Genomic DNA, 134,013 nt, shown 5'->3' on the forward strand with positions numbered 1-134,013 from the left:
GAACCCTCCGGTGCTCAACCAGCTGCCACCTGGTAAGGAACGACTTCTCGCATTCCAAGCAGGGGAAGACCTGCTCACCGGTGTGACCTCTCTGGTGCAGGAGGAGTTCGGATTTCGTTTTGAAGGACGTCTGGCACTCGGGACAAGAAAAGGGACGCTCGCCCTCGTGACTCTTCTGGTGGGTAATGAGGTGCACCTTCTGAGTGAAACTTTTCCCGCACTCTGAACACGAAAAGGGACGCTCGCCGGTGTGACTTCTCTGGTGTCTAACAAGTTGAACTTTCCGCGAGAAAGACTTGCCGCACTCTGAACATGGAAAAGGACATTCGCCCGTGTGACTTCTCTGGTGGATAAGAAGGTGACCCTTCCGTGCGAAACATTTGTCACACTCCGAGCAGGGAAAGACCTCCTGACCCGTGTGAACCCTCCGATGTACTCGGAGTTCATATTTGGTCTTAAACGCTTTTCCGCACTCCGAGCAGGACAACGAACCTTCGTCTAAGTGAAGCTTCCGATGCTGCGAAAGAGCCGTTTTTTGGCTGAAGCATTTGCCGCACTCTGGGCAGGAAAAAGGACGCTCGCGGTTGTGAGTCTTCTGGTGACTAATGAAGGTGTTCTTCCATGTAAAACCTTTCCCGCACTCCTCACATGTGTACGGCAATTTCTCCGAGTGGCTTTGCTTGTGTATGTTGAGGATATCTTTCCGCGTAAAACGCTTCCCGCACACAGCGCACGGGAAGGGGGCCTCTTTTGTGTGGACTCTCATATGTCCCATCAGAACGCTTCTCACTTTAAAACGTTGACCGCACTCCGAGCACGAAAAGGGCCTTTCTCCGGTGTGAACCCTGATATGATGGACAAGCATGAACTTCTCGGGGAACGACTTCCCGCACTCCGAACACGAATAGGGCCGCACGCCGGTGTGACTTCTTAGATGTCTGCCAAGTTGCGATCTCGACGTGAAGCCTTTTCCACAATGGACGCATAGAAAGGGAGTGTCGCCCGTGTGAACCCTGAGATGCGTCGTCAGGTGACATTTCCTCTTGAAGGACTGATCGCAGTCCGGACAGGGAAAGGGCCTCACGTCCGTGTGATTCTTCATATGTCGGACAAGCTCCGATTTGTTTTTAAAAGATTTCCCGCACTCAGAGCAGGAGTAGGGCCGCTCGTCCGTGTGACGCCTTTGGTGTCTTACGAGTAGTGATTTTAATCGAAAAGACTTCCCGCACTCCGAACATGAAAACGGATTCTCCTCGAAGCGCGTCCTCTCACGGGACTCGTGTCCATCTGCTGGAAGAAAAGGATTTGTGATTTAAGAATAAAAAGTACAATCGTAATATCAATCAAGAAAAACTAAAATTTAGATAAAGTGCTTAACCACTTCAATACCGGGGAGTGGGGGGGGCACTTACACACCTTCCTGCCCAGACCAATTTTGAGCTTTCTGCGCTGTCGCACTTTGAATGACAATTACGCGGTCGTGCTACGCTGTACCCAAACTAAGTTTTTATCATTTTGTTCCCACAAATAGAGATTTCTTTTGGTGGTATTTGATCGCCTCTGCGGTTTTTATTTTCTGCTAAACAAATAAAAAAAGACCAAAAATCATGAAAAAAAAAACATGTTTTTTTTGTTTCAGTTACAAAACTTTGTAAATAAATACGTTTTCTCCTTCACTGATGGGCACTGACGGGGCTGCAGTGATGGGCACTGATAAGGCGGCACTGATGGGCACCGAAGAGGTGGCACCAATGAAGTGGCACTGATAGGCGACACTGATATGCGACACAGACACTGATAGGTGGCACGGATTGTCATGGATAGGTGGCACAGATTGGCATGGATGGGCGGCATGGATAGGTGGCACAAATGGGCATGGATAGGCGGCACGGATGGGCATGGATAGGCGGCACGGATGGGCATGGATAGGCGGCACGGATGGGCATGAATAGGCGGATAGGATGGTCACTTATTGGCGGCTAGGATGGGCACTGATAGAAGGCATTATAATTTAAAGTTTTGTAGGGATGGATGCCAATCAGTGCCAAACAATAATGCATGCCAATCAGTGATGCTCATTGTGGGCACTGATTGGCATTCATTATGGGCACTGATTGGCATTCATTATGGGCACTGGCTGGCATCCCTGGTGGTCTAGGGTGGCATACCTGGTGCTGGCCATCTCCTGGTGGTCTGGTGGCGTCCCTGGTGGTCCAGTGTGGGCTGTGCTGATAATCGATCAGCACAGACCCCCCCCTGTCAGAGGAGCCGGCAATCGGCTCTCCTCTACTCACGTCTGACAGACGCGAGTGAGGAAAAGCCGATCACCGGCTCTTCCTATTTACACTGATTGGACACGGCTGATCACGTGGTAAAGAGTCTCCGTCGGAGACTCTTTACCGAGATCGTAGTTGCAGGGGCTCAGACTGACACACAGCAACAACGATCGCCGTGATGTGCGCCCCCGGGGGCACGCAGCGGCTTAAAATCTTGATCACGTCATATAACGTCCGGTCAGGATTATGAAACCACTTTGCCACCGTCATTTTGCTATATGGCAGACGGCAAGCGGTTAAAAAACAATGATGGTACACCGACATGACGTTATATTGAGGAATGGAGATGGACCTTTCATATGGTGTACAGTATCTCCTCCTCATTTGTTGGGAACATGACGTTATATTGAGGAATGGAGATGGACCTTTCATATGATGTACAGTATCTCCTCCTCATTTGTTGGGAACATGACGTTATATTGAGGAATGGAGATGGACCTTTCATATGGTGTACAGTATCTCCTCCTCATTTGTTGGGAACATGACGTTATATTGAGGAATGGAGATGGACCTTTCATATGGTGTACAGTATCTCCTCCTCATTTGTTGGGAACATGACGATATATTGAGGAATGGAGATGGACCTTTCATATGGTGTACAGTATCTCCTCCTCATATGTTGGGAACATGACGTTATATTGAGGAATGGAGATGGACCTTTCATATGGTGTACAGTATCTCCTCCTCATTTGTTGGGAACATGACGTTATATTGAGGAATGGAGATGGACCTTTCATATGGTGTACAGTATCTCCTCCTCATTTGTTGGGAACATGACGTTATATTGAGGAATGGAGATGGACCTTTCATATGGTGTACAGTATCTCCTCCTCATTTGTTGGGAACATGACATTATATTGAGGAATGGAGATGGACCTTTCATATGGTGTACAGTATCTCCACCTCATTTGTTGGGAACATGACGTTATATTGAGGAATGGAGATGGACCTTTCATATGGTGTACAGTATCTCCTCCTCATTTGTTGGGAACATGACGTTATATTGAGGAATGGAGATGGACCTTTCATATGGTGTACAGTATCTCCTCCTCATTTGTTGGGAACATGACGTTATATTGAGGAATGGAGATGGACCTTTCATATGGTGTACAGTATCTCCTCCTCATTTGTTGGGAACATGACGATATATTGAGGAATGGAGATGGACCTTTCATATGGTGTACAGTATCTCCTCCTCATATGTTGGGAACATGACGTTATATTGAGGAATGGAGATGGACCTTTCATATGGTGTACAGTATCTCCTCCTCATTTGTTGGGAACATGACGTTATATTGAGGAATGGAGATGGACCTTTCATATGGTGTACAGTATCTCCTCCTCATTTGTTGGGAACATGACGTTATATTGAGGAATGGAGATGGACCTTTCATATGGTGTACAGTATCTCCACCTCATTTGTTGGGAACATGACGTTATATTGAGGAATGGAGATGGACCTTTCATATGGTGTACAGTATCTCCTCCTCATTTGTTGGGAACATGACATTATATTGAGGAATGGAGATGGACCTTTCATATGGTGTACAGTATCTCCTCATCATTTGTTGGGAACATGACATTATATTGAGGAATGGAGATGGACCTTTCATATGGTGTACAGTATCTCCTCCTCATTTGTTGGGAACATGACATTATAGTGAGGAATGGAGATGGACCTTTCATATGGTGTACAGTATCTCCTCCTCATTTGTTGGGAACATGACATTATAGTGAGGAATGGAGATGGACCTTTCATATGGTGTACAGTATCTCCTCCTCATTTGTTGGGAACATGACATTATAGTGAGGAATGGAGATGGACCTTTCATATGGTGTACAGTATCTCCTCCTCATTTGTTGGGAACATGACATTATATTGAGGAATGGAGATGGACCTTTCATATGGTGTACAGTATCTCCACCTCATTTGTTGGGAACATGACGTTATATTGAGGAATGGAGATGGACCTTTCATATGGTGTACAGTATCTCCACCTCATTTGTTGGGAACATGACGTTATATTGAGGAATGGAGATGGACCTTTCATATGGTGTACAGTATCTCCACCTCATTTGTTGGGAACATGACGTTATATTGAGGAATGGAGATGGACCTTTCATATGGTGTACAGTATCTCCACCTCATTTGTTGGGAACATGACGTTATATTGAGGAATGGAGATGGACCTTTCATATGGTGTACAGTATCTCCACCTCATTTGTTGGGAACATGACGTTATATTGAGGAATGGAGATGAACCTTTCATATGGTGTACAGTATCTCCTCCTCATTTGTTGGGAACATGACATTATATTGAGGAATGGAGATGGACCTTTCATATGGTGTACAGTATCTCCACCTCATTTGTTGGGAACATGACGTTATATTGAGGAATGGAGACGGACCTTTCATATGGTGTACAGTATCTCCACCTCATTTGTTGGGAACATGACGTTATATTGAGGAATGGAGATGGACCTTTCATATGGTGTACAGTATCTCCTCCTCATTTGTTGGGAACATGACGTTATATTGAGGAATGGGGATGGACCTTTCATATGGTGTACAGTATCTCCTCCTCATTGGTTGGGAACATGACGTTATATTGAGGAATGGAGATGGACCTTTCATATGGTGTACAGTATCTCCTCCTCATTTGTTGGGAACATGACGTTATATTGAGGAATGGAGATGGACCTTTCATATGGTGTACAGTATCTCCTCCTCATTTGTTGGGAACATGACGTTATATTATGGATTGTAAATGGACCTTTCATTTGGTCTTCCTGGACCTTCACCTCATTTGTTTGAGACATGTGGCTGCGAAGGTCCTCTGATCCACCATTGTTTGTTTTTTTATCTCTTTCCATTCCTTAAACGTGTAAGGCTCTGTTCACATTTCCACGTTTTTGAATCACGGGTGGAATCGTTACGATTCTGCCCACGAGTCGCAATAGCGGCAAATCGCAGGACGCCCGTGCGTTTCCAGTGCGTTGCGCGTCGATTTCAATAGGACATCAAAGAAGGCACAATTTGTCCATGATTAATCAGGCGACAATCGATGTGAAAACGAGCAGAGAGAATCGTGGGACGCCCATTGCCCCAAAAGCAATACAGGAGCTTCTTTTGGGCGACGGGCGTCCCACGATTCTGTTTGCGCGTTTTACAGCAGTTGTCGCCTTCATATGCCTAGATGTGAATGGAGCCTAATGCCGCGTACACACGAGCGGAATTTTGGTCGAAAAAAGCTCTGATGGCTTTCCCGATGGGATTTCGCTCGAGCCGTCTTGCATACACACGGTCACACAAAATTCCGACCGACGTACAACGCGTACGACGGGACTAGTAGAAAGAAGTTCAAAAGCCAGTAGCCAATAGCTTATGTCTCGTAGTTGAATCTGAGCAATGCGGGAGTTTTTGCGCGTCGGAATTGCATACACACAAACGCATTTTCGGATAGGAACTTTTTCCAACCGAAAAATTGAGAACCTGCTCTCGGTCTTTTGGTGGCCCGAAATTCGGCCAGCAAAAGCCCGATGGAGCCTACACGCGATTGTATTTTCCGACCAAATGGTCTCATCGGTCTTTTGCTGGCTGAATTTCCGATCGCGTGTACGCGGCATAAAGGTTCAATATGAACAGTTTTTACTCACTAATTACCTGAGCTGATGTCTACGGAAGATTCCTCCTCTTTGATGGTCACCATAACCACATCCTCCTCCGTACATTGCTGACCACCCGTCACATACGTCTCTCCTTCTTCCTTCTTCACCTCAACTTTTATATCAACCAGTTCTTCACCCTAAAACCACAAAATGGTAAAAAAAAACACAACATCCTCAAATCATAAGCACCAATACCTGGAGACCTCAAAGAAGATGATCTCCTTTGGTTTGGAATCGTTTTTAAAGACGGAGATGTTCCAACCTCACCTACCTGATGATGGTGGGGGATGGTGTGATCTTCCTGTGTGGAATCCCGGGAATACAGAGGACGGGGACATCTCTCTGGTGGGTTTCTGTAGCTGGATGACTCCACCATGGTGTTCCTGTGGCAATCCTTGTGTCTTTCTGAAAAATTTTCCATCAAACTGTCCTCCTCATACTCCTCCCCTTTTAACTCTTCTTTAACAATTATATTCAATTTGCTCAGGTCTCCTTTCTGAATATATAACAATAAATTAATTGCAGTAATACGGCTGATAATAAATAGAACACAATTAAACTACCAGCGATTGTTCCTCATCTACCTGATGATGGTGGGGGATGGTGTGACCTTCCTGTGTGGGATCCCGGGAATACAGAGGACGGGGACATCTCTCTGGTGAGGTTCTGGTATTAAGCGGCTCCATCATGTCCTTGTGTCCTTCTGAAAAGTCCTCCATCACTCCATACTCCTCATCCTCCTCTTTATACTCTTCATTAACAACAAAACTATCATCCCCGAGGTTTCCACTCTGAATATATAATAAAACATTCATCGTAACAAACATGATTGTAGATAAATCCCAACTACCAATACAGTAATTGTCAATCATCTACCTGATGATGGTGGGGGATGGTGGGACCTTCCTGTGTGGAATCCCGGGAATACAGAGGACGGGGACATCTCTCTGGTGGGTTTCTGTAGCTGGATGACTCCACCATGGTGTCCTGGTACAGATCTTTGTTTTCTTCCTCCATCACCCCATCCTCATCATCCTCCTCTTTTATCTCTTCTTTAACCTCAACTTTAGAATCTCTCAGGTTTCCACTCTGAATATATAATAAAAATGACATCAATGGTAACAATGCAGATAATGTACAGATCCTAATGATACTATCAGTGATTGTTCCTCATCTACCTGATGATGGTGGGGGATGGTGTGATCTTCCTGTGTGGAATCCCGGGAATACAGAGGACGGGGACATCTCTCTGGTGGGTTCCCATTACTGGATCCATCTGTAGGAAACACACACACTGACTGAATACATTGTTTCTATGTGTTTATCAGATGATGGGGGATCTAGGTGGAGCCTCCGTACTGCTCTCTCCTTTACAATAAAGTCTCCTCTTACCCGGTGATGTGAGGGGCGGCTGATTGTCCATCATGACGTCCTTGTAGAGATCCTTGTGTCCGTCTAAAGATGGATCATGGGATGGGCAGTTGGTTTTCAACTGCTTAGATGTTCTCTTCACTACTTCAGTAAAACCTATTGCAAAAGAGACAGCAATAAATGACCCAAAAGGTAAACCCCTGGAATCCTCAACACCTCTCTAGTTGGGTCTTTATTAAAAGGGATGAACAGTGTGTGATGAGCGAAAGAAATATATACCAAAACCTTTAAGTCTGGTATACATGCTAAAGCGGGAGTCCGCCGTTTTTTTTTTTTGTTTTTAAAAGTCAGCAGCTACAAATACTGCAGCTGCTGACTTTTAAAATAAGGACACTTACCCGCCCAGCGTGCCCGCGATGTCGGCACCCGAAGCCGATCTCTCTCGGGTGCTGCCGCCGCCATCTTCGGTATGGGAATCAGGAGTCACTTCCCGGTTCCCTACTGCGCATGAGCGAGTCGCGCTGCGCAATAAGGATGGTCACCGATGTCTCTGGGATCCGTGTGTTTCCCAGCAGACAACGGGGGGGGGGCCCGCCGGAAGTGGCGTAAAATTACCGCAGATTCTGCGGATATCTATGCCAGAAGTGGGTGCAAATACCTTTAGGGTGGAGCTCCGCTTTAAGAAGGTAACTCATGCAAAAAAAAAAAACAACAATAAAAACAAAAAAAACAATAAAAAAAATTAATAAATTTGTGAGCCCGAGCCCCCCCCATACTAGACCATGACTTGCCAAGAAACGGGAGGGGGGTGAGTGTGCCCCCTCCCTCACCCAAATTGAACCAAACCAGGACACATAACCTCAACATGGACATATTACACAATTCTGGCCAAAATGAGAATCAGAATTTTTTTTAGCTTACAATAAAGATCACTATTCTCGCGGCGTAAAATCTTTCACAATATATATATATATATATATATATATATATATATATATATATATATACACACACATACATACATACACATTATATAAAAAAAATGGGCTAACTTTACTGGTTAGTTTTTTTTTTTATTCATTAAAGTAATTTTTTTCCCCAAAAAAATCCATTTCAAAGACCACTTCTCAAATACAGTGCGACATAAAATATTGCAACAACCAAAAAAAAAAGATTTTAACTTGAAAACAACAACTGCCATAAAAAGGTTTAGTGTCTAAGTGGTTGAGCGTTCCTAATTTACATACAGACGTCTATTCCTTTGATGTAAAAGAAAAAATTGATACAATGTTTAGACGTAACATTCCACTGATAGAATGTTTTAAAACTTGGCAGACTGCCTAGCCTTTGACTTTTGACGGCAGAGAGAAAACTCTTGGCAAATACCAAAGAAGATCGGGAAAGCCTTTGTTGAGATTGCAACGGAGAGAAAAAAAAAAATTAAAAAAAAATTGCGATAAAGATTCTTGGCTATTAATCGTGCAGCTCTACACGGACGGCAAAGTACCTTGCCCCATGTTGATGAGGACTAGGGCCTCTTCCCCATAACTGGGGTTGTGGAGGGGTCTGTGGGTGGCGGGCTTATCAGAATCTGCAATCCCCTTTTAAAAAAACATAAGGGAGTCCCAAGACACTGGCAACCACTATGTGAATGAGTAAGAGGTACACAGTACTACTACTCATTCCTCCAAAAAAAAAAAAAAAAAAAAGTAACCCAAAAATAAAAAAAGGCACCCAAACATTTGACAAGTCCTTTAATAATACAATTTATATCCCTCCCCCAACAACGTTAAGCATGGTAAATCCTTCCTCAGTTACGATACCGATATGGAATTAAAAACCAGGTGGACCTGGAGTACACCGCTAATCCAAACTGTACTACTCGCCGAATGAGAACTCAACATACACCGAACAAGAAGAGTCCGTGGGATGGACATACGGCCTCAGTGCTGCCCCACCCCCTCACCATACCCCCAAATGATAAATTGATGTTTAGGGCCATTACCGAAATGTGTTGTGTGGAGGCACAACACAACTCTACACAATGTCTACAACCTCAAGGGGGTAACAAACCAGAGATCACTTCATGCACTCTACAAATTGGTACGATATTTATTCTATACCTATACTATAAACCAGAGGCTCTGGATAAATAATACTATACTTAGGATGTATCTGGTCTATAAACCAGAGGCTCTGGATGGACAGTTGGATAAATGGTTCTATATTTAGGATGTATCCGGTCTATAAACCAGAGGCTCTGGATGGACAGTTGGATAAATGGTTCTATATTTAGGATGTATGCGGTCTATAAACCAGAGGCTCTGGATGGACAGTTGGATAAATGGTTCTATATTTAGGATGTATGCGGTCTATAAACCAGAGGCTCTGGATGGACAGTTAGATAAATGTCTCTATATTTAGGATGTATTCTGTCTATAAACCAGAGGCTCTGGATAAATAATACTATACTTAGGATGTATCTGGTCTATGAACCAGAGGCTCTGGATGGACAGTTGGATAAATGTCTCTATATTTAGGATGTATGCGGTCTATAAACCAGAGGCTCTGGATGGACAGTTAGATAAATGGCTCTATATTTAGGATGTATCCGGTCTATAAACCAGAGGCTCTGGATGGACAGTGGGATAAATGGTTCTATATTTAGGATGTATCCGGTCTATAAACCAGAGGCTCTGGATGGACAGTTGGATAAATGGTTCTATATTTAGGATGTATCTGGTCTATAAACCAGAGGCTCTGGATGGACAGTTAGATAAATGTCTCTATATTTAGGATGTATGCGGTCTATAAACCAGAGGCTCTGGATGGACAGTTGGATAAATGGTTCTATATTTAGGATGTATCCGGTCTATAAACCAGAGGCTCTGGATGGACAGTTAGATAAATGTCTCTATATTTAGGATGTATGCGGTCTATAAACCAGAGGTTCTGGATGGACAGTTGGATAAATGGCTCTATATTTAGGATGTATGCGGTCTATAAACCAGAGGCTCTGGATGGACAGTTAGATAAATGTCTCTATATTTAGGATGTATGCGGTCTATAAACCAGAGGCTCTGGATGGACAGTTGGATAAATGGCTCTATATTTAGGATGTATCTGGTCTATAAACCAGAGGCTGTGGATGGACAGTTGTATAAATGGCTCTATATTTAGGATGTATCCGGTCTATAAATCATGAAAGACATCTCAATAAATAAAATAAAAAATAAGACGGACATGACGGGGGGGGTTACTGGGTGTAAATAGAAAATAAGATCTTATTACCTCGTTGTCTGTTGCTGCTTCCAGCAACATCTCCTCTCCACTTCCTCCGAATTCACCTCTGACCTGGAATTTCCTGTTTAGATCCTTACATCACTTCCTGTCTAAACCTGACATCACTTCCTGTTGTTGCGTTCCACTGACAATACGTGAGATCACCACCTTGTGTGCAATATAAATATTGCACCTTATACGACGTTCCATCACTTTGCCCCCCCCCCCCAACCCGCTTCGAGGTCCATTTTCCTATTAGGTTATATCAATGATTACACTCGCCGATTATACTTTATATTTTTTTATAACTAAAAGTAAAAACAAAGAATGGATGAAAAAATTCAAATTGACGAATAAAAAATATATTACACAGTAAATGTACAAATATAAATGAATTATTGACAATGTCTTAATTTGATTAACGATATACACGGGATCCATTATTTATTGTCTGTCGTGTCTTTTATTACTAAATGTACACATGTGATCAGTGTCAATGTTTCTTGTACAGGTCCTCTATTTCATGGATGATCCAGCTTCCTATTATTATGAAAAAAGACGAAACTTCCGCTTCTCACCGGGGATCCAGTACTTGTGTCTCTGGTAAGTGCTCAGTGTATAGAGTAGAGCCCAGATCTGAGTCCTCAGACCTGACCAGCTGATCACAGCTCAGATTTACCCTAGGTTCCCTTCTCTGCGTGTGGCTGCGATTCACACACCCGCAACCACCTGCAGTGAAAATATCCATACAAACACAGCTGCATGAAACGCTTAGGGCCGACAGATCCCCCCCCCCCCACCATCCACACTACATTCTCCGACAGCTCTCCTCCACCAGCCACACTACATTCTCCGACAGATCTCCTCCACCATCCACACTACATTCTCCGACAGATCTCCTCCACCATCCACACTACATTCTCTGACAGATCTCCTCCACCATCCACACTACATTCTCCGACAGATCTCCTCCACCATCCACACTACATTCTCAGACAGATCTCCTCCCACCATCCACACTACATTCTCCGACAGATCTCCTCCTCCATCCACACTACATTCTCCGACAGATCTCCTCCACCATCCACACTACATTCTCCGACAGATCTCCTCCACCATCCACACTACATTCTCCGACAGATCTCCTCCACCAGCCACACTACATTCTCCGACAGATCTCCTCCACCATCCACACTACATTCTCCGACAGATCTCCTCCACCATCCACACTACTGTAAGGATTAAGGGATGTCTAAACAAAATGGTTGACAATATGTCTTACTAAATACTTGTCTTTCTCTATACTTCTCTGTAAAATAAGGACTCGTCATCTATTGTCACGTACTCATCAAGAAGAGGCCGCATCAGCCCTAAAAAGCAGTCTACGCCCAGAAGATTGTCTTATCAGCTGATAACACCCGGAGAATTGTCTTATGTGTTTGAAAAATGTTGTTTTTTTTACATTTGCTGATGTTTGCTCTTTTCTGTCTATAAAAGAGAAGTAATAAAGAGCTCAGAGCCAGAGTCAGTCAGAGAGTGTCAGAGTTACGACGGACTTCTGAGCAGAAATACTGAATACCTCCGTGTCTCTTTGCTTAGATAAGAACTCTAACTAACAATTGGGAAACGGTAACATAACCTGACAAATAGGTGACTTGTTGAGGTCACACCTAACATTTCTGGCGCCGCGAACAGGGACCTGCAGAAAGAAACTACAAGAGGCGAACGAACATAAGGACGGAACGAAATGGTCGGGCACATCAAGAACCACAGACAAATCCTGCGCAGGTAAGAAAAGCTTTATTTTCTTATAAACTCTGTGCTTCTTAGATTTGTGCCCACCTGATCTGTCTGAATTGTTCTTCAGGTAAACACCAACCTCTGTAGTAAGCGGGTCTTGAACTTAATATTTTGGCTTATGTTACCGTTGTTTCTTGTCTGTCTACTTGTCATCTGTCTGTTGTGAATGAGATAAGCCCTGTTTGTATGGTGTGAATTGAAACATATATCATCCCAATGGGTAACGGAATGCGCCCTTAACTCGTAAGAGTACTTTGGGGGTCCGACACTTAAGTTTGATATACGCTTTTTGATTCATGAGCCTAAAAACGGGTTGAAAGTATAAGTCCTGACTGCCTCGATAAAGCAGGAATAAGAAACGAATGCTGAGAGATTCCATGGTAATGGGAAGGGAAATAAGGTCTCCACAAAGTCCCGGAGACCTAGTCATATGTGTTTGGCCACCAAAAGGGAATGCTTGTATATGTTGTAGCCGTCAGTCTGGTCATAATATTTGTCAGTTGGCTAGCATATAAGGTAATTCGATTTCAGAAATCTCATCTAGGAGAGGTTTTTAATATTTTGGCACCCTAGGAGGAGAAGGCAACGAGACACTTAGTAAGTGATCCAAACGCCACCTAGGCAGGACTGTCAAAATGGGCCAGACACATGGTAAACCCCAGGAGGAATCTCAGAAATGTTATGCTGTTAAAGACATAATTACAATGTTGTATGGGAAGGATAAGGCACAGGGCACAAATAGGATTCTCAAGAAATTGGGGATGGATGGAGAAAATGGATTAAGTGTAGAAGGTTGGGAGAATATAAAGAAAGACAGACAGGGAGAGATATTGCAGAACAGATGGGTATCACAAATACAATGTTTAATTAAGGTTTCCAACAGGGCTGAAGAGGAGGGATGGGAGTATTGTCAGGAAAAGGGTGGATGGGATATGAAGGTCCGACACAAAAGTCTTCCTTCTGCTCCCGGCGATAGGGTTAATACGGAAGGTACTCCACCTCCTTATAACACTACCACACCAGGTAATGAAAGACCAAAACTTTATCCTTCCTTAAGAGGAAGAGGATGGGTATGCCGAGTATGCGGTACCCAGAACCCAGACTGGGCACAGGAATGTGTACATTGCGGCGCTCAAAGACCAGAGCCCGTAGCTCCAGTCCATAGTCGGACTAGGGTAATACAAGTAAATAATCCAAATGCGGGTCAAGCAGGACAGCCACCTACAGTGACCCGACAAGTCGTTCTGAGGACATGGACACCTTGGTCGGCTGACACTCTTATGGCATTAATACAGAATGCTCCTGATCCCGTAGCAAAACCTGCCGCATTCTGTAGATTCGTGACACAATTACTAGACACACATGAAGCAACTTGGCAAGATGGGGAAGATTTGTGTAGACATAAAATGACACTGACAATGTTTAATCAATTCATGACTAAACTTACCCCACTTAGACCGAATGGGGATCCTACCACAGATCCACCAGGAATACACCCCCGTCATATAGACTCTAGACCCCTGTTTATAGCTCAGTTACGAGAATTTTGCCAAGGGAAACAGCAGGAAAGGGGTTCGACAGCGCCCATAAAACAGGCCCCAGGTCAGACTGTTACAGAATTTTACCTCAACATGGAAAGCATGATGGCTGACGAAGGTCTAGATTTAGCCTTACCCGTCACCATTAGGGCTTTCAATCGACAGTTTATGGAAGGACTAGTACCCCAAATAGGTGACAAACTGAAGGCATGTACTCCCGAATGGAGAGCCATACGGGACAGAGGAACATTGTTGCAGAAAGCACAAGGCATAGAGGCTGATTTAGCAGAAACTAAACCCAGAAGGACACCGGGAGTTAACACTGTTGCCCGGGTCAATGAAGGAGGGAATTCCTCCCGTAAACCTCTTACCTGTTATTACTGCAACAAGGTGGGACATATAAAAAGAGACTGTAGGAAAAGGATAAAAGACGAACAGGAAGGAAACACGGACAGAGACACGAGGGACTACAGACAGAGGCGTACCAATGATAGGGACGATCCGACCGCATGACTTGCCCCAGTCCTAGCTGAATCAGAGAACAAAATGCTCCACATGTTGATGAAGGTGGAAGGTAAACATATTCCTTGTTTGGTTGACACAGGAGCGTCACGCAGTCTGTTGTCTGATTCAGTAGTCCCTCCACACATGACGTCCCGTGACACCATACCCATAAGTGGTTATGACGGTCTTTTGTCCGATGCCCCACTGACTAAACCTTAAAAAGTAAAAATAGGGGGAATGGCTACCGCCTGACACTTGTGTATTGTTGCAATATGTAGATGACCTATTGTTATGTTGTCCGGATAACGATACTTGTTTAAAAGCCACTCTATCATTGTTACAATTCCTGGCTGAAAAAGGGTGCAAGGTGAATAGAACTAAGTTACAGGTATGTCAGAAAAAGGTTGTCTTTTTGGGCCACTGTATATCCCAGGGTACTCGACACCTCACTGAAGACCGAGTCCAGGCCATAAGACAAATGAATGTCCCACGCAACTTTAAGCAACTTCGTATGTTTCTGGGAATGGTGTCATATTGTAGACAATGGATACCACATGCCAGTTCTCTGATGCAGCCATTATATGATTGCTTGAAAATAGTACCCTATGTACTCACAGAAGCAGGTCATGAATCTTTTAGCACCTTAAAAAGGTTACTAATTTCGGCACCTGCGATCGGGATCCCTGATTATACCAAAACATTTCATTTGTACATTGCTGAAATCACGGGACACGCAACAGGGGTGTTGACACAACAACACATCAAACAAAGGCCGGTAGCATACTTCTCGGCGGCTCTCGATCCTGTCTCTAGAGGATCACCGTCCTGTGTACGAGCAGTTGCAGCAGTGTCAATTATCATTGACAAATCCTCAGAAATTGTCTTAGACAATCCTGTAGTGGTACATACCACACATGACATACACGCCATCTTATCACAGGTCCAACCAAAACACATATCAATGGCAAGGCAGCTGCGTCTACAATGCACCTTGCTCCTACCCCCCAATGTTACCTTTCAGCGATGCACTTCTTTTAACTTAGCACAGCTTTTACCATTACAGACAGATTTGACAGGGGGGAGTAATGATGATAATGGTGTAGACACAGCACAAGATACTCAGGATTCTGACACACTTTCATTTCATGACATAACATCTGATGAACACGATTGTTTTCAACTTATGGAACAAGAAACCACGGGGTTCCCACATGTCACAGACATACCCATTGCAAATGCAGAACACACACTGTACATAGATGGTAGTAGATTTGCCGATGACAAAGGTAAATATCACACAGGTTATGCTGTGGTAACGGACACACAGGTAATTGAGGCAAAGTCACTACCAGCACACATGTCGGCACAAGAAGCGGAACTAACCGCTCTAGAGAAAGCCCTAGAACACTTGGAGGGACAAGAAGGGAACATTTACACTGATTCCGCATATGCCTACGGTGTGGCACATGATTATGGCCACATATGGAAAGCTAGAGGTTACCTTACAGCAGCAGGCACACCTGTTAAACATGGTGAAGGAATCAAAAGAGTCCTGAACAATCTTCAAAAGGTTATAAGAGTAGCCATCATGAAGATAGCGGCACACACGAGCGCAAAAACAACTGAGGCAAAAGGAAACGCATTTGCAGATTTAACTGCAAAGAAGGCAGCTCTAGGGGAAGTAAGCCCTGAGACCTTAGCCACGGTACAGGTGAGTATGCCCGAAACCACATGGCAGCAGCTAATCGAACTACAGGAACAAGCAGGGGCTATTGAGAAGGACCGTTGGGTTAAGGAGGGAGCTGCACCAGGCCTTGACAATGTATGGAGAGAAGGAGACAAAATATGTCTACCCGCTTCTCTATACCCCGCAATGGCAGCGGCTGTTCACTTACCCACTCATGTCAGCTCCAATTTTATGTATAGGATTGTAAGCCAAGGATGGCTAGCCCCTGGATTCAGTAGTACTGCAAGGAACTACTGTGCTGCATGCCAAATCTGTCTGATTAATAACCCAGGACAGAGAGTGAAAACCCCACGTAAACATCAGGTCCGGGCCCAATATCCCTTTCAGAGACTGCAGATTGACTACATACAAATGCCTAAGAGCGGCCCCTTTGAATTTGTTCTCGTGTGCATCTGCCTATTTTCAGGCTGGCCGAAAGTTATCTTGTGAAATCAGCTACGGCAAAAGCCACCGCCAAGAAACTGATTACTGAGCTGATACCTAGGTTTGGTCTTCCTGAAACCATAGAATCAGATAGGGGAACACATTTCACGGGAGAAATAATGCAAAATGTGATGGCAATGTTAGGGGTTCAACAAAGTTTTCATACTCCTTACCACCCACAGAGTTCAGGATCAGTAGAAAGAGTAAATGGTACAATCAAGCTGAAAATACAAAAAGCTATGCAGGAGTTGAACAAACCATGGCCTGAGTGCCTACCCTTAGCTTTGTTCTCTATTAGGTACACCCCAACAGGAAAAACAGGGTTATCCCCATATGAAATACTGTTTGGAAGTGCACCTAGATTAGGTTTATATTTTCCTCAAAGTATGCAATTACAATGTGATAGGTTAACTACGTATGTAATACAGTTGCAACAGCGTCTGACTAAAATCCACAAGAGTGTGTATTCTTCTCTTCCAGACCCTAATTCTGTCACAGGTACACACGATCTACAACCAGGAGACTATATGTATGTAAAGAAACATACCAGGAAGACACTGGAACCAAGGTTTGAAGGTCCTTTCCAGGTGCTATTGACTACAGCAACCTCAGTGAAATTGGAAGGGAAACCTACCTGGATCCACGCTTCTCATTGTAAAAAGGAGCCAGTTGGCAAATGACAACATGTATCTTTTTATTGTTTCAGTAATCCTGGCTAATATTTTGGTTACCTCACAGAATAAAATACACAAGGATGAAGGATTTTCTAAAAAAATGTTATTACTGAAGTTTAAATATGCTTATGCCCAGAAGTCGGGATATGAGAAATGTTGGATTTGTAGCAAATTACACCCCAGCACAGCAAGTATACCACTGATGGCAGTTCCTATAAACTATACTGACCTTGCTAACAGTAGCATTAACATAATTAGAACAAATACCAGCGAGACAGTAATGTTTAAGTCAAATGGTCTCGCCTTTTTCCCTGATTGGTGTTTCAACTTAGGGAACACAACGGGAGGAAATGGAGAATGCCAAGACAGCAAGTTTAATTTGTCCATTGTCGTATTAAATGGAAGCTTCTATCCCAGTAATTCCAGCACACACCAGACATTATCTGACTTCCTCACTAACATTGTGGATAATAATGTTAGGTGGTTAGTATCCAACTTATCCCTCTATGGATACACCTCTCGTTATAGAAATGATATCAGTTCAAGATCAGTAGCTCTAGGAAACAATATATATATCTGTTGTGAGGATAAATGTTATACTTGGATACCTAGAAAAGCTCAGGGATGGTGCTACCTCGCAAGTTTAGTACCAGTAATGGGAGTAGTAGGTGATGAACGAGGTGATCACCTATTAGAAGCTAGCATGCATCCTAGATATCCCCTCAGGTATCGTAGTAAAAGAGAAATATTCCTGAAGAAGGACATGGCATGGGCTTGGTTCCCGTCCTGGACAGGATGGGGTATAGACTTAATGAAACGACTAAATAACTATACAGGAATTATTAATGATGTTTTGGAGAAAAACTCTGATGATATTACTAAGTTAAATCTGGAGACCAGAGCCATCAGACAACAATTAGAATTACATGAATTAGCAATTGAAAGTATGAGTGCAGCACTGACAGGACTCTGTGAAACTACTGAGGACTATGAGTGCTGTACTTGGATACATAACACCAGCATTGAGGTACCTGACTATTATGACATCATTGCACAACACCGTACGGAAGTAAAGAATTTACAAGAGAAGGCCCGAAATATTGGTCGCGACTGGGATCCGTTTGGTGGAACTTTTAGTTTCTCAGGGTTATTCTCTTGGGTTAAGAAGGCAGCAATGACGATTATAGTGGTGCTCTTATTCGTATTTTTCTTTTATGCATGCTTTAAACTGTTTATGTGCTTTTGCAAGAAAGCCAAGGTAAATGATGCGGAAAAGATGGAACTTTTGTGAAGATAGGTAGATTTAGTTTCTTGACATCACCCATCTGTCAGAAAAGCCACTCTTCCTGAATTTTAGATGTTGGTACTGTCCAGGGGGATGGGTGTATACCCCTCTGACAACTCGCGGTCAGGGAGAGTACTCTGGATATAGGCCGACTAGAACTTGTTCAGGTGGACCCAGGGCAAGAGGGAGGGGTGATGTCAAAGGGGGAAATGTAAGGATTAAGGGATGTCTAAACAAAATGGTTGACAATATGTCTTACTAAATACTTGTCTTTCTCTATACTTCTCTGTAAAATAAGGACTCGTCATCTATTGTCACGTACTCATCAAGAAGAGGCCGCATCAGCCCTAAAAAGCAGTCTACGCCCAGAAGATTGTCTTATCAGCTGATAACACCCGGAGAATTGTCTTATGTGTTTGAAAAATGTTGTTTTTTTTACATTTGCTGATGTTTGCTCTTTTCTGTCTATAAAAGAGAAGTAATAAAGAGCTCAGAGCCAGAGTCAGTCAGAGAGAGTCAGAGTTACGACGGACTTCTGAGCAGAAATACTGAATACCTCCGTGTCTCTTTGCTTAGATAAGAACTCTAACTAACAATTGGGAAACGGTAACATAACCTGACAAATAGGTGACTTGTTGAGGTCACACCTAACACTACATTCTCCGACAGATCTCCTCCACCATCCACACTACATTCTCCGACAGCTCTCCTCCACCATCCACACTACATTCTCCGACAGATCTCCTCCACCATCCACACTACATTCTCCGACAGATCTCCTCCACCATCCACACTACATTCTCCGACAGATCTCCTCCACCATCCACACTACATTCTCCGACAGATCTCCTCCACCATCCACACTACATTCTCCGACAGTTCTCCCCCACCATCCACACTACATTCTCCGACAGATCTCCTCCACCATCCACACTACATTCTCCGACAATCTCCTCCACCATCCACACTACATTCTCCGACAGATCTCCTCCACCATCCACACAACATTCTCCGACAGATCTCCTCCACCATCCACACTACATTCTCCGACAGATCTCCTCCACCATCCACACTACATTCTCCGACAGATCTCCTCCCACCATCTACACTACATTCTCTGACAGCTCTCCTCCACCATCCACACTACATTCTCCGACAGATCTCCTCCACCATCCACACTACATTCTCCGACAGATCTCCTCCACCATCCACACTACATTCTCCGACAGCTTTCCTCCACCATCCACACTACATTCTCCGACAGATCTCCCCCACCATCCACACTACATTCTCTGACAGATCTCCTCCACCATCCATACTACATTCTCCGACAGATCTCCCCCACCATCCACACTACATTCTCTGACAGATCTCCTCCACCATCCATACTACATTCTCCGACAGATCTCCTCCACCATCCACACTACATTCTCCGACAGATCTCCTCCACCATCCACACTACATTCTCCGACAGATCTCCTCCACCATCCATACTACATTCTCCGACAGATCTCCTCCACCATCCACACTACATTCTCCAACAGATCTCCACCATCCACACTACATTCTCCGACAGATCTCCTCCACCATCCACACTACATTCTCCGACAGATCTCCTCCCACCATCCACACTACATTCTCCGACAGCTCTCCTCCACCATCCACACTACACTCTCCGACAGATCTCCTCCACCATCCACACTACATTCTCCGACAGATCTCCTCCACCATCCACACTACATTCTCCAACAGATCTCCTCCCACCATCCACACTACATTCTCCGACAGATCTCCTCCACCATCCACACTACATTCTCCGACAGATCTCCTCCACCATCCACACTACATTCTCCGACAGATCTCCTCCACCATCCACACTACAATCTCCGACAGATCTCCTCCACCATCCACACTACACTCTCCGACAGATCTCCTCCACCATCCACACTACATTCTCCGACAGATCTCCTCCACCATCCGCACTACATTCTCCGACAGATCTCCTCCACCATCCACACTACATTCTCCGACAGCTCTCCTCCACCATCCACACTACATTCTCTGTCCCTTCTGCACTGTACACCTATGTACGAATGCCCTGCAGATGCCCTAATTACTACAGATATAAGGGTGAAAATAAAGATTGGATGTTATGTGTTGGGTACATTTTTGAAATGGATCCTTTTTGTATCCAGTAGGCTAGACTCATATACACACTTTTTTATTCACTTGCAGACTAGGCTCTAGTTTTCATTGTTAAATTTTATTGCTTCCAAAGCTTGTTTCTTCTCGTATATTAATACAATTGTCCACATATTATTCCAGTTCCTCATTTGTTGCCCCACATAGTTTCACATTATTGTCCGTACGCTACCTCCATGTTACAATTGCCATCGTATTGCCCATATTTTGGGCAATTTCCATGGCGTAATTTGCATAAGTGTAATTCATACTAGGACTTAATTCCTAAAATTAAACATTTCCTTGAACGCAGTGAGGACCAGTGGCGGCTGGTGCTCAATATTTTGGGGTGGGTGGCAAACAAACCTCCCCCCCTTAATCGCACCACCACAACCCCCCCCCCCCCCCACTGCAGGAGATGGAGGGGAAGGCGGCCTTACCTTAGGAGATGAGGAGGTTCTGGAGCAGGGCTGATGCTCCTCGCTCCAGCTGAGGGAAGACCCGGGGCCAAGCAGTCCTTGCTTATTCTCCCGGCAGAACAGGACGTGGGTCCTGAGAGCCGATTGGCTGGCTAGGGAGTCCTAAGTGGGGTCCTGAGAACCGATTGGCCAGGGAGTCCTAAGTGGGGTCCTGAGAACCGATTGGCCAGGGAGTCCTAAGTGAGTCCTGAGACCCAATTGGTCAGGGAGTCCTAAGTGGAGTCCTGAGAGCCGATTGCCCAGGGAGTCCTAAGTGGGGTCCTGAGAACCGATTGGCCAGGGAGTCCTAAGTGGGGTCCTGAGAGCCGATTGGCCAGGGAGTCCTAAGTGGGGTCCTGAGAACCGATTGGCCAGGGAGTCCTAAGTGGGGTCCTGAGACCCAACTGGTCAGGGAGTCCTAAGTGGGTCCTGAGAGCTGAATGGCCAGGGAGTCCAAAGTGGGGTCCTGAGACCCGATTGGTCAGGGAGTCCTAAGTTGGGTCCTGAGAGCCGATTGGCCAGGGAGTCCAAAGTGGGTCCTGAGACTCGATTGCCCAGGGAGTTCTAAGTTGTTCCTGAGACCCGATTGGCCAGGGAGTCCAAAGTGGGTCCTGAGAACCGATTGGCCAGGGAGTCTAAAGTGGGTCCTGAGACCCAATTGGCCAGGGAGTCCTAAGTGGGGACCTGAGAACTGATTGGTCAGGGAGTCCTAAGTGGGGTCCTGAGACCCGATTGGTCAGGGAGTCCTAAGTGGGGTCCTGAGACCAGATTGGCCAGGGAGTCCTAAGGTGTTCCTGAAACTCAATTGGCCAGGGAGTCCTAAGTGAGTCCTGAGACCCGATTGGCCAGGGAGTCCTAAGTGAGTCCTGAGACCCGATTGGCCAGGGAGTCCTAAGTGGGGTCCTGAGAGCCGATTGCCCAGGGAGTCCTAAGTGAGTCCTGAGACCCAATTGGTCAGGGAGTCCTAAGTGGAGTCCTGAGAGCCGATTGCCCAGGGAGTCCTAAGTGGGGTCCTGAGACTTCCTGGTTAATCGGGGTCTCAGGCCTCGCTTCCTGATTGGCCGGGAGAAGAATCAGGAAGACAATAGCGAATATTGTTTACTTTTTTTAAGCCAGTTAGGGCCTTAGAATCTTATCATGTGCTTCCAAAAACCCCACTGAAATCCAGGCATCTGGCACCCTGTATGGGGATTAGGGGCTGGGCACATGGATTGGTGGGGCGCCCCTTATGGATGGGCTGCCACTGGCGAGGACGCTTCATGGCCTCTTCTCTGGTATGTAAGAAATTGCTCTCAACATGAAAAGAGACGTTCCCCGGTGTGGATCCTCTGGTGTCTAACAAGGTCTCCTCTTTCAGTGAAACGTTTCCCGCATTCTGAACACGAATAGGGACGGTCACCCGTGTGAATTCTCTGGTGTCTAACAAGATCTCCTTTCTCTGTAAAACATTTCCCGCACTGTGAACACGAATAAGGGCGCTCGCCCGTGTGAATTCTCAGGTGCTTCGCAAGGTCTCCCTTCTGAGTGAAACATATTCCGCACTCTGAACACGAATAAGGACGCTCCCCCGTGTGTATTCTCTGGTGTCTGACCAGGTCCCCTTTCACGGTGAAACATTTTCCACACTCTGAACACGAATAAGGGCGCTCGCCCGTGTGAATTCTCTCGTGTCTGACGAGGTCTCCCTTGTTGGTGAAACATTTCCTACACTCTGAACAGGAAAAAGGTCGCTCGCCCGTGTGATTTCTCTGGTGTATAAGAAGGGAGATTTTCTGTGTGAAACATTTCCCGCACTCTGAACAGGAAAATGGACGCTCGCCCGTGTGAGTTCTTTGGTGTACAATCAGCTTTTCCTTTTTAATGAAAGATTTGCCGCATTCTGAACAAGGGAAAGTACGCTCATACGTGTGAATTTTCTGGTGTCTACGAAGGTTTCCCTTGTGAGTGAAAGATTTGCTGCACTCTAAACAAGGCAAGGGACCCTCACCCGTATGAATTCTCTGGTGTTTGAAAAGTGCCCCTTTCCGAGTGAAACATTTCCCGCACTCTGAACATGAATAAGGACGCTCACCCGTATGAATTCTCTGGTGCCTAACAAGGTCTCCTTTCAGAGTAAAACATTTCCCGCACTCTGAACATGAATAGGGGCGTTCTCTCACGTGACACCTCTGGTGTATAAGAAGGTCTTCTATGCTAGAAAAGCATTTCCCGCACTCTGAACATGAAAAAGGATGCTGACCTGTGTGAGTTCTCTGGTGTGCAATAAGCTTTTCTTGTTTAGTGAAACATTTCCCACACTCCGAACAAGGGAAAGGACCCTCATCTCTGTGAATTTGCCGGTGTTCAAAAAGTGTTCCTATCTCAGTAAAACATTTCCCGCACTCTGAACATAAATAAGGATGTTCAACTGTGTGAGTTCTCTGGTGTGCAAGAAGGTTTTTGTTTTCCGTAACAGTTTTTCCATACACTGAACCTGACAATGAACTCTCTTCTGTTGGAACTCCCTCATGGCTTATAGAAGATTTCTTGGGATTGATTGGATCTATTGATCTGTGAGCACTATGAGAATCTAGATGGACATCTGAAGTCATAGTATGGGATTTATGAGAGGATTCCTCGGGATTAGAAGGATCCATTGATCTTAGATGGTCATCTGAAGTCATAGTATGGGATTTATGAGAGGATTCCTCGGGATTAGAAGGATCCATTGATCTTAGATGGACATCTGAAGTCATAGTATGGGATTTATGAGAGGATTCCTCGGGATTAGAAGGATCCATTGATCTTAGATGGTCATCTGAAGCCATAGTATGAGATTTATTAGAATATTCCTTGGGATTAGGAGGATCCTTTGATCTTAGATATACATCTGACGCAATAGGATGAGATTTATGAGAGGATTCTTCAGGATTAGAAGGATCCATTGATCTTAAGTAGACATCTGAAGTCATAGTATTGGATTTATTAGAATATTCCTTGGGATTCGAGGGATTCATTGATCTTAGATGGACATCTGAAGTCATAGTATGAGTTTTATGAGAGGATTCCTCAGGATTAGAAGGATCCATTGATCTTAGATGGACATCCAAAGTCATAGTATGGGATTTATGAGAAGATTCCTCAGGATTAGAAGGATTCAATGATCTTAGATGGACATCTGAAGTCATAGTATGGAATTTATCAGAAGATTCCTCAGGATTAGAAGGATTCATTGATGTTAGATGGACATATGAAGTCATAGTACGGGGTTTGTCCAAAGATTCCTCAGGATTAAAAGGATCCTTTGACCTTAGGAGGACATCTGAAGTCATAGTATGTGATTTATCAGAAAATGTTTTAGGATTAGGAGGATCCATTAATATTAGATGGACATCTGAAGCCATAGCATGGGATTTATGAGAGGATTCCTCAGGACTAGAAGGACCCATTGATCTTAGATGGACATATGAAGTCGTCATGATATGGAATGTATCAGAAGATGCTTCAAAATTAGATGGTTCCATTGATCGTAGATGGACATCTGAAGTCATAGTATGGGATTTATCAGAAGGTTCTTCAGGATTAGAAGGATCCATTGATCTTAGATGGACATGTTGAGTCATAGTATGGGATTTATCAGAAGGTTCCTCAGGATTAGAAGGATCCTTTGACCTTAGGAGGACATCTGAAGTCATAGTATGGGATTTATCAGAAAATGTCTCAGGATTAGGAGGATCCATTAATATTAGATGGACATCTGAAGCCATAGCATGGGATTTATGAAAAGACTCCTCAGGATTAGAAGGATCCATTGAACTCATGTAGACATCTGAAGTCACAGTATGAGATTTATTATAAGATTCCTTGGGATTAGGAGGATCCTTTGATTTTAGGTAGACATCTGAAGCAATAGTATGAGATGTATGAGAGGATTCCTCAGAATTAGAAGGACTGATTGATCTTAGATGGACATAGGAAAGCATAGTACGGGGTTTGTCCAAAGATTCCTTAGGATTAAAAGGATCCATTGACCTTAGAAGGACATCTGAAGTCATAGTGTGGGGTTCATTAGAAAATGCCTCAAAATTAGAAGGACCCATTGATCTTAGATGGACATCTGAAGTCATAGTATGGGATTTAACCAAAGATTCCTCAGGATTAAAAGGAGCCATTGACCTTAGATGGACATCTGAAGTCGTCAGAATATGGGATGTATCAGAAGATGCTTCAAAATTTGATGGATCCATTGATCTTAGATGGACATCTGAAGTCATAGTATGGGATTTATCAGAAGATTCCTCAGGATTAGAAGGATCCATTGATCTTAGATGGACATCTGAAGTCATAGTATGGGATTTATCAGAAGATTCCTCAGGATTAGAAGGATCCATTGATCTTAGATGGACATCTGAAGTCATAGTATGGGATTTATCAGAAGGTTCCTCAGGATTAGAAGGATCCCTTGATTTTGCCAGTTGGTAAAATGTTACCCTTGAATATTTTCCAACGTCACTATCTTCAGTGTTACAATCTGGAGATATAATAAGATGTCTTTCCAATGTCTCGACCTTCCAAAAATTCTGTGGATCTGTTGGAAAGCAATGTTTAATATATGTTATGTTAGTTTTTATACTTCTTGTATTCGGCAGTCAAACATATCAGTACAGCATTTAAAGCTTTCATAGAGCTCTGGCACTGAATTGGGTACAATCATAAGAGCCAACAAGAAATCGATCAGACCAGATCAGCGATACAGTATATCCAAACCATATGGGGCACCAGTATTTGTGTGTTGATGAACTTGGTATGGCGAAGCCTACTGATGGACCTTCCTCCACCTCATTTTGTAAAAATAATTACAACCCACTAAAGAATAAAGAAATTCCATGGATATGACGTAGAGCAGTGGAGGGGTTCCCGGGTTCAACTTCTGATATCACCAAAGCAGTGTAGGTAATGCTACAGAACATTGTCAGAAAATTGAGCGCTACAGTTGATGACCCCAGAGAGAGAAGAAATGGCACAAGACTGAAAAGAACATCCTGAATTTATGTTGTTTATAAACTGTTTTGAAACCTTAAACATTGTAAAAGTAAAGCGTGAACCACATCTCCTCGTTACTCACTTGAACTGATATCTGGAGAAGATTCCTCCTCTTTAATTGTCACCATAACCACATTCTCCTTAATACAGCGCTGATCACCCGTCACATAGGACTCTTCTTCTTCCTCCTTCACCTCGGCTTTTATATCTGTCAGTTCTTCACCCTAAAACCACAAAATGATAAAAAAAGACTGTCCTCAAAACATGAGCACTAATACCCAGAGACATCAGAAATGATTATCTCATATAGTTTGGAATCATTTTTAAGTTGTAGATGCTCCAACTCTACTCTACACCTACCTGATGATGGTGGGGGATGGTGTGACCTTCCTGTGTGGAATCCCGGGAATACAGAGGACGGGGACATCTCTCTGGTGGGTTCCCATTACTGGATCCATCTGTAGGAAACACACACACTGACTGAATACATTGTTTCTATGTGTTTATCAGATGATGGGGGATCTAGGTGGAGCCTCCGTACTGCTCTCTCCTTTACAATAAAGTCTCCTCTTACCCGGTGATGTGAGGGGCGGCTGATTGTCCATCATGACGTCCTTGTAGAGATCCTTGTGTCCTTCTAAAGATGGATCATGGGATTGGCTCTTCGTTTTTAACCATCCAGATGTCCTCTTGACAACTTCATTAATCCTATGCACAATGAAATTATCACTAAGTGCATTCCCAGAATCCTCCTCACCGCTCCAGTCAGGTCTGTGTTTTTTATTACTAGATATGAGTGATGTCATGTGACCTTCCAGAAATCTCCACACCTACCTAAATATTTCTATATTTAGGATGTATCCAGTCTATAAACCAGAGGCTCTGGATGGACGGTTGGATAAATGGCTCTATATTTAGGATGTATCCGGTCTATAAACCAGAGTATCCGGTCTATAAACCAGGGGCTCTGGATGGACAGTTGGATAAATGGCTCTATATTTAGGATGTATCCGGTCTATAAACCAGAGGCTCTGGATGGACAGTTGGATAAATGGTTCTATATTTAGGATGTATCCGGTCTATAAACCAGAGGCTCTGGATGGACAGTTGGATAAATGGACCTATATTTAGGATGTATCCGGTCTATAAACCAGAGGCTCTGGATGGACAGTTGGATAAATGGCTCTATATTTAGCATGTATCCGGTCTATAAACCAGAGGCTCTGGATGGACAGTTGGATAAATGGTTCTATATTTAGGATGTATCCGGTCTATAAACCAGAGGCTCTGGATGGACAGTTGGATAAATGGTCCTATATTTAGGATGTATCCGGTCTATAAACCAGATGCTCTGGATGGACAGTTGGATAAATGGCTCTATATTTAGCATGTATCCGGTCTATAAACCAGAGGCTCTGGATGGACAGTTGGATAAATGGTTCTATATTTAGGATGTATCCGGTCTATAAACCAGGGGCTCTGGATGGACAGTTGGATAAATGGCTCTATATTTAGGATGTATCCGGTCTATAAACCAGAGGTTCTGGATAGACAGTTGGATAAATGGTTCTATATTTAGGATGTATCCGGTCTATAAACCAGAGGCTCTGGATGGGCAGTTGGATAAATGGTTCTATATTTAGGATGTATCCGGTCTATAAAGCAGAGGCTCTGGATGGACAGTTGGATAAATGGTTCTATATTTAGGATGTATCCGGTCTATAAACCAGAGGCTCTGGATGGGCAGTTGAATAAATGGTTCTATATTTAGGATGTATCCGGTCTATAAACCAGAGGCTCTGGATGGACAGTTGTATAAATGGCTCTATATTTAAGATGTATCCGGTCTATAAACCAGAGTATCCGGTCTATAAACCAGGGGCTCTGGATGGACAGTTGGATAAATGGCTCTATATTTAGGATGTATCCGGTCTATAAACCAGAGGCTCTGGATGGACAGTTGGATAAATGATTCTATATTTAGGATGTATCCGGTCTATAAACCAGAGGCTCTGGATGGACAGTTGGATAAATGGTTCTATATTTAGGATGTATCCGGTCTATAAACCAGAGGCTCTGGATGGACAGTTGGATAAATGGCTCTATATTTAGGATGTATCCGGTCTATAAACCAGAGGCTCTGGATGGACAGTTGGATAAATGGTTCTATATTTAGGATGTATCCGGTCTATAAACCAGAGGCTCTGGATGGACAGTTGGATAAATGGCTCTATATTTAGGATGTATCCGGTCTATAAACCAGAGGCTCTGGATGGACAGTTGGATAAATGGTTCTATATTTAGGATGTATCTGGTCTATAAACCAGAGGCTCTGGATGGACAGTTGGATAAATGGTTCTATATTTAGGATGGATCCGGTCTATAAACCAGAGGTTCTGGATGGACAGTTGGATAAATGGTTCTATATTTAGGATGTATCCGGTCTATAAACCAGAGGCTCTGGATGGGCAGTTGGATAAATGGTTCTATATTTAAGATGTATCTGGTCTATAAACCATAATACACATCATGGTGACTATGGAAGAAGAGGACGGACATGACGGGGGGGGGGGGGTTTACTGGTTGTATATAAAAAAATAATCTTATTACCTCCTCTAGTGCCAGTTCCAGCAATGTCTCCTCTCTACTTCCTCTCGACTCACCTCTCACCTGGATTTTCCTGTTTATACGCAACGTGACTTCCTATCTACACCTGACATCACTTCCTGTTTGCGTTCCATTGACAATACATGAGATCCCTATCCTATGTTGAATATAAATACCGTTGTCTATGTTACGTTCCATTGTTTTGCCCTTTTGTCTCGGGTTCCATTCTTCTATAAGGTCACATTGATGATTACGCACACAGATTATACCTCACATCAAATCCAGACAATAAAAGAATGAAACAAAAAAAAAAAAAAACAGCATTTTGATAAGAATTTATAAATAAATAGAACATTTATATAGAAAATAAACAGAAATGTATAAATATGAGACTATAGACTGAAAAGCAAATTGGCAATTCCAATACATGATATTAGGGTCAATCCACAAAGCTGGAAGGACAGCGGAGCCACCAGCCAAGAGGATCGGATGCTTGGCAAATGCACTTTAGCACATGATCTTGCATTTTAATGTTGTCTGTTTATTTTAAATAAATGTTTTTTTTTTTGCAATGTGGATCTTTCCTCCATCTGCCTGATATGAGGTTATAAAGTGAGTTGGTGGAGCCACACGGGAAACATCCCAAGGGGAAAAGCTCCATCAGACCCATTTGCTGTAATAAGGGGTCAAAAATCTCTGGTGAGTAGTGATGGACGAACTTCCGACGGGACGTTTCGCGAACGTGGACCGCGAACGTGGCCGATAGTTCACGAACCGTGACGTTCGCGGCGGGCCCCATTGACTTCAATGGGAGGCGAACTTTGCAAACCTATAGGTCAAATTTGCAGCCACAAAATAATTATTAGCTGTGCAAACATAGTCCCACCACATGGCCAATGACATAACACATGTATGAGGTGAATCTGGGATCGACAACTACAAGCATTCTTTTTTTATATGGGAAATTGTTCTGACAATTCAGGACTGTGGAGCGCATGAAGGCAATGGAGGAGAGGGAAGGTCAGGGACCAGGGTAGGCAAAGAAGAGGGTGCAGGAGATGATCACCAGCAGCGTGACATACAGCAATGACACCTGCACCGTGATAGAGTCATCTGACACCAGCACCGTGATAGAGAGCACTGACATCAGCAGCGTGACATAAAGCACTAACACCAGCACCGTGATATACAGCACTGACAGCAGCACCATGATAGAGAGCACTGACATCAGCAGCGTGACATAAAGCACTAACACCAGCACCGTGATATACAGCACTGACAGCAGCACCATGATAGAGAGCACTGACATCAGCAGCGTGACATAAAGCACTAACACCAGCACCGTGATATACAGCACTGACACCTGCACCGTAAGCAGCCCCAGGAGGAAGTCAGCATAGCACAGGGATGGTGGGAGACCCTCATAATGAGCATAGCACAGGGATGGTGGGAGTCCCTCATAATGAGCATAGCACAGGGATGGTGGGAGCCCCTCATAATATGCACAGCAGAGGTACAGCCCCAGGAGGAAGTCAGCACAGCACAGGGATGGTGGGAGCCCCTCATAATAAGCAGCCCCAGGATGAAGTCAGCACAGCACAGGGATGGTGGGAGCCCCTCATAATAAGCAGCCCCAGTAGAAATATGACACCGCTCAACCTCTTCAAAGAGGAGGGTACGGGCATATAGTACGGTGTGCTTTTTTTGGACAAGGAAGTGAGCCAAATGAAGAAAGAAGGTCTGTGTGCTCGATTTAAAAAATTGTTTATAGACATATACATGGTCTACTGGTCACATGTGTTGAATTCCTCCGAGATCTATGCCTCATTCATTTTACGTCAGTCCCTATACTGATGAAGGACTGCTGCAGTATAGGGCAGCGGTCAGCAGTAGTGCACCTCAACCCTATGTATTGTGGACCTATACCAGTCCTTACGGAATAGCAGACTGTACCTCACTCAACCCTATGTACTGCAGCACCCTACACCAGGTTACCAGTCCTTATAAGGACCTTTGTGGAACAAGTAGGTTGTGTGTGACTGATTAGCAGACTGTACGTCAGTCCCTATACTGATGAAGGACTGCTGCAGTATAGGGCAGCGGTCAGCAGTAGTGCACCTCAACCCTATGTATTGTGGACCTATGCCAGTCCTTACAGAATAGCAGACTGTACCTCACTCAACCCTATGTACTGTAGCACCCTACAACAGGTTACCAGTCCTTATAAGGACCTTTGTGGAACAAGTAGGTTGTGTGTGACTGATTAGCAGACTGTACGTCAGTCCCTATACTGATGAAGGACTGCTGCAGTATAGGGCAGCGGTCAGCAGTAGTGCACCTCAACCCTATGTATTGTGGACCTATACCAGTCCTTACGGAATAGCAGACGGTACCTCACTCAACCCTATGTACTGTAGCACCCTACACCAGGTTACCAGTCCTTATAAGGACCTTTGTGGAACAAGTAGGTTGTGACTGATTAGCAAACTGCAGCAGAAGGGCAGCAGTCAAGTATAATATTCTTTCTATATTTGGAAGAAAGAATATTATACGTGTACAAGCCTATTACCGTACCACTGATACCAGTCCTGAAAAGAACCTTTGTGGACCTAATATAGTAACAGCTACTGAATAAACTGACCCTCGCTGCCTCACACACAGCTTCCTGCCTGTCCCTATATAAACTGACAAAACAGAGGCTGCTGGAACAATAACTGGAATAGCACTTTTGTGGACCTGATAGTAACAGCTAATGACTAAACTGACTGTCCCTGCAGCACACACCGTCCTGTCCCTTTCTCTACACTGACAAAAGACACTCAGGCTGCTGCAACAATCACTAGCACAGCACTGCCTCAAACCTATATCCTTAACTACACCTAACACCTATACCAGTACTGAAAAGAACTTTTGTGTACCAAATAGCTAGCGATTGCAATCTCTCCCTGCTCCACACAGCAACCTCTCCCTATAGTGACAGAAGAAAGAATGTAAAATGGCCGCCGGATCGGGTGTATTTATAAGTTAGGGGGAATGTCCAAGTGTCCATGTGCTGTAATGTCTCAATTGGCTGTCCTGTACCCCATGATGGATGTGTCATCATAGGTCAAAGTTCTTTTACACAGTAAACACGGAAGTCCGCTGCGCGAACGGCGGCAATAGACCGCCGATCGGGCGGACCGCGAGCAGCCGAAATTCGCCGCGAAACGACCGCCGGGCGAACCGTTCGGCCATCACTACTGGTGAGTTCTCGGAGGTGAAGGGAACATAGTCTCCCACTATGGAAGCACCCCAAAGCCAGCAACTGGAACAGTCTCTCCCGGGGGTTCAGCAACAACAGTCTCTAAGATCTCTCTGTCTCAAGCTTCTACCTACCGAGTCACCGTGTACGTGGATGCCTTCTTCCAGTACCAGCCATGCCATGCACTATGAGCCTTCAGGCCAGGTCCTCAGCAGACTTCATCCAAATGGCTCTCGGCAGCTTTAGAAGTAGGCAACCCAGCTTTCCCTGAGCTGGAACTATGTTGAAGTGCCTGCAGACTTTAGCTAATCTGCCCAGAAGGACAGCAGCACTTTTGGTTGGCTCCAGTGTTCATTTTGATGTCAAATTTAGTCATAGTCTTTTGACTAAAATGCCATTTTAGTTTTAGTCGTATTTTAGTCTACTAAAATCTCCAGTACATTTTAGTAGATTTAGAAAAATGGGAGTGTGCAGTATACTTTTCGGGGATGGGGAGGTGACCTGAAAGTGGGGATGGGGAAGTAAATAGGAGTGAGGGTGAGCACAGGGCAGGGTGCATTATACTTTGGGAATGGCGTTAAAAAAAAAAACATTTTAATTTTCTTACCTGCATTTTCCAAAAACCTTTGGCAAAAAAAATGACAATTTTCAAGAGACTCAGTATGCCTTTCAGAAAACACCTTAGAGTGTTTGCTTTACAAAGTGGGGTCATTTTGTGGATGTTTCTGCTGTCCTGATGCTCCAGGACCTCCAAAAATATAATAGGTATAGTCAGAAAATTAGATACATAGTCTATGCTCCTTAAAAGCCCAAAGGTGCTCCTTGGATTTTGGGCCACTCTATGGATCTAGGCTGTGATAAAGTCTCACATATGTGGTATTTCCATACTCGGGAGGCATAAAAGTATGTGATTTGGGGTGTGATTCTAATTATGCCTATGATGTGTGTTAAAAATATCTTATTAATCAACAACTCTGTGTAAAATAAATACTCTAATTTTCTTTCCTGCGTTTTCCAAAAAATGTGTGGCAAAAAATGACATTTTCAAAAGACTCCTTATGACTTTCAGAAAATACCTTGGGAGTGTTTTCTTTCCAAAACTGGGTCATTTTGTGGGTGTTTCTGCTGTCCTGATGCTCCAGGGCCTCCAAAATTCTTAGCCCTTGTACACACGGTCGGAGAATCCATCTGAATGTGTCCTATCGGACCGTGTTGTCGGATAATCCGACTGTGTGTGGTATGCATCGGACTGTTTCCGTCGGAATATCCGTCGGACCAAATTTTCCAACTTGCTGGAAATATTTTCCGACAAACTGGTCCGATAGGACATACTCCGATCATGTGTAGAGAATTTCGATCGGACAAAGTGCCACGCATGCTCAGATCAAATTCCTACATCAAAGCTATTGGCTACTAGCCTGAACGTAGTCCCATCGTAACGAAATTACGTCATCACGTTCTGAACGATCGGATTTTTCGACAACTTTGTCCGACCGTGTGTATGCAACGGTTTCGGACAAGATCCAACGGACATAATCCGACGGATTTGGTTGTCGGAATCTCAGACCGTGTGTACAAGGGCTAAGAGGTAGAGTCAGGAAATTAGATGCGGAGTTTATGCCCCTTGAAAGCCCAAAAGGTGCTCCTTCAATTTTGGGCCACTCTATGGATCTAGGCTATGAAAAAGTCTCACACATGTGGTATTCCCATACTCGGGAGGCATAAAACAATGTGATTTGGGGTGTAATTCTAAGTATGCCTATGATGTGTGTTAGAAATATCTTATTAATCAACAACGCTATTACCTTTTGTACCACCACCCCCTCTCTTTAGAATGTAAGCTCTATGAGCAGGGCTCTCCTGTACCTTTTGTATTGAACTGTACTGTAATTGTGTTTCCCCCCCCCCCCCCTATACATTGTAAAGTGCTGCGTAAACTGTTGCCGCTATATAAAGTGTATAAATTAGTGTAAATAAAAATGCGGCGCTACCTAAAGTGCTTATACATATACAATGAATGTTAATAACAAAAATATAGTGCAAGTAAGATACTATCCCACTATATGATAAATACAGCATATATAGTGCAAAAAATATATCTGCATAGATAATCCAAATGCAAAAGAACGTACAAAACAAATTGTATATGAAGTGAAAATACGTGAAGAAATTAATCCAGTGATTAAATATAAAATAATCAATATTGACAAGTGATTGTCCACAGAAACGTGCACTGATGACTGAAAAACTTGCAAAAATAAAGTTCATGCAGAAAGTGTAGAAATCATTTCCAAAAGTGACAATCCACTGCAAACTTCAGTGCTTATTAAGTGCACCACCTATTTCCCCCAGCCTCTCACCTCCAATATCTGGTAAATAGGCGTTGTGTATAAAAATAGCTGCTGGCTCCTTATAAAGCTATATAAAGTGTGTATAACAATAATAATAATGATAACTCGGTGTAAAATAAATACTCTCATTTTCTTTCCTGCGTTTTCCAAAAACTTTTGGCAAAAAATATTACATCTTCAATAGATTGCGATAGGTAGTCAGGAAATTAGAAGTTTATGCCCCTTGAAAGCCCAAAAGTGCTCCTTGGATTTTGAGCCCCTCTATGGATCGAGGCTGTAAAAAAAAAAGTCTCACACATGGGGTATCTCCATACTCAGGAGGAGTAGCAGAATGTGTTTAGGGTGTAATTATAAGTATGTATATGATGTGTATGAAAAATATTCTATTAATTGACAACTTTGCGTAAAAAAAATAAAATAATCCATTTTCATTTTTTCCTGCATTTTCCAAAAAACTTGTGGCAAAAAATGACACATTTTCAAAAGACTCCCTATGCCTTTCAGAAAATACCCTGGAGTGTTTGCTTTCCAAAATTGGGTCATTTTGTTGGCGTTTCTGCTGTCCTGATTTTCTAGGGCTTCCAAAAATTTAAGGTAGTTAGGAAATTAGACACGTCGTTTATGCCCCTTGAAAGCCAAAAGGTGCTCCTTGGATTTTGGGCCTCTCTATGGATCTAGGCTGTGAAAAAGTCTCACATACGTGGTATCCCTATACTCAGGATGAGTAGCAGAATGTGTTTTTAGGTGTAATTATAAGAATGTCTATGATGTGTGTTAGAAATATCTGATTGACAACTTTGCATGATTTTAATGTGTGTGCAAAATAATGAATTAATAAATAAAATAAAAACAAGCTCTTAAAAAAAAAAAAAAAAAAAGCTCTGGCAACAAAAAGGTTTAAAGATTTTTTTTTATTATTATATACTACAATTGTTCTATGTACCAGATGTTTCCAACTGGTAAAAAAAAATCTCTATACAGTTGTCAACAGTGTTGGGCGGCGTGCATTTTCCGATGTGTAGTTAGATTTCCTTGGAGTGCGAAGCATTTCCCGCACTCTTGACATCGATAAGGGCGCTCGCCCGTGTGAACCCTCTGATGTTTGATCAGGTCTACGTTGTGAATGAAACCTTTCCCGCACTCCGTGCATGAGAAAGGACGCTCGCTTGTGTGAATTTTCTGGTGATTAGCCAGGCTCCCACTGTGAATGAAACTTTTCCCGCACTCGGTACATGTGAAAGGGCGCTCGCCCGTGTGTATTCTCTGGTGCGCAAGAAATGAATCTTTCTGCTTGAAAGATTTCCCGCACTGCGAACACAAAAAAGGACACTCCCCCGTGTGCCATCGCTGATGTTTAATTAGGCTTCCTTCCTCTGGAAAAAGCTTCCCGCACTCTGTACATGAATAGGCGCCCACGTGATTTCTCTTGTGTATAACAAGGTCCCTTTGCCGATTAAAACCTTTCCCGCACTCTGAACATGAAAAAGGACGCTCGTCCGTGTGAATTATCTGGTGTGCAGTAAGTTCATACTTCTGCTTGAAACATTTCCCGCACTGCGAACACTGGTGGGGACGCTCACCTGTGTGAATTCTCTGGTGTTGTTTTAGACTTCCTCTCTTGGGGAAACATTTCCCGCACTCTGAACATGAATAAGGACGCTCGCCTGTGTGAATTCTCTGGTGTATGACGAGGTCTCCTTTCTCAATGAAACTTTTCCCGCACTCCGAGCACAAATGAGGACGCACACCCGTGTGAATTTTCTGGTGTAAAAGAAGCTGCCTTAGTGAAGCAAAACTTTTCCCACACTCCGAACATGAAAAAAGACGCTCATTCGCGTGAACCTCTTGGTGTCTATTAAGGCACGATTTCTGAATGAAACGTTTCCCGCACTCTGAACATGAAAAAGGGCGCTCGCCCGTGTGAGTCTTCTGGTGTACAAGAAGTCTTCCTTTTTCAGAGAAACATTTCCCGCACTCTGAACATGAGTAAGGACGGTCACCGGTGTGGGTTCTCTGGTGGATAAGTATGTGGTGTTTCCGAGAGAAACTTTTCCCGCACTCCGAACACGAAAAGGGACGCTCGCCCGTGTGAACTCTCTGGTGTATAAGAAGGTGCCCTTTACTAGTGAAGAAATTCCCACACACCGAACATGGAAAACGACGCGCACCTGGCGGAGGTTTCTGTTGTTTAGGCAGCGCACTGTTATTAAGGTGATAGTTATCACAATCTAAAAGTGACCATGAAGGTTCTCCTGTGTGGCCCAACGAGGGATTGGATGGATGTGTTGATTGATCGGCAATGTGGGATTTCAGTTGGACATCTGATGTCATAGTATGGGATTTATCAGAAGGTTCCTCGGGACTAGAAGGATCCCTGGATCCCTCCAGATGGTAAGGTCTGTGATGTGCGGTTGGAGTAACGGGATCTTCTCCTGGAGAACATTGTGTGATGTCATCATCTTCGGACTTAAAAGCTACAGAAAAAAGTGGATCTCCCTCCAAGATATTCAAAATAATGCGTCCATCTGTAAACGGATTTAAAATAAAAATTAAAAATATTTTTGAAGTCTTACATTCGGGAAGTCTGGGATATCATGTGATCGCTATCATAGGCCAGTATCTCCTCCTCATTTGTTGGGAACATGACGTTATATTGAGGAATGGAGATGGACCTTTCATATGGTGTACAGTATCTCCTCCTCATTTGTTGGGAACATGATGTTATATTGAGGAATGGAGATGGACCTTTCATATGGTGTACAGTATCTCCTCCTCATTTGTTAGGAACATGACGTTATATTGAGGAATGGAGATGGACCTTTCATATGGTGTACAGTATCTCCTCCTCATTTGTTGGGAACAAGACGTTATATTGAGGAATGGAGATGGACCTTTCATATGGTGTACAGTATCTCCTCCTCATTTGTTAGGAACATGACGTTATATTGAAGAATGGAGATGGACCTTTCATATGATGTACAGTATCTCCTCCTCATTTGTTGGGAACATGACATCATATTGAGGAATGGAGATGGACCTTTCATATGGTGTACAGTATCTCCTCCTCATTTGTTGGGAACATGACGTTATATTGAGGAATGGAGATGGACCTTTCATATGGTGTACAGTATCTCCTCCTCATTTGTTGGGAACATGATGTTATATTGAGGAATGGAGATGGACCTTTCATATGGTGTACAGTATCTCCTCCTCATTTGTTGGGAACATGACGTTATATTGAGGAATGGAGATGGACCTTTCATATGGTGTACAGTATCTCCTCCTCATTTGTTGGGAACATGATGTTATATTGAGGAATGGAGATGGACCTTTCATATGGTGTACAGTATCTCCTCCTCATTTGTTAGGAACATGACGTTATATTGAGGAATGGAGATGGACCTTTCATATGGTGTACAGTATCTCCTCCTCATTTGTTGGGAACAAGACGTTATATTGAGGAATGGAGATGGACCTTTCATATGGTGTACAGTATCTCCTCCTCATTTGTTAGGAACATGACGTTATATTGAAGAATGGAGATGGACCTTTCATATGATGTACAGTATCTCCTCCTCATTTGTTGGGAACATGACATCATATTGAGGAATGGAGATGGACCTTTCATATGGTGTACAGTATCTCCTCCTCATTTGTTGGGAACATGACGTTATATTGAGGAATGGAGATGGACCTTTCATATGGTGTACAGTATCTCCTCCTCATTTGTTGGGAACATGACATTATATTGAGGAATGGAGATGGACCTTTCATATGGTGTACAGTATCTCCACCTCATTTGTTGGGAACATGACATTATATTGAGGAATGGAGATGGACCTTTCATATGGTGTACAGTATCTCCTCCTCATTTGTTGGGAACATGACGTTATATTGAGGAATGGAGATGGACCTTTCATATGGTGTACAGTATCTCCTCCTCATTTGTTGGGAACATGACGTTATATTGAGGAATGGAGATGGACCTTTCATATGGTGTACAGTATCTCCTCCTCATTTGTTGGGAACATGACATTATATTGAGGAATGGAAATGGACCTTTCATATGATGTACAGTATCTCCTCCTCATTTGTTGGGAACATGACATTATATTGAGGAATGGAGATGGACCTTTCATATGGTGTACAGTATCTACTCCTCATTTGTTGGGAACATGACATTATATTGAAGTCCCCTCATATGATGAGGGGACCTTCATAGTTTCATAGTTAGTAAGGTTGAATAAAGACACCAGTCCATCCAGTTCAACCTGAGTGAGTGTCCACAATTGTCCCTATCCCTGTACATTGCACACTCACATTGGTCCCTACCCTTAAGGCACCCACAATCCTAGGTCACCATTCATATCCTAGGGACAATTTTGGACAGAAGCCAATTAACCTACCTGCATGTCTTTTGGATTGTGGGAGGAAACCGGAGTACCCGGAGGAAACCCACGCAGGCACAGGGAGAACATGCAAACTCCAGGCAGGTAGAGTCGTGGTTGGGATTTGAACCAGTGACCCTTCTTACTGCTAGGTGAGAGTGCTAACCACTACACCACTGTGCCGTCCTCAACCTGATATAGGAATTGTCAAATGTGTGGTCTATGTCTTTTTTTCATCCAATCTAACAATGTAAATATATACTTTATACTCATAGTTATTATACAGGATTTATATAGCTTCAGTTTGCGCACTGCTTAACAAAATAAAGGCAGACATTACAGTTACATTACAATTTGGTACAAGAGGAATCAGAGGGCCCGGCTCGTTAGAGCTCACACTCTAAGAGGGAGGGTCAAGTGATACAAAAAGGTAATAGCTATGGGGGATGAGCTGATAGAGAAAGTGAAAACACAGTATAATAGTTAGAAGAATTATTGTTAGTACTATGAATTTTAGTTGTTGCGTGAATGGAAGCCAGTGGAGGGATTGGCAGAGAGGGGTGGAGGACACTGAATGGAATCCAGTGGAGGGATTGGCAGAGAGGGGTGGAGGACACTGAATGGAGGATAGTGGAGGGATTGGCAGAGAGGGATGGAGGACACTGAATGGAAGCCAGTGGAGGGATTGGCAGAGAGGGATGGAGAACACTGAATGGAATCCAGTGGAGGGATTGGCAGAGAGGAATGGAGAACACTGAATGGAATCCAGTGGAGGGATTGTCAGAGAGGGGTGGAGGACACTGAATGGAAGCCAGTGTAGGGATCAGGGGAGGACTGACAACTTATAGGGCCCCCGGGCAATAGGAGATCATGGGGCCCCCAGGCAATCAGAGATTATGGGGCCACACAGTAAACACAAACACACACAGACAGTATACACAGACATGCTTCTATTGGCTGAGAAGCTACTGGAGAGGTGGGGCAGCTATAATCTCAGGATTTTTAGACCAAAATGATGTCAATAAGTAACATTTCAGAGACAGATGTAAAAAAAAAACCACAAATTTTTACATACTGGTTTTACTGAGGCTGGCAACCTTGATGGGGCCCCCTAGTGGCATGGGGCCCTCGGGCAGTGCCCGAGTGGCCCAATGGTCAGTCCACCCCTGGTAGGGATCAGCAGAGAGGGGTGGAGGACACTGAATGGAAGGCAGTGGAGGGATTGGCAGAGAGGGGTGGAGGACACTGAATGGCAGCCAGTGGGGGGATGGGCAGAGAGGGGTGGAGGACACTGAATGGAAGCCAGTGGAGGGATTGGCAGAGAGGGGTGGAGTACACTGAATGGAATCCAGTGGAGGGATTGGTAGAGAGGGGCGGAGGACACTGAATGGAATCCAGTGGAGGGATTGGCAGAGAGGGGTGGAGGACACTGAATGGAAGCCAGTGGAGGGATTGGCAGAGAGGGGTGGAGGACACTGAATGGAAGGCAGGGAGGGGTAGAGGACACTGAATGGAAGCCAGTGGAGGGATTGGTAGAGAGGGGTGGAGGACACTGAATTGAATCCAGTGGAGGGATCGGCAGAGAGGGGTGGAGGACACTGAATGGAAGCCAGTGGAGGGATTGGCAGAGAGGGGTGGAGGACACTGAATGGAATCCAGTGGAGGGATTGGCAGAGAGGGGTGGAGGACACTGAATGGAAGCCAGTGGAGGGATTGGCAGAGAGGGGTGGAGGACACTGAACGGTTTGTAAGGTGGATGAATTTGGCAGCAGCATTCATGATGGACTGAAGGGGGGGATAGTCTATGTAAGGGTAAGCCAATGAGGTGGGTGTTGCAGTAGTTGAGGCGCAAGATAATCAGGGAGTGAATTAGAAGCTTGGCGGTTTCATTGGTTAAAAAGGGAAGTATCCTGGAGATGCTGCGGAGGTTGAGGTGGCAGGATTTGGATGTGGGCCTGAAAGGAGAGTTCAGAGTCTAAGGTTACCCCTGGCACCCTGGCATGAGGGGACAGACTGATAGTTGTGCCATTGATCTTAACATAGAAGTCAGGGGAAGGGGCACGTGGGGGAGGAAATATTATGAGCTCGTTTTTAGATAGATTGAGTTTGAGGAAGTGATGTGACATCCAGGCTGATATGTCTGTTAGTAAATCAGTGATGTTTGAGGAGACTGATGGGTGAGCTGAGGCGTAGAGAGATAAATTTGGGTGTCCCCAGCATATAAATGGCATTGGAAGCCATGGGAGGCTATCAGCTGACCCAGGGAGGACGTGTAGATCAAGAATAGTAGAGGTCCAAGGACAGAACCTTGAGGGACCCCAACGGTAAGAGGTGTTGTTGAGGAGGAAGTAGAGTTGTAAGTGACACTGAAGGTGCGGTGAGATAGGTAAGATTCAAACCAACAGAGAGGGCAGCCATAGAGACCAAGCAAATACAGTTTTTTGAGGAGGAAGGGGGTGGTCAACTGCATCAAAGGCAGCAGAGAGGTCCAAGAGTAACACCCCGTACACACGATCGGACTTTCCGCCAGTGGGAGTGTTGACAATAACAGGGATGTAGAAGTCATAAAGAATGATTGTTGGAATTTTCAGAAGAGAGAAAGTAGGGTAGCCAGGCAGAGAAGTCATCAAGGAAGCTTGATATTGGTCCAGGAGACCAATAGGTCACAGCAATTTTCATCGAAACTGGAGAATACAGAGAGCTTCAAATGAGGAGAGGGACAGAGGGGGGGGGGGGGGGGGTGGATGAAGAACCTGAAAAGTGCTTTGAGGGGATAGGAGGATTCCATAGAAGTAGAATTAAAATGTGAAGTGTTTCTGCATTTAGTATTTATTGTGTACCTGTATCTATAAGTAGAGTAGATTGCTTCTGTTTAATATCCATAATCCTCTTCCCCTCCTCCATACACTGCTGATCTCCACTCACCAACCTCTCTTCTTCTTCTTCTTCTTCCTCTTTAACCTCAACTTTGAGGTCTTTCAGTTCTTCACCCTAAACCCCAAATATGATAAAACAGAACATCTGTAATAGTCACTGTTACGTAAAATAATAGAACTATTTTGAATTCCTTCTGCCTAGTCCCATCTACCTGATCATTCTCTGTATAGCTATGATGTTCCTGGGTGGAATCCCGACAATACAGAGGACCTCCCTCCTCCATAGACTGCTGATCTCCACTCACCAACCTCTCTTCTTCTTCCTCTTTGAGCTCGACTTTGATGTCTTTCAGTTCCTCACCCTGAAAACACAAGGTTTATAAAAAAGGGACCAGAATTTTTATAGAAGAAGCTTATTTCATGGGCTAGAATACATTTTTAGGTCTACATGCTCAGTCCCACCGACCTGATGATGGTGGGGGATGGTGTGACCTTCCTGTGTGGAATCCCGGGAATACAGAGGACGGGGACATCTCTCTGGTGGGTTCCCATTACTGGATCCATCTGTAGGAAACACACACACTGACTGAATACATTGTTTCTATGTGTTTATCAGATGATGGGGGATCTAGGTGGAGCCTCCGTACTGCTCTCTCCTTTACAATAAAGTCTCCACTTACCCGGTGATGTGAGGGGCGGCTGATTGTCCATCATGACGTCCTTGTAGAGATCCTTGTGTCCTTCTAAATACTCCCACTCCTCCATGGAGAAATAGACAGTGACATCCTGACACCTTATAGGAACCTGACACACACAATGATACAGTCACCATCCAGACACATCCCTTGTCTGTTACTGGATAATGTCCCAGAATTCCCAGAATCCTCCTCACCTCTCCTGTCAGCAGATCAGTAAAGTTCTTGGTGACTTCTAGAATGTTTTTTGCCACAGTTTCTGTCTTTTTTTAGGCAGTAAGATGAAGGCACCTTGGTGGTAAATGTCCCATGAACACAGCCTCTGAATTGTAATGGTTTATTGGGTATTTTCTTAACTATATTGTAAACCTGTGTAATGACAAAGAAAGCAGCAATTATCACTACAGATTTCCCAGAATCTTAATCACCTCTCCAGGCAGGTCTGTGTTTTTGAAATCCTTACTACAGTACCCGAGGTAAGCAACCATAACTAGCAAGTGAAGCTTCACCGATAGTAGTCCCCATTCTGTTAAAGCAAACAGGCCTACTGGTACTCGACTGCCCCCAGGACCTAATAAAAAAATGTGATGGTTGCTGGCCAATGGCTTAAGAGTCAAGCCTAAACCAAAGAGTTAAAATGGTTTTCAAGGACGTAGGACAAGGACTCAGGCAACGCAGGCATGTAACTATGGAGGACAAGAGGCAGACACAGATCAGACAATGAATGGACAGTTGGATAAATGGTTCTATATTTAGGATGTATCCGGTCTATAAACCAGAGGCTCTGGATGGACAGTTGGATAAATGGTTCTATATTTAGGATGTATCCGGTCTATAAACCAGAGGCTCTGGATGGACAGTTGGATAAATGGTTCTATATTTAGGATGTATCTGGTCTATAAACCAGAGGCTCTGGATGGACAGTTGTATAAATGGTTCTATATTTAGGATGTATCCGGTCTATAAACCAGAAGCTCTGGATGGACAGCTGGATAAATGGTTCTATATTTAGGATGTATCCGGTCTATAAACCAGAGGCTCTGGATGGACAGTTGGATAGATGGTTCTATATTTAGGATGTATCCGGTCTGTAAACCAGAGGCTCTGGATGGACAGTTGGATAAATGGCTCTATATTTAGGATGTATCCGGTCTATAAACCAGAGGCTCTGGATGGACAGTTGGATAAATGGCTCTATATTTAGGATGTATCCGGTCTATAAACCAGAGGCTCTGGATGGACAGTTGGATAAATGGCTCTATATTTAGGATGTATCCGGTCTATAAACCAGAGGCTCTGGATGGACAGTTGGATAAATGGGTCTATATTTAGGACGTATCCGGTCTATAAACCAGAGGCTCTGGATGGACAGTTGGATAAATGGGTCTATATTTAGGATGTATCCGGTCTATAAACTAGAGGCTCTGGATGGACAGTTGTGTAAATAGCTCTAAATTATTACCTCCTCTGCTGCCAGTTCCAGCAATGTCTCCTCTACACTTCCTCCCAACTAACCTTTCACCCGGAAATAACAATTTATACTCCTACATCACTTCCTGTCTGTACCTGATGTCACTTCCTGTCTGTACCCGACATCACTTCCTGTTGTTGCGTTCCACTGACAATAAGTGTGATCACCTCCTTGTGTTGAATATTATACTGCAGTCTACTTTACGTTCCCTCACTTTGTCCTCAGCCCTCCGGTCCATTCTTAGGATAAATTGACGATTACAAACACAGATTGTACCTCACATCAAATAAAGACAATGAAAGAATAAGATAAAAAGTAAAAAATAAATATAAAATTATAGAACTAAAACTGAAATTTAAAATACAACATATGGGGCTCAATTTACAAAGCTTTTTTTTTGGTGGCCCGTATGGGGAACGAACCCGAATTCACAAAGCTTTAACACAAGTAGAAGGGTCGTTATTTTAGTCATGTGACTGGAATCTTCCAGTCTCATTGGAAACTTTTTTACGCTTCTATATTTGACATTATTACTAGGAATGTAACAATCTGCGGCAGTGATCCCATTCACCTGAATGGTCACGGTTGACATCGGCACCACCTGCCAAACACGACATGCTGTATCATTTTTGCAACCAAGCAACATGGCCACAGCAATGTGTACAACACTGTCCAACTTCAATGCTAACTTGTTAGCCACCAGCCAGATGTGGTAGAGGTGCAGATGCCCATGTAAATGTGACATAACAGTGTCATCAGGTACTAGCACCAGCCAAAGAGTCACCAGGAACCAGTGTCAGCCATATTGTCCTGATCACCACCTAGCCCCAGTCACAATGTCACCAGGGACCAGTGTCAGCCACATTGTCCTGATCACCACCTAGAACCGTTCACAGTGTCACTAGGAACCAATGTCTGCCACATTGTCCTGATCATCACCTAGCACCAGTCACAATGTCACCAGGAACCAGTGTCAACCACAAAAAGTGTCCTGATCACCACCTAGCACCAGTTACAATGTCACCAGGGACCACTGTCAGCCATATTGTCCTGATCACCACCTAGAAGCAGTCACAGTGTCGCCAGGAACCAATGTCTGCCATATTGTCCTGATCACCACCTAGCCCCAGTCACAGTGTCACCAGGAACCAGTGTCAACACACAAAAAGTGTCCTGATCACCACCTAGCACCAGTAACAGCATCATCAGGGACAACTGTCATCCACATTGTCCTGATCACCATTTGGAACCAGTGACAGTGTCACCAGGAATCAGTGTCAACCACAAACAGTGTACCGATCACCACCTAGCACCAGTCCACAGTGTTACTAGGAACCAGTGTCATCCACATTATCCTGATCACCACCTAGAACCAGTGACAGTGTCACCGGGAACCATTGTCAACCACAAACAGGACCTTAATCACCACCTAGAACCAGCCACCGAGCACCAGTCACAAAAGTCAGATGTACTGTGTCACCAAGCACTAGGGTGCCTGCTTTCCAAAATGCGGTCATTGTGTGGCGCTTCTACAGTTGTGGTACACCGGGATCTCTATAATGAGATAGGTAGTAACGGAATTAGATGCGTAACTTATGCCTCTTGAAAGCCTGAAGGTCTTTGAAGGCCGGTGTTGTGATGCATTTTGTTCATCGATTTGAACTGTAGCTGTAGCACTTCTTAAGGGTAGCATTGGAGACTACCTAGTCCTCTGCTATGGGCTCCAGGCAGCCATCTTGGGAAACCAGTGTCTGTGACTGGTAGTACAAACCTACTAGATTTGAGCCTACATTTTGGCGTGGTGGTGGTTAAGAAAAGGAGCTTCCCTCCTGCTGGTGAGGGTGAACCCCATTCACAATACAAGGTCTTGAACCCACCATCATCCACACTACATTTTTTCCGACAGATCTCCTCCACCATCCACATTACATTCTCCAAAACATCTCCCCCCACCATCCACACTACATTCTCCGACAGATCTCCTCCACCATCCACACTACATTCTCCGACAGATCTCCTCCACCATCCACACTACATCCTCCGACAGATCTCCTCCACCATCCACACTACATTCTCCGACAGCTCTCCCCCACCATCCACACTACATTCTCCGACAGATCTCCTCCACCATCCACACTACATTCTCTGACAGCTCTCCTCCACCATCCACACTACATTCTCCGACAGATCTCCTCCCACCATCCACACTACATTCTCCGACAGATCTCCTCCACCATCCACACTACATTCTCCGACAGATCTCCTTCACCATCCACACTACATTCTCCGACAGATCTCCTCCCACCATCCACACTACATTCTCCGACAGCTCTCCTCCACCATCCACACTACATTCTCCGACAGATCTCCTTCACCATCCACACTACATTCTCCGACAGATCTCCTTCACCATCCACACTACATTCTCCGACAGATCTCCTCCCACCATCCACACTACATTCTCCGACAGCTCTCCTCCACCATCCACACTACATTCTCCGACAGATCTCCTCCACCATCCACACTACATTCTCCGACAGATCTCCTTCACCATCCACACTACATTCTCCGACAGATCTCCTCCCACCATCCACACTACATTCTCCGACAGCTCTCCTCCACCATCCACACTACATTCTCCGACAGATCTCCTTCACCATCCACACTACATTCTCCGACAGATCTCCTCCACCATCCACACTACATTCTCCGACAGCTCTCCCCCACCATCCACACTACATTCTCCGACAGCTCTCCTCCACCATCCACACTACATTCTCTGACAGATCTCTACCACCATCCACACTACATTGTCCGACAGATCTCCTCCACCACCCACACTACATTCTCCGACAGATCTCCTCCACCGTCCACACTACATTCTCCGACAGCTCTCCTCCACCATCCACACTACATTCTCCGACAGATCTCCTCCCATCCACACTACATTCTCCGACAGATCTCTACCACCATCCACACTACATTCTCCGACAGATCTCCTCCCACCATCCACACTACATTCTCCGACAGATCTCCTCCCGCCATCCACACTACATTCTCCAACAGATCTCCTCCACCATCCACACTACATTCTCCGACAGATCTCCTCCTACCATCCACACTACATTCTCCGACAGATCTCCTCCACCATCCACACTACATTCTCCGACAGATCTCCTCCACCATCCACACTACATTCTCCGACAGATCTCCTCCACCATCCACACTACATTCTCCGACAGATCTCCTCCCGCCATCCACACTACATTCTCCAACAGATCTCCTCCACCATCCACACTACATTCTCCGACAGATCTCCTCCTACCATCCACACTACATTCTCCGACAGATCTCCTCCACCATCCACACTACATTCTCCGACAGATCTCCTCCACCATCCACACTACATTCTCCGACAGATCTCCTCCACCATCCACACTACATTCTCCGACAGATCTCCTCCCACCATCCACACTACATTCTCCGACAGATCTCCTCCACCATCCACACTACATTCTCCGACAGATCTCCTCCACCATCTGCACTACATTCTCCGACAGATCTCCACCATCCACACTACATTCTCCGACAGATCTCCTCCACCATCCACACTACATTCTCCGACAGATCTCCTCCCACCATCCACACTACATTCTCCGACAGATCTCCTCCACCATCCACACTACATTCTCCGACAGATCTCCTCTCACCATCCACACTACATTCTCCGACAGATCTCCTCCACCATCCACACTACATTCTCCGACAGATCTCCTCCACCATCCACACTACATTCTCCGACAGATCTCCTCCACCATCCACACTACATTCTCCGACAGATCTCCTCCACCATCCACACTACATTCTCCGACAGATCTCCTCCCACCATCCACACTACATTCTCCGACAGATCTCCTCCACCATCCACACTACATTCTCCGACAGATCTCCTCCACCATCCGCACTACATTCTCCGACAGATCTCCTCCACCATCCGCACTACATTCTCCGACAGCTCTCCTCCACCCTCCACACTACATTCTCCGACAGATCTCCTCCACCATCCACACTACATTCTCCGACAGCTCTCTTCCACCATCCACACTACATTCTCCGACAGATCTCCTCCACCATCCACACTACATTCTCCGACAGATCTCCTCCTCCATCCACACTACATTCTCCGACAGATCTCCTCCACCATCCACACTACATTCTCCGACAGATCTCCCCCACCATCCACACTACATTCTCCGACAGCTCTCCTCCACCATCCACACTACATTCTCCGACAGATCTCCTCCACCATCCGCACTACATTCTCCGACAGATCTCCTCCACCATCCACACTACATTCTCCGACAGCTCTCCTCCACCATCCACACTACATTGTCCGACAGATCTCCTCCACCACCCACACTACATTCTCCGACAGATATCCTCCACCGTCCACACTACATTCTCCGACAGCTCTCCCCCCACCATCCACACTACATTCTCCGACAGATCTCCTCCACCATCCGCACTACATTCTCCGACAGATCTCCTCCACCATCCACACTACATTCTCCGACAGCTCTCCTCCACCATCCACACTACATTCTCCGACAGATCTCCTCCACCATCCACACTACATTCTCCGACAGCTCTCCTCCACCATCCACACTACATTCTCCGACAGATCTCCACCATCCACACTACATTCTCCGACAGCTCTCCTCCACACTGCATTCTCCGACATCTTTCCTCCACCATCCACACTACATTCTCTGACAGCTCTTCTCCCACCATCCACACTACATTCTCCGACAGATCTCCTCCACCATCCACACTACATTCTCCAACAGCTCTCCTCCACTATCCACACTACATTCTCCGACAGATCTCCTCCCACCATCCACACTACATTCTCCGACAAATCTCCTCCCACCATCCACACTACATTCTCCGACAGATCTCCTCCACCATCCACACTACATTCTCCAACAGATCTCCTCCACCATCCACACTACATTCTCCGACAGATCTCCTCCACCATCCACACTACAATCTCCGACAGTTCTCCTCCACCATCCACACTACATTCTCCGACAGATCTCCTCCACCATCCACACTACATTCTCTGACAGATCTCCTCCACCATCCACACTACATTCTCCGACAGCTCTCCTCCACCATCCACACTACATTCTCCGACAGATCTCCTCCATCATCCACACTACATTCTCCGACAGATCCCCTCCACCATCCACACTACATTCTCCGACAGATCTCCTCTCCCATCCACACTACATTCTCCGACAGATCTCCCCCACCATCCACACTACATTCTCCGACAGCTCTCCTCCACCATCCACACTACATTCTCCGACAGTTCTCCTCCACCATCCACACTACATTCTCCGACAGCTCTCCCCCCACCATCCACACTACATTCTCCGACAGATCTCCTCCTCCATCCACACTACATTCTCCGACAGATCTCCTCCCACCATCCACACTACATTCTCCGACAGTTCTCCTCCACCATCCACACTACCTTCTCCGACAGATCTCCTCCACCATCCACACTACATTCTCAGGCAGCTCTCCCCCCACCATCCACACTACATTCTCCGACAGATCCCCTCCACCATCCACACTACATTCTCCGACAGATCTCCTCTCCCATCCACACTACATTCTCCGACAGATCTCCCCCACCATCCACACTACATTCTCCGACAGCTCTCCTCCACCATCCACACTACATTCTCCGACAGTTCTTCTCCACCATCCACACTACATTCTCCGACAGCTCTCCCCCCACCATCCACACTACATTCTCCGACAGATCTCCTCCTCCATCCACACTTCATTCTCCGACAGATCTCCTCCACCATCCACACTACATTCTCCGACAGATCTCCTCCACCATCCACACTACCTTCTCCGACAGATCTCCTCCACCATCCACACTACATTCTCCAACAGATCTCCTCCACCATCCACACTACATTCTCCGACAGATCTCCTCCCACCATCCACACTACATTCTCCGACAGATCTCCTCCACCATCCACACTACATTCTCCGACAGATCTCCTCCCACCATCCCCACTACATTCTCCGACAGCTCTCCTCCACCATCCACACTACATTCTCCGACAGATCTCCCCCCACCATCCACACTACATTCTCCGACAGATCTCCTCCACCATCCACACTACATTCTCCGACAGATCCCCTCCACCATCCACACTACATTCTCCAACAGATCTCCTCCACCATCTACACTACATTCTCCAACAGATCTCCTCCACCATCCACACTACATTCTACGACAGATCTCCTCCACCATTCACACTACATTCCCTGACAGATCTCCACTATCCACACTACATTCTCCAACAGCTATCCTACACCATCCACACTACATTCTTCGACAGATCTCCTCCACCATCCACACTACATTCTCCAACAGATCTCCTCCACCATCCACACTACATTCTCCAACAGCTCTCCTCCCACCATCCACACTACATTCTCCGACAGATCTCCCCCCACCGTCCACACTACATTCTCCAACAGATCTCCTCCACCATCCACACTACATTCTCCAACAGATCTCCTCCCACCATCCACACTACATTCCCCAACAGATCTCCTCCACCATCCACACTACATTCTCCGACAGATCTCCTCCACCATCCACACTACATTCTCCGACAGATCTCCACCATCCACACTACATTCTCCGACAGATCTCCCCCACCATCCACACTACATTCTCCGACAGCTCTCCTCCACCATCCACACTACATTCTCCGACAGTTCTCCTCCACCATCCACACTACATTCTCCGACAGCTCTCCCCCCACCATCCACACTACATTCTCCGACAGATCTCCTCCACCATCCACACTACATTCTCCGACAGATCTCCTCCACCATCCACACTACATTCTCCGACAGATCTCCTCCTCCATTCACACTACATTCTCCGACAGATCTCCTCCACCATCCACACTACATTCTCCGACAGATCTCCTCCTCCATTCACACTACATTCTCCGACAGATCTCCTCCACCATCCACACTACATTCTCTGACAGATCTCCTCCACCATCCACACTACCTTCTCCGACAGATCTCCTCCACCATCCACACTACATTCTCCAACAGATCTCCTCCACCATCCACACTACATTCTCCGACAGATCTCCTCCCACCATCCACACTACATTCTCCGACAGATCTCCTCCACCATCCACACTACATTCTCCGACAGATCTCCTCCCACCATCCACACTACATTCTCCGACAGATCTCCTCCACCATCCACACTACATTCTCCGACAGATCTCCTCCACCATCCACACTACATTCTCCGACAGCTCTCCCCCCACCATCCACACTACATTCTCCGACAGCTCTCCCCCCACCATCCACACTACATTCTCCGACAGATCTCCACCACCATCCACACTACATTCTCCGACAGATCTCCTCCACCATCCACACTACATTCTCCGACAGATCTCCACCACCATCCACACTACATTCTCCGACAGATCTCCTCCCACCATCCACACTACATTCTCCGACAGCTCTCCTCCACCATCCACACTACATTCTCCGACAGATCTCCTCCACCATCTACACTACATTCTCCGACAGCTCTCCTCCACCATCCACACTACATTCTCCGACAGCTCTCCTCCCACCATCCACACTACATTCTCCGACAGATCTCCTCCCACCATCCACACTACATTCTCCAACAGATCTCCTCCACCATCCACACTACATTCTCCGACAGCTCTCCTCCACCATCCACACTACATTCTCAGGCAGCTCTCCCCCCACCATCCACACTACATTCTCCGACAGATCTCCTCCACCATCCACACTACATTCTCCGACAGCTCTCCTCAGCCATCCACACTACATTCTCCGACAGCTCTCCTCCACCATCCACACTACATTCTCCGACAGCTCTCCTCCACCATCCACACTACATTCCCCAACAGATCTCCTCCACCATCCACACTACATTCTCCGACAGATCTCCTCCACCATCCACACTACATTCTCCGACAGATCTCCACCATCCACACTACATTCTCCGACAGATCTCCCCCACCATCCACACGACATTCTCTGACAGCTCTCCTCCACCATCCACACTACATTCTCCGACAGTTCTCCTCCACCATCCACACTACATTCTCCGACAGCTCTCCCCCCACCATCCACACTACATTCTCCGACAGATCTCCTCCTCCATTCACACTACATTCTCCGACAGATCTCCTCCACCATCCACACTACATTCTCTGACAGATCTCCTCCACCATCCACACTACCTTCTCCGACAGATCTCCTCCACCATCCACACTACATTCTCCAACAGATCTCCTCCACCATCCACACTACATTCTCCGACAGATCTCCTCCCACCATCCACACTACATTCTCCGACAGATCTCCTCCACCATCCACACTACATTCTCCGACAGATCTCCTCCCACCATCCACACTACATTCTCCGACAGATCTCCTCCACCATCCACACTACATTCTCCGACAGATCTCCTCCACCATCCACACTACATTCTCCGACAGCTCTCCCCCCACCATCCACACTACATTCTCCGACAGATCTCCTCCACCATCCACACTACATTCTCCGACAGATCTCCACCACCATCCACACTACATTCTCCGACAGATCTCCTCCACCATCCACACTACATTCTCCGACAGCTCTCCTCCTCCATCCACACTACATTCTCCGACAGATCTCCACCACCATCCACACTACATTCTCCGACAGATCTCCTCCCACCATCCACACTACATTCTCCGACAGCTCTCCTCCACCATCCACACTACATTCTCCGACAGATCTCCTCCACCATCTACACTACATTCTCCGACAGCTCTCCTCCACCATCCACACTACATTCTCCGACAGCTCTCCTCCCACCATCCACACTACATTCTCCGACAGATCTCCTCCCACCATCCACACTACATTCTCCAACAGATCTCCTCCACCATCCACACTACATTCTCCGACAGCTCTCCTCCACCATCCACACTACATTCTCAGGCAGCTCTCCCCCCACCATCCACACTACATTCTCCGACAGATCTCCTCCACCATCCACACTACATTCTCCGACAGATCTCCTCTCCCATCCACACTACATTCTCCGACAGATCTCCCCCACCATCCACACTACATTCTCCGACAGCTCTCCTCCACCATCCACACTACATTCTCCGACAGTTCTCCTCCACCATCCACACTACATTCTCCGACAGCTCTCCCCCCACCATCCACACTACATTCTCCGACAGATCTCCTCCTCCATTCACACTACATTCTCCGACAGATCTCCTCCACCATCCACACTACATTCTCCGACAGATCTCCTCCACCATCCACACTACCTTCTCCGACAGATCTCCTCCACCATCCACACTACATTCTCCAACAGATCTCCTCCACCATCCACACTACATTCTCCGACAGATCTCCTCCCACCATCCACACTACATTCTCCGACAGATCTCCTCCACCATCCACACTACATTCTCCGACAGATCTCCTCCCACCATCCACACTACATTCTCCGACAGATCTCCTCCACCATCCACACTACATTCTCCGACAGATCTCCTCCACCATCCACACTACATTCTCCGACAGCTCTCCCCCCACCATCCACACTACATTCTCCGACAGATCTCCTCCACCATCCACACTACATTCTCCGACAGATCTCCACCACCATCCACACTACATTCTCCGACAGATCTCCTCCACCATCCACACTACATTCTCCGACAGATCTCCACCACCATCCACACTACATTCTCCGACAGATCTCCTCCCACCATCCACACTACATTCTCCGACAGCTCTCCTCCACCATCCACACTACATTCTCCGACAGATCTCCTCCACCATCTACACTACATTCTCCGACAGCTCTCCTCCCACCATCCACACTACATTCTCCAACAGATCTCCTCCACCATCCACACTACATTCTCCGACAGATCTCCTCCAACATCCACACTACATTCTCCGACAGATCTCCTCCCACCATCCACACTACATTCTCCGACAGCTCTCCTCCCACCATCCACACTACATTCTCCGACAGCTCTCCCCCCACCATCCACACTACATTCTCCGACAGATCTCCTCCCACCATCCACACTACATTCTCCGACAGCTCTCCTCCACCATCCACACTACATTCTCCGACAGATCTCCCCCCACCATCCACACTACATTCTCCGACAGCTCTCATCCACCATCCACACTACATTCTCCGACAGATCTCCTCCACCATCCACACTACATTCTCCGACAGATCTCCTCCACCATCCACACTACATTCTCCGACAGATCTCCTCCACCATCCACACTACATTCTCCGACAGATCTCCTCCACCATCCACACTACATTCTCCGACAGATCTCCTCCACCATCCACACTACATTCTCCGACAGATCTCCTCCACCATCCAGACTACATTCTCCAACAGATCTCCTCCCACCATCCACACTACATTCTCCGACAGCTCTCCTCCACCCTCCACACTACATTCTCCAACAGATCTCCTCTACCATCCACACTACATTCTCTGACAGATCTCCTCCCACCATCCACACTACATTCTCCGACAGATCTCCTCCACCATCCACACTACATTCTCCGACAGATCTCCTCCACCATCCACACTACATTCTCCGACAGATCTCCTCCACCATCCACACTACATTCCCTGACAGATCTCCTCCCCCATCCACACTACATTCTCCGACAGATCTCCTCCACCATCCACACTACATTCCCTGACAGATCTCCTCCACCATCCACACTACATTCTCCGACAGATCTCCTCCACCATCCACACTACATTCCCTGACAGATCTCCTCCCAGCATCCACACTGCTTTCTCCACAAGCCAAGCTACATTCTTTGGGAGCTCACTAATAAAAACACTCATGGGTGAGTCTTTATGAACAGAGCACATTCCATTCATCTAAGAATTATGATCATTTGTAAAAAAAAATAAAAAAGAGGATGCAGAATTCGATGTTGTAAGTGTAGAGCTTTCTTGTTTATTTAACAAAATTAAAATAAGTCAATCCCACAGAATGAAGAAAATTTCGACTCAAAATCACATCTTATATAAATGTAGTTAAAAATAATACATTTAATAATAACTTGGTTCTCTGTGTATGGCAAACTTTGGCCATGTATTACTACAGTAGATGGCTCTGCTCCCAACTTGATCCCCTCCATATATTCTGTGCTCCACTGCCCCTCCTGGCCACCCGGGGCCATCATGGCGGCTGTCAGCGGTAGAAGAAGCTCTGTGCTTAATTAGCTTCAGTGGAGTTCAGAGGTGACATTAAGGCTCTAATAGACCAGGGGTCTCTAAACTTGCTAAGCATATGGCCAGATTGCGGTCCTTCTGTGGGGGGTCAGTGCGAGTAGACAACACCAGAGGCTTGGTTATCGGTGGGAGAAAATTTACATAGTGCCTGTGGTCAGGAGGAGGAGTAGTAGTGCTCCATCATTGGTATCGGTTGGAAGAATGTTGCCAATTGTAGGTATCAGTGGGGGGGGGGGGGGGGGAATAGTGCCTCATCTGTATCATTGTGAGGAATAATGTCCTATCCCTGATGTCAGTGGAAGGAATAACATGCCATTGTTGGTGTCAGTGGAAGGAATAACATGCCATTGTTGGTGTCAGTGGAAGGAATGGTGCCCCATCACTGATGTCAGTGGAAGGAATAGTCATCTATTGTTGGCATCAGTGTAAGGAATAGTGCCCCGTTGTTGGTGCCAGGGGAAGGAATTGTGCCTCATCATTGGTGTCAGTGGAGGCAATGGTGCCTCATCATTGGTGTCAATGGAAAAAATGGTTCTCCATCATTGGTATCAGTGGAAGGAATTGTGTCTCATCCGTGTCAGTGGAAGGAATAGTGATCAATTGTGGGTGTCAGTGGAAGGAATGGTGCTCCATCGTTGGTGTCAGTGGAAGGAATGGTGCCTCTTTATTGCTGTCAGCGGAAGGAATGGTACCCCATTATTGGTATCAGTGGAAGGAATGGTACCCCATCGTTGGTGTCAGTGGAAGGAATGGTGCCCAATTGTTGGTGTCAGTGGAAGGAATGGTACCCCATCATTGGTATCAGTGGAAGGAATGGTGCCTCTTCATTGGTGTCAGCGGAAGAAATGGTGCCTCTTCATTGGTGTCATTGGAGGGAATAGTTTTCCATGTTTGCTATCAGTGGAAGGAATGGTGACCCATCATTGGTACCAGTGGAAGTAATGTTGCCTCTTCATTGGTATCAGTCAAAAGAATGGTGCCTCTTCGTTGGTATCAGTGGGAGGAATGGTACCCCATCATTGGTATCAGTGGGAGGAATGGTACCCCATCATTGGTATCAGTGTGAGAGGAATGGTGCCTCTTTATTGGTGTAAGTCAAAGGAATGGTGCCTCTTCATTGGTGTCAGTGGAAGGAATGGTGCCTCTTCATTGGTGTCAGCGGAAGAAATGGTGCCTCTTCATTGGTGTCATTGGAGGGAATAGTTTCCCATGTTTGCTATCAGTGGAAGGAATGGTGACCCATCATTGGTAACAGTGGAAGTAATGTTGCCTCTTCATTGGTATCAGTCAAAAGAATGGTGCCTCTTCGTTGGTATCAGTGGAAGGAATGGTGCCTCTTCATTGGTATCAGTCAAAAGAATGGTGCCTCTTCATTGGTATCAGTCGAAGGAATGGTGCCTCTTCGTTGGTGGAAGTCGAAGGAAGGGTGCCTCTTCATTGGTGTAAGTCGAAGGAAGGGTGCCTCTTCATTGGTGTAAGTCGAAGGAAGGGTGCCTCTTTATTGGTATCAGTGGAAGGAATGGTGCCTCTTCATTGGTGTAAATCGAAGGAATAGCGCCCCACCATGGGTGTCATTGGAGGGAATGGTTTCCCATGGTTGCTATCAGTGGCAGAAATATTGCCCCAAGGACCTCATAAAGGAAAGCAAAGGGCCGCATCTGACCTGAGGAGTACAGTTTGGAGACCACTGTAATGGACCCTTAATGTCTCCTTAAAAGAGAACCTGTCACCTGCCCTACGTCATCACATATGGAGCTTACCAGCCCTCTGCCGATAGCAATTCATTTTACAATATGACAAAACTAAAACCCTTACAAAACATGAAGTAGAATAATCAGAAAAATATCCCAAAATTTTTGAAAGTCCCCATGCCCCCCCACATACTTGCCCCAATGAATGAAAACATGCACCTTAAGGGCGCCCACGTATGACAATTGCGCCATGCGTTGTAGGTACGGTTGAACACACGAGTGAAAGTAATAATTCAAGGCTCATCATTCACCGTTATCCGTCACCAATGGACAACTTTGGGGTGGGCAGGAGGGGGGCGGCTGCCCTGGGGGACTGTGGTTTCATGTGAGGTGGGAGGGCACCACGAGGCGTTTGTGGGGAGGGGATTTGTGTTGGAAGGAGGAATTTAGGGGGTAAGAATTGTTTTAGGAGGGGCAATTTTGGCGGGGGGGGGGGGTGATTTGTGTTGGGAGGGGGGGAAGAGGATTTGTGCTAGGTGGGGAAATTTGGGGGGGGGGCTACAAAAGCAGGCTGTGTCTACATTATAAATTAAGCATTTCCCACCAGGGTCAGGATAAGGGGTGGGCAGGAGGGGCGGCTGCCCCCCAGGCACTGTGTTATCATGTGAGGTGGGAGGGCATCACAAGGAAATTGGGGGAGGAGATTTGTGTTGGAAGGGGGAATTTAGGAGGTGGCAGGGGGTAAGAATTGTTTTAGGAGGGGAAGTTTGGGGGGGGGATAATATGTGTTGGGGGAAGAGGATATTTGCTAGGAGAGGATTTTTTTGGAGGGGATTTGTGCTAGGATAGAGGATTATTTTAGGAAATTTAGGGGGGTGATTGGTGTTGGGAGGGGGGGGAGAGTATTTGTGGTAGGCGAGGATTTTTTTTTGGGGGGGGGGGATTTGTGCTAGGATAGAGGATTGTACTAGGAGAGGAAATTTGGGGGGGGGGTATTTGTGTTGAGGGGGGATGGGGAAGATTTGTGCTAGGAGGGGGGATTTGGGAGGGTTATGCTACAAATGCAGGCCATCTCTACATTATAAATTAAAAACATTTCCCACCAGGGCCAGGGCAAGCGGTGGGCAGGAGGAGCGGCTGCCCCCCGGGCACTGCGGTATCATGGGAGGTGGGGGGACATAACAAGGAAATTGGGGGAGGGGATTTGTGTTGGAAGGGGGAATTTAGGAGGTGGCAGGGGGTAAGAATTGTTTTAGGAGGGGAAATTTGGGGGGGGATTTGTGTTAGGAGGGGGGGAAGAGGATGTCTTCCCCCCACGAGGAATTTGTGGGGGAGGGGATTTGTGTTGGAAGGGGGAATTTAGGGGGTAAGAATTGTTTTAGGAATTTGGGTGGGGGCCGATTTGTGTTGGGAAGGGGGATGGGGGAAGAGGATTTGTGGTAGGAGAGGATTTTTGGGGGGAGGGGGGATTTGTGCTAAGATCGAGGAATGGGGGAGGGGAATTTGTGCTGGGAAAGGGGATTTGCAGTGGGGGGGGGGTGGATTTGTGCTCCGAGGGGACACTTGAGGGTCTAAAAGGGCAGGGGGGAGTTATTTTTGGGGCAGGATTTGTGATGGGGAGAGAGAGGATTTAAATGGGGGGATGGGAGCAAAGATTTGCACTGGGAGTGGGGGGATTTCAGCAGGGGGGCAGATTTGTACTGGTAGAAGGGGGGATTTATGCTTAGGGGCAGTGCCGGGTCAAGGTCATCAACAGCCCCCACCCCAGCCCAAGATGCGGGAGCATTATGTGTCAGCAAAAATCTCCTTCCCCTCAGAAAAATGAAGAGCTAATCTGCTAGTACAAATCCACCCCCCTGCTAAAATACTCCCTCCCAGCACAAATCTGTGCCCCCCCATTCCCCCCAGTTTAAATCCCCATATGCCCCATCACAAATCCTTCCCCAAAAATAACCGCCTCCTAGCCCCTCAAATTTCCCCTCCAAACACAAATCTTTCCCCCCTCCCAGCACAAATCCCTCCCCAAAGAAAATCCCCTCCTAGATCAAATACCCCCAATCATCCGTACTATTAAAACCCCCCCCAAAAGAAAACAATTCCCCCCTGCACAAATCCCATCCCCCTCTACCTGATTACCTTTTGTAGCTCAAGCCCCCCCAAATCCCCCCTTCCAACACAAATCACCCCCCTCAAAATTTCCTCTCCCAAGACAATTCTTACCTCCACCCACCCCCATAAATTACCCCTTTCAACACAAATCCCTTCCCCTCAATCTCCCCATGGTGCCCCCCCTGACATGATACCACAGTGCCCGGGTCTGCCCTCCCTGCCCACCTCTTTTCCCGGTCCTGCTTAAGCGCTCAAGTTTTTTTGGGGGGGGATTTTTGCTGACACATAAAGCTCATAAATCTTGGGGGGGGGCGCAGGTTGGCATGTTCACCCCTTGGCTCTAGATGACCTTGTCCTGGCACAGTTTCCCACACCCTGTGCATGAGAAACGACGCTCGCCTCTCAGGGTTTTATGGTGATTACCAATGGTTTCCTATGCGAATAATACCTTTCCCGCACTCTGTACTCGGGGCGTTTTATCCACGTGAACCCCTCTGGTGTGCAAGAAGTGATCTTTTTCCTCTTTCAAACATTTCCCGCACTGTGAACGTGATCAAGCACACGCCTCCGTGTGACATCTCTGGTGTTCAGCTAGACTTTCTTTCTCAGGGAAACTTTTCCCGCACTCTGAACACGAATGAGAACACTTGTGGCCTTTCTGGTGTTTGATAAGGTTCGTATTCCGAGTGAAGCATTTCCCGCACTCTGAACACGAATAAGGGCGCTCCCCGGTGTGAATCCTCTGGTGTGTGATGAGTTCGTTTTTGTGCTTGAAACTTTTCCCGCACTGTGAACACGGGTACGGGCGCTCACCTGTGTGAACTTTCTGGTGTTGATTTAGGTTTCCTTTCTTAGGGAAACACTTCCCGCACTCTGGACACGAATAAGGACGTTCGCCCGTGTGAATTCTCTGGTGGGTATGAAGGCTTCCTTTCTGGGTGAAACTTTTCCCGCACTCTTCGCACGAATAAGGACGCTCCCCCGTGTGGCTTCTCTGGTGCACGCGCAGGTGCTTTATCGCCCCGAAACTTTTCCCGCACTCCGAACACGAAAAGGGGCGCTCGTCGGTGTGAGTCCTTTGGTGTCTGAGAAGGCCCTCTTTCTGACTGAAACTTTTCCCGCACTCCGAACATGAAAAAGGACGCTCGCCCGTGTGAATTCTCTGGTGCCTGATAAGTCTCCCCTTTTCGGAGAAACCTTTCCCGCACTCTGAACACGAGTAAGGGCGGTCGCCTGTGTGACTTCTCTGGTGTATAAGAAAGTGTTGTTTCTGAGTGAAACATTTCCCGCACTCCGAACATGAATAGGGACGCTCACCCGTGTGAATTCTCTGGTGTATAAGAAGGTGTCCTATACCTGTGAAACATTTCCCGCACTGTGAACAGCTTTTATGCTGTTTCGGTAATGCTGTGTTATTAGGGTGATACTTATCGCAATCTAAACATGACAATGAAGGCCCTCCTGTGTGACCTCCATCAAGTAAAGAAGACTCCATGGGATTGGTTGGATGTGTTGATTGATCCGCACCGTGAGAAGTCATAGTACGGGAACGTTTAGAAGATCCCTCAGGATTAGAAGGATCCATTGATCTTAGATGGACATCTGAAGTCATAGTACGGGAACGTTTAGAAGATCCCTCAGGATTAGAAGGATCCATTGATCCCTCCAGATGATAAGGTCTGTGATGTGCGGTTGGAGTAACGGGATCTTCTCCTGGAGAACATTGTGTGAGGTCATCATCTTCTGCCTTCAAATCTGGAGATAAAATTGGATCTCCCTCCGAGGAATTCAGAACAAAGCGTCCATCTGTAAGAAAACAATTTTTCAAAAATTAAAACAATTTTTCAAGTCTTACATTCAGGAGTCATATATGTTGGTCCGGCACTAAGACGTCTCTCGGAGCTCCAGCATGGAAATTGGGGGGGAATCGTTACACCAAACTATGAATACCAACCAGATTAAGGATACAATACACCCAAACCACACCAAGTAACTGGATTTGTGCATTGATGACCACGGAAGAGCTAAGTGTTCAGTCTGAAGGTTATTTATTATGGAACTTCCATATTCCAATAAGTCCCCTGAACTTGGACCCCCACAACCACAGGGCCAGGGTTGTGGGGAAGAGGCCCTTGTCCTCATCAACATTGGGGAAAGGTACTTTGGCAGGGAGGATGAGGGGTGGTCTGGTTGCCATGTTGAGGGCATGTGGCCTGCTATGGTTCAGGTACAGAACTCCCCCCCCCACTCCCCTGGCCAGTCAGGCGGCATTCTTGGATAAAGGATCTGGTATGGATGACATTGAAACTGTGAGAATGGAGATGGGCCTTCCTCCACCGGATACTAGGTACATTGATGACACTGGAACTGTGAGAATGGAGATGGGCCTCCCTCCACCGGATACTGGGTACATTGATGACTCTGGAACTGAGAATGAAGATGGATCTTCCTCCACCGGATACTGGGTACATTGATGACACTGGAACTGTGAGAATGGAGATGGGCCTCCCTCCACCGAATACTAGGTACATTGATGACACTGGAACTGTGAGAATGGAGATGGGCCTCCCTCCACCGGATACTAGGTACATTGATGACACTGGAACCGTGAGAATGGAGATGGGCCTTCCTCCACCAGATACTAGGTACATTGATGACATTGGAATTGTGAGAATGAAGATGGATCTTCCTCCACCGGATACTAGGTACATTGATGACACTGGAACTGTGAGAATGAAGATGGATCTTCCTCCACCGGATACTAGGTACATTGATGACACTGGAACTGTGAGAATGATGATGGATCTTCCTCCACCGGATACTAGGTACATTGATGACACTGGAACTGTGAGAATGGAGATGGGCCTTCTTCCACCAGATACTAGGTACATTGATGACACTGGAACCGTGAGAATGGAGATGGGCCTCCCTCCACCGGATACTAGGTACATTGATGACACTGGAACTGTGAGAATGGAGATGGGCCTTCCTCCACCAGATACTAGGTACATTGATGACACTGGAACCGTGAGAATGGAGATGGGCCTCCCTCCACCGGATACTAGGTACATTGATGACACTGGAACTGTGAGAATGGAGATGGGCCTCCCTCCACCGGATACTAGGTACATTGATGACACTGGAACTGTGAGAATGGAGATGGGCCTCCCTCCACCGGATACTAGGTACATTGATGACACTGGAACTGTGAGAATGGAGATGGGCCTCCCTCCACCAGATACTAGGTACATTGATGACACTGGAACTGAGAATGATGATGGATCTTCCTCCACCAGATACTAGGTACATTGATGATACTGTAACGGTGAGAATGGAGATGGGCCTCTCTCCACCAGATACTGGGTACATTGATGACACTGGAACTGTGAGAATGGAGATGGATCTTCCTCCACCAGATACTAGGTACATTGATGACACTGGAACCGTGAGAATGGAGATGGGCCTCCCTCCACCGGATACTAGGTACATTGATGACACTGGAACCGTGAGAATGGAGATGGGCCTCCCTCCACCAGATACTAGGTACATTGATGACACTGGAACCGTGAGAATGGAGATGGGCCTCCCTCCACCGGATACTAGGTACATTGATGACACTGGAACCGTGAGAATGGAGATGGGCCTCCCTCCACCGGATACTAGGTACATTGATGACACTGGAACCGTGAGAATGGAGATGGGCCTCCCTCCACCAGATACTAGGTACATTGATGACACTGGAACCGTGAGAATGGAGATGGGCCTCCCTCCACCAGATACTAGGTACATTGATGACATTGGAATTGTGAGAATGGAGATGGATCTTCCCACCCCGGGTACTAGGTACATTGATGACATTGGAACAATGAGAATGGAGATGGGCCTCCCTCCACCGGATACTAGGTACATTGATGACACTGGAACCGTGAGAATGATGATGGATCTTCCTCCACCAGATACTAGGTACATTGATGACACTGGAACTGTGAGAATGATGATGGATCTTCCTCCACCAGATACTAGGTACATTGATGACTCTGGAACCGTGAGAATGGAGATGGGCCTCCCTCCACCAGATACTAGGTACATTGATGACACTGGAACGGTGAGAATGGAGATGGATCTTCCCACCCCGGGTACTAGGTACATTGATGACATTGGAACAATGAGGATGGAGATGGGCCTCCCTCCACCAGATACTAGGTACATTGATGACACTGGAACCATGAGAATGATGATGGATCTTCCTCCACCAGATACTAGGTACATTGATGACAATGGAACTGGGGTTGTGGGGAAGAGGCCCTTGTCCTCATCAACATTGGGGAAAGGTACTTTGGCAGGGAGGATGAGGGGTGGTCTGGTTGCCATGTTGAGGGCATGTGGCCTGCTATGGTTCAGGTACAGAACTCCCCCCCCCCCCACTCCCCTGGCCAGTCAGGCTGCATTCTTGGATAAAGGATCTGGTATGGATGACATTGAAACTGTGAGAATGGAGATGGGCCTTCCTCCACCGGATACTGGGTACATTGATGACATTGGAACTGTGAGAATGATGGTGGATCTTCCTCCACCAGATACTAGGTACATTGATGACACTGGAACTGTGAGAATGGAGATGGGCCTCCCTCCACCGGATACTGGGTACATTGATGACATTGGAACTGTGAGAATGATGGTGGATCTTCCTCCACCAGATACTAGGTACATTGATGACACTGGAACTGTGAGGATGGAGATGGGCCTTCCTCCACCAGATACTAGGTACATTGATGACACTGGAACTGTGAGAATGAAGATGGGCCTCCCTCCACCAGATACTGGGTACATTGATGACACTGGAACTGTGAGAATGGAGATGGGCCTCCCTCCACCAGATACTAGGTACATTGATGACACTGGAACTGTGAGAATGGAGATGGGCCTCCCTCCACCAGATACTAGGTACATTGATGACACTGTAACTGTGAGAATGGAGATGAGCCTCCCTCCACCAGATACTAGGTACATTGATGACACTGTAACTGTGAGAATGGAGATGAGCCTCCCTCCACCAGATACTAGGTACATTGATGACACTGGAACCGTGAGAATGATGATGGATCTTCCTCCACCAGATACTATTTACTAGATAGAAGAGGTCTTCCAGGATGGCTACTGACATCACTAGAGAGTGGCACGTAATATTTAGATTTTTACAATGTAACTGTGAGAATAGAGATGGGTCTTCCCCATCCTATGGAAACACGAGAACATACTGAAGAACATGGGATGGCCCACTCATAAGGTGTACAGCAGGTACTAGATATAGGAGGTCTTCAAGGATGGTTGCTGACATCACTAAAGAGCCGCACATAATATTTCGATTTGTACATTGTAACTGTGAGAATGGAGATGGGTCTTTCTCATCCTATGGAAACATCACAACATACTGAAGAACATTGGATGGACCACTCATATGGTGTACAGCAGGTACTAGATATAGGAGATCTTCAAAGATGGCTACTGACATCACTAAAGATTGGCACGTAATATTTCGATTTGTACATTGATGACTTTGTAACTAAGAATGAAGATAGACCTTCCTCCACCTCATCTCCTGGAAATATGACAACATACCGAAGAACATGGGATGGACCACTCATATGGTGTACAGTAGGTACTAGATACAGGAGGTCTTCAAGAATGGTTACTGCCACACATAATATTCAGTGTATGATTAAATAATTTAAAAAAAGGTTTATTTCTGTATATGAAAAGGATTCTTTTTTTTTTGGTAAGAGCTGTGAAAATGTTTAATAGTCTTCCAAAGGAACTTCGTCTACTGGACTTAGTAAATTACTTTTAAAAATATGACTGGATGGGTTTGTAAATACAAATGTACAGGACTAGCAATATTTCCTGGAAAAGCCATGAAGAATTTTGACTCTGGGAGCTATAAGATTGTCTTTTAGATCAAGAAATAAAATCTATCGTCCTAGCTGAGCCAAGTTCTATGCATTTTCTCACCTTCATTTGGACCTGCTGTAGGTTTGGGTTTGCTTTTTGATTTTTCCCTTTGGAGTGAACACTCTCGATCTACATCTCTTTCAACCTTTGAACTTTTTCAACTTTTGGCGCTTATTACTTACTTTTGTCAATAAAAAAAGAAGTTCCCTCCCGTTTCCGTTCCATAATCATCTCATCCTCCTCCATAAATGGTTCATCTCCGCTCACCAACGTCTCTTCTTCTTCTTCCTCTTTGATCTCAACTTTGATGTATTTCAGTTCTTCATCCTAAACCCCCAAAGATGATAAAGCTTTTAAAAACATTTTAAAGGGGTAAGAAAAAGGGCTGAGGACCCCCCTAAAAGATCCAAAACTAGACCTTTAATTTGAGCACACAGCCTGGGTGGTCATAAAAGGGGATGGGCAGTGGGGGGGGACAAGAGTGACCCATCCATACAAGGTAATATGCTCCAACATGGGGGAGAACATGGGGGATGCCATACTGGCAAAGCACCTTGTCCCCACGCTGATAAAGGCAACAAGGGCCTCTTCCCTACAACCCTGGCCAGTGGTTGTGGGGGTCTTATTGGAATTTCAAATACCTCATTAATATTAAGAGGGCCCCAAGATACCACCCCCCCCCCCCTTTCCCATGTGAATGAGTAGAGGTACTTAGTACCCCTACACATTCACAAAACAAAAAACCTGGAAATGAAGACACACAAACGTTTCACAAGGATATAAGGGAACGGGTGGGTATAGTGATGACTATAGTGGTGATAAGGATATAAGGGAATGGGTGGGTATAGTGATGACTATAGTGGTTATAGTGATGACATCATTGCCCAAATATGGCCAATGGCCATATTTGGGCAATGATGTCCCTGCTACACCTGCGTCTTTGCTTTGCTGGCAGGGAATCCTGGTGATGTCAGTGGTTGCCAGGGACACAGTAGGCGCAAGCACCCGCTGCTCCCTTAGGAACCAGTGTCAGCAGGAAGGTGTCATGTATAGAAGTGGTGGAAATACCACATCTATATACGATGCTCGGTTCTCGAGCAGGAACATACATGTGTTTATCGGCACATCCCAATGTATGATCTTCCTGTGTGAAATACCAAGAACACGGAAGACCCCCTTATCCACTTCACTCACCAACGTCTCTTCTTCTTCTTCTTTCACCTCAACTTTGATGTCCTTCAGTTCTTCCCACTAAATCCCAAAGATGACAAAATACATTTGTAATAAAGAACAAGAAGAGATTACATAGATGTGATATGGCGAACCTTGGCACTCCAGATGTTTTGGAACTACATTTCCAATGATGCTCAACTAGACTGCAGAGTGCATGAGTATCATGGGAAATGTAGTTCCACAACATCTGGGGTGCCAAGGTTCGCCATCACTGACCTAGAAGAACATTTTCTCAAGGTTTAGAATACATTTTGAGGTCTACAAACTCCATCCCGTCTACCTGATCATGGTGAGGGATGGTGTGATCTTCCTGTGTGGAATCCCAGGAATACAGAGGACGGGGACATCTCTCTGGTGGGTTTCTGTTAGTAGACGGATTCATCATATTATCTTTGTAGAGATCCTGGTGTCCTTCAGAAATCTCCTTTATTACTCCATACTCCTCATCCTCATCTTTATACTCTTCTTTAACAACAATATTATCATCCCCGAGGTCTCCACTCTAAATATATAATAAGACATTCATTGTAACACATATGCTTGCATAAAAATCATAACTATCAGTGATTGTTCCTCATCTACCTGATGATGGTGGGGGATGGTGTCACCTTCCTGTGTGGAGTACAGAGGACGGGGACATCTCTCTGGTGGGTTCCCATTACTGGATCCATCTGTAGGAAACACACACACTGACTGAATACATTGTTTCTATGTGTTTATCAGATGATGGGGGATCTAGGTGGAGCCTCCGTACTGCTCTCTCCTTTACAATAAAGTCTCCTCTTACCCGGTGATGTGAGGGGCGGCTGATTCTCCATCATGACGTCCTTGTAGAGATCCTTGTGTCCTTCTAAAGATGGATCGTGGGATTGGCAGCAACTGGTATCCAACTGAAACTGAGAAGCAAGTCACCAGGTTCAGGTCATGACATACTAGTGTACAGGCAACAATAGAACTCACTCTAGAATGGTCAATTCTAGGGCTCGCCAGGACACCTGGGCAAGTCTGGTGATACAGAGTATCTAAAGCAAAAGTAGCATCTGTGCACACAGGGACATAAATCGGTAGCACTTAGACCTCTCTGAAACTAAAAGGATGCCCAAAAATGTATTTTTGTTAAAGGAAAGATAGCTAAGTGTACAACCAAGGCTTCAGACATAGCGTGAAAAAGTTCACAAACAGAGAACAATAAAAAATCTGAAATATCAGAATCTAAGGTTCTAGATTACAGAAAGTCAGATTGGGAGAATTCCTCAAAGGAAGTCAAAGCTAACAGGATAACAGATAGGTGTAGCACTGGTAAAGTCCCAGGAGAGCGAGGCTCAGGCCTAGTCTCCTGAGAGCATGACACTGGCATAGTCTACAGGGAGCATGGCACTGGTATAATTTACAGGTAGCATGACACTGCCATAGTCTACGGAGAGCGTGAAACTGCCATGGTCTACGGAGAGCGTGACACTGCCATGGTCTACGGAGAGCGTGACACTGCCATGGTCTACGGGGAGAGTGACACTGCCATGGTCTACGGGGAGCGTGACACTGCCATGGTCTACGGGGAGCGTGACACTGCCATGGTCTACGGGGAGCGTGACACTGCCATGGTCTACGGGGAGCGTGACACTGCCATGTTCTACGGGGAGCGTGACACTGCCATGGTCTACGTGGAGCGTGACACTGCCATGGTCTACGGGGAGCGTGACACTGCCATGGTCTACGGGGAGCGTGACACTGCCATGGTCTACGGGGAGCGTGACACTGCCATGGTCTACGGGGAGCGTGACACTGCCATGGTCTACGGGGAGCGCGACACTGCCATGGTCTACGGGGAGCGCGACACTGCCATGGTCTACGGGGAGCGCGACACTGCCATGGTCTACGGGGAGCGCGACACTGCCATGGTCTACGGGGAGCGCGACACTGCCATGGTCTACGGGGAGCGCGACACTGCCATGGTCTACGGGGAGCGCGACACTGCCATGGTCTACGGGGAGCGCGACACTGCCATGGTCTACGGGGAGCGCGACACTGCCATGGTCTACGGGGAGCGCGACACTGCCATGGTCTACGGGGAGCGCGACACTGCCATGGTCTACGGGGAGCGCGACACTGCCATGGTCTACGGAGAGCGCGACACTGCCATGGTCTACGGAGAGCGCGACACTGCCATGGTCTACGGAGAGCGCGTCACTGCCATGGTCTACGGGGAGAGTGACACTGCCATGGTCTACGGGGAGCGTGACACTGCCATGGTCTACGGGGAGCGTGACACTGCCATGGTCTACGGGGAGCGTGACACTGCCATGGTCTACGGGGAGCGTGACACTGCCATGGTCTACGGGGAGCGTGACACTGCCATGGTCTACGGGGAGCGTGACACTGCCATGGTCTACGGGGAGCGTGACACTGCCATGGTCTACGGGGAGCGTGACACTGCCATGGTCTACGGGGAGCGTGACACTGCCATGGTCTACGGGGAGCGTGACACTGCCATGGTCTACGGGGAGCGCGACACTGCCATGGTCTACGGGGAGCGCGACACTGCCATGGTCTACGGGGAGCGCGACACTGCCATGGTCTACGGGGAGCGCGACACTGCCATGGTCTACGGGGAGCGTGACACTGCCATAGGCTATGGTGAGCGTGACACTGCCATGGTCTACGGAAAGCATGACACTGCCATGGTCTATGGAAAGCGTGACACTGCCATGGTCTACGGAAAGCGTGACACTGCCATGGTCTATGGAAAGCTTGACAATGCCATGGTCTACGGAAAGCGTGACAATGCCATGCTTTACAGGGAACGTGACACTGCCATAGTCTAGTCTATGGAGAGACTGACACTGTCATAGTCTACAGGGAGCGTGACACTGCCATAGCCTATAGGGAGCGTGACACCGCCGAAGAATGTGACAGAGTTATAATCTTGGGTCCAGACACAACAAAACTATGAACAAAAAAACAGGATTGTTAATTTGCCAGTAAAATCTATTTCTTGGAGTATAGGACACAGGATTTGTAGTCATTACCACTGAGTTATATATATAGGCTGCAGGAACATCTCCCGATATTAAACCCCAGGTAAAAACTCTCAAAGAGCTAGACAGTGGAAAGGAGGACATAAGAAAGGAAGGACAATGTCCTGGTTGAGATGGAAAGAAGAGACCACCTCTGGGAGGAAGGATACTTTAGCCTCGTTCTTCACCAACACTCAGAAGTTCTCCTTACAGGACAAGACTGCTAACTCAGAGACCTTCTATGCAAAGGTGGTAGAAACAAGAAAGGCCACCTTGCAAGTGAGGTTAGATAAAGGAATATTGTAACATGTTCAAAAGGAGGCTTCTGAAGAACCACAAGAACCAGATTAAAGTTCCAAGGGGGCACAGAAAAACATACAGGGGAAGATATTTAGGTGACACCCTGAACAAAGGCCTTAACTAGAGAGCGAGAGAACAAAGGTCACTGAAAAAGAATAGCCTAGGCCAAGATTTGCCCTTCGATGGTACTCAAGGCCAAATTCTGACCCAGACAAGACTGGAGAAAAAACTGAATGTGTCCCACAGGCCATCTAGGATGAACACTCCTCAACTTGTACCAAATAAGCAGGCCTTCCAAGTATGATGGTAGACTTCAGAAGATGTTGATTTCCTATCCTCTAATGCTGCGTACACACAATTTTCCATCCGACTAGGTTTGACGGGATCAGTCCGTACGACAATCCGATCGTGTGTGGGCTAATCCGATTGTTTTTCGTTATCAAAATCCGACAGACCTAGAAATAGAACATGTTTCAAATCTGACCGGCGGACTCAATACCTATCGGGAAAACCGTTTTTCTGTATGCTGGTCTGATGGACCAAATACGACGCAAGGGAAGCTATTGGCTACTGGCTATTGAACTTCCTTTTTTAGTCCTGTCTTACGTCATCACGTTCAAAATAAATGGACTTTCAAACGGACTTAGTCTGTTCATGTGTGGGCAAGTCCGTTTGTTTGGAAAGTCCGTCGGAACTCCACTGAAAAGTCCATCGGACCTAGTCTTCTGGAAAGTTTGGTTGTGTGTACGCGGCATTAGAGTATAGGGATGACTGACTCAGATAGACCCTGCATCTCAAGACTGTGGCTATAAACCAGAGGCTCTCGATGGACAGTTGGATAAATGGTTCTATATTTAGGATGTATCCGGTCTATAAACCAGAGGCTCTGGATGGACAGTTGGATAAATGGTTCTATATTTAGGATGTATCCGGTCTATAAACAAGAGGCTCTGGATGGACAGTTGGATAAATGGCTCTATATTTAGGATGTATCCGGTCTATAAACCAGAGGCTCTGGATGGACAGTTGGATAAATGGCTCTATATTTAGGATGTATCCGGTCTATAAACCAGAGGCTCTGGATGGACAGTTGGATAAATGGCTCTATATTTAGGATGTATCCGGTCTATAAACAAGAGGCTCTGGATGGACAGTTGGATAAATGGCTCTATATTTAGGATGTATCCGGTCTATAAACCAGAGGCTCTGGATGGACAGTTGGATAAATGGCTCTATATTTAGGATGTATCCGGTCTATAAACCAGAGGCTCTGGATGGACAGTTGGATAAATGGTTCTATATTTAGGATGTATCCGGTCTATAAACCAGAGGCTCTGGATGGACAGTTGGATAAATGGCTCTATATTTAGGATGTATCCGGTCTATAAACCAGAGGTTCTGGATGGACAGTTGGATAAATGGTTCTATATTTAGGATGTATCCGGTCTATAAACCAGAGGCTCTGGATGGACAGTTGGATAAATGGCTCTATATTTAGGATGTATCCGGTCTATAAACCAGAGGTTCTGGATGGACAGTTGGATAAATGGTTCTATATTTAGGATGTATCCGGTCTATAAACCAGAGGCTCTGGATGGACAGTTGGATAAATGGTTCTATATTTAGGATGTATCTGGTCTATAAACCAGTGGCTCCGGATGGACACAGTGACTATGGAGGAAGAGGACGGACATGACGGGGGGGTTACTGGGTGTAAATATAAAATAAGATCTTATTACCTCCTCTGCTGCCAGATCCAGCAATGTCTCCTCTCTACTTCCTCCCGACCCACCTTTCGCCTGGAACTTCCTGTTTATACTCTGACATCACTTCCTGTCTGCACCTGACATCACTTCCTGGTTTTGCGTTCCACTGACAATATACGTGAGATCGCCACCTTGTGCTGAATATAAATACCGCAGTCTACATTACGTTGCATCATTTTGTTTATACACAGAAGTAAGAGGCTGGGAATTGTCATTTTGCCAGTAATACAAACATAATTTTTTTTATATTTGTAAATATCAGTGCTGCTGTAGTAGGTTGTATACATCGTACAGATGTGCACACCCACGGGCATGTTATTTAAAGGAATTTAGCATTTTAAAAGTGGAAGTCCATGCTAAAACTAAAATCCTTGCATCTATAGCCACCAACATTCTAAAACTATACTGTAAAGAAAAAAATCAATATTCTTTTCTGCAGGGGATCCAACCAGATCTCTAGCGGCGGAAGCTCCGATCCCACACTGAGTTGTCAGCCACGGCTTCGCTGTGTAGGAGGGTGCAGAGGACACATCCGCCAACGGAAGCCCATAGTAAGTCTATGGGTGACATCACTCACCATTAATTTCACAGCCGTTGTCGGATGTGTACTCAGCAGAGCTTCCACCGCTGGAGATCGGGTCGGATCGCCTTCAAAAAAGGTATATAAACTGATTTTCTTTTTCTTTACAGGGCTAGATAAGTTAGTGTTAGAATGTTGGTGGCTATATATGCAGGGACTTTAGTTTTAGCATAAACTTCCACTTTAAAAATGCAAATCATTAGACCAGGGGTTCCCTGATGTAATGGTTAGCACCCTGGGCTTTGAATCTAGTGAATTGAGTTAAAATCTCAGTAGCAACTTCTTTGGATGTTCTCCAGCTATTTCTTTAAGCAAGCTGTTGTGGGACTACAAGTCTCATGAGGCATTGCAAGATTGATAGTCACAAGCATGACTAGTAGAGACATAATGGGACTTGTAGTTCCGCAACAGCAGGAGGGCTGCAGTTTGCCTACCCCTGGTGTAATGGTTAGAATTCTAGACTTTGAATCCAGCAATCTGAGTTTAAACCTCGGTGGGGCCTTCTTTGGAGACTCACCGGTCATTTCTGCTCCATGGTGTAATTGTTAGCACTCTAGACTTTGAATCCAGCAATCTGAGTTGAAATCTCGGTGGGACCTTATTTGGAGACTCACTGGTCATTTCTGTTCCATGGTGTAATGGTTAGCACTCTGAACTTTGAATACAGCAATCTAAGTTTATATCTTGGTGGCACCTTCTTTGGTGGCTCACCGGTCATTTCTGTTCCATGGTGTAATGGTTAGCACTCTGAACTTTGAATCCAACAATCTGAGTTTAAACCTCGGTGGGGCCTTCTTTGGAGACTCACCGATCATTTCTGCTCCATGGTGTAATAGTTAGCACTCTAGACCTTGAATCCAGCAATCTGAGTTGAAATCTCGGTGGGACCTTATTTGGAGACTCAATGGTCATTTCTGTTCCATGGTGTAATAGTTAGTACTCTGGACTTTGAATACAGCAATCTAAGTTTATATCTTGGTGGAACCTTCTTTGGTAACTTACCAATCATTTCTGTTCCATGGTGGTTAGCACTCTGAATCCAGCAATCTAAGTTTATATCTTGGTGGCACCTTCTTTGGTGGCTCACCGGTCATTTCTGTTCCATGGTGTAATAGCACTCTAGACTTTGAATCCAGCAATCTGAGTTTAAACCTCGGTGGGGCCTTCTTTGGAGACTCACCGATCATTTCTTCTCCATGGTGTAATAGTTAGCACTCTAGACTTTGAATCCAACAATCTGAGTTGAAATCTCGGTGGGACCTTATTTGGAGACTCAATGGTCATTTCTGTTCCATGGTGTAATAGTTAGTACTCTGGACTTTGAATACAGCAATCTAAGTTTATATCTTGGTGGAACCTTCTTTGGTAACTTACCAATCATTTCTGTTCCATGGTGGTTAGCACTCTGAATCCAGCAATCTAAGTTTATATCTTGGTGGCACCTTCTTTGGTGGCTCACCGGTCATTTCTGCTCCATGGTGTAATAGTTAGCACTCTAGACTTTGAATCCAGCAATCTGAGTTTAAATCTCGGTGGGACCTTATTTGGAGACTCAATGGTCATTTCTGTTCCATGGTGTAATGGTTAGCACTCTGGACTTTGAATCCAACAATCCGAGTTTAAACCTTGGTGGGGCCTTCTTTGGAGACTCACCAATAATTTCTGTTCCATGGTGGTTAGCACTCTGAATACAGCAATCTAAGTTTATATCTTGGTGGCACCTTCTTTGGTGGCTCACCGGTCATTTCTGTTCCATGGTGTAATGGTTAGCACTCTGGACTTTGAATCCAACAATCTGAGTTTAAACCTCGGTGGGGCCTTCTTTGGAGACTCACCGATCATTTCTGCTCCATGGTGTAATAGTTAGCACTCTAGACTTTGAATCCAGCAATCTGAGTTGAAATCTCGGTGGGACCTTATTTGGAGACTCAATGGTCATTTCTGTTCCATGGTGTAATAGTTAGTACTCTGGACTTTGAATACAGCAATCTAAGTTTATATCTTGGTGGAACCTTCTTTGGTAACTTACCAATCATTTCTGTTCCATGGTGGTTAGCACTCTGAATCCAGCAATCTAAGTTTATATCTTGGTGGCACCTTCTTTGGTGGCTCACCGGTCATTTCTGTTCCATGGTGTAATGGTTAGCACTCTAGACTTTGAATCCAGCAATCTGAGTTTAAACCTCGGTGGGGCCTTCTTTGGAGACTCACCGATCATTTCTTCTCCATGGTGTAATAGTTAGCACTCTAGACTTTGAATCCAACAATCTGAGTTGAAATCTCGGTGGGACCTTATTTGGAGACTCAATGGTCATTTCTGTTCCATGGTGTAATAGTTAGTACTCTGGACTTTGAATACAGCAATCTAAGTTTATATCTTGGTGGAACCTTCTTTGGTAACTTACCAATCATTTCTGTTCCATGGTGGTTAGCACTCTGAATCCAGCAATCTAAGTTTATATCTTGGTGGCACCTTCTTTGGTGGCTCACCGGTCATTTCTGCTCCATGGTGTAATAGTTAGCACTCTAGACTTTGAATCCAGCAATCTGAGTTTAAATCTCGGTGGGACCTTATTTGGAGACTAAATGGTCATTTCTGTTCCATGGTGTAATGGTTAGCACTCTGGACTTTGAATCCAACAATCCGAGTTTAAACCTTGGTGGGGCCTTCTTTGGAGACTCACCAATAATTTCTGTTCCATGGTGGTTAGCACTCTGAATACAGCAATCTAAGTTTATATCTTGGTGGCACCTTCTTTGGTGGCTCACCGGTCATTTCTGTTCCATGGTGTAATGGTTAGCACTCTGGACTTTGAATCCAACAATCTGAGTTTAAACCTCGGTGGGGCCTTCTTTGGAGACTCACTGGTCATTTCTGCTCCATGGTGTAATAGTTAGCACTCTGGACTTTGAATCCAGCAATCTGAGTTTATATCTTGGTGGAACCTTCTTTGGTAACTTACCAATCATTTCTATTCCATGGTGGTTAGCACTCTGAATACAGCAATCTAAGTTTATATCTTGGTGGCACCTTCTTTGGTGGCTCACCGGTCATTTCTGCTCCATGGTGTAATGGTTAGCACTCTAGACTTTGAATCCAGCAATCTGAGTTTAAATCTCGGTGGGACCTTATTTGGAGACTCAATAGTCATTTCTGTTCCATGGTGTAATGGTTAGCACTCTGGACTTTGAATCCAGCAATCTGAGTTTAAACCTCGGTGGGGCCTTCTTTGGTGGCTCACCGGTCATTTGTAATGGTAAGCACTCTGGACTTTGAATCCAACAATCCGAGTTTAAACCTTGGTGGGGCCTTCTTTGGAGACTCACCAATAATTTCTGTTCCATGGTGTAATGGTTAGCACTCTGAATACAGCAATCTAAGTTTATATCTTGGTGGCACCTTCTTTGGTGACTCACCGGTCATTTCTGTTCCATTGTGTAACTTTGAATCCAACAATCTGAGTTTAAATCTCAGTGGAACCTTCTATGGAGACTCAATATGATTGTCCAGATACATAGCTGAGCAATCAAGGGTTAGCAGCGAGTACAGTAAGATGCTCATAGACGAACATCATCTTCACAATACAACTGATTTATTACTTTATTATCACATGCAGATTATGGCCTCATGCACACAGGGCTTGAAAATGCCTATGTCACTTAAAGCTCCTAAAAGCCTATGTGTGCGTGGACACATAGAATAACATGGAGAGGCGTTTTGAAACTGTAAAAAAAAAAAAAATCTGCTGCTGCTAAAAGCGGCAGCAAAAACACTCCTGTGAAGATAGATGCATAAAATATTAAAGTACACTTATTAACCACTTAGAGACCAACCACCACAGTTATATTGTGGCAGGTTGGCTCTCCTGGGGGCGAATCACTGTCATGGTACGTTGTTCGCTTTAAGACCACTAGGGGGCGTGCCGGCGGCATGATCCCGATGCGCGTGGCCGGTGGCTGCGATGTCCACCGGCCACCTATCTGTTTACATCAGGGGTCTCAAACTGGCGGCCCTCCAGCTGTTGCAAAACTACAAGTCCCATGAGGCATTCCAAGGCTGACAGTTACAAGCATGACTCCCACAGGCAGAGGCATGATGGGACTTGTAGTTTTGCAACAGCTGGAGGGCCGCCTGTTTGAGACCCCTGGTTTACATCGACAAAACGGGGATCTGTTAATGTAAACGGACATATCACTGTTCTATCACGGGGAGGATAGACAGATCGTCTGTTCCTAGTGATTAGGAACAGCGATCTGTCTCCTCCTCCAGTCACTACACTGCCCCCCTCAAGTTAGAAACATCTCCCTAGGGAACACTTAACCCCTTGATCGTCACCCCCTAGTGTTAACCCCTTCCCTGCCAGTGACACTTATACAGTAATCAGTGGCTATTTTTAACACAGATTGCTGTATAAATGTCAGATGAAAAACAAGCTCTGGACTGCAGCACTCTTCAGAAGACCACTTTCTTTTATTGGGAAATCACATCACAGCTCAAACACAGCGAACAAGGAAAAATCGCTGACGTTTCGCACTAGCTGTAGCGCTTAATCATAGCAATCTTGCTATGATTAAGCACTACAGCTAGGGCGAAATGTCAGCAATACAGCAGTTAGCTGTGTTTGTTGGGCTGTGATGTGATTTCCCAATAAAAGAAAGTGGTCTTCTGAAGAGTGCGGCAGTCCAGAGCTTGTTTTTTGTCTGTTGTTAGTGGTAATAGCCAGCACCTGTGGCTTCCCATTCGAAGAGACAGTTTACAGCCTGCATGTGTGCTCCTGAAGCGGTGAGATCCCTTCTCCTGCTGTATAAATGTCACTGGTCCCAAAAAAGTGTCAAAAGTGTCCGATCAGTCCGCCGCAATGTCGCAGTCCCGCTAAAAATCGTCGATCGTCGCCATTACTTGTAAAAAAATAAAAAATAATAAAAATGGCATAAATCTATCCCCTTTTTTTGTAAACGCTATAACTTTGGCACAAACCAGTCAACACACGCTTATTGCGATTTTTTTTGCCAAAATTTGTAGTATAATACATATCGGCCTAAACTGATAAAGAATTTTTTTTTTTTACACTGTTTTGGGGGATATTTATTATAGCAAAAAGTTAAAAATATTGTTTTTTCAAAATTGTTGGTCTTTTTTCATTTCTAGCGCAAAAAAAAAAACCCATGCAGAGGTGATCAAATACCACCAACAGAAAGCTCTATTTATGGGAAAAAAAGGACATTGATTTTGTTTGGGTACAGCGTCGCACGACCACACAATCGTCAGTTAAAGCGACGCAGTGCCGAATCGCAAAAAATGGCCATGGTCATTGAGCAGCCAAATCTTCCAGGGTTGGAGTGGTTAAGGGGGTAAATCCTTCCAGTCCTTAAGTGGTTTATTACATAATTGTATTCATTTTTAACAATGATTCACTGTGATTACACAGGACTCATTTATTTCATATCCGTCAAGCCGCTTCATAGTAGATTTAAACATTTGACGTATTCTCCTCTATTTCATGGATGATCCATTTTTCTACTATTTATATACTACATATAATTATGAAAAGAGGTGAAACTTCCTCAACTCACCGGGGATCCAGTACTTGTGCCTCCAGTAAGTGTTCAGTGTATAGAGTAGAGCCCAGATCTGAGTCCTCAGCCCTGACCAGCCGATCACAGCTCAGATCTCTACCACAGATCAAAACTTTCACTTTCACTTTCTACCACCAGGAATGACTGTACTAAGAGAGGCGATCTCTAATAGTTAAATGATCCTGTATAAGGAGCTGTAAGATGGTTAATCCTTCATGAACTTTTCATCCAAGGATGTTTGGACTGCTTTTTTCTTTTTCTAAGTTGCATCATTATTAACCACTTAAGGACCGAGCCTCTTTCTGAGATTTGTTGTTTACAAATTAAAAACAGTTTTTTTTTTGCTATAAAATTACTTTGAACCCCCAAACATTATCCATTCTTTTTTTTTATAACACCCTAGAAAATAAAATGGCGGTCGTTGCAATACTTTCTGTCACACCGTTTTTGCGCAGCGGTCTTACAAGCGCACTTTTTTTGAAAAATACAGGTTTTTGAATTTAAAAAAAATAAGACAACAGTAAAGTTAGCCCAATTTTTTTTTTATATTGTGAAAGATAATGTTACGCAGAGTAAATTGATACCCAACATGTCACGCTTCAAAATGCCGCCCGTTCGTGGAATGGCGATAAATTTTCACCCTTAACAATCTCCATAGGCGACGTTTAAAAAATTCCACATCTTGCATGTTTTGAGTTACAGAGGAGGTCTTGGGCTAGAATGATTGCTCTCGCTCTACCGATCGCGGCGATACCTCACATGTGTGGTTTGAACATATTTTTCATATGCGGGTACTACTCACGTATGCGTTAAGAAAAAAATATATATTTTTTTATTTTTACCTTTTATTTTTTCTCTTCTTTTAAAATAAAGAATGGTGTCACTTTTATTCCTATTACAAGGAATGTAATAATCCCTTATAATAGAAAAAAATGACAGGACCTCTTAAATATGAGATCTGGGGGGGGTCAAAAAGACCTCACATCTTATGTTTAAACTAAATTGCAATTAAAAAATAAAATAAAATTGTCATTTGAAAAAATAAAAATGGCTCTTTAAGCCCTTGTACACACAGTCGGACATTCCGATGGAAAATGTCCGATAGGACCGTGTTGTCGGATAATCCGACAGTGTGTGGGCTCCATCGGACTGTTTCCGTCTGAATGTCCGACCAACCAAGTTTGAGAGCTTGGCTATAAAACTTTCCGACAACATCGGACTTTGTCCGATTGTTTGTTTCTGATCGGACAAAGTGCCACGCATGCTCAGATCAAATTCCTAGACCAAAAGCTATTGGCTACTAGCCTGAACGTAGTCCCATCCTAACGAACAAACGTCATCACGTTCCCAACGATTGGATTTTCCCGACAACTTTGTCCGACCGTTTGTATGCAACACAAGTTTCGGACAAAATCCGTCGGACAAAATCCCACGGATTTTGTTGTCAGAATGTCCGACCGTGTGTACAAGGGCTAAGAGTTATGGGAGAAAGTGACGTTTTGACGTCACTTCCGCCCTGCAATGGTATGGAGACGGGTGGGGGGCCATCTTCCCCCTCACTCGTCTCAATATCCAGGAAGGAGAAGCATCCGATCGCCTCCGCCGTAATTGACGGCTCTGATAAGCGGCGGAGGGCACCAGAGAGTGGCGGGAGGGGGGGGGGGCCTCTCCCGCCACTGATAAAAGTGGTCTTGCGGCAAATCTGCCACAGAGACCACTATTATCAGAAACCGGGTTGGCCGCTGAAGAAGAGGATCTCGGGGTTATGGCATCTAGCTTCTGCCATAAGAACGATATTCCTCTTCTAAGAGAGGACGTATATTGGCGCGTGGCGGTTCGGAAGTGGTTAACCAAGACTTTGTATATTACTAATCCTACAATAATTTTTTTTAATATAAATTCTATTTTTATTGAATATTCAAATTCAGTGGCGGCCCGCCCATAGGGGGCGCCCGGGCGCCGCCCCCCCCTCTCCCTAGGTGTAAAAAAAAAAAAAAACGGGCCCTTTAAGACATTTAAAAAAAAAAAAAAAAAAATGTCATTTAACAATTTAACACAGTGTACTGTGGCGCCGGTCACAGTGCACTATGAGAAGCGCCACGTCGATGCAATCACAAGATTGCATCCATAGCGCTTCATTTGCGGGTTAAAAACCCGCCTTGCGGCGCACTGCAGAACGCCGACTAGCTTCCGCCCGTAAAATCACTGTGATTCTACGGGCGGGAGCATTGTCATTCTTAGACAGGCAGTCACTTCCGGCTTTCGGCTGCTTCACGAAACCCGGAAGTGACGTAGGCAGCTCCGTTCCTTAGCCCGAGCGGAGCTGCCAGACAGTGAGAGGTGAGTTACCGCATAAAGGCTTTCTAGCTTCTACTTTCTGGAGAATGTTCGTGCATTTAGCTGAATGAATGCAAAAAGCTTTCACAGCCAGAAAGGTTTCCCCAGGCCAGGCGACTTTTGCCGTGGCCAATCAGAGAATGAGCTCTGAAGGGGGAACTCCACGCCAAATTTCTGAAAAAAAATTTGACGTGGGTTCCCCCTCTGAGAGCATACCAGGCCCTTAGGTCTGGTATGGATTCCAAGGGGAACCCCCTACGCCGAAAAAAACGGCGTGGGGGTCCCCCCCAGATCCACACCAGACCCTTATCCGAGCACGCTACCCGGCTGGCCAGGAAAGGGGGTGGGGACGAGCGGGCGGCCCCCCCCTCCTGAGCCGTACCAGGCCGCGTGCCCTCAACATGGGGGGGTGCCTTGGGGGAGGGGGGGCGTGCGGCCCCCCCACCCCAAAGCACCTTGTCCCCATGTTGATGAGGACAAGGGCCTCTTCCCGACAACCCTGGCCGTTGGTTGTCGGGGTCTGCGGGCGGGGGGCTTATCGGAATCCGGGAGCCCCCTTTAATAAGGGGGCCCCGGATACCGGCCCCCCACCCTATGTGAATGAGTATGGGGTACAATGTACCCCTACCCATTCACCTGTGAAAAAAAGTACAAAAAAAACACAACACAGGGTTAAAATATTTTATTGCACAGCTCCGGGGGTCTTCCGTCTTCGGGGGTCTTCTCGCCGGACTCCTCCGCTATCTTCTTGTAGCTCTTTTGCTAGCGGAGGAGTCTGACTTTCTTCCTCGCCGCCGGCCTCTTCTCCCGACTTCGGGGGTCTTGTCCCCCTCTTCGGTTCTTCTGCCGGGCCACCGCGCCTTCTTATAGCTCTTTTAGAGGCGGTGGCCCGGTCTTCTGTCGTCGCCGCCGCCGCCCGTTCTTCTTCTTCTTATTCTTCTTCTTCTCCTTTCGCCTCTAAAAGAGCTATAAGAAGGCGCGGTGGCCCGGCAGAAGAACCGAAGAGGGGGACAAGACCCCCGAAGTCGGGAGAAGAGGCCGGCGGCGAGGAAGAAAGTCGGACTCCTCCGCTAGCAAAAGAGCTACAAGAAGATAGCGGAGGAGTCCAGCGAGAAGACCCCCGAAGACGGAAGACCCCCGGAGCTGTGCAATAAAATATTTTAACCCTGTGTTGTGTTTTTTTTGTACTTTTTTTCACAGGTGAATGGGTAGGGGTACATTGTACCCCATACTCATTCACATAGGGTGGGGAGCCGGTATCCGGGGCCCCCTTATTAAAGGGGGCTCCCGGATTCCGATAAGCCCCCCGCCCGCAGACCCCGACAACCAACGGCCAGGGTTGTCGGGAAGAGGCCCTTGTCCTCATCAACATGGGGACAAGGTGCTTTGGGGTGGGGGGGCCGCACGCCCCCCCTCCCCCAAGGCACCCCCCCATGTTGAGGGCACGCGGCCTGGTACGGCTCAGGAGGGGGGGCCGCCCGCTCGTCCCCACCCCCTTTCCTGGCCAGCCGGGTAGCGTGCTCGGATAAGGGTCTGGTGTGGATCTGGGGGGGACCCCCACGCCGTTTTTTTCGGCGTAGGGGGTTCCCCTTGGAATCCATACCAGACCTAAGGGCCTGGTATGCTCTTTTTTTTCAGAAATTTGGCGTGGAGTTCCCCCTTCAGAGCTCATTCTCTGATTGGCCACGGCAAAAGTCGCCTGGCCTGGGGAAACCCACATCAAATTTTTTTTCAGATTACATAAGGGGCGTGTTTTATGAGAAGTGGGAGGGGCCAAAATGATGGGCGGGGTCATGATGGGCGGGGTCTGGCGCCCCCCCATCCAAAAACGTCACCAGCCGCCACTGTTCAAATTACAACAAAAGACAAGTGAAGGGGCTTGACCTCTTTTGGCACGAGGTGATCTACACAAACACCTAATGAATGTTGATCTGGAAGGGAACCCTTCTGTCTTGCCTGCTTCATCTCTCAAAGAAACCGATTAAGAGATACAAGGCCTCCCTTACAATCCAGTTGCTTAATGCGGCCAAGGCATGCATCCTCCTTTGTCTGAGATCGGAGAACCCGCCCCCGCCCCATCTGAAATCCTGTGGTTTTCTAAAGTAAACGAACTGAGAGAGATATGGAGGACCTCACCGCTACCTTGCACAACCGGGAGGAGACCTTTCGTGAGACCTGGAGACCTTGGCACCATTTTGTGTACACAGATGCCTATATCCAGGAGAAAACGTAGATATTTGCCAGAACACCAAGGATCGGCACAATGTGGCGTCCAAACGGGTGGTTTATTGCATGATCACAACACAAGAAAGGTGCAATGTTTCGGAGTCACGCAGGAGGGGTCCTGCGTGACTCCAAAAACGTTGCACCTTTCTTGTGTTGTGATCATGCAATAAACCACCCGTTTGGACGCCACTTTGTGCCGATCCTTGGTGTGCTGGCAAATATCTACGTTGTGACTTGAACCAGTATCCAGCTGGTTGTTGCTGCAGCACCCAAATCTTAAGAGCTTATGCCCGGGAACGTGTGCGATGGGAATATAAAGTACATCTCCAGGAGATGGCGCAGTCAGGATGACCTTTTGGACTTGGTCCCACTCCCTGGGCGAGAGGCCCTATCTGTAGACTTCCTTTCTCTTTCTTTTGATCCTGTTTCCTTCATGCTCTGGAGGACGCCTGATCCCCGAACCCTCTCCTCCTCCGGCAGTCCACCTCCCCCCATGTCCTTGGCTCGTTGATGGGCTGTATTGTTCAGATTTGGTGCGTATCCTTGCTTACATCACACTCACCTCCTTGTCCCATTGCTGGGCTAAGCGGGCCATCAGGGATTAGACATGTGCATTTCATTTCGTTCCAAATCGAAATTCGGACGAATTTTCATTATTCGGACATTCGGATGCATCCGAATTACCGAATTACAATGCTAACGAGTTCAACCTAATTCGGCTTAAATTCGACTCAATACCGGATTCGAAAAGATTTCAACATGATTCGACATTATTTCAACCGCATTCGAAAAGATTTCAACATGATTCGACATTATTTCAACCGCATTCGAAATGATTTCAACATGATTCGACATTATTTCAACCGCATTCGAAATGATTTCAACATGATTCGACATTATTTCAACCGCATTTGAAATGATTTCAACATGATTCGACATTATTTCAACCGCATTCGAAAATATTTTGTGACCCGACTTTAGGGCAATGTATCTCGGGGTCACTTGGTGCTAGAAACCCCAAATTTGGTATACAAACACAATAGTACTAGCACTACAACATATCCAAATTTGGGGTTTCTAGCACCAAGTGACCCCGAGATACATGGCCCTAGATTCGGGTCACAAAATATTTTCGAATGCGGTTGAAATAATGTCGAATCATGTTGAAATCATTTCGAATGCGGTCGAAATAATATCGAATTTGGTTGAAATATTTTCGAATGTGGCCGATTTTTTGAATTCGGTAGAAAACTAAACGAAATCCGAAAACGAATTTAAGGAAGTTAACGAATATAACTAAACGAAATTAATGAATTAACGAATTAAAACGAAACTAAACTAAACACATTTTTTCCTAGTCTATCAGGGATGCAATGTCTCCCGATATAGTGTAAAAGCTCTATTTTATATTACATTGTTTTATTATTATACGGTTTTGCTGAATCTATATTTTGGGTCTTAAGAGAAAAACTCACCCAAGCTCTACTACTATATTAGTATAGTTGGTGTGTAGAGTAGCCGGTGCTCTGGCTAATTAAGCTCACAAAAGATCCGTAGAAAGTACAGGCTGGCAACTCGACAGCCTCTCCATAGAAAATATTTATTTAATCATTACAGCAATAACAGTATCCAAAAATTCTGACGCGTTTCGGCCTTAGGCCGTCATCAAAAGCAAGCATAGTTTGGGTCTTCCCTGTAGCTGCCAGTCTGTTTTCCCAGCTCTACACGGTGACCAGTATCTTCAAAACCGTATTGTTTTTTTCATGACCACTCGTACTGTGAAGAGCTTGGCTTGTTTGTTGTATAACTCTGACTGTGTGAACCTTTTTTTGCCGCTTGATACTGACGCGTTTCGGCCTTAGGCCGTCATCAAAAGCAAGCATAGTTTGGGTCTTCCCTGTAGCTGCCGGTCTGTTTCCCCAGCTCTACACAGTGACCAGTATCTTCAAAACCGTATTGTTTTTTTCATGGCCACTCGTACTGTGAAGAGCTTGGCTTGTTTGTTGTATAACTCTGACTGTGTGAACCTTTTTTTGCCGCTTGATTCTGTTTTCTGTAATTATTGCATACTTTGAATGTTAAACACAAATTTCTTTGGAAAAAAAAAAGGAATTACAAAATAGACAAGTGGAGGAAACCACTGCCAGAGAGAAAAAAACTTTCTCCGCAAGTACCGACTAAACATGGTTTACAATAATGCCCTGTACACGCGGTCGGATTTTCCGACGGAAAATGTGCGATCGGATCGCTTTGTCGGAAAATCCGACCATGTGTGGGCTCCTTTGGACTTTTACGTCGGATTTTCTGAAGCACAAAGTTTGAGAGCGGGATGTAAAATTTTCCGACAACAAAATCCGATCGCATAAATTCCGATCGTGTGTAGACAATTCCGACGGACAAAGTGGCAAGAAGAGACTAAAGCTATTGGCTACTGGCCCATTTATAGTCCCGATGTACGTGTTCTACGTCACCTCGTTCAGAACGATTGGAAATTTCGACAACTTTGTGCGACCGTGTGTATGCTAGACAAGTTTCGGCCAAAATCCGTCGGAAAAAAAAAAACAACGGATTTTGTGGTCGGAATGTCCGACCGCGTGTACAGGGCATAAGTCTTTTGTGTGCGATTAGGAGCGTCACTTTTATATATTTTTGTGTATTTTCAGGTGTCTACCAAGGTCTCCTTTGACAGTAAAACACTTCCCACACTCCGTACATGAATAGGGACGCTCACCCTTGTGAATTCTCAGGTGCCTAACGAGGTCTCCCTTCTCAACGAAACATTTCCCGCACTCTGAACACGGATAAGGGCGCTCACCGGTGTGAATTCTCTGGTGTTTAACGAGGTCTCTTTTCTCAGTGAAACCTATTCCGCACTCTGAACACGAATGGGGACGCTCACTCATGTGATATTTCTGGTGTCTAACGAGGTCTACTTTTACAGTGAAACATTTCCCGCACTCTGCACATGAATGCGGACGCTCTCCCGTGTGAATTCTCTGGTGCCTAACGAGGTCTTTTTTGTGAGCGAAACGTTTCCCGCACCCTGTACAAGAAAACGGGCGCTCGCCTGTGTGACTTCTTTGGTGTGCAACAAGGGAGAATTTCTGTGTAAAACATTTCCCGCACTCCGAACAGGAGAATGGACGCTCCCAAGTGTGAGTTCTCTGGTGTACAATAAGGTGTTCTTTTTTGCTGAAGCACTTGCCGCACTCTGAGCAAGAGAAAGTACACTCGCCCTTAAGAATTCTCTGGTGTTTTAGAAGGTTTTTTTCATCAGAAAAACATTTCCCACACTCTAAACAGGAAAGAAGATGTTCAACTGTGTGAATTCCCTGGTGTGTAAGACCGTCTTTGTTTTCAGTGAAAGATTTCCCACACACCCGACATGACCTTGAACACTCTCCTGCGTGAACTCCCTCATGGCTTAAAGAGGAGTCCTTGGGATTAGGTGGATCAGTTGATCTGTCAGTACTGTAAGAATCTAGATGGACATCTGAAGTCATAGTATGGGGTTTCTCAGAAGATTCTTCAGGATTAAAAGGATCCATTGATCTTATATGGCCATCTGAAGTCATAATATGGGATTTATCAGAGGATTCTTCAGGATTAGAAGGATCCATTGATCTTAGATGGCCATGTGAAGTAATAGTATGGGATTTATCAGAAGATCCCTCAGGATTAGAAGGACCCATTGATCTTAGATGAACATCTGAAGTCATAGTATGGGATTTCTTAGAAGGTTCCTCAGAAATAGAAGGATCCATTGAACTTAGATGGGCATATGAAGTCATAATATGGGATTTATCAGAGGATTCTTCAGGATTAGAAGGACCTATTGATCTTAGATGGGCATGTGAAGTCATAGTATGGGATTTCTCAGAAGATTCCTCAGGATTAGAAGGATCCATTGATCTTATATGGCCATCTGGAGTCATAGTATGGGATTTCTTAGAAGGTTCCTCAGAAATAGAAGGATCCATTGAACTTAGATGGGCATATGAAGTCATAGTATGAGATTTCTCAGATGATTCTTCAGGATTTTTAGGATCCATTGATCTTAGATAGCTATATGAAGTCGTAGCATGTGATTTATCAGACAGTATTTCAGCATTAGAAGGAACAATTGGTCTTAGATGGACATCTGAAGTCATAGTATGAGATTTATCACAGGATTCCTCAGAATTAAAAGGATCTGTTGATGTTAGATGGACATCTGAAGTCATAGTATGAGATTTATCAGAAGATCTCCCAGGATTAGAAGGATCCATTGAGCTTACTAACCAGTAAACTGTTATTTTTGGAGAACATTGTGCAATGTCCCCCCAATCTGAAGATATAATAGGATGTCTCTCCGATGTATTTAAATTTAAAAAAGTATTGTCCATCTGTTGGAAAGAAATGTTTCATATATATTATATTTGATTTCAAACATTTTACATCCAGGTGCCATACAATGTATATCAGTACATAATTCAATACTTTCACAGAGCTCTGGCATTGAATTAGATACAATTAGAAAACTACAAATACAAACCAGATCAATGATACAGTACAGCCATTCCACAGTATACAACCAGAAACAGTGGACATGCTATAGGAGATGGTCAGAGAAAAACACACTATTGCTACAAGAGTGAAAAAAATTTAAAATAATAATAATAATTTAACAAACCAGATATACATTTTCTGGTCTTGGTAAGCATCTAAAGAACAAAAACAAACTATGGACTGTTGACGATTGAGAACCACACAACAAGCATAAAAACGGTGACATGCAATTCTAGAGTTGTACATGGTCTTTGATATATCCTTTAGAAGCACAATGTTATATTGAGGAATGGAGATGGACCTTTCATATGGTGTACATTATCTCCTCCTCATTTGTTGAGAACATGACGTTATACTGAGGAATGGAGATGGACCTTTCATATGGTGTACAGTATCTCCTCCTCATTTGTTAGGAACATGACGTTATATTGAGAAATGGAGATGGACCTTTCATATGGTGTACAGTATCTCCTCCTCATTTGTTGGGAACATGACGTTATATTGAGGAATGGAGATGGACCTTTCATATGGTGTACAGTATCTCCTCCTCATTTGTTGGGAACATGACGTTATATTGAGAAATGGAGATGGACCTTTCATATGGTGTACAGTATCTCCTCCTCATTTGTTGGGAACATGACGTTATATTGAGGAATGGAGATGGACCTTTCATATGGTGTACAGTATCTCCTCCTCATTTGTTGGGAACATGACGTTATATTGAGGAATGGAGATGGACCTTTCATATGGTGTACAGTATCTCCTCCTCATTTGTTGGGAACATGACGTTATATTGAGGAATGGAGATGGACCTTTCATATGGTGTACAGTATCTCCTCCTCATTTGTTGGGAACATGACGTTATATTGGGGAATGGAGATGGACCTTTCATATGGTGTACAGTATCTCCTCCTCATTTGTTGGGAACATGACGTTATATTGAGGAATGGAGATGGACCTTTCATATGGTGTACAGTATCTCCTCCTCATTTGTTGGGAACATGACGTTATATTGAGGAATGGAGATGGACCTTTCATATGGTGTACAGTATCTCCTCCTCATTTGTTGGGAACATGACATTATATTGAGGAATGGAGATGGACCTTTCATATGGTGTACAGTATCTCCTCCTCATTTGTTGGGAACATGACGTTATATTGAGGAATGGAGATGGACCTTTCATATGGTGTACAGTATCTCCTCCTCATTTGTTGGGAACATGATGGTATATTTATATTGAAAAATGGAGATGGACCTTTCATATTGTGTATCTTCACCTCATTTGTTGTGTCTCTAAACCAGAGGCTCTGGATGGACAGTTGTATAAATGTTTTTATATTTAGGATGTATCTGGTCTACAAACCAGATGCTCTGGATGGACAGTTGGATAAATGTCTCTATATTTAGGATGTATCCGGTCTATATACCAGAGGCTCTGGATGGACAGTTGGATAAATGTCTCTATATTTAGGATGTATCCGGTCTATATACCAGAGGCTCTGGATGGACAGTTGGATAAATGTCTCTATATTTAGGATGTATCCGGTCTATAAACCAGAGGCTCTGGATGGACAGTTGGATAAAGGATTCTATATTTAGGATGTATCCAGTCTATAAACCAGAGGCTCTGGATGGACAGTTGGATAAATGGTTCTATATTTAGGATGTATCCGGTCTATAAACCAGAGGCTCTGGATGGACAGTTGGATAAATGTTTCTATATTTAGGATGTATCCGGTCTATAAACCAGAGGCTCTGGATGGACAGTTGGATAAATGGATCTATATTTAGGATGTATCCGGTCTATAAACCAGAGGCTCTGGATGGACAGTTGGATAAATTGTTCTACAATTAAGATATATCTCTAGTGCATCTGCTGGAGATAAACGACGTCACCACAACTATGAAAGAAGAGCACAAACATGACAGGGGGGTTACTAGGTGTAAATATAAAATATTATCTTTTTACCTCCTCTGCTGCCAGTTCCAGCAATGTCTCCCCTCAACCTCCTTCCAATTCCCCTTTCACCTGGAACTTTCATCACTTCCTGTCTGCACCTAACACCCCTTCCTGTTAGTGCGTTCCACTGACAATATGTGAGATCACCACCTTGTGTTGAATATAAATACTACAGTCTACATTACATGCCAGTTTGTCCTCTGCCTCATGGTTAGCACTCTGGACTTTGAATTCAGCGATCTGCATTCAAATCTTGGCGGAATCTTATTTAGATACTCACCAATCATTTTCATTCCATGGTGTAATGGTTAGCACTCTAGACTTTGAATCCAACAATCTGAGTTTACATTTCAGGAGGACCTTCTTTGGAGGCTCGCTGGTCATTTCTGTTCCATGGAGTAATAGCTAGCACTCTGTACTTTGAATCCAGAGATCCGAGTTCAATCCTCAGTGGGACCTTATTTGGAGACTCACTGATCATTTCTGTTCAATGGAGTTGGCCCTTGTACACACGGTCAGACATTTCGACCACAAAATCCGTCAGATATTTACCAAGTGATTTTGTCTGAAACTGGTGTTGCATACACACGGTCAGACATTGTCAGAAAATCCGATCGTTCGGAACGTGATGACGTTCGTTCGCTACGACGGGACTATGTTGAGGCTAGTAGCCAATAGCTTTGGTCTCGTAATTTGATCTGAGCATGGGTGGCGCTTTGTCCGATCGGAATTCTCTACACATGATCGGACAAAGTCATATCGGATCATGTTGTCGGAAAATTTTATATCCAGCTCTCAAACTTTGTTGGTCGGACATTCCAACGGAAAAAGTCAGATGGAGCCCATACACGGTCAGATTATCCGACAACGCGGTCCGATCGGACATTTTCCGTCTGAATTTCCGACCGTGTGTATGGGGGCTAAGTGTTAGCACTCTGAAATTTGAAACCAGTAATCTGAGTTCAAATCTTATTATGATCTTATTATGAACCTTACCAATCATTTCTGTATCATGGTGTAATGGTTAGCACTCTGGTCTTTGAATACAGAGATCTGAGTTCTTATTTCAGTAGGACCTTATTTGAAGGCTTAGTGGTCATTTCAGTCCCATGGACTAATAGTTAGCACTCTGGATTTTTAATCCAGGGATCTGAGTTCAAATCTCAGCGGGACCTTATGTGGAGACTCACCGATCAGTTCTGTTGAATGGTGTAATGGTTAGTACTCTGGACTTTGAATCCAGCAATCTGAGTTTACATCTCGTGGGACCTTATTTGGAGGCTTAGTGGTTATTTCTGTCCCGTGGACTAATAGTACTCTGGATTTTTAATCCAGGGATCTGAGTTCAAATCTCAGCGGGACCTTATGTGGAGACTCACCGATCAGTTCTGTTGAATGGTGTAATGGTTTACACTCTGGACTTTGAATCCAACAATCTGAGTTTACATCTCGTGGGACCTTATTTGGAGGCTTAGTGGTTATTTCTGTCCCGTGGACTAATAGTGCTCTGGATTTTTAATCCAGGTATCTGAGTTCAAATCTCAGTGGGACCTTATTTGGAGACTCACCAATCAGTTCTGTTCCATGGTGTAATGGTTAGCACTCTGGACTTTGAATACAGAGATCTGAGTTCTTATTTCAGTAGGACCTTATTTGAAGGCTTAGTGGTCATTTCAGTCCCATGGACTAATAGTTAGCACTCTGGATTTTTAATCCAGGGATCTGAGTTCAAATCTCAGCGGGACCTTATTTGGAGACTCACTGATCAGTTCTGTTGAATGGTGTAATGGTTAGTACTCTGGACTTTGAATCCAGAGATCTGAGTTCAAATCTCAGTGGGACCTTATGTGGAGACTCACCGATCAGTTCTGTTGAATGGTGTAATGGTTAGTACTCTGGACTTTGAATCCAGCAATCTGAGTTTACATCTCGTGGGACCTTATTTGGAGGCTTAGTGGTTATTTCTGTCCCGTGGACTAATAGTACTCTGGATTTTTAATCCAGGGATCTGAGTTCAAATCTCAGCGGGACCTTATTTGGAGACTCACTGATCAGTTCTGTTGAATGGTGTAATGGTTAGCACTCTGGACTTTGAATCCAGAGATCTGAGTTCAAATCTCAGTGGGACCTTATGTGGAGACTCACCGATCAGTTCTGTTGAATGGTGTAATGGTTTACACTCTGGACTTTGAATCCAACAATCTGAGTTTACCTCTCGGTGGGACCTTCTTTGGAGGCTTAGTGGTTATTTCTGTCCCGTGGACTAATAGTGCTCTGGATTTTTAATCCAGGTATCTGAGTTCAAATCTCAGTGGGACCTTATTTGGAGACTCACCAATCAGTTCTGTTCCATGGTGTAATGGTTAGCACTCTGGACTTTGAATCTTGAGATCTGAATTTGAATCTTCATGGGACCTAATTTGGCGATTGCCAGATATTTAGCCGAACAATCGTTGGTCAGCAGCCTGTACAAGAAATCGGTCCATAGACAAACATCATGTTCAAAGTACAACGGGCTAATTTCTTTATTATCACACATAGATTACATCAAATACAAAGAATTAAAAACATATAAAGTAAAACAACAACGCTTTGAAAGCAATATAATATTTAGCATTATCGTGAAATTTAAAAATAAAAAAACAAACCGATAATTGATGAAAAATTGATAAAGTACACAGAGTAATGGTATAAATATATAATTGACTACCAATATACACAAGACTTGTTTATTTATTATAGCCAAGCCTTTTCCTAGTAGATTTAAGCATTTGACATTGCTGTAAATTATTCTCCTCTATTTCATTGATGATCGATCTCCCTATTACTATAAAAAGAGATGAATCTTCCTCTTCTCACTGGGGATTCCGCACTTAGAAGAGAGCCCGGATTTGTTTCATCGGCAATGACCAGCTGATCACAATACAGATTTATACCACAGACTGGAACTTTCACTTTACCTGCTGGAGGATTCCACCACCAGGAATGAGTGTACTGGGGAAGAATGTGTAGGACTTATCAGATTTAATGTCTTTTGGAATTTTACACTTCCTTGCTAAAAAATCCCCAATACACACATTGTTCCATCAAAAATAACCTAATCCTGATAGAGATCTTCTTTTATCATCAGTCACCATCCACACTACATTCTCCGACAGCTCTCCTCCACCATCCACACTACATTCTCCGACAGCTCTCCTCCACCATCCACACTACATTCTCCGACAGCTCTCCTCCACCATCCACACTACATTCTCCGACAGATCTCCTCCACCATCCACACTACATTCTCCGACAGATTTCCCCCACCATCCACACTACATTCTCCGACAGCTCTCCTCCCATCCACACTACATTCTCCGACAGCTCTCCTCCCATCCACACTACATTCTCCACCAGCTCTCCTCCACCATCCACACTACATTCTCCGACAGATCTCCTCCCACCATCCACACTACATTCTCCACCAGCTCTCCTCCACCATCCACACTACATTCTCCGACAGATCTCCTCCCACCATCCACACTACATTCTCCGACAGCTCTCCTCCACCATCCACACTGCATTCTCCGACAGCTCTCCTCCCACCATCCACACTACATTCTCCGACAGATCTCCTCCCACCATCCACACTACATTCTCCACCAGCTCTCCTCCACCATCCACACTACATTCTCCGACAGATCTCCTCCCACCATCCACACTACATTCTCCGACAGCTCTCCTCCCACCATCCACACTACATTCTCCGACAGCTCTCCTCCCACCATCCACACTACATTCTCCGACAGATCTCCTCCACCATCCACACTGCATTCTCCGACAGCTCTCCTCCCACCATCCACACTACATTCTCCACCAGCTCTCCTCCACCATCCACACTACATTCTCCGACAGATCTCCTCCCACCATCCACACTACATTCTCCGACAGATCTCCTCCCACCATCCACACTACATTCTCCGACAGATCTCCTCCTCCATCCACACTACATTCTCCGACAGCTCTCCTCCCACCATCCACACTACGTTCTCCGACAGATCTCCTCCCACCATCCACACTACGTTCTCCGACAGATCTCCTCCACCATCCACACTACATTCTCCGACAGATCTCCTTCCACCATCCACACTACATTCTCCACCAGCTCTCCTCCACCATCCACACTACATTCTCCGACAGATCTCCTCCACCATCCACACTACATTCTCCGACAGATCTCCTCCCACCATCCACACTACATTCTCCGACAGATCTCCTCCCACCATCCACACTACATTCTCCGACAGATCTCCCCTCCACCATCCACACTACATTCTCCGACAGATCTCCCCTCCACCATCCACACTACATTCTCCGACAGATCTCCCCTCCACCATCCACACTACATTCTCCGACAGATCTCCCCTCCACATCCACACTACATTCTCCGACAGATCTCCTCCCACCATCCACACTACATTCTCCGACAGATCTCCTCCCACCATCCACACTACATTCTCCGACAGATCTCCTCCCACCATCCACACTACATTCTCCGACAGATCTCCTCCACCATCCACACTACATTCTCCGACAGATCTCCTCCACCATCCACACTACATTCTCCGACAGATCTCCTCCACCATCCACACTACATTCTCCGACAGATCTCCTCCCACCATCCACACTACATTCTCCGACAGATCTCCTCCCACCATCCACACTACATTCTCCGACAGATCTCCTCCACCATCCACACTACATTCTCCGACAGATCTCCTCCACCATCCACACTACATTCTCCGACAGATCTCCTCCACCATCCACACTACATTCTCCGACAGATCTCCCCCCCCACCATCCACACTACATTCTCCGACAGATCTCCCCCCCCACCATCCACACTACATTCTCCGACAGATCTCCTCCACCATCCACACTACATTCTCCGACAGATCTCCCCTCCACCATCCACACTACATTCTCCGACAGATCTCCTCCCACCATCCACACTACATTCTCCGACAGATCTCCTCCCACCAACCACACTACATTCTCCGACAGATCTCCTCCCACCAACCACACTACATTCTCCGACAGATCTCCTCCCACCATCCACACTACATTCTCCGACAGATCTCCTCCTCCATCCACACTACATTCTCCGACAGCTCTCCTCCACCATCCACACTACATTCTCCGACAGATCTCCTCCACCATCCACACTACATTCTCCGACAGATCTCCTCCACCATCCACACTACATTCTCCGACAGATCTCCTCCACCATCCACACTACATTCTCCGACAGATCTCCTCCACCATCCACACTACATTCTCCGACAGATCTCCTCCACCATTCACACTACATTCTCCGACAGATCTCTTCCACCATCCACACTACATTCTCCGACAGCTCTCCTCCCACCATCCACACTACATTCTCCGACAGATCTCCTCCACCATCCACACTACATTCTCCGACAGATCTCCTCCTCCATCCACACTACATTCTCCGACAGATCTCCTCCACCATCCACACTACATTCTCCGACAGCTCTCCCCCCCGCCATCCACACTACATTCTCCGACAGATCTCCTCCACCATCCACACTACATTCTCCGACAGATCTCCTCCCACCATCCACACTACATTCTCCGACAGATCTCCTCCTCCATCCACACTACATTCTCCGACAGATCTCCTCCAACATCCACACTACATTCTCCGACAGATCTCCTCCACCATCCACACTACATTCTCCGACAGATCTCCTCCACCATCCACACTACATTCTCCGACAGATCTCCTCCACACTACATTCTCCGACAGATCTCCTCCACACTACATTCTCCGACAGATCTCCTCCACCATCCACACTACATTCTCCGACAGATCTCCTCCACCATCCACACTACATTTTCCGACAGATCTCCTCCCACCATCCGCACTACAGTCTCCGACAGATCTCCTCCACCATCCACACTACATTCTCCGACAGATCTCCTCCACTATCTACACTACATTCTCCAACAGATCTCCTCCCGCCATCGACACTACATTCTCTGACAGATCTCCTCCACCATCCACACTACATTCTCTGACAGCAATCCCTTCATTGTTAGCTACCTTCTTCCCAATGACCACCAATTTAAAGAGGTTTGTCACCACTCATCCCCTATATAAGAAGGCCTTTCACTTACCATGGATGGAAGGATAAGAACCCTGATTGAATGGTACATTTTGTTCAAGCCATTTCTCGTTTCGTACTCATGATTTTTATAAATGTCCATTTATTGACAGAGTTGATCATCTGTTGACACATATTGTGTCATCATTGTATATTTCTTACCCACATTTGTTGCACACCTGCAGTAAAAACTTGAGAATGAGCTTCGGATTCACCATGACATCCAAACCCAAGTAGAATTTAATGGGAAGATTTGGCCTGTTCATCCACCCACCTGAACCCCTGGCTGCTGTAACCTAAGGTCATTCATTTAGTGGTGGTATTACTTCCAAGTGACATGTAGTGGGGATGTCTTACAGCCACCCATCAGCTTGTTTCTAACTCTAGTGAAACTGGCAGGAATCCCGGGAGAGGTCTTTGACAAAATATTGTCAGGCCTACATTTGGTCAATGACGTCAGCCAACATCTCCATCCGGTTTGTTGACATTCAGCAACCAGCCTGGGAACTGTAATTTTTTAAAGGAGTAGAGATGGGAGGGGATCTTTGTGAATGGGAGAGGAGAGGATCGCTGTGGTTTGGAGAGGATCAAGAACTTAGAATTTTTCACTGTTCTTCCCTATTTACATTTTTTGTGTTTATTATTTTTTGTGAGGAGTAACAATGGGTACTATGTACCTCTTTCTTGTTCGTATAAGAGGGAAGGTCATATATCTGGTGTACGGCTTATCTTAAAGCAAGTTTTCAGATTCTAAGCCCTTGTACGCACGGTCGGAGATTCCGACAACCAAATCCGTCGGATTATGTCCGTCGGATTTTGTCCGAAACTGTTGTATACACACAGTCGGACAAAGTTGTCGGAAAATCCGTCATGATGATGTTATTTTGTTACGACGGGACTACGTTCACGCTAGTAGCCAATAGCTTTGGTGTAGGAATTTGATCTGAGCATGCGTGGCACTTTGTCCGAATGGAATTCTCTACACATGATCGGAGTATGTCCGATCGGAGCATTTTGTCAGAAAATTTTACCGACATGTTGGAAAACTTGGTCCGTCGGATATTCCGACGGAAACAGTCCGATGTAGACCACACACAGTCGGAATATCCGACAAAACGGTCCGATCGGACACATTCCGTCGGAATCTCTGACCGTGTGTACAAGGGCTAATAGTTCACCCCCCCCAACCCACTGACCTACATTTCCTGCGAAATCAAGGAACAGAAGGCTCACCAACCTAGCGCATTACCTTTGTGATGACTTTATTCGTGTTAAAAGAGCAGATGTAGACTCACAAATACATCAGCAAACAAAGGACATCAACGTCCAATGATGTACTTGAAATGGCTTGGTCATCTAGATCAGGGTTTCTCAACTCCCAACCGCAACACTACCTGCCTGGAGTTTGCATGTTCTCCCTGTGCCTGCGTGGGTTTCCTCCGGGTACTCCGGTTTCCTCCCACAATCCAAAGACATGCAGGTAGGTTACTTGGCTTCTGTCCAAAATTGGCCCTACTTTATGAATGGGGACCTTGGATTGTGGGCTCCTTGAGGGTAGGGACTCAGGTTGAACTGGATGGAACTCCAGTCCTCAAGTCGCCCCAACAAGTCACATTTTCAGGATTTCCCTCAGATGAACCAGCTGTGGTAATCACTAAGGCCGTGAAACTGATCAAATCACCTGTGCAAAATAATAGAATGCCTGAAAACATGACCTGTTGGGGCGCCTTGAGGACTGGAGTTCCATCCAGTTCAACCTGAGTCCCTACCCTCAAGGAGCCCACAATCCAAGGTCTCCATTCATATACTAGGGCCCTGATCTAGATGAGTCTCAAGAACTAAAAAAACCTTCAAAATCTGAAGCTTTTTCGAGGGGGAGATCCCAATAATTGGCTCTTAGAAAAAGAGGGGGATCTCCCCTCGAAACAGGTCAACCTTTTGGAAGGTCTTCTCACACTTGGGACTCATCTAGATGACCAAGTTGTTTCAAGACTTTGACCTTCCTTATTTGCTGATGTTTTTTGTGAGTAAACATCTGCTCTTTTTACATGAATAAAGTTATCACGAAGGTAATATGCTAGTTTGGTTGTCACCATAACCACATCCTCCTCCGTACATTGCTGTTCACCCATCACATAGGTCTCCTCTTCTTCCTTCTTAACATCAACTTTTATATCAACCAGTTCTTCGCCCTAAAACCTTGAGACCTCAAAGAAGATGATCTCATTTGGTTTGGAATCCTAGAAGATGATCTCATTTGGTTTGGAATCTGTTCCTTGTTTTTGCAGGATTTCATCTCGGTTTCCCCTGGCCCGTAGGGGGCAGCAAAACCGGTGCAAATATCAAAACCGAAGATGTCTGATTTCTGCCAGTGCACTTCTCTCGAACGCTAGAGATTGGTCTTCTTTGTCTATATCCACAGTTCCACCTGTCAAAAGCCAGGTCGTACATTTGTGCATTAGTGCCTTCTCCCCCATGTTTAGTTAGACCTCTTTTATCTGTGGACCATTTTCTACAGTCGGAACGCAGTGAGGATGCTCTGCATTATGTAATCTTTGGTCTGTAAGAGGGCGCTCATTCGTGTGAATTCTCTGGTGTTTCAAAAGGTCTCTTTTCTCAGTGAAGCTTTTCCCGCAATCTAAACATGAATGAGGACGGTCATCCGCGTGAATTTTCAGATGTCTAACAAGGTCTCCTTTCTCAATGAAACACTTCCCACACTCTGAACACGAATAGGGACGCTCACCCTTATGAATTCTCAGGTGCCTAACAAGGTCTCCTTTCTCGATGAAACATTTCCCGCACTCTGAACACGCAAAAGGGCGCTCCCCCGTGTGAATTCTCTGGTGTTTAACAAGGTCGCCTTTCTGAATGAAACATATTCCGCACTCTGAACATGAATAGGGACGCTCACCCGTATGAATTCTCTGGTGTCTAATGAGGTCTCCTTTTACAGTGAAACATTTCCCGCACTCTGAACATGAAAAGGGACGCTCACCTGTGTGAATTCTCTGGTGTCTAACAAGGTCTCTTTTGTTAGTGAAACATTTCCCGCACCCTGTACATGAAAACGGGCGCTCGCCTGTGTGACCTCTCTGGTGGATCAGGAGGGAGAATTTCTGTGTAAAACATTTTCCACACTCTGAACAGGAGAATGGACGCTGACCCCTGTGGGTTCTCTGGTGTAAAATAAGCAGTTCCTTTGTGTTGAAATATTTGCTGCACTCTGAACAAGAGAAAATGTGCTCACCTGTGTGCATTTTCTGGTGTGCAAGAAGCTTTCTGTTTTCAGTGAAAGATTTCCCACACACCAAACATGACAACGAACACTCTCCTGTGTGAATTCCCCCATGGCTTAGAGATCTCATGGGATTGGATGGATCTGTTGATCCTTTAGCACTGTGAGAATCTAGATGGTCATCTGAAGTCATAGTATGGGATTTATGAGAAGATTCATCAGGAGTAGGATCCATTGATCTTCGGTGGACATCTGAAGTCAAAATATGAGATTTATCAGGAAATACCTCAGAATTTGAAGGATCTGTTGATCTTAGATGGACACCTGAAGTCAAAATATGGGATTTATCAGAAGAGTCCTCAGAGTTTGGAGCATCCATTGATCTTAGATGGACACCTGAAGTCAAAATATGGGATTTTTCAGAAGAGTCCTCGGAGTTAGAAGGATCCACTGATCTTAGATGGACACCTGAAGTCAAAATATGGGATTTATCAGAAGAGTCCTCGGAGTTTGGAGGATCCATTGATCTTAGATGGACACCTGAAGTCAAAATATGGGATTTATCAGAAGAGTCCTTGGAGTTAGAAGGATCCATTGATCTTAGATGGATATCTGAAGTAAAAATGTGGGATTTATCAGAAGAGTCCTCAGAATTTGAAGGATCCATTAATCTTAGATGGACATCTGAAATCAAAATATGAGATTTATCAGAAAATTCCTCAGAATTTGAAGGATCTGTTGATCTTAGATGGACATCTGAAGTCAAAATATGGGATTTATCAGAAGGTTCCTCAGAGTTTGAAGGACCCATTGATCTTAGATGGACATCTGAAGTCATAGTATGGGATTTATCAGAAGATTCCTCAGGATTAGAAGGATCCATTGATCTTAGATGGACATCTGAAGTCATAGTATGGGATTTATCAAAAGATTCCTCAGGATTAGAAGAGCCCATTGATCTTACTGACCAATAAAATTTTATTTTTGGAGAAATGTCACTATCTTCTGCAGCGCAATCTGGAGATATAATAGGATGTCTCTCCAACATATTTACATTTAAAAAAGTAGCGTCCATCTGTTGGAAAGAAATGTTTCATACATGTTACGTTTGTACGTTTTGCATTCATTGAGTCGTTTATATCAGTTCTACATTCAAAACTTTCCCAGAGCTCTGGCGTTGAATCGGATACAAATTATATCAGACAACTAACAGAAAATACAAGAATGCAAACCAGATCGATGGTACAGTACACTTATACCACGCCAGCCAGCAGTATCTGTGTATTGATGAGATTGTATAGTAAAGAATAGTGATGGACCTTCCTTCACCTAATTTCCTTAAAAAATTATAACATACTAAAGAATGAAAATATAACGTTCATGTGATGTTCAGCAGTGGGGGGGTCTCAAGTTTGACTTTTGACATCACCAAAGGGTTGTACATAACATTTAGGAATACTACAGAAAACTGTCATAGACAATGGACATACTATAGTAGTAGATGATCAGAGAGGAAAAAAAAATGGAAAGAATGGAAAGAAAATGTGAAAAAATAAACCAAATAATTTAACATGCAGATATTAATTTGATATATATATATATATATTGTTCCATATTTAGGATGTATCTGGTCTATAAATCAGAGGCTCTGGGTGGACAGTTGGATAAATGGCTCTATATTTAGGATGTATCCGGTCTATAAACCAAAGGCTCTGGATGGACAGTTGGATAAATGGTTCTATATTTAGGATGTATCCGGTCTATAAACCAGAGGCTCTGGATGGACAGTTGGATAAATGGCTCTATATTTAGGATGTATCCGGTCTATAAACCAGAGGCTCTGGATGGCCAGTTGGATAAATGGTTCTATATTTAGGATGTATCCGGTCTATAAACCAGAGGCTCTGGATGGACAGTTGGATGAATGGTTCTATATTTAGGATGTGTCCGGTCTATAAACCAGAGGCTCTGGATGGACAGTTGGATAAATGGCTCTATATTTAGGATGTATCCGGTCTATAAACCAGAGGCTCTGGATGGACAGTTGGATAAATGGTTCTATATTTAGGATGTATCTGGATTAGAAACCAGAGGCTCTGGATGGACAGTTGGATAAATGGCACTATATTTAGGATGTATCCGGTCTATAAACCAGAGGCTCTGGATGGACAGTTGGATAAATGGTTCTATATTTAGGATGTATCCGGTCTATAAACCAGAGGCTCTGGATGGACAGTTGGATAAATGGTTCTATATTTAGGATGTATCCGGTCTATAAACCAGAGGCTCTGGATGGACAGTTGGATAAATGGTAGAGTTGCCACCTCCTCCCTTTAAACCGGAACACATATTAATTACACAGGTTCTGAGGCTGATTTAATGTAGATAAGGCACCAAGTGAATTTAATTACCACCTTAATCAGCCAGAGAACCTGTGTAATTCATATGTGTTCGGGTTTAAAGGGATGGGGTGGAAAACTTAGTTACTGGGTGTAAATCTGAAATAAAATCGTATTACCTCCTCTGCTGCCATCTCCAGCAATGTCTGCTTTCTACTTTCTGGATTCGCCTCTGACCTGGATCTTCCTGTTCATTCTCTTACATCACTTCCTGTCTGTAGCTGACATCACTTCCTGTTGTTGCGTTCCACTGAAAATACGTGAGAGCACCACCTTGTGTTGAATATAAATACCGCAGTCTACGTAACGGTCATTCGTTTTGCCCTCTGCCTCATGGTCCGTCCTTCTATCAGCTTACGTCGGCACAAAGATTATACCTCACATCACATCCAGACATAAATAATACGATGAAAAACAACAATTTCTATAAAAGTTCTAATATTTATAAAAATGCAAAACTGTGGAATTAAAACAAATTGAAAATGACCATAAGACATATGAGGCTCAGTTCACAAAGCTTTAATACTTGTTTTTATTTTTTACAAGATTAGAATAACTATTAACACAAAATATATCTTTCGGCAAACTCAGATTTTCTATAATTTTTGTAAAAAATATATCACATTTTTGAAAAATGCCCACCAGCTGATCAGCTTCTTCAGTAAAGCAAAACAAAAGTAATGGCGTAGAGCAGCCAATGGCTATCGGTAAAAAGGCTCATCGGTGAAAGACAATTCCTGTTTGCATACGGGGGGGGGGGGGGGGGTGATGTATTTTTTTGGAGATCCTTTCTTCATCCAGTAGAACACAAACTTAGTAGGCAGACTGGGCTCCAGCTATCATTCCTTTGTATTCTTGTTTATGTATTGGCACCGCTCTTTGTTCCTCACCCATGTATTGGTCTGGCTGTCCTTGAATTGCCAGGATTGCCGGTTTTTTTGGTCAGGGGCGAAACGTGTTGGGGAACAGGGGAAGTGGGGAAGCAAGAGAAAACCAGAAGAGAAAAGGAAAAGTTAAAATAAATGCATGAAGAGATGTAAAAGGTCAATGGTCAAACCTTAATGTGCCGGGCAACCCAAGGCAGTGGTACAATGAGACCTTGATGGAGTCTCAATTGTATTGAAGGAACCATCGGGGATATAGATCAGAATATGGAAGACTTCTACCCTGTTTCCCCTAAAATAAGACCTAGCCTGATTGTCGATGTTGGCTGCAATATAAGCCCTACCACCCAAATAAGCCCTACCCTGTTTCCTCAAAAATAAGCCCTACCCTGAAAAGAAGACCTACAAGGACTTTAACTAGGGCTTATTTGGGGGGGGTAGGGCTTTTATTGCAGCTATCACCGACAATCACACTAGGTCTTATTTTAGGGGAAACAGGGTATGTATGGGAGGGGTTAAGACCTAATTAAATGATGGCCTGTGAGGGTCTTAAATGGGTCAGAATCTATATATTGCTATCAAGCAAGCCCAAGCTTGACGGGTTTCCTCTGGGTCCTTCTTGTTGGTGAAGACCAGGGTCTCTGTGGTCATCGTCTCTACTTTGTTTACATGTAACAATAAGTATTTTTTTGCTGGGAATTATCTTAGAACCCTCAAACATTATATATTTTTTTTAAAGCAGCAGCCAATGGCTATCGAAAAAAGGGCTCATCAGTGAAAAACTAATACTGATCGCATACGGGGAGTTGATGTATTTTTAAGAAGATCCTATCTTCATCCAGTAGAACACAAACCTAGTAGGCAGACTGGGCTCCAGCTATCATTCCTTCGTATTCTTGTTTATGTATTGGCACCGCTCTTTATTCCTTACACATGTATTGGTTTGGCTGTCCTTGAATTACCAGGATTGTCCGTTTTGTGGTCGGGGGCGAAACGTGTTGGGGAACAGGGGAAGTGGGGAGAGATGGGGAAGCAAGAGAAAACCAGAAGGGAAAAGGAAAAGGTAAAACAAATGCATGAAGAGATGTAATAGGTCAATGGTCAAACCTTAGTGTGCCACACAACCCAAGGCAGTGGTATAACGAGACCTTGATGGAGTCTCAATTGTATTGAAGGAGCCATCAGAGATATAGATTAGAATATGGGAGCCTTCTATGTATAGGAGGGGTTAAGACCTAATTAAATGATGGCCTGCGGGGGTCTTAAGAGGGTCAAAATCTATATATGCTATCAAGCAAGTCCAAGCTTGACGGGTTTCCTCTGGGTCCTTCTTGTTGGTGAAGACCAGGGTCTCTGTGGTCATCGTCTCTACTTTGTTTACATGTAACAATAAGTATGTTTTGCTGGGAAATATATTAGAACCCTCAAACATTATATATATTTTTTAAAGCAGCAGCCAATGGCTATCGATAAAAGGGCTCACCAGTGAAAGACGAATACTGATTGCATATGTGGGGAGTTGAAGGTATTTTTATGGAGATCCTTTCTTCATCCAGTAGAACACAAACCTAGTAGGCAGACTGGGCTCCAGCTATCATTCCTTCGTATTCTTGTTTATGTATTGGCACCGCTCTTTATTCCTTACACATGTATTGGTTTGGCTGTCCTTGAATTATCAGGATTGTCCGTTTTGTGGTCGGGGGCGAAACGTGTTGGGGAACAGGGGAAGTGGGGAGAGATGGGGAAGCAAGAGAAAACCAGAAGGGAAAAGGAAAAGGTAAAACAAATGCATGAAGACATGTAATAGGTCAATGGTCAAACCTTAGTGTGCCACACAACCCAAGGCAGTGGTATAACGAGACCTTGATGGAGTCTCAATTGTATTGAAGGAGCCATCAGAGATATAGATTAGAATATGGGAGCCTTCTATGTATAGGAGGGGTTAAGATCTAATTAAATGATGACCTGTGAGGGTCTTAAGAGGGTCAGAATCTATATATGCTGTCCAGCAAGTCCAAGCTTGACGGGTTTCCCCTGGGTCATTCTTGTTGGTGAAGACCAGGGTCTGCGTAGTCATCATATCTACTTTGTAACAATAAGTATTTTTTGCTGGGAAATATCTTAGAACCCTCAAACATTATATATTTTTTTTAAAGCAGCAGCCAATGGCTATCGATAAAAGGGCTCATGTTGATGTATTTTTATGGAGATCCTTTCTTCATCCAGTAGAACACAAACCTAGTAGGCAGACTGGGCTCCAGCTATCATTCCTTCGTATTCTTGTTTATGTATTAGCACCGCTCTTTGTTCTTTGCCCGTGTTTTTATATGGTCGTCCTTGAATTGTCAGGATTGCCCGTTTTGTCCCCCCCCCCCCCCCCCCGTGTAGTACCACAGTTTAGTTCTATGGCTCCATCTTTGTCAGTGTGGGCCAAGTCATCACTGTTTGATTAGAGCACTGGTCTCCAAAGTGGGTTATGTTTAAGCACATTTTTTTTTCGTGAAACGCGTTAACTATGCTGCTATCTTTTTGCATCGTGAGTCTGTGATGTCCTTCCTTGTAAATTTTATTCAAAAAAGCTCATTTGTTTTTTGAAGTCTGGAGTGCGGTCAACCTTTCTTCTATATCTTCTGCTATGTCCAGGTCACGGACTGGACCGACACCCTGCGATTCAGATAAGGGGATTTATAGGTTTCACATGGAGCGGTGTTCTCTCTTTGATTATCGGCTGCCTCCAAACTGTGGCCCTTTGCTATCATTAATCTGGCCCTTGGTGCACTATTCCATCAATAGTGTCCCATCACTATTGACACCAGTGATGGGGCAGCATTTCTCCCACTGACACCATCAATGGCACTATTCTTATTGATACCAACATTGGGGCCTCCCATTATAACTAATGATGGGGCATTGTTTATTCCCATTGATGCCAACAATGGGACCTCCCAATTTAACCAATGATGGGGTATTGTTTATTCCCATGGATGCCAACAATGGGGCCTCCCATTATAACCAATGATGGGCCATTGTTTATACCCACTGATACCAACAATGGGGCCTCTCATTATAACTAATGATGGGCCATTGTTTATACCCACTGATACCAACAATGGGGCCTCCCATTATAAGAATGATGGGGCATTGTTTATTCCCATTGATGCCAACAATGGGGCCTCCCATTATAACCAATGATTGGGGCATTGTTTATTCCCATTGATGCCAACAATAGGACCTCCCAATTTAACCAATGATGGGGCAATGTTTATTCTCATGGATGTCAACAATGGGGCCTCCCATTATAATCAATGATGGGGCATTGTTTATTCCCATTGATGCCAACAATGGGACCTCCCTATTTAACCAATGATGGGGTATTGTTTATTCCCATTGATGCCAACAATAGGACCTCCCAATTTAACCAATGATGGGGCAATGTTTATTCTCATGGATGTCAACACTGGGGCCTCCCCTTATAATCAACGATTGGGACATTGTTTATTCCCATTGATGCCAACAATGGGACCTCCCAATTTAACCAATGATGGGGTATTGTTTATTCCCATGGATGCCAACAATGGGGCCTCCCATTATAACCAATGATGGGCCATTGTTTATACCCACTGATACCAACAATGGGGCCTCTCATTATAACCAATGATGGGCCATTGTTTATACCCACTGATGCTGGGGCATTTTCTACTCCCTCTGGCCACAGTCTGGACCCCCTAAAGCTTGAAGGACAGTATACTGGTCCTTTGCTTAGAAATTGAGGAGACCCCAGGTTTAGAGGAACATATTGCAATCAGCGCCGTGGCAAGATCATCCAGTGCCCAGGGGAAAGATGCCAAATTGCCCCCCCCCCTTCATTATGTGCAAGCTTATGAGGAAGAAGGGGAGAGAGAGCACAGCCCGCACCTCCTCCCAGCTCTCTCCTCCTCCCCTTGACCCTTCCAGTGCTGGTTTGACGGAAGTAGTCATGTCTCTGTCACTACTCCTTCCAGCCTTATAGTAGAAGGAACTTGCAGTGCCCCCCATCCATACAATACACTCTGCGCCCAGGGCAGCTGTCCCTTCTGCCCACCCCTTGTCCCAGCACCAATCACGATACTTCAATAACCCAAAACACCTAAAACTCCCATATCAAACCAACTTCTGTAGACCACCAAGGGAAGTGTCGAAGACTGGGGTGAGAAGGGTAACAACAGAAACATGCTCACTTGCGTTTTAATAAGGCCTTCATTGTGAATGAAACATGTGCAGCCCGAAAAATTAACTCTAACCTGTGTGAATTTTCTGGTGTTTTTGAAGGCGTACTTTGTAAATGAAACATTTCCCGCACTCGGCACATACGAAAGGCCGCTCGCCCGTGTGAATCCTCTGGTGCGTATGAAGCGCGTTTTGCTGCCTGAAACATTTCCCGCACTCTGAACACGAGTAGGGGCGCTCACCCGTGTGAATCCTTTGGTGTTGAAGAAGGTTTCCCTTTTCTGTAAAACACTTCCCGCACTCGGAGCAGGAGAAAGGACGCTCGCCCGTGTGAATTTTCTGGTGCGTGAAAAGCGCGCTTTTCTGCTTGAAACTTTTCCCGCATTGTGAGCACGGAAAAGGGCGCTCACCCGTGTGAAATGTCTTGTGCTGAAGAAGGTGTCCTTTTTCGGTGAAAGATTTCTCGCACTCAGAACACGAATAGGGACGCACGCCGGTGTGAATTCTCTGGTGCGCAAGGAGGTGCCCTTTCTTGGTGAAACATTTCCCGCACTCAGAACACGAATAAGGCCGCTCGCCGGTGTGAACTCTCTGGTGTATAAGAAGCGGACCTATCCTAAAGAAACACTTCCCACACTCTAAACATGGATAGGGATGCTCATTGGTGTGAATTCTCTGGTGCGTGAGAAGGTGTTCTTCCTTAGTGAAGCATTTCCCACACTCCAAGCATGTCAAAGGGCGTTCACCCGTGTGAATTTTCTGGTGTAGCACAAGGTATTGTTTCCGAAAGAAACATTTCCCGCACTCAGAACATGAAAAAGGACGTTCACCCAAGGGAATTCTCCGCTGTTTAGGTAGAGCTCTATTATAAGTGGAAGATTTCTCATCTGGAGATGACAATGAACTCTCTCCTGTGTGGCCTCCATCACATTCCGAAGACTCCTTGGGATTTGATGGATTGGATGGATGTGTTAATTGATCGGCACTGTGAGATCTCACTTTGAAATCTGAAGTCATAGTATGGGATTGATCAGAAGGTTCCTCAGGATTAGAAGGATCCATTGATCTTAGATGGTCATCTGAAGTCATAGTATGGGGTTTATCAGAAGGTTCCTCAGGATTAGAAGGATCCATTGATCGTAGATGGACTTCTGAAGTCATAGTATGGGATTTATCAGAAGGTTCCTCAGGATTAGATGGATCCATTGATCTTAGATGGACATCTGAAGTCATAGTATGGGATTTATCAGAAGGTTCCTCAGGATTAGAAGGATACATTGATTGTAGATGGACCTCTGAAATCATAGTATGGGATTTATCAGAAGGTTCCTCAGGATTAGAAGGATCCATTGATCTTAGATGGACTTCTGAAGTCATAGTATGGGATTGATCAGAAGGTTCCTCAGGATTAGAAGGATCCATTGATATCAGATGGACATCTGAAGTCATAGTATGGGATTTATCAGAAGGTTCCTCAGGATTAGAAGGATCCATTGATATCAGATGGACATCTGAAGTCATAGTATGGGATTTATCAGAAGGTTCCTCAGGATTAGAAGGATCCATTGATCTTAGATGGACTTCTGAAGTCATAGTATGGGATTGACCAGAAGGTTCCTCAGGATTAGGAGGATCCATTGATCTTAGATGGACATCTGAAGTCATAGTATGGGATTTATCAGAAGGTTCTTCAGGATTAGAAGGATCCAATGATCTTAAATGGACATCTGAAGTCATAGTATGGAAATGGTCAGAAGATTCCTCAGGATTAGAAGGATCCATTGATCCCTCCAGATGGTAAGGTCTGTGATATATGGTTGGAGTAATGGGAGAACTTTGTATGATGTCATTATCTTCTACCTTGAAACCTCGAGATAAAATAGAATCTCCCTCTGAGGTTTCTTGAAGAAAGTGTCCATCTGTAAGAAATAAAAAAATATAAAAAAAAAGTTAAAAATATTTTTCTAATCCTACATTCACGTATGAGTCATATATGTTTTCCAAACTCTGGCATGAAATTGGGTGCAAATATTACACCAAACTATGAATAAGAGTTGACTGAGCCCCGTGGGTGTTTATGTATTGACACCGCTGCTTGTTCTTTACCCATGTATTGGTATGGCTGTCCTTGAATTGCCAGGATGTCCCGTTTTGGGGTTGGAGGCGAAACGTGTTGGAAAAACCAGGGGGAGTGGGGGAGAGATGGGGAAGCAAGAGGAAACCAGAAAGAAAAAGGAAAGGGCAAAAGAAATGCATGAAGAAATCTAATAGGTCAATGGTCAAACCACAGTGTGCCAGAAAACCCAATGCGACCTTGATGGGGTCTCTATTATATTGAAGGAGCCATCAGGGATATAGATCAGAATACGGGAGCCTTCTATGTGTGTGTGGGGGGGGGGAGGGGTGGTAAGACCTAATTTAACCACTAAACCTCCTTCCTAACCAGACCAATTTTCAGCTTTCAGCGCTCTCACAGTTTGAATGACAATTACTCAGTCATGGAACACTTTACCCATGTGAAATTGTTGTCCTTTATTTCACACAAATAGAGCTTTCTTTTAGTGGTTTTTAATCACCAGTGGGTTTTTCATTGTTTGCGCTATAAATAATAAAAGACCAAAAATTTGGTTAAAAAAAATGCATTTTTCTTAGTTTCTGTTATAAAATTTGTATTTTTTCTTCATAAATTTTGGCCAAAATTTATACTGTTACATAGCTTTGGTAAAAAAATAATAATAACACAAATCTGTGTATATTATTTGGTCTTCGTGAAGGTTAGAGAGTCTACAAGCTGTGGTGCCAATCATTGAAAATGTATCATACCTGATGTTCTGGTGGCCTATCTCATTTTTTGAGACCCTAACAAGCCAGGACAGTACAAATACCTCCCAAATGACCCCTTTTTTGGAAAGTAGACAATCCAAGGTATTTAGAAAGAGGCATGGTGAGTTTTTTTCACGTTGTAATTTTCCCACAATTCTTTGCAAAATTAAGATTTTTTTTTCCACAAAATTTTCATATTAACAGGTTATTTCTCACACACAGCATATGCATTCCACAAATTACACCCCAAAATACATTCTGCTGCTCCTCCCGAGTACGGCGATACCACATGTGTGAGACTTTTACACAGCCTGGCCACATAGAGAGGCCCAACATTCAGGGAGCACCTTCAGGTGTTCTAGGGGCATAAATTACACATCTAATGTCCTGACAACCTATCACACTATTGAAGGCCCTGGAGCACCAGGACAATGGCAACAATTTTGGAAAGAAAACACCCCAACGTAGATTCTAGGAGGCATAATGAGTCTTTTGAACATGTCATTTTTTCCCACATGTTTTTGGAATGTGGAAAGAAAATGAAAATGCATTTTTCCATGCATTTTTTTACACATTTTTACAGCACTGACGGGCGCTGATGAGGATCCACTGATAGGGTGGCACTGACGAGCACTGTATTGGCACTAATGGGCACTTTAGTGTCACTGAAGAGCACTGCTGGGGCACAGATGTGGCACTCCTGGGGCACAGATGTGGCACTCCTGGTGCACTCCTTGGCACTGCTGGGCTCTGATGGGGCACTCCTTGGCACTGCTGGGCTCTGATGGGGAACTCCTTGGCATGGTTGGGCTCTGATGGGCACAGATGAGGCACTCCTTGGCACTGCTGGGCTCTGATGGGGAACTCCTTGGCATGGTTGGGCTCTGATGGGCACAGATGAGGCACTCCTTGGCACTGCTGGGCTCTGATGGGGAACTCCTTGGCATGGTTAGGCTCTGATGAGCACAGATGAGGCACTCCTTGGCACTGCTGGACTCTGATAAGCACTCCTGAGCTGTGATGGGCACTGCTGGGCACTGATGGGGCACTCCTGAGCACTGATGGGGCACTCCTGGGCACTGTTGCGGCACTACTCTGCTCTCAAGCAGCCTCACCCTTCAGCTTCACCCTCCTCTCTTCACATGATCGGTGTGAGGAGGGAGAGAACTTGTTTGTTGGCAGTGATCGCTCCGTCCAACTGGACAGAGCGATCGCGTGGTAAAGGGCTGCTGGGACTGGACCCTTACCCGGATCCGTCATGCGCCGGGTCCCGAGAACCCGACGGTCACGGACATTCCCGGGTGGGATTCTGGGAGGATGTCCTAGTACATGAGTACACAATTTATCCGACCATGCAGTAGCCGTCATACGGCTGTGGCCCGGTCAGCAACCAGTTAATAACGGCCTGCCAGGGTCTTAAATGGGTCAGAATCTCTATATCCCAACTAAGAAGTACAAGTTTGATGGGTTTCTTCTGGGTCATTCTTGTTGGTGAAAAAAAGGGCCTCCATGGTCATCATATCAATTAGGGTTTCTGCCCATTCCACACTTTGTGTGCATCCACTGCATGTAATTGCTGGCTGTGCAGACAGCCATGAATACCTGTTATGGTGAACGAGGCCGGAGGCCGCATCGGGCATCTCAGAGATGCAGCAGGAATCAGAAGATTCCTGCCACTACAAGTCGCACCGGCTTAAATCGCAAGTGTAAATGTAGCCTAATTGCTCAAATTTGGTTTTCAGTTCTCATATCTATTCAGGTCCGTACCTTTTGCCTTTGGCTGCCAATGCAATGAGGTTTCCTCACATGGTAACCGTATGAGGCTCCCACAATGATAATATGCGTCTTTTTTTTCAACCCATCTAACAATTTCTAACAACTTCATACTCCTAGAAGTAAGATAAACATGTGAAGGGATTTAGCATTCATACTTACTTGTGTCCATACGTAGAGAAAATTCCTCCAGTTTACTTTCCATAATCATCTCCCCCTCCTCCATAGACTGCTGATCTCCACTCACTAAAGTCTTTTCCTCTTCCTCTTTAATCTCAACTTTGATGACTTTCTGTTCTTCACCCTAAACCCCAAAGATGATAGAAAGCATTTGGAAAAAGGAACGAGATCACAGAGAAGATTGTCCACTCATAGAAGTATTTTTGAGTTCTTCTTGGCCAGTCCCGTCTACCTGATCATTCTCTGTATAGTCCCAGGAATCTCTCTCCTCCAAAGACTGTTGATCTCCACTCACCAACATCTCTTCTTCTTCTTCTTCCTCTATATCCTCAACTTTGATATCTTTCCGTTCTTCACCCTAAACCCCAAAGATGATAGAACATGTTTAGAAAAAAGGAACAAGGGATCACAAAGAAGAATGTCTACTCATGGAAGTATTTTTGAGTTATTTTTGGCCAGTCTTGTCTACCTGATCATTCTCTGTATAGTCCCGGGAATCTCTCTCCTTCGAAGACTGCTGATCTCCACTCACCAACAACATCTCTTCTTCTTCTTCTTCCTCTAAATCCTCAACTTTGATGTCTTTCCGTTCTTCGCCCTAAAGATGGCAGAACACATTCTCAAATAGGACTAAGCGATTACATAGAAAAATGTCCTTTGATAGTTTGCAATACACTGTTAGGTCTACATGCTCAGTCCCATCTACCTTATGATGGTGGGGGATGGTGTGACCTTCCTGTGTGGAATACAGAGGACGGGGACATCTCTCTGGTGGGTTCCCATTACTGGATCCATCTGTAGGAAACACACACACTGACTGAATACATTGTTTCTATGTGTTTATCAGATGATGGGGGATCTAGGTGGAGCCTCCGTACTGCTCTCTCCTTTACAATAAAGTCTCCTCTTACCCGGTGATGTGAGGGGCGGCTGATTCTCCATCATGACGTCCTTGTAGAGATCCTTGTGTCCTTCTAAATACTCCCACTCCTCCATGGAGAAATAGACAGTGACATCCTGACACCTTATAGGAACCTGACACACACAATGATACAGTCACCATCCAGACACATCCCTTGTCTGTTACTGGATAATGTCCCAGAATTCCCAGAATCCTCCTCACCTCTCCTGTCAGCAGCTCCATCATCTTCTTGGTGACTTCTAGAATCTTCTCCTCTTTTCTTTCAGGTGTCATGGAGTGAGGTGGAGGCGCTGTGATGGGTGATGTCCAATGAAGACGGCTGTTGGGTGTTAATGGATCATCAGAAGTTTTCTTCACTACTTTATAATCCTGAGTAAATGCAGAACAAAACGTCACTAAAGACTTCCCGGAAGCCTCCTCAACTTTCCATTTAGGTCTGTGTTTTTATTAAAAGAGATAAGAATGAAGTTACTTTTCCCTCCCGAAATTCTCCTTAGCTCAAGAGTCGGCTATTGATTTTTTATTTATTTTTTTATTTTATTGAGTTTTATGCAAAAGTATACAGGGTAAATTCAAGCATTGCAAGTCGTATCAAGGAGACATAACCCAATATAAGATAACATAACATAACCCAACATAACATAACCCAATATAAGATAAGATAACATAACCCAACATAACATAACCCAACATAACATAACCCAACATAACATAACCCAACATAACATAACCCAATATAAGATAACCCAACATAAGATAACATAACATAACCCAACATAACATAACCCAACATAACATAACCCAATATAAGATAACATAACATAACCCAACATAACATAACCCAATATAAGATAAGATAACATAACCCAACATAACATAACCCAATATAAGATAAGATAACATAACCCAACATAACATAACCCAATATAAGATAAGATAACATAACCCAACATAACATAACCCAATATAAGATAACCCAACATAAGATAACATAACATAACCCAACATAAGATAACCCAACATAAGATAACCCAACATAACATAACCCAATATAAGATAAGATAACATAACCCAACATAACATAACCCAATATAAGATAAGATAACATAACCCAACATAAGATAACCCAACATAAGATAACCCAACATAACATAACCCAATATAAGATAAGATAACATAACCCAACATAACATAACCCAATATAAGATAAGATAACATAACCCAACATAACATAACCCAATATAAGATAAGATAACATAACCCAACATAACCCAACATAACATAACCCAATATAAGATAAGATAACATAACCCAACATAACATAACCCAATATAAGATAACCCAACATAAGATAACATAACATAACCCAACATAAGATAACCCAACATAACATAACCCAATATAAGATAAGATAACATAACCCAACATAACATAACCCAATATAAGATAAGATAACATAACCCAACATAACATAACCCAATATAAGATAAGATAACATAACCCAACATAACCCAACATAACATAACCCAATATAAGATAAGATAACATAACCCAACATAACATAACCCAACATAACATAACCCAATATAAGATAACCCAACATAAGATAACCCAACATAAGATAACCCAACATAAGATAACATAACATAACCCAACATAACATAACCCAATATAAGATAAGATAACATAACCCAACATAACATTACCCAATATAAGATAAGATAACATAACCCAACATAACATAACCCAACATAACATAACCCAATATAAGATAACCCAACATAAGATAACATAACATAACCCAACATAAGATAACCCAACATAAGATAACCCAACATAAGATAACCCAACATAACATAACCCAATATAAGATAAGATAACATAACCCAACATAACATAACCCAATATAAGATAAGATAACATAACCCAATATAAGATAAGATAACATAACCCAACATAACCCAACATAACATAACCCAATATAAGATAAGATAACATAACCCAACATAACATAACCCAATATAAGATAAGATAACATAACCCAACATAACATAACCCAATATAAGATAAGATAACATAACCCAACATAACCCAACATAACATAACCCAATATAAGATAAGATAACATAATCCAACATAACATAACCCAATATAAGATAAGATAACATAACCCAACATAACCCAACATAACATAACCCAATATAAGATAAGATAACATAATCCAACATAACATAACCCAATATAAGATAAGATAACATAACCCAACATAACATAACCCAATATAAGATAACATAACCCAACATAACATAACCCAACATAACATAACCCAAAAAAGAAAAAAAAATGTATACATACATAGAAAAAAAAAATAAACCCACAAAAATTAACAATACTGATGACAATTGTGCTCCATTTTATAGTATAAACCAAATGGTGTATATAATTTACACATGCCACATAGGGCCAGGTGCATTCAGCTAGTAACGCCTAGTGCAGATTCAGGAGACGCAGGTTGACGAGGACTGGAGCCACCTGTCCCAGATTTTGTTGTATTTGCCCGGACACCCTCTATTGATGTAGGTTATCTTTTTTGTATGTAAGGGTATTATTAACCACTTCCGGACCGCCGCACGCCGAAATACATCCTAACTTTGAAGAGGTATATCTTTGTTATGGCTGCAGCTAACTACCATGACCCTGGTATCTTCTTCTTCGGCCATCGGTCCCGGTTTCCGATAATAGTAGTCTCTGCGGTGGATTCGCCGCAATATCACTTTTATCAGTGGCGGGAGAGGGGCCCCCCTCCCTCCGCGCTCCGGTGCCCTCCGCTGCTTACTGGAGCCATCGGATCCTTCTCCTTCCTGAGTATGGAGACGTGTGAGGGGAGGATGACCCCCATCCATAACATTGCCGGGGCGAAAGCGACATCAAAGCGTCACTTCCACCCATAGCTCTTAAAGGGATATTTTATTATTATTTTTTTTTTAATTGTATTTTAGTGTAAATATGAGATGGGAGATCTTTTTGACCCCCCCGATCTCATATTTAAGAGGACCTGTCATGCTTTTTTTCTATTACAAGGGATGTTTACATTCCTTGTAATAGGAATAAAAGTGACACCACTTTTTTTTATTAAATAACAGTGTAAAAATAAAATATAAAAGGTAAAATAAATAAGAAAAAAAAAATGTAAACGCGCCCCGTCCCGCCGAGCTCACGTGCAGAAGCGAACGCATACGCGAGTTGCACCCGCATATGAAAACAGGTGTTCAAACCGCACACGTGAGGTATCGCCGCGATTGGTAGTCCGAGAGCAATAATTATAGCCCTAGACCTCCTCTGTAACTCAAAACATGCAACCAGTAGAATTTTTTTTTAGATGTCGCCTATGGAGATTTTTAAGGGTAAAAGTTTGTCGCCGTTCCACGAGCGGGCGCAATTTTGAAGCAAGATATGTTTGGGTGGCACAGTGGTGTAGTGGTTAGCACTCTCACCTAGCAGTAAGAAGGGTCGCTGGTTCGTATCCCAACCACGACACTACCTGCCTGGAGTTTGCATGTTCTCCCTGTGCCTGCGTGGGTTTCCTCCGGGTACTCCGGTTTCCTCCCACAATCCAAAGGCATGCCGGTAGGTTAATTGGCTTCTGTCCAAAATTGGTCCTAGTATATAAATGGGGACCTTGGATTGTGGGCTCATTGAGGGTAGGGACTGATGTGAGTGCAATGTACAAGGATAGGGACAATTGTAGACACTCACTCAACTGGATGGACTGGTGTCTTTATTCAACCATACTAACTATGAAACTATGGTGGGTATCAATTTACTCGCCGTTAAGCCATTTGCCACCACCACGGTAGGCTGTGGTGTACCGTAAAGTGCAGTGAGCCATTTGACAAAGTTGGGGCTGAAGAGACTGCCACGGGTACTGCCATTCGAACTGCCTTGGAAGACTACTACTCTAGAGCCAGTTTGGTCGTGGGAGGCCTGTAGGGTTCATGAAGAGGCATCTGGTATTGAATGCCGTGTTTTTTGCCGGCATGAAGCCAGTTTAATCTGAGTGTATCAATGAGAGAATGACTTGAGTGATGGTGAACCTTGGCACCCCAGATGGTTTGGAACTACATTTCCCATGATGCTCAACTACACTGCTGAGTGCAAGAGCATCATGGGAAATGTAGTTCCAAAACATCTGGGGTGCCAAGTTTCGCCATAACTGGCCTATAAGATTCCGCACTATGGGGGGTCCTTACACAGTTTAGCGATAAGGACTATGATCACTTGCCTCATAGATTCAGGAAAGGTTGTTGGCTTTGAATATAGCTTGATAGAGGGCCAGCAGTCTAGGGACCAGGACATCGGAGAAATGGACATAAAATTTTAGGGGCAGAACATCTGAACCCGGGGCTTTAGCTGTTGCAAATTGGGCTAGGGCAAGGGTAATTTCATCTGCTGAGATCGGGGCCTCCAGCTATTGATTTTATTAATAGAGATAAGAGTGATGTCATGTGACCTCCCAGAATCCTCCTCACCTCTCCGGTCAGGTCTGTGTTTTTATTAATAGAGATAAGAGTGATGTCATGTGACCTCCCAGAATCCTCCTCACCTCTCCGGTCAGGTCTGAGTTTTATTAATAGAGATAAGAGTGATGTCATGTGACCTCCCAGAATCCTCCTCACCTCTCCGGTCAGGTCTGTGTTTTATTAATAGAGATAAGAGTGACGTCATGTGACCTCCCAGAATCCTCCTCACCTCTCCGGTCAGGTTCGTGTTTTATTAATAGAGATAAGAGTGATGTCATGTGACCTCCCAGAATCCTCCTCACCTCTCCTGTCAGGTCTGTGTTTTAATAATAGAGATAAGAGTGATGTCATGTGACCTCCCAGAATCCTCCTCACCTCTCCGGTCAGGTTCGTGTTTTATTAATAGAGATAAGAGTGATGTCATGTGACCTCCCAGAATCCTCCTCACCTCTCCGGTCAGGTCTGTGTTTTTATTAATAGAGATAAGAGTGATGTCATGTGACCTCCCAGAATCCTTCTCACCTCTCCGGTCAGGTTCGTGTTTTATTAATAGAGATAAGAGTGATGTCATGTGACCTCCCAGAATCCTCCTCACCTCTCCTGTCAGGTCTGTGTTTTATTAATAGAGATAAGAGTGATGTCATGTGACCTCCCAGAATCCTCCTCACCTCTCCGGTCAGCAGGTAGATGATCTCCAGGGTAAGTTCTAATATCCTCTCAGTCAATTTGCGATGGTCTTTGTCCATGCCTATTGATTTGGTCTTGTGAACCGGAAAGGACATTCCTCTCTGTCAATGAATAATAAACTGGTAAGTAATTGTCCTATACTAGTATAAAGAATGTTTCTTCAGCATTCCTCTATGGCTCTCGTATATCTCTAAATTGCAGATGCAACAACTTTTTGTAGAGGGAAACACTGAGCCCTCCACCTACCCAATCCAAAGAGCAGACATGTGGGACACAGGAATTCCGCAATGTTTTATCATACTTCCAGTGGCCAATTCTTTATGTACTGTACAGATGTTTATTTCTTCTGCTGCCTTGATTAGAACTTGTACCATAATTCAGTCTTTTTTCTCCCCATATCCTGATCCAGAGAAGACACGGTGTCCATTATTTCCCAGTGATGAGAGCCAACAACCCCGAGACAGCTCTATGGAGGATGGATAAATGGTTCTATATTTAGGATGTATCCGGTCTATAAACCAGAGGCTCTGGATGGACAGTTGGATAAATGGTTCTATATTTAGGATGTATCCGGTCTATAAACCAGAGGCTCTGGGTGGACAGTTGGATAAATGGTTCTATATTTAGGATGTATGCGGTCTATAAACCAGAGGTTCTGGATGGACAGTTGGATAAATGGCTATATATTTAGAATGTATCCGGTCTATAAACCAGAGGCCCTGGATGGACAGTTGGATAAATGGCTCTATATTTAGGATGTGTCTGATCAATAAACCAGAGGCTCTGGATGGACAGTTGGATAAATGGCTCTATATTTAGGATGGATGCGGTCTATAAACCAGAGGCTCTGGGTGGACAGTTGGCTAAATGGCTCTATATTTAGGATGTATCTGGTCTATAAACCAGGGGTTCTGGATGGACAGTTGGATAAATGGCTCTATATTTAGGATGTATCTGGTCTATAAACCAGAGGCTCTGGATGGACAGTTGGATAAATGGCTCTATATTTAGGATGTATCCGGTCTATAAACCAGAGGCTCTGGATGGACAGTTGGATAAATGGTTCTATATTTAGGATGTATCCGGTCTATAAACCAGAGGCTCTGGATGGACAGTTGGATAAATGGCTCTATATTTAGGATCGATCCAGTCTATAAACCAGAGGCTCTGGCTGGACAGTTGGCTAAATGGCTCTATATTTAGGATGTATCCGGTCTATAAACCAGAGGTTCTGGATGGACAGTTGGATAAATGGCTCTATATTTAGGATATATCTGGTCTATAAACCAGAGGCCCTGGATGGACAGTTGGATAAATGGCTCTATATTTAGGATGTATCCGGTCTATAAACCAGAGGCTCTGGATGGACAGTTGGATAAATGGTTCTATATTTAGGATGTATCTGGTCTATAAACCAGAGGTTCTGGATGGACAGTTGGATAAATGGCTCTATATTTAGGATATATCTTGTCTATAAACCAGAGGCCCTGGATGGACAGTTGGATAAATGGCTCTATATTTAGGATGTATCCGGTCTATAAACCAGAGGCTCTGGATGGACAGTTGGATAAATGGCTCTATATTTAGGATATATCTTGTCTATAAACCAGAGGCTCTGGATGGACAGTTGGATAAATGGCTCTATATTTAGGATGTATCCGGTCTATAAACCAGAGGCTCTGGATGGACAGTTGGATACATGGTTCTATATTTAGGATGTATCCGGTCTATAAACCAGAGGCTCTGGATGGACAGTTGAATAAATGATTCTATATTTAAAGTTAATCTAAGTATGTATTACAATATAACTCTAAATATGTAGATGCTGATGGGGGTTACTGGGTGTAAATATAAAATAAGATCTTATTACCTCCTCTGCTGCCACTTCCAGCAATGTCTCCTCTCTACTTCCTCCCGATTCACCTCTCACCTGGATCTTCCTCTTTATACTCTTTCATCACTTCCTGTCTGTACCTGACATCACTTCCTGTTGTTGGTTCCACTGACAATACGTGAGATCATCACCACCTTGTGTTGAATATAAATTCTGCAGTCTACGTTACGTTCCATCGTTTTGCCCTCTGCCTTGTGGTTTATTCTTCTACCAGGTTACATCGATGATTACACACACAGAATATACCTCACATGAAATCCACACAATAAAACGGAAAGTGGATGGAAATGAAAAACAACAATTTGATTGAGTTTTAATATGTATAAATGTAAAATTATGTAAGCAAAATGAAAATTGAAATACAACCTAATAAGCTGAATTTACAAAGCTTTGTTACCAGTAGAAGGATCTGTATTTTAGCCATGTGACTGGAATTGTCAAACCTCATTGGACTTTAATATGGTTATTTTTTTTATATTAGTACTAGTAGGAACGTAACAATTAAAAGACCTGACTACCATTTTAACCACTTCTCATTCTTATGTCGTACCCGTACATCTGTCAGGGCTGGCTTCAGCCCTTCCTTCTCTGAGCTGGCCGCTCAGCTGTTGGCTAATTGCCAGCTCCTATCTCTCTCCACAGTTACTCAGCTGTTGATGATATCCTGCTCATCAGTCCTGCCTACTTAATCCACCCAGCCCAGAGGATCTCTGCCTTCTCCTTGGTCACATCACTGAAACTGAGACTATCTCCTGCGATCCTGTTTAAGACTTGCTAGGCTGACATCCCTTCTGGCTCCAGATCCTGTTTGCTGTTCCACTACACTGTTCCCTGACTTCTGGCTTGGCTGACTATCCGTTCCGGTTACTGAACTCTGGCTATGTTTTGTCTACGTTTGTTCTTTTTACTTTTATTATTAAACAAGTGTGATTTAACTGTCCTTCTGTCTCTACCTGATTTCATGGTTTCTGACAACATTCTTGGAATGCAGGGGTGATATCTTGGTCATGGCGGCAGATCAAGGTAAAACATTTTTTAGAGCCAGGGAATCCCCTACAATGGAGATGTGATCCAAGTGGCTACACAGCTGCCCGTTCAGTTTTACAGCCCCCCGCCGCCTTACCAAGCTCTCCCATCCCACCCAGGAATCGGGTAGAGATGCAACCAGGCGCATCAGGTGCAGTAGACAGAATGATAGGGACTTCTGTTGTTCCTCCTTTCTCTGTGAGGTCAGAAACTGGAAGCTACCAAGATTTAGTCACTTCCTGTTTCAGTTTTTTTGTTTACAAGCCTTTACCGGCTTGTACAGCATCCGATCAACCCGATCTGTTTGATCAGATGCTTTTGAAGGCAGAGGAGAGATCTGGGGTAGTGATGGCCGAACGGTTCGCCCGGCGGTCGTTTCGCGGCGAATTTCCGACATTCGCGGTCCGCACGTTCGAACGCCTTTTTCCGTCGTTCGCCGCGGCGGACTTACGTGTTTAATGTATACAAGAACTTTAACCTTTGGTGACACGTTTATCATGTGATACAGGACAGCCAATTGAGACATGACAGCACATGGACACTTGTACATTCCCCCTAACCTATAAATACACCCGATCCGGTGGCCATTTTACATTCTTTCTTCTGTTAAGATAGGGACAGGTTCCTGTGTGGAGTAGGGAGAGATAAACCACTAGCTATTTGGTACACAAAAGTTCTTTTCAGGACTGGTATAGGTGTTAGGTGTTGATAGGTTTGCTGTGCTGCTGATTCTTGCAGCAGCCTGAGTGTCTTTTGTTAGTTTAGAGAAAGGGAAAGGACGGTGTATGCTACAGGGACAGCCAGATTAGTCTTTCATCATCATCATCATCATCATCATCATTAGCTGTTACTATCAAGGTCCACAAAAGAGCTGTTCCAGTAACCACTAATCGTTCTCTTTTTTTGCCAATTTGTATAGGGACAGGAAGGAAGCAGTGTTGTCAGGCAGTGAGGGTAATTTTAAAGACTTGCTGTTATTATTAGTTCCACAAAGGTTCTTTTCAGGACTGGTATCAGTGGTACAGTAATAGGCTTGTACATGTATAATATTCTTTCTTCCAAATATAGAAAGGATATTATACTTGACTGCTGCCCTTCTGCTGCAGTCTGCTAAACATTCACAACTCACTTGTTCCACAAAAGTTCTTATAAGGACTGGTAACTTGGTATAGGGTGCTACGGTACATAGGCTTGAGTGCGGTACAGTCTGCTGTTCTGTAAGGACCGCTATCGGTCCACAATAGATAGGGTTGACGTGCACCACTGCTGACCGCTGCCCTATACTGCAGCAGTCCTTCAGCGGTATAGGGACTGACGTACAGTCTGCTAATCACTAACACACAACCTGCTTGTTCCACAAAAGTTCTTATAAGGACTGGTAACTTGGTATAGGGTGCTACGGTACATAGGCTTGAGTGCGGTACAGTCTGCTGTTCTGTAAGGACCGCTATCGGTCCACAATAGATAGGGTTGACGTGCACCACTGCTGACCGCTGCCCTATACTGCAGCAGTCCTTCAGCGGTATAGGGACTGACGTACAGTCTGCTAAACACTAATACACAACCTGCTTGGTCCACAAAAGTTCTTATAAGGACTGGTAACTTGGTATAGGGTGCTACGGTACATAGGCTTGAGTGCGGTACAGTCTGCTGTTCTGTAAGGACCGCTATCGGTCCACAATAGATAGGGTTGACGTGCACCACTGCTGACCGCTGCCCTATACTGCAGCAGTCCTTCAGCGGTATAGGGACTGACGTACAGTCTGCTAAACACTAATACACAACCTGCTTGGTCCACAAAAGTTCTTATAAGGACTGGTAACTTGGTATAGGGTGCTACGGTACATAGGCTTGAGTGCGGTACAGTCTGCTGTTCTGTAAGGACCGCTATCGGTCCACAATAGATAGGGTTGACGTGCACCACTGCTGACCGCTCACCTATACTGCAGCAGTCCTTCAGCGGTATAGGGACTGACGTACAGTCTGCTAATCACTAACACACAACCTGCTTGTTCCACAAAAGTTCTTATAAGGACTGGTAACTTGGTATAGGGTGCTACGGTACATAGGCTTGAGTGCGGTACAGTCTGCTGTTCTGTAAGGACCGCTATCGGTCCACAATAGATAGGGTTGACGTGCACCACTGCTGACCGCTGCCCTATACTGCAGCAGTCCTTCAGCGGTATAGGGACTGACGTACAGTCTGCTAAACACTAACACACAACCTGCTTGGTCCACAAAAGTTCTTATAAGGACTGGTAACTTGGTATAGGGTGCTACGGTACATAGGCTTGAGTGCGGTACAGTCTGCTGTTCTGTAAGGACCGCTATCGGTCCACAATAGATAGGGTTGACGTGCACCACTGCTGACCGCTGCCCTATACTGCAGCAGTCCTTCAGCGGTATAGGGACTGACGTACAGTCTGCTAAACACTAATACACAACCTGCTTGGTCCACAAAAGTTCTTATAAGGACTGGTAACTTGGTATAGGGTGCTACGGTACATAGGCTTGAGTGCGGTACAGTCTGCTGTTCTGTAAGGACCGCTATCGGTCCACAATAGATAGGGTTGACGTGCACCACTGCTGACCGCTGCCCTATACTGCAGCAGTCCTTCAGCGGTATAGGGACTGACGTACAGTCTGCTAATCACTAACACACAACCTGCTTGTTCCACAAAAGTTCTTATAAGGACTGGTAACTTGGTATAGGGTGCTACGGTACATAGGCTTGAGTGCGGTACAGTCTGCTGTTCTGTAAGGACCGCTATCGGTCCACAATAGATAGGGTTGACGTGCACCACTGCTGACCGCTGCCCTATACTGCAGCAGTCCTTCAGCGGTATAGGGACTGACGTACAGTCTGCTAAACACTAATACACAACCTGCTTGGTCCACAAAAGTTCTTATAAGGACTGGTAACTTGGTATAGGGTGCTACGGTACATAGGCTTGAGTGCGGTACAGTCTGCTGTTCTGTAAGGACCGCTATCGGTCCACAATAGATAGGGTTGACGTGCACCACTGCTGACCGCTGCCCTATACTGCAGCAGTCCTTCAGCGGTATAGGGACTGACGTACAGTCTGCTAAACACTAATACACAACCTGCTTGGTCCACAAAAGTTCTTATAAGGACTGGTAACTTGGTATAGGGTGCTACGGTACATAGGCTTGAGTGCGGTACAGTCTGCTGTTCTGTAAGGACCGCTATCGGTCCACAATAGATAGGGTTGACGTGCACCACTGCTGACCGCTCACCTATACTGCAGCAGTCCTTCAGCGGTATAGGGACTGACGTACAGTCTGCTAATCACTAACACACAACCTGCTTGTTCCACAAAAGTTCTTATAAGGACTGGTAACTTGGTATAGGGTGCTACGGTACATAGGCTTGAGTGCGGTACAGTCTGCTGTTCTGTAAGGACCGCTATCGGTCCACAATAGATAGGGTTGACGTGCACCACTGCTGACCGCTGCCCTATACTGCAGCAGTCCTTCAGCGGTATAGGGACTGACGTACAGTCTGCTAAACACTAACACACAACCTGCTTGGTCCACAAAAGTTCTTATAAGGACTGGTAACTTGGTATAGGGTGCTACGGTACATAGGCTTGAGTGCGGTACAGTCTGCTGTTCTGTAAGGACCGCTATCGGTCCACAATAGATAGGGTTGACGTGCACCACTGCTGACCGCTGCCCTATACTGCAGCAGTCCTTCAGCGGTATAGGGACTGACGTACAGTCTGCTAAACACTAATACACAACCTGCTTGGTCCACAAAAGTTCTTATAAGGACTGGTAACTTGGTATAGGGTGCTACGGTACATAGGCTTGAGTGCGGTACAGTCTGCTGTTCTGTAAGGACCGCTATCGGTCCACAATAGATAGGGTTGACGTGCACCACTGCTGACCGCTCACCTATACTGCAGCAGTCCTTCAGCGGTATAGGGACTGACGTACAGTCTGCTAATCACTAACACACAACCTGCTTGTTCCACAAAAGTTCTTATAAGGACTGGTAACTTGGTATAGGGTGCTACGGTACATAGGCTTGAGTGCGGTACAGTCTGCTGTTCTGTAAGGACCGCTATCGGTCCACAATAGATAGGGTTGACGTGCACCACTGCTGACCGCTGCCCTATACTGCAGCAGTCCTTCAGCGGTATAGGGACTGACGTACAGTCTGCTAAACACTAATACACAACCTGCTTGGTCCACAAAAGTTCTTATAAGGACTGGTAACTTGGTATAGGGTGCTACGGTACATAGGCTTGAGTGCGGTACAGTCTGCTGTTCTGTAAGGACCGCTATCGGTCCACAATAGATAGGGTTGACGTGCACCACTGCTGACCGCTGCCCTATACTGCAGCAGTCCTTCAGCGGTATAGGGACTGACGTACAGTCTGCTAAACACTAATACACAACCTGCTTGGTCCACAAAAGTTCTTATAAGGACTGGTAACTTGGTATAGGGTGCTACGGTACATAGGCTTGAGTGCGGTACAGTCTGCTGTTCTGTAAGGACCGCTATAGGTCCACAATAGATAGGGTTGACGTGCACCACTGCTGACCGCTCACCTATACTGCAGCAGTCCTTCAGCGGTATAGGGACTAAGAGTTTTGTCACAGGGTCATTTAAAAAATGACATGCAGAGGAAGAGGCAGGCCCTTCCGCAGGGGTGGTAGGGGTAGGGCAGGAGCAACAGGCTTGAGCCAAAGTGGGAAGTTGCAGAAGGTGCGTTCAATTACTTTAAAGGATGCACCAGACTTGGTTGAGTGGCTCGCTCAGCCTTACTCTTCTGCACCCTCCTCATCCTCTCGATCTGCACCCTCTTCTTCACTCTCTGCTATGTGCACCCCCAAAGACACTACCACCAACAACACGACCACCACCACCACCACCACATACCTTCCGCTTGAGTCACTGGAATTATTTTCCGATCCATATCAAGAGGACATTTCTGATGCGCAGCCACTCTTGGTATTGGATCAGGAAGAGGAGGTAGCAACAAGCGCTACTCAGCAGTCTGACGCCAGTACCCAGATCAGCCCAAGGAGGAGGTTGGTCCCCGGTGTTGCTGCCTACTCTACTTATAGCGGTGGGGAAGGTGACGTTGATGATGACGTGTCTAGTGATGTCACGTGGGTGCCCACAAGAGAGGAAGAGGAGGGGAGTTCAGAGGGAGATATGGACCAGCAGATAGGGAGGAGAAGCAGCAATGACTTACATTGCACAGCAGGGACAAAGCAGACTGCAAATGTATCAGGAGCGAGTCATCGACCATGTACGGTCACATCTGGCGCTCCCAGGACACCGGCACATGGCTCCGCAGTGTGGGCTTTTTTTAACGTGTCCGCTGCTGACAATAGCGTTGCCATCTGCAATCTTTGCAGTCAACGCGTTAGTCGCGGTAAGCCCAATACTCACCTAGGGACGACCGCCTTAAGAAGGCACATGAGCAGCCATCACCGAGCCCAGTGGGAGCAACGGAACACACAAAGCCACACTGCAGGCTCTCACCGTCCAGCCTCGTCTTCTACTTCTCCTTCTCCTCTCTCCTCACAATTGTCCTCCACTCCACCTTCCATCACGCCAAGCTCACATTTTTCTGCAAAAAGGCAGGCTTCCGTGGGCCTAATGTTTGAGCGTAAAAAAATGATGACGCCGGATAACCCTCTTGCCCAACGGTTGGCGGCTGGCTTGTCAGAACTCATAGCCCGCCAACTACTGCCATATAAACTGGTGGACTCGGAGGCCTTTCGCAAATTTGTGGCCATTGGAACACCACAATGGAAGGTCCCAGGAAGGAAGTATTTCTCAGAGAAGGGCATCCCAGAGCTATATGGCCATGTTCAGCGGCAAGTGAATGTATCTCTGGCACACAGTGTCGGTGCCAAGATACATCTGACCACAGACACGTGGTCTAGCAAACACGGGCAGGGAAGGTATATCAGTTTTACTGCCCACTGGGTGAACCTTCTGACGGCCGTCAAGCATGTAACCCGTGGCACCCGTGTAGATTTGGTTTTACCGCCACGGATTGCATGCAGGCCTGACTCTTCTTCTCCTCCTCCTACTCCATCCTCCTCCCTCTCCTCCTCAGCTGCCTCCTCCTTTTCCGCTGCTAGCGTCTCTTCCACTGCACCGCCCAAGCTCCCCAGAACCTATTCCACATGCCAGGTGAGACGTTGCCATGCCGTGCTGCGTCTGTTGTGCCTGGAAGCAAAGAGCCACACTGGCCCGGCACTCCTTTCAGCTTTGCGTTCACAGGCAGATGAGTGGCTAACACCGCTCAATTTGACAGTTGGTAAAGTGGTGTGTGACAACGGTGCCAATCTGCTTAGCGCATTGAAACAGGGCAAAATCACGCACGTGCCGTGCATGGCACACGTCTTAAACTTGGTCGTGCAGCGATTCCTTGTCAAATACCCTGGGGTCCAGGACATCTTGCGGCAGGCAAGGAAAATCTCGGCCCATTTCAGAAGATCTTACACGGCCATGGCTCGCCTTGCTGACATTCAGCGGCGACACCATCTGCCGGTCAGACGTCTTATTTGCGATTGCCCGACGCGATGGAACTCAACCTTCTATATGCTTGATAGGCTGCTCCAGCAGAAACGTGCAGTTAACGTCTACCTGTATGAACTCTGCGAAAGAAACGGTTCTGGGGAGCTGGGTTTTTTTTCACCGCGCCAGTGGCTGCTCATGCGCGACACATGCAGACTTCTGCGGCCATTTGAGGAGATCACCAAACTGGTCAGTCGCAGCCATGGCGCCATCAGTGACATGGTACCTTATGCCTTCTTTCTGGAGCGTGCATTGCGTCGTGTCATTGATCAGGCTGTGGAGGAGCAGGAGCGGGAAGATGAGGAAGTCGCAATGCTGGATGAATTCCCAGGGGGGGCTACTCTATCTGAGACAAGTCAACAACAGGAGTCTGATGAGGAGTCAGAGGAGGATGGTGCCGGGGCGGATGAGCAGGAGCAAGAAGAGCATGCTTTAAACCTTTCTGGGATCCCTGTTGTGCGAGGATGGGGAGAGGAGAATGAAGAGGACGACATTATCCTGGATGATGAGCAGGAGCCAGGCCACCACACCGCTTCCACTTTAGTGCAAATGGGGGCCTTCATGCTCCAGTGTTTTAATAGGGACCCCCGTATAAAAAGCATGAGGGTCAAGGACCAGTACTGGGTGGCAACGTACTTAGACCCCCGGTACAAACACAAAATGGCGGAAATGTTACCGCCGTCGCAGAGGGCTGTCAGAATGCAGCACTTCCAGGCCTTGCTTCGAGAAATGCTGCATTCTGCTTTTGCGTGCGCTGGCAGAGGAGCAATTCCCACTCCCAGAGAAGGATTTGCGGGTACCAATCCAACAGCGCCTGCAAGAAGAGGCCGGTTTGAAGATGTGTTGGTGACTTCGGATATGAGGTCATTCTTTCAGCCGACCCATCGACAGGTGTCATCCGGATCCAGCATCAGGGAACGCCTAGACCGTCAGGTGTCCGACTACATTGGGTTAACGGCCGATGTGGACGCTCTGAGGAGTGATGAACCCCTAGACTACTGGGTGGGCAGGCTTGACCTCTGGCCAGAGCTTGCCCAATTTGCAATCGAACTGTTGGCTTGCCCCTCATCCAGTGTCCTGTCCGAAAGGACGTTCAGCGCAGCAGGGGGGATTGTGACCGATAAGCGTACTCGCCTAGCTCACCACAGTGTTAACTACCTCACATTTCTAAAAATGAATGAGGCATGGATCTCGGAGGAATTCAACACATGTGATCAGTAGACCATGTATATGTCTATAAACAATTTTTGGAATCAAGCACACAGACCTTCTTAATTCATTTGGCTCACTTCCCTGACCCAAAAAAGCACACCGTACTATATGCCCCTACCCTCCTCTTTGAAGAGGTTGAGCGGTGTCATATTTCTACTGGGGCTGCTTATTATGAGGGGTTCCCACCATCCCTGTGCTGTGCTGACTTCCTCCTGGGTGTTCTTATTATGAGGGGCTCCCACCATCCCTGTGCTGTGCTGACTTCCTCCTGGGGGTTCTTATTATGAGGGGATCACACCATCCCTGTGCTGTGCTGACTTCCTCCTGGGGCTGCTTACGGTGCTGCTGTCAGCGCTGTATGTCACGGAGCTGCTGTCAGCGCTGTATGTCACGGAGCTGCTGTCAGCGCTGTATGTCACGGAGCTGCTGTCAGCGCTGTATGTCACGGAGCTGCTGTCAGCGCTGTATGTCACGGAGCTGCTGTCAGCGCTGTATGTCACGGAGCTGCTGTCAGCGCTGTATGTCACGGAGCTGCTGTCAGCGCTGTATGTCACGGAGCTGCTGTCAGCGCTGTATGTCACGGAGCTGCTGTCAGCGCTGTATGTCACGGAGCTGCTGTCAGCGCTGTATGTCACGGTGCTGCTGTCAGCGCTGTATGTCACGGAGCTGCTGTCAGCGCTGTATGTCACGGAGCTGCTGTCAGTGCTGTATGTCACGGAGCTGCTGTCAGCGCTGTATGTCACGGAGCTGCTGTCAGCGCTGTATGTCACGGAGCTGCTGTCAGCGCTGTATGTCACGGTGCTGCTGTCAGCGCTGTATGTCACGGAGCTGCTGTCAGCGCTGTATGTCACGGAGCTGCTGTCAGCGCTGTATGTCACGGAGCTGCTGTCAGCGCTGTATGTCACGGAGCTGCTGTCAGCGCTGTATGTCACGGAGCTGCTGTCAGCGCTGTATGTCACGGTGCTGATGTCAGTGCTCTGTATTACGGTGCTGCTGTCAGTGCTCTGTATCTCCTGCACCCTCTTGTTTGCCTACCCTGGTCCCTGACCTTCCCTCTCCTCCATTGCCTTCATTAGCTCCATAGTCCTGAATTGTCAGAACAATTTCCCAAATAAAAAAAAAATGCTTGTAGTTATCGATCCCAAATTCACCTCATACATGTATTATGCTATTGTCCAGGTGGTGGGACTACGTGCTACCCCCTAATAATTACCCCGTGGCCGCAAATTCGACCTAAAGGTTTGCGAAATTCGCCTCCCATTGAAGTCAATGGAGCCCGCGGCGAACGGTCGTTTTCGCGAACGTTTGTGTCCGTTCGCGTTTCGCGTTCGCGAAACGTCCCGTCGGAAGTTCGTCCATCACTAATCTGGGGTCTAATAGACTCCAGATTTTTCCATAAAGAGGACCTGTAATGGCCTATGCTATCACAGAGGATGTTGTTCATCCCTTGTGATAGAAATAGAATAAAATAAAAATAAAGGCATACTGTGAAACAAAATGCAAATAAAAATAAAATATTTTTTTATTAATTTATAATAATAATAATAATAATAATAATAATAATAATAAATGCTATCACAGGACAAGGACGCTGTTCATCCCTTGTGATAGAAATAAAAAAAAAAAAAAGGTATAGTGTAAAACAAAATGTAAATAAAAATAAATACTTTTTTTTTTATTAATTTATAAAAATAATAATAATAATAATAATAATAAATGCTATCACAGGACAAGGACATTGTTCATCCCCTGTGATAGAAATAAAATAAATAAAAGTAAAGGTATAGTGTAAAACAAAAATGTAAATAAAAATAAATTCTTTCGTTTTTGTTTATTAATTTATAATAATAATAATAATAATAAATGCTATCACAGGACAAGGACATTGTTCATCCCTTGTGATAGAAATAAAAAAATAAAAATAAAGGTATAGTGTAAAACAAAATGTAAATAAAAATAAATTATTATTTTTTATTATTATTAATAATAATAATAATAATAATAATAATAAATGCTATCACAGCACGAGGGCGTTGTTCATCCCTTGTAATAGAAATAAAAAAATAAAGGTATAGTTTAAAACAAAATGTAAATAAAATAAATTCTTTCATTTTTTTATTAATTTATAATAATAATAATAAATGCTATCACAGGACAAGGACGTTGTTCATCCCTTGTGATAGAAATAAATATTATTTTGTTTTTTTAAATTAATTTATCATAATAATAATAATAATAATAATAAATGCTATCACAGGACAAAGACGTTGTTCATCCCTTGTGAAAAAAGTAAAATAAAAAATAAATAAAAAAAACAACAGGTATAGTGTAAAACAAAATGTAAATAAAAATAAATTCTTTCATTTTTTTATTAATTTATAATAATAATAATAATAATAAATGCTATCACAGGACAAGGACGTTGTTCATCCCTTGTGATAGAAATAAAATAAAAAAATAAATAAAAATAAAGGTATAAAGTAAAACAAAATGTAAATAAAAATAAATTCTCTCTTTTTTTTATTAATTTATAATAATAATAAAAAATTTTTTTTTTAAAGAGCCTCTTCCCCAGATGAAAACACATACAGTAAATGTGAATGCACACATAGGTCCCACATGCATACGTGAACAGCAATCGCACCCAGGGCTGCAGTTCGAAAACCACAGGGCCCCCATACTGACAACCTGTCACGGGGCCACATACATCCAAAACTTCAGTTATGAATGAACACGATGAGCGTTTGGTACCAATCACTCATTGTGTTCTTTCAGGAAAGCAAGGGGTTGGTAAATATGTCATATTTACAAGCCCCTTCCCCCCACTCTCTATCTTTAAGGATCCAATTATTTATTTTAGGTACTTATATAGCGCCGTCAATTTACACAGAGCTTTACATATACAATGTAGATTCACATCAGTCCCTACCCTCAAGGAGCTTACACTCTAAGGTCACTAACTCACATTCATAAATACACATACTAGGGACAATTTAGACAGAATTCAAGCAATCTACAAGAATGTCTTTGGAGTGTGGGAGAAAACCGGTGTACCCGGAGGAAACGCACGCAGCCACAGGGAGAACATGCAAACTCCAGGCAGGTAGTGCCGTGGTTGGGCTTCAAACCAGTGACCCTTTTAACTGCTAGGCAAAAGTGTTGTCCACTACACCACTGAGCCGCCCATTGCGTCCTTGCAACCAACCGCCAGCAGGAAGGAGAAAAGGGAAGCCTGGCAGCACTGTCAGGGTAAGGAGGCACACATGGGGGGGGAACCTGTGCAGCAGCAGAATTGTATGGTGCGCAGGGGAGTGATTGGTGTGTCGGGGGGCAATTATTGGAACCCATCCCCTGCCTGTATGGCTCTCTGCAGCAGCTGAAAGCCAGTGAAAGGGAGAGGAGAGGAAGCCAGCTTTCAGCTGCTGCAGAGAGAGCCATAGAGGGGATTTTTTTGAGTAATTGCCCTCCCCCTCCACTGTGCCGATCACCCTCCATGCTAGGTTAGGGAGGCACACATGGAGGGGAACCTGTGCAGCAGCAGAAAATGTATGGTGCACAGGGGACTGATTGGTGTGTCGGGGGGCAATTATTGGAACCCATCCCCTGCCTGTATGGCTCTCTGCAGCAGCTGAAAGCCAATGAAAGGGAGAGGAGAGGAAGCCAGCTTTCAGCTGCTGCAGAGGGAGCCATAGAGGGGATTTGTTCCAGTAATTGCCCCCCCCACTGTGCCGATCACCCTCCATGCTAGGGTAGGGAGGCACACATGGAGGGGGGTCTGTGCAGCAGCAGAAAATGTATGGTGCACAGGGGAGTGATTGGTGTGTCGGGGGCAATTATTGGAACCGATCCCCTGCCTGTATGGCTCTCTGCAGCAGCTGAAAGCCAATGAAAGGGAGAGGAGAGGAAGCCAGCTTTCAGCTGCTGCAGAGGGAGCCATAGAGGGGATTTTTTCGAGTAATTGCCCCCCCCCCCACCGTGCCGCTCACCATCCCTGCCCACATTCAATTCACCCCGCTACCCTGGGTCCCAAACAGGAGGACTGGTGGTACCCCCTTATACACAGCCCTGATTGCACAACACGCATGTGAGGTATCATCGCGAACGTCTGAGCGAGAGCAATAATTCCAGCACTGGACCTCTTTTGTAACGCTAAACTGGTAATCTAAAAATACTTTTAAAGAGTCACCTATGGAGATTTTTGGGTGCCATAGTTTGGGCATTCGTAATTTTAAAGTGTGGTGTGTTTGTGATCTATTTACTCGGCGTAACACCATCTTTAATAATCTACCAAAACATTGGGTGTTATATTGTGTTTGTGTGCACTAAAAATCATTAAAGCGTATTATTTCCTAAAAAATCTGCATTTGAAAAACCGCTGCGCAAATGTTGTGTGTAATTAAAAAAAAAAATTGTGCTAGGAGAGGGGAGGGGATTGTGGGGTATTTTTGCTAGGAGAGGGGGGTTGGGGAGGGGTTTGTGGTTGGGGAGGGGGATTGGGAGAGATTCGTGCTAGGAGAGGGGATGGGGGGAGATCTGTGCTAGGAGAGGGGGGTTGGGGGTATTTTTTGCTAGGAGGGGGGGGGGTTGCGCTAAGAGAGGTGATTGGGGGAGATTTGTGCTAGGAGAGGGGGTTGAGGGTATTTTTGCTAGGAGAGGGGGTTTGGGCTATTTTTGCTAGGAGAGGGGGTTGGAGGTATTTTTGCTAGGAGAGGGGGTTTGGGCTATTTTTGCTAGGAGAGGGGGTTGGAGGTATTTTTGCTAGGAGAGGGGGGTTGTGCTAAGAGATGATTGGGGGAGATTTGTGCTAGGAGAGGGGGGTTGGGGGTATTTTTGCTAGGAGAGGGGGTTGGGGGTATTTTTACTAGGAGAGGAGGGTTGGAGGTATTTTTGCTAGGAGAGGGGGGTGGAGGTATTTTTGCTAGGAGAGAGGGGGTGGGCTAAGAGAGGTAAGAGAGGTGATTGGGGGAGATTTGTGCTAGGACAGTGGATTGGGGAGATTTGTGCTAAGAGAGGTGTGTTGGGGGTATTTTTGCTAGGAGAGGGGGGTTGTGCTAAGAGAGGTGATTGGGGGAGATTTGTGTTAGGAGAGGGGAGTTTGGGGGATTTTTGCTAGGAGAGGAGAGTTGGGGGTATTTTTTCTAGGAGAGGGGGGTTGGGGGTATTTTTGCTAGGAGAGGGGGGGGTTGTGCCAAGAGAGGTGATTGGGGGAGATTTGTGCTAGGAGAGGGGGTTGGGGGGGGGGGTTGTTTTGCCATGAAAAATTGTGACAAGAAATGACAACTTAAAAAAAAAAAACCCACAATGCCTCTTACTAAATGCCTCCGACTGTCTACTTTCCAAAAAGAGGGTCACTAAGGGGGAGTATGTACTGTCCTGGCATTTTCAGGCTTCAAGAAATGAGATATTTTCAGATATACCCTATAATACCAAAAGTATTGGGACACCTGCCTTTACACGCACATGAACTTTAATAGCGTCCCAGTCTTAGTGCGTAGGGTTCAATATTGAGTTGGCCCGCCCTTTGCCGCTATAACAGCTTCAACTCTTCTGGGAAGGCCATCCACAAGGTTTAGGCGTGTGTCTATGGCAAAACAGCTTTCTTTTATAAGATCATGGATACCTGGATAGGTCCCTCACACAGACCTAGCAGCCGGTAGAATGTCTGGACGAGCCGCTCTTACAGACTCTGTAATGCCGCGTACACACTAGATCAGAATTCTCGCCGGAAAAGCCTTGGGTGTTTTTTTTTGACGGAATTCCACCCAAGCTTGTATTGCCTACACGCGGTCACACCAAATTCCGACCGTCAAGAACGCGGTGACATACAACACTACAACGAGCCGCGAAAATGAAGTTCAATGCTTCCAAGCATGTGTCAAATTGTTTCTGAGCATGCGTCGGAATTTTGCGCGTCACAATTGCCACAGATGAGCGGAATTTCCGATAGAAACGTTTTCCGTCGGAAAAATTGAAACACGCTCTCAAACTTTTGCTGGTGGAAATTCGGCCAGCGAAAGTCAGATGGAGCGTACACACGGTCGCATTTTACGATGAAAAGCTCTCATCTGTCTTTTGCTGGCCGAAATTCGAACCGTGTGTGTATAAGAGTAGTTTAGATATAGATGGGTCCTCCAAACAAGTCACCTGGCCCTCCTGAGAGACCAGCCTTCATCCTGGCTCTCTCCAGCAAGGGTCCTCCCCTGGATCTCCTCAGCTTGGCTCAGCTTCTTCCAAAGGAGCGCCTCAGGATTAGTAGGCCCCAGACAGGCTTCTGGGCCTATTTGCATAACTTATAGCAACACACCCTCGGTCCAGGAGTGTCAGAGGTAACAAAATGACTGGAGCACATGGCATCGGTCCAATAAATACCCCTTCCCAGAATGCACAGCGGCCAGGAACCTCCTACTGGGGCTGTTTCTGGAAAAAGAATATTCATTACAGCTCAACCTAGTTGTAATTCTCCTACTGTCCTGAGGTACCAGTGACACCTACTGGCAACAGTGAGAAATGCACAATTCAGTCAAGTTTTGAACAGAACCAAATATACAATCAAACTGAGCTGTTTACAGCTCATCCAAAAACTACATTTATACTATAGCCCCATTTATAGGAACAGGGGGCTACATAGAGAAAGCAGGACCAGGCTAGGTCTGAAAAAACAGCTAATGTTGGCCTGGCAGGATGTCCAGGCCTATCGTAAAACTGTCACCCTCTCAATCCAGAGAACCCCAGATTGTGGTCGTAAATACCTTAATTGACATAAAGCTTAAAAAGTTGGGATAGTTCTGAAATTTCATAACTTCCAAATTAATAACAGCCCAGCCATAATATGGACATATGTAGTTTCCTCAGATAATTTGTAATGTTTCAAGTCCAGACACCCCTATGTCAG

The 134,013-nt window shown here is 45.1% G+C and overlaps 6 protein-coding genes across 6 annotated transcripts in view; all 6 read right to left on the bottom strand.

The window, feature by feature from the left end:
- Positions 1 to 12,531, bottom strand: part of LOC143955595 (uncharacterized) — a 15,291-nt gene extending 2,760 nt beyond the window's left edge. The window contains exons 1-8 of the mRNA XM_077465677.1: positions 10,668 to 12,531; positions 7,398 to 7,532; positions 7,184 to 7,281; positions 6,882 to 7,094; positions 6,590 to 6,796; positions 6,277 to 6,501; positions 6,001 to 6,142; positions 1 to 1,290 (exon numbers count right to left, since the gene is read on the bottom strand). The exon at positions 1 to 1,290 is cut by the window's left edge and continues 2,760 nt beyond it. Of these exons, the coding sequence (XP_077321803.1) occupies positions 1 to 1,290; positions 6,001 to 6,142; positions 6,277 to 6,501; positions 6,590 to 6,796; positions 6,882 to 7,094; positions 7,184 to 7,281; positions 7,398 to 7,431 (2,209 nt within the window). The 5' untranslated portion in view covers positions 7,432 to 7,532; positions 10,668 to 12,531. The remainder of the gene's footprint in view (positions 1,291 to 6,000; positions 6,143 to 6,276; positions 6,502 to 6,589; positions 6,797 to 6,881; positions 7,095 to 7,183; positions 7,282 to 7,397; positions 7,533 to 10,667) is intronic.
- Positions 12,532 to 20,873: 8,342 nt separating this feature from the next.
- On the bottom strand, positions 20,874 to 118,599 carry LOC143955498 (uncharacterized). Its single transcript, XM_077465535.1, has 14 exons — positions 118,292 to 118,599; positions 116,403 to 116,522; positions 111,416 to 111,583; positions 111,204 to 111,327; positions 110,999 to 111,087; positions 110,762 to 110,890; positions 110,525 to 110,650; positions 110,275 to 110,416; positions 105,591 to 107,435; positions 105,461 to 105,491; positions 26,865 to 26,998; positions 26,651 to 26,748; positions 26,373 to 26,514; positions 20,874 to 25,835 (listed from the first exon to the last, which is right to left on the bottom strand). Exons 2-14 carry the CDS (start codon positions 116,514 to 116,516, stop codon positions 22,561 to 22,563), a joined length of 6,417 nt encoding a protein of 2,138 aa, XP_077321661.1. The 5' UTR covers positions 116,517 to 116,522; positions 118,292 to 118,599; the 3' UTR covers positions 20,874 to 22,560.
- On the bottom strand, positions 35,382 to 43,990 carry LOC143955654 (uncharacterized). The gene is made up of 7 exons (XM_077465756.1): positions 43,911 to 43,990; positions 42,646 to 42,817; positions 42,434 to 42,557; positions 42,220 to 42,317; positions 41,966 to 42,115; positions 41,718 to 41,868; positions 35,382 to 37,014 (listed from the first exon to the last, which is right to left on the bottom strand). The coding sequence occupies exons 3-7, from the start codon at positions 42,516 to 42,518 to the stop codon at positions 35,474 to 35,476; spliced, it is 2,025 nt and encodes a 674-aa protein (XP_077321882.1). The 5' UTR covers positions 42,519 to 42,557; positions 42,646 to 42,817; positions 43,911 to 43,990; the 3' UTR covers positions 35,382 to 35,473.
- LOC143955694 (uncharacterized) lies at positions 55,006 to 71,506 on the bottom strand. The gene is made up of 7 exons (XM_077465806.1): positions 71,361 to 71,506; positions 67,095 to 67,203; positions 66,890 to 66,978; positions 66,588 to 66,809; positions 66,269 to 66,325; positions 65,257 to 65,401; positions 55,006 to 60,931 (listed from the first exon to the last, which is right to left on the bottom strand). The coding sequence occupies exons 2-7, from the start codon at positions 67,126 to 67,128 to the stop codon at positions 59,679 to 59,681; spliced, it is 1,800 nt and encodes a 599-aa protein (XP_077321932.1). The 5' UTR covers positions 67,129 to 67,203; positions 71,361 to 71,506; the 3' UTR covers positions 55,006 to 59,678.
- Positions 83,664 to 88,685, bottom strand: LOC143955707 (uncharacterized). Its single transcript, XM_077465822.1, has 2 exons — positions 88,626 to 88,685; positions 83,664 to 86,492 (listed from the first exon to the last, which is right to left on the bottom strand). The coding sequence occupies exon 2, from the start codon at positions 86,490 to 86,492 to the stop codon at positions 84,747 to 84,749; it is 1,746 nt and encodes a 581-aa protein (XP_077321948.1). The 5' UTR covers positions 88,626 to 88,685; the 3' UTR covers positions 83,664 to 84,746.
- LOC143955686 (uncharacterized) lies at positions 91,117 to 100,642 on the bottom strand. Its single transcript, XM_077465796.1, has 2 exons — positions 100,546 to 100,642; positions 91,117 to 99,102 (listed from the first exon to the last, which is right to left on the bottom strand). Exons 1-2 carry the CDS (start codon positions 100,558 to 100,560, stop codon positions 97,273 to 97,275), a joined length of 1,845 nt encoding a protein of 614 aa, XP_077321922.1. The 5' UTR covers positions 100,561 to 100,642; the 3' UTR covers positions 91,117 to 97,272.
- Positions 118,600 to 134,013: the final 15,414 nt, after the last annotated feature.

The sequence above is a fragment of the Lithobates pipiens genome, unplaced genomic scaffold (genome assembly GCF_037356315.1).
Source record: "Lithobates pipiens isolate NorthernLeopardFrog02 unplaced genomic scaffold, aLitPip1_a1.2 Scaffold_35, whole genome shotgun sequence".
In the NCBI taxonomy this organism is placed as follows: domain Eukaryota; kingdom Metazoa; phylum Chordata; class Amphibia; order Anura; family Ranidae; genus Lithobates; species Lithobates pipiens.

Bases quoted from the DNA above. Each gene is read 5' to 3' on its own strand.
- LOC143955654 (XM_077465756.1), bottom strand. From the start codon at position 42,518: ATGGAGGAGTGGGAGTATTTAGAAGGACACAAGGATCTCTACAAGGAC. The intron at 42,116-42,219 runs GTCGGTGGGACT...TTGTGTTTTCAG, and splicing joins CCATCCCCCACCATCATCAG to GGTGAGGAACTGAAAGACAT. The intron at 41,869-41,965 runs GTAGATGGGACT...TTTGGGGTTTAG, and splicing joins GCTATACAGAGAATGATCAG to GGTGAAGAACTGAAAGACCT.
- LOC143955694 (XM_077465806.1), bottom strand. From the start codon at position 67,128: ATGATGGAGAATCAGCCGCCCCTCACATCACCGG. The intron at 66,326-66,587 runs GTAGACGGGATG...TTTGGGATTTAG, and splicing joins CCATCCCTCACCATGATCAG to TGGGAAGAACTGAAGGACAT. The intron at 60,932-65,256 runs GTAAGTAATAAG...GTTTTCTTACAG, and splicing joins TTCTTTTTTTATTGACAAAA to ATGGACGCTTTGTTCTGAAT.
- LOC143955707 (XM_077465822.1), bottom strand. From the start codon at position 86,492: ATGGACAATACTTTTTTAAATTTAAATACATCGGAGAGACATCCTATT.
- LOC143955498 (XM_077465535.1), bottom strand. From the start codon at position 116,516: ATGTCCTTTCCGGTTCACAAGACCAAATCAATAGGCATGGACAAAGAC. The intron at 111,584-116,402 runs GTGAGGAGGATT...GCATTTACTCAG, and splicing joins TCTACCTGCTGACCGGAGAG to GATTATAAAGTAGTGAAGAA. The intron at 107,436-110,274 runs GTAAGTATGAAT...TATTTCTTACAG, and splicing joins TTCTCTACGTATGGACACAA to ATGGACACTTTCTTCAAGAA.